General features: G+C 38.8%; 10 protein-coding genes and 1 pseudogene across 18 annotated transcripts; 5 read left to right on the forward strand and 6 right to left on the reverse strand.

The window, feature by feature from the left end:
- The first annotated feature begins 2,332 nt into the window (after positions 1-2,332).
- LOC143881934 (ethylene-responsive transcription factor ABR1-like) lies at positions 2,333-5,153 on the forward strand. 2 transcript variants are annotated; one of them, XM_077385277.1, is made up of 2 exons: positions 2,333-3,172; positions 4,154-5,153. In XM_077385277.1, exons 1-2 carry the CDS (start codon positions 2,725-2,727, stop codon positions 4,876-4,878), a joined length of 1,173 nt encoding a protein of 390 aa, XP_077241392.1. In that variant the 5' UTR covers positions 2,333-2,724; the 3' UTR covers positions 4,879-5,153. The 2 variants fall into 2 exon arrangements, with proteins under 2 accessions (XP_077241392.1, XP_077241391.1); XM_077385276.1 differs by having other exon boundaries at positions 2,341-3,172; positions 4,148-5,153.
- Positions 5,154-13,284: 8,131 nt separating this feature from the next.
- LOC143881935 (1-aminocyclopropane-1-carboxylate oxidase homolog 1-like) lies at positions 13,285-16,094 on the forward strand. The gene is made up of 3 exons (XM_077385278.1): positions 13,285-14,048; positions 14,212-14,533; positions 15,725-16,094. Exons 1-3 carry the CDS (start codon positions 13,540-13,542, stop codon positions 15,968-15,970), a joined length of 1,077 nt encoding a protein of 358 aa, XP_077241393.1. The 5' UTR covers positions 13,285-13,539; the 3' UTR covers positions 15,971-16,094.
- A 2,475-nt stretch (positions 16,095-18,569) lies between these two features.
- Positions 18,570-20,451, reverse strand: LOC143880594 (uncharacterized; annotated as a pseudogene).
- An 11,928-nt stretch (positions 20,452-32,379) lies between these two features.
- On the forward strand, positions 32,380-58,145 carry LOC143881937 (protein S-acyltransferase 8-like). Its single transcript, XM_077385283.1, has 5 exons — positions 32,380-32,696; positions 42,268-42,453; positions 45,523-45,822; positions 51,492-51,725; positions 57,260-58,145. The coding sequence occupies exons 1-5, from the start codon at positions 32,658-32,660 to the stop codon at positions 57,725-57,727; spliced, it is 1,227 nt and encodes a 408-aa protein (XP_077241398.1). The 5' UTR covers positions 32,380-32,657; the 3' UTR covers positions 57,728-58,145.
- ASHH1 (SET domain group 26) lies at positions 56,231-77,717 on the reverse strand. 4 transcript variants are annotated; one of them, XM_077385279.1, is made up of 12 exons: positions 77,580-77,717; positions 76,633-76,775; positions 73,839-73,903; positions 72,241-72,397; positions 71,390-71,476; positions 70,697-70,781; positions 70,172-70,265; positions 69,562-69,760; positions 68,307-68,341; positions 65,256-65,739; positions 59,710-59,977; positions 56,231-56,436 (listed from the first exon to the last, which is right to left on the reverse strand). In XM_077385279.1, the coding sequence occupies exons 2-12, from the start codon at positions 76,642-76,644 to the stop codon at positions 56,246-56,248; spliced, it is 1,677 nt and encodes a 558-aa protein (XP_077241394.1). In that variant the 5' UTR covers positions 76,645-76,775; positions 77,580-77,717; the 3' UTR covers positions 56,231-56,245. The 4 variants fall into 4 exon arrangements, with proteins under 4 accessions (XP_077241394.1, XP_077241395.1, XP_077241396.1 ...); XM_077385280.1 differs by having other exon boundaries at positions 76,633-76,760; positions 77,580-77,695; XM_077385281.1 differs by lacking the exon at positions 77,580-77,717 and adding an exon at positions 77,562-77,579 and having other exon boundaries at positions 76,633-76,760.
- A 6,688-nt stretch (positions 77,718-84,405) lies between these two features.
- On the forward strand, positions 84,406-89,387 carry LOC143880997 (transcription factor bHLH95-like). Its single transcript, XM_077383974.1, has 3 exons — positions 84,406-84,732; positions 87,162-87,590; positions 89,105-89,387. The coding sequence occupies exons 1-3, from the start codon at positions 84,406-84,408 to the stop codon at positions 89,198-89,200; spliced, it is 852 nt and encodes a 283-aa protein (XP_077240089.1). The 3' UTR covers positions 89,201-89,387.
- Positions 89,388-92,193: 2,806 nt separating this feature from the next.
- Positions 92,194-97,122, reverse strand: LOC143881939 (protein NRT1/ PTR FAMILY 5.10-like). 2 transcript variants are annotated; one of them, XM_077385286.1, is made up of 4 exons: positions 96,837-97,122; positions 96,281-96,498; positions 93,256-93,827; positions 92,194-93,105 (listed from the first exon to the last, which is right to left on the reverse strand). In XM_077385286.1, exons 1-4 carry the CDS (start codon positions 96,952-96,954, stop codon positions 92,274-92,276), a joined length of 1,740 nt encoding a protein of 579 aa, XP_077241401.1. In that variant the 5' UTR covers positions 96,955-97,122; the 3' UTR covers positions 92,194-92,273. The 2 variants fall into 2 exon arrangements, with proteins under 2 accessions (XP_077241401.1, XP_077241402.1); XM_077385287.1 differs by having other exon boundaries at positions 96,281-96,505; positions 96,837-96,963.
- Positions 97,123-98,244: 1,122 nt separating this feature from the next.
- On the reverse strand, positions 98,245-102,118 carry LOC143881938 (protein NRT1/ PTR FAMILY 5.10-like). Of its 2 annotated transcripts, XM_077385285.1 has the most exons (5): positions 101,882-102,118; positions 101,585-101,802; positions 100,412-100,676; positions 100,102-100,315; positions 98,245-99,167 (listed from the first exon to the last, which is right to left on the reverse strand). In XM_077385285.1, exons 1-5 carry the CDS (start codon positions 101,997-101,999, stop codon positions 98,336-98,338), a joined length of 1,647 nt encoding a protein of 548 aa, XP_077241400.1. In that variant the 5' UTR covers positions 102,000-102,118; the 3' UTR covers positions 98,245-98,335. The 2 variants fall into 2 exon arrangements, with proteins under 2 accessions (XP_077241400.1, XP_077241399.1); XM_077385284.1 differs by having other exon boundaries at positions 100,102-100,676; positions 101,882-102,117.
- A 4,520-nt stretch (positions 102,119-106,638) lies between these two features.
- On the reverse strand, positions 106,639-118,331 carry LOC143881941 (protein NRT1/ PTR FAMILY 5.10-like). Its single transcript, XM_077385288.1, has 4 exons — positions 118,102-118,331; positions 117,804-118,021; positions 108,329-108,900; positions 106,639-108,067 (listed from the first exon to the last, which is right to left on the reverse strand). Exons 1-4 carry the CDS (start codon positions 118,211-118,213, stop codon positions 107,239-107,241), a joined length of 1,731 nt encoding a protein of 576 aa, XP_077241403.1. The 5' UTR covers positions 118,214-118,331; the 3' UTR covers positions 106,639-107,238.
- A 3,036-nt stretch (positions 118,332-121,367) lies between these two features.
- On the reverse strand, positions 121,368-128,232 carry LOC143881942 (protein NRT1/ PTR FAMILY 5.10-like). Its single transcript, XM_077385289.1, has 4 exons — positions 127,999-128,232; positions 127,701-127,918; positions 122,707-123,278; positions 121,368-122,445 (listed from the first exon to the last, which is right to left on the reverse strand). The coding sequence occupies exons 1-4, from the start codon at positions 128,108-128,110 to the stop codon at positions 121,617-121,619; spliced, it is 1,731 nt and encodes a 576-aa protein (XP_077241404.1). The 5' UTR covers positions 128,111-128,232; the 3' UTR covers positions 121,368-121,616.
- A 3,885-nt stretch (positions 128,233-132,117) lies between these two features.
- On the forward strand, positions 132,118-136,744 carry LOC143881943 (protein NRT1/ PTR FAMILY 5.10-like). Of its 3 annotated transcripts, none has more exons than XM_077385293.1 (5): positions 132,118-132,450; positions 132,900-133,370; positions 133,462-133,665; positions 135,103-135,674; positions 135,831-136,744. In XM_077385293.1, the coding sequence occupies exons 3-5, from the start codon at positions 133,570-133,572 to the stop codon at positions 136,660-136,662; spliced, it is 1,500 nt and encodes a 499-aa protein (XP_077241408.1). In that variant the 5' UTR covers positions 132,118-132,450; positions 132,900-133,370; positions 133,462-133,569; the 3' UTR covers positions 136,663-136,744. The 3 variants fall into 3 exon arrangements, with proteins under 3 accessions (XP_077241408.1, XP_077241405.1, XP_077241407.1); XM_077385290.1 differs by having other exon boundaries at positions 132,120-132,450; positions 133,462-133,679; XM_077385292.1 differs by lacking the exon at positions 132,118-132,450 and having other exon boundaries at positions 132,852-133,370; positions 133,462-133,679.
- Positions 136,745-142,513: the final 5,769 nt, after the last annotated feature.

Consider the following 142,513-nt stretch of genomic DNA (forward strand, 5'->3'; position numbering starts at 1 on the left):
TTGCACTTAATGACGTGCATCTATTCAAGGGCCCTTCTTTAGCCCTTGAGCCCTTGCATAAAGAGAGCCCTTGCATCTATCATTCCTCCTTGCAATATAAAAAAAAAAAGTTAGAGAAAAGTAATTCCATTGTTGCCAAACACACACTAAATAGACATTGACCTGAGAAAAATAATTTCATTCTCAAGAAAAAATCAACTGTTCATCTAAATAGACATTGACCTGGATTCTATGCCACCTACCAATGGCCCATCTCAAAAAGGGATTTCATGTGCAGGCAAGAAAATATTCATTCATCGTGACGGCTAATAGGTTTATTATTTGAAATATTTGGACGGAAATGATATCAGCACAACCATGTTTTAAGAGTTGCATAGTCCTAGCTTATCTTTGACACCTCTTTAAACAGTCAAAGACAAGATGTATTAGTTTATAAACAAAACATGCTCGTGCTGATTATCATTTCCCTATTTGAACCGGACATGACCTCATTATCATATAATTAGACCCAACGAGAATTACGTAGTGGACCCTAAGTAAGATTGATTTTGGGCCATTTTAGATCCTATAAAAATTCAACAAATCAACTCAAGGTGGGGCCTACTATACAATAGTAAGCATGCCTTATTGTATTAGAATTCAGAAAAGAGGTTTTATAAGTATTTTTCAAAAGATACACTGGGGCCTACTTCCTAGGATGATCCAAACCATTCACTAAGATGATCTCAATGCAATGGTCCTAGCCGTCTGATCTATAGAAGTACCTCTTCAGATCGGAGGGTTAGGATCATCCTACGGAGATGATTTACGGAGTGCATGCTAGTTACATTGCGGCCCAACAGATGAATGATATGGATCATCCTATGAAGTGGGCCCGACCCTATTTTTGAAGGCTCTAATCCTACACTCCTTATGAAAGTGTCAAAATTATTCAACCAATTGCTTTCCGTAATATTTTTGTTGGGCCGTTCCGGTTCAGACCCGTCTCGTAGCCCATTTTATGAAATTGAATTGTGGGCAGACTCTAAAAACGCTTTCTGACGTCAAATCACGTTACAAGTGGGGCGCATAATCTTACTGCGGGGGCATCAAAATCATCGCCGACAAATGGAAAGCTGTGTGTTATTTATTTCAAAGAAACCACCGTCATTAAAATTTTGACCAATAAGTGTTGAGTCCACGTTGACAATACGTTAACTATCTAAAATGCGCACGATCTCTCTACAGCAAACCTACTTCGTGCGCAAATTAGAAACGTCCACGTCAGCACTAAACGACAAAATACTAGAACGGAATAAAGAATAAGCCAAAAATAAAATAAAATGAGTTGAACCGGGTCTGGACTCTGAACGGAGACGTGTTTGATTTAAAAAAAAAACTCTCTTCGAAAATCCAAAAGTTAACATAGCCCGGGCCCGATTTCAATGACCATCTAAATTCTTGGCAAAGCCCATCAAGAGATTGGGACCATGTCGAGCCCAGAGCTGTATCTACAGTAATTTTTTTCCTACAAAATGGTGGGCCTTGTAACAGGTAGGCCCCCACCATATTCATGGGTTTGGTTGGAGAAGGTGGGACCCATCTTAATAAATAGTGGGCCCCTTAGATATTTAGAACTAAGTCCGACCAGAGCTGTACTTACAGTGAATTTTTCCCCACAAAATGGGGGCCCATGGTGTGAAATGGTGGGCCCCACAATATTCATGGTAAAATAGTGGGCCCCACGGGTTTTGTTGGAGATGGTGGGACCCACCTTATCAGAACATGTGTAAAATTGTGGGTCCCCACACTATGCATGAGTTTGTGTGGAGAAGGTGGGTCCTACCCCATCAGGACATGAGGGGTTAAATGGCGGGCCCCACGTTATATGCACAGGTTTGGGCCCCATCAAAACATCAGTGGGCTTAATCCCGTCTAAACATTAGGCGAATACAGTGGACCCCATCCATTACGTATAAAATGGCGGGACTCACCCCCATTAAAACTTGAGGTGTGAAATGGCGGGTGCCACCCCACTCATGGATTTGAGTGGAGAAGGTGCGACCCGTGTAAACTGCAAAGTCCCGCCCCATAAAAACAAGGTCCGTAAATCAGTGGGCCCCACCCATTGCAATGAATACATGGATATAAGATGGTGGGTCCCACCCGTTTCTGCAGGTCGGGCCCACATCTTGAGGTCGGGCCCACATCTTGATGGCCCCACCAAATCAGCCCAAGCCCAAATGATGGCACCGCCTACAGAGAGAACCTAATGGGCTTTTTCCAAATTGTCGGTACCTGGACATAGAGAGAACTCAATTCTATCAGAAATTCTCCTCCAACACACCGACCTTTCACAACTTCGAAGCGACTCCTCTCTCTCTCTCACCTCCCCATGTTCCCAACCATAATTCAGTCAAATCAGTGTGAACATGAAACAGAGTCGGCAAATCCTTTATTTTTTCCTTTTTAATATCTTACTTAGAAATAAGCACGTTATAATTTCTCATATAAGAAAATCCAAAACCCTAATGTATTTATAAAAAGTACCCATAAAAAAGAAATGTATGTATAAAAAAGAAATTAAAGAAATAAAGAAACTGTACCTAAGTCGGCTCTCCACGTTTCAATTTTGTCTATATAGCCTTTGATCCATGGAGATCTCTAAAAGTTGTTGGAGCTACTCAGCCAAATCACTAAGTGGGCCATCTTCAAATTGGAAGATTTTGGGAGGAGGAGGATTTCATGTGTTTGTTGAAGGTGGCGAATCCACGAGATACTGGGAAGTTTCTTTGGTTCCAAGAGGGAGACCAAGGAGATGAAGAGGCTGGTTATGTACCACCGCCTTCGAGTGCGGTGATGACGATGTCTATGCCATCGTTATTTTCGGGTTACAGTCAGGCACGAGAGATGTCGGCTATGGTATCGGCTCTCACGCACGTGGTCGCTGGAGAGGGAGGTGGTGAGTGGGTCTCTAGGCCGGAATCGAGTGTGATAGTTCCAGTTTCTGGGTCATATTCAGTTACTTCACCTTCATCTTCTTATTCATCCTCTTATTCATCTTCTTCAATGAGTGGAGGACAAAAGAGGAGACGAGAAGAAGAGAGCAATCAGTTGCAGGAATCTATGTTGAGGTTGTATAGAGGATTTGGTGATTTTCAAACTTACCATGGAGAATTATCAGCTCAACCAGGTTGGTTATTAGCACTGTATCTTTTTTTTTTTTTTTTGCGTGCTATATGTTGTCCTCAAGTGTTATATGTGTGTTTTTAAACTTTCTTCTTCTTATTCTGATTTTATGGGTTTTGAGAGATGTATTAGATATGATTCTTATCTCCTTTGCTGATTTGAATTTAGATTTTTTATTAAAAAACCCTTTTCCAACATGGGTTTTGTTCAATTATTTTCCTTTCATTAGAATGTGTTTACGTACCTTTGAAGAAACGTCCTTCTGTTTAAATTATTTTCTATTCATTCCTTTATTCTACTATAAACTATATGGGATTTGCTAGCGTCCCATCGCAGAAGGCATTTCGCGGAGCTTCTGTTGCATGAGAGAGCAGCCACATGTGCTCGGATTTTGTCTTATTCATTTAATTCATTTGAGGTGGCTGCTCCCTCATGCAACAGAGGCTAGAACTTTAGGCCAATTTTATGTCTCCTACTTCATTAGATTTCTTTTACTTTTCCTATTTCCATTCTATAAGCAAAGCATTTTTAGTCAAGGGTTTGATTCTCAGACGTGGGCTTTGAAGAATCCATGTGCTTTGATACTGTGCCATCTGGGTCTGTGGATAAAAGACACTATATGTTCAGTAATGTGTAAGAAACAAAAGACAGGAATACTACCGTCCTATCCAAGCTTGTCAGCATAAAAAATTTTTTTTTTGAAGAAGGCAACAGAATATATATTTATATATATGAATAAGCAGAACCGAGATGGTCCTGTCGGAACAATGAGCAAATAAAAAAATTGGGATTAGATTAGCATCTTAACCCAACTTTCTCCCTTTTCTATATTGATCTTCACTAATTAACATGAGTATATAATACCTCCTACAAATTGATGTATGAAGTTCTAGTGGTTTAAAGCTCTGTCTCCATAGCATTGCGGCATTGCCTATAAATATTTGATTTTAACTTATTTTTCTTACAATTTCCTTTAAAGTGGCAGAAGGAGAGCCTGATGTTTCAACAACAACAACTACTGCTACAACCACAACAGCTCCATCTACAATCACAGAAGAGACCTCTTCACATAGTGGGGGTGAAAGGAGAAGACGATATAGGGGAGTAAGGCAAAGGCCATGGGGTAAATGGGCGGCGGAAATAAGAGACCCACACAAAGCAGCTAGAGTTTGGTTAGGCACTTTCGAGACAGCGGAAGCAGCCGCAAGAGCTTATGACGAAGCTGCGCTCAGATTCAGAGGTAATAGAGCAAAGCTCAACTTCCCGGAAAATGTCAGAATCCAACAACCATTACCGGTTTCTCCGGCGACCCATTTGCCACCTTCTGCTTCTCAGGCGACCCTTTTGCAGGCTCCTCAACAGCTGCCACAGTTTTTGCAATCTCAGAATGTTCAACAGTTTCAGAGTTCTAATATTCCTAGAGACTATGCTCAGTATTTAGATTATGCTCAGTATTCTCAGTTCTTGCAGAATCCTATAGATTTTCAACAGCAACCAACTAGTCTTTTAGATCAGCTCCTATATTCTACTTCTTCTTTTGCCTCTTCCTCATTACCATCTTCTTATTCTTCATCTTCTCATTCTATGTTTTTTACACCAGTGACAAATCCTCAAATGAGTTACTTTATGCCCCCAGAAGATCAACCCTCTGGGTCAAGTTTTCCAACTCCTCCTTTTACAGATTCTAGTCACTTTCCTCCTCCTAGTTAAATGTCTCACATTTTTTTTCTTCTTTCTATTTGGTTTTGATTGTAAGGGTTGAATGTTTGTACCTTCATGATCCTATGAAGTTCAAAGGTTTTTTTCAATTTCTTATTATTATTTTTGAGATGCGACCAAAATACCATAACTATCCTCTTGTTTTGATATACACCTCCTCTGTATCCCAGACTCTTCTCATGTGACTTTTTAACAGGTCTTATGATGTTGTGTCAAGGTTGAGATGAGAAATGTCAATTTTCATATTTGAAAAATAGATTTGCTAACCAATTGTGTCAAGGCCAAACTGGCTTACTTTTTAGAATATTTTGTCTTGTTCATTTATTTCATCTGAGGTGAGGTGGCGTTCTCTGGTTCAAAAATAAGCCACGGCTTTAGTGACAAAGTAGTTAAGGGTCCTAAATTTCATGTGAAAATTTTAAACAAAAAACTGGTATATGACCAAACAATGTCCCATTGGTTTACAATCTCAGCTTGTCTTTAAATACATGGAATTTATTGCTTATCTGGTGGGTGGCCCATAAATTCAAAAGTCCGAGTCAAATCCAGTGTCCTGGAATATACATACACCGAGTTTTGATGTATATAGTCCACAATTTTAAAAAGTTTTAGTGAACATTCAGCTGAATATGAAGTAGATTAAGAAAAGATGGAACAGAGGAATGAACATCCCACCCATATTGCCACAATTCAGCATGCCATCCATACCAAAAATAGTTTTGCACTTCAGATGGATGAGGACAACGGAAGAAATATAAACAAGGACAGCCTGAATGTGCACGATACAGGTTTGGATAAAGATTAACTCATCCCCTTAAGAAGAAGAGAATTGTGAGGAGATTTAAACACAGAAGCATCATGTCAATCTTCACATGCTGATACCATGGAAAATAAGGAGTCGGATATAGACCATAAAAATTCTCAAGAAGAAGAGATACGAGATAGGAGGAGCGGAGTCACCCTCCCGCATTCCTTGTCTAAGATGCTCCAAGCTAGCCGATTGTGTAACTCAACACTCATCCATTGAGCATTGAGCTACATCCACAACATACATTTGATTATTGGAAACCCATTGTTTTGTTAGATGAAATTGAGGGTACTGTTGTTGATAGAAAACAAAAACTTATTGCTTCAAGGCTTGATATCACTTTCCTTAAGACAAGATTCGCCCCCACCAGTAGTGTGCAAAGGGGATCCGCGAATTGTCTCCAAGATACATTGAAGCCTAGTAAGGAAGCCCTACTAACGTTTGATGACATCTCGCACTAGCGGAATCAAACCCGAAATGCCCTTCCGAAAATTCAAGCCTTAGAGAATTTTCCAGATATTGTTTCTGCAGAAGAATAGTATCTAGAATAATAAAACAAAAGAAAACAATATGTAGAAATACTTGGGGAATTTGTAAGAATGTAGAAGAGAGTTTAAAATCTGTCAGAATAGCAGAAGGAAATTGGTAATTCGATTCTCTAATGAAATGACCGAATTCTGCACATTTTACAGACCACCAGATGTCTTTTCAGTGTGTAAAACATCTCTACAGGGCACCTTTCTAGAATGATTGAAATCTGACCATTAGATCGCACCCATTTGATATTGAACGGTCCTGATCGATTTTAGAGGTGACTGTTGGTTTGAGTAAAACCTCTCTCCAACCCCGTCATCGTTAGATCAATTATCTATGGTGCGGATCGCACCCCCTTGGCTCTTGACCGTGAAGTGCACAGTGCACCTAAAAAATCGTCAATAAAGCGCCACTATGCGCCCTATAGCCCATTGTCCATTGCCCACGCCGCGCGCGCGTGTGCGAACGGTGCGTTGCAGCGTCCCGCGGGTCCAACCATGGGTTCAACCCAATGTGCAACCAAACAAGTAGTAGAAAAGTGTAGTGGTTTATAAGTTATTTTCTTTCCTTTCTCTCATTTGGTACGCGACTATCTTTTCAACTACACTTCTACATCCTTTTGTAAAAGCAAATCTTTCCAAGAAAACATTTTCTTTTTCCCAAACGCTTTTGATAAAATATTTTCCAAAACACTAACACATGCAAAATACATGATTTTGAAAATCCACAATCACTAACAAGTTTCCCCATTTTCTTTTGTTATGTTCTCCAGGAATAGGGTTTGTGCTTTGTGCTCTTGATTGTAATATCCTTTTATTTTTTTTATATTAATACACCGGTAGGGGTCCCGCCTAACCCCCATCTTATCTAAAAAAAAAAAAGGTTTTAGTGGCATAAGAAGATTAATAAATAGGAATGGAAAATGATATCGTGGCCTAGAGTAAGACTGGTGGGATAGCCAAACAATGGGAATGTGCTGTGTTGATTTTCCTAGGGAAAATGATATGGAGACCAAGAGTACTACCTATGGGAGAGCCCAATAATGAGACTGCACAATGTGTGCAAAAATAGTACTTTTTTTATATTTTCCTAAACCTAAGGGCTGCCTTACATCACTTGTGATGTTGTGGCGAGAAGCTACTTGTTCGATCCCCTCCTTGGTCGTACTCTCACTCTCCCTAGCATTATTCTTTTCCTAAACCTAAGGGATGGCTTGCATCACTTGTGATGTTGTGCAAAAGAACCCATTTGTTCAGTCCACTGCTCGGTCCAACTCCGCTATCGCTACCATCGCTACGATTACTTAATTAGAATGGAATTGAATAAATCCGTTTCGCTATTTTTTCCAAAATATCAAGGGTATTTTTTACCCAATCTAGTATTACTTGGAGGGAGGATCACCCTCATAAAAGCGGTCCTTGCCAACATCCCTATCTACTACTTATCTCTTCTAAGATGCGATTGAGCAGATCCAAAACTTTTTATTGGGAGGGACAAATGAAAAGAAGTTGCATTTGGTTAGGTGGGAGAAAGTTTGTAGCCAATCAAAGAAAATGGCCTTGGGATCCGCTCTTTGAGAAATGTTAGTAAAGCTTTGCTTGGAAAATGGCTTTGGAGATTTAGAGAAGAAAGGTATAGTCTGTGGTCAAAGGTAATTGAGAGCAAGTATGGATCCTATCTGGGTAATTGGGTCTCTATGGAGAAGTATGGTCCAAAAGCCTTAACTATATGGAGAGATACCCTGAGACAACAATTTAAGTTTCAAGAAGTAATTGGGTTCGGAGTTTACAGTGGAGATAGAGCTATGTTCTAGCACGATAAATGGTGTTCTCAAGAACCTTTAAAAGATTTGTTCCCGGATCTATTCAAAGTATCATTGAACACCGAAGCATTTGTAAAAGACTGCTTTGAGAGAGTTGGAGATAGGGTTACATGGAAGGTTGAATTCATACGGAATCTTTTTTATTTGGAAGTGGATAGGGTGGCGTCCCTTATTCACTTATTAGAATCTCACTAAATTAGGAAATTAGGAAAGGGCAAAAAGGTTTGGATCTTAAATGCCTATGGTATTTTCTCTGTCAAATCATTCTATCTCATTTTGGCTTCCTCCTCGCCTCCCTCATGGCTCTGCAAAGTTTGGAGTAACCCAGCGCCCCCCAAAGTTAGAGCTTTCGGATGGTCGGCCTTTTAGAGTAGGCTTCAGGCCATAGACCATCTCCGCCGATGTAGCTTCCTTACCATCAACCATTGTGCCCTCTGTGTGGAAGCGAGAGAGTTAGTGCCGCACATGCTTATCCATTGCAGGTATACTCAACAGATATGGAGTAGGATCTTGACCCTATTTGGGTTTCCTGGGTCTTTCCTAACCACATGCTCGCCCTTTTGGATAGTTGGTCTTTTGCCCCTTGGCCTAAAAAGAGTTGGACCTTATGGAAAATGACTCTGTGAGTGTCCATTTGGATCATTTTGAAAGAAAAGAATGCTCACACTTTCAAGAATGTGGCCAAGAGTGCCTATCTTTCCTTCTGAAGGGTCATCTCCTTAGTGGTTTCTTGGACAAAAATCGCACCTGACTTCTCCTTATACTCAGGATCGGATATAAAAAGGTGTTGGAAAGGGATTTGTAATAGCAAGGAGAGTGAAAAGATTATTGCCTCTAGGTGGACCCCTGGAAGACTAAAGCTAAATTTTGATGGATTTAGTTTGGGAAATCCGGGGTCCTCTGGAGGTTTTCTTTGAAATGAGAATAGCATCACTAAATGGGCATTTTCAGGTCTGATTGGTATTAAAAACTCCAATGAAGTAAAAGTGAGGGCAATCCTTTAAGGTCTTAGACGGGTGGCGCATAGAGACATGGACAATCACATTGTGGAAGAGGATTCCTTGAACGTCATCAGGTGGTTGGAAGGCTGATCTCCTCATCCGTGGAGATTTGCAGAGCTTTTTGACGAGATTTTAGACCGGGTAGAAGGTCATAAGGTTACCTATCATCATGTTAAATGGTCGGCGAATGAAGCAGCAGATCATCTAGCTCGTGCGGAGGTGGCAAGAGCCGAGTTAGAGTTTTTTTTTATTACCTTCCCCTGTGAGGATTATCTCACTCGAGTGATCTTGTTTGTGTATTTTTGATCTTTATTTCTGCTTGTGATGTTTGTTATCGTAGTCCCATAACTGCCTCGGTCATGTTCTTTTTCTTTAGTAATAAAAAGTCGCCAGTTCAAAACAGAAACATCATTTTTATTAGTAAGCCTATAAGCTTTTGGAAGTGTACATTAATTATTGAAGGTGTTTAACTCAATTGTTAGCTATCTTATATTAATAGAGTTTTTGCAAAAGAAGTTTTCTACTTTTCTCTGTTTGCTGAAACAGTCTTCCAGTCTGACAATTTACAAATAGTCTCTACACTCAAATCCCGCGGACTTTTGAATGCCATCAATTTGTGACCAAAATACCCATGGGCCATGGTAGATTTTTTTTGACTCGTTAAAAGACCAAAATGCCCTTACATGTGAAAAGACAAAATTTACAGGGATTTGCTGGCGTCCATCGCAGAAGGCATTTCGCAGATGGGATGTTGCATGTCAAGCAGCCACATCATGAATGAAGACAAAATCTACTGAAAAGTGAGCCGAAGTGGCTGCTCTGACATGCAACAACCCATCGTGAAATGCCTTCTATGATGGACGCTAGCAAATCCCAAATTTATAAGATTAAAATACCTATTTTATGTTTTGATAGGGTGGGTCCCACCAACTCAACTTAAACCTATGCGTCAGGTGAGGCCCACCAATTTACCTCATGTTTTGATGGGGTATGTCCTACCATCTCCACCGAAGCCTATACATACAGTATACAGTGGAACCTATGCGTCAGGTGACACCCGCCATTTTACCTCATGTTTTGATGGGGTATGTCCTACTCTAACGATCTCCACCAAAGCTTATACATACAGTGGGGTCCATGATTTTACACCTCATGTTTTGAAGGGGTGGGGACATTATTTTACACCCATGTATTGCACTGGCCAAGAAACCTAGTATATGTAGAAATGATATTCTCACACCTGATCAAAATAGAGATTTTACATCGAAGTCCAGTAATTTTCATAAAGTACATGGGGCCCACTTCTTAGGATGATCCAAACCGTTCATTTCATGGGCCACAACATAACTTGGCCATACCCTCTGATATAATGGGATGATCCTAAACCTCCTATCTAATGGATAGTCACTTTTTAGATGGGAGGGTTTGGACCATCCAATGCGATGATTTATAGTACGACCTATTTATGGTGTGGCCCATCAAATGAACAGTTTGGATCATCCTAAGAAGTGGGCCCCACGTTTATCCAACATATCATGGAGCTTCAATGGCATTTTGGTCTTTTTATAAAGTGGTTGTATTCTTTTCACATATAAGGACCTTTTGGTCTCTTTAAAAGTAAAAAATCATTGTTATTTTAGTCACAAATGATGGCATTTTGCCAGCGTGATCACTCTATTGGTAAATTGTCAAACTAGAAGACTGCTTTTCGCAAAGCATAAGACTTCTTTTGCAAAAACCTCAATGATTTATGGGAGATGATAAATTCGCACCACTTTAAGGTGAATTGACGTAAACAAGGGTGTGAATCATCCAACAGAGGGGTGCGAATATATCATCACCCTATTTATTTATGATGTTTCTTGAACTGTATGTCTTAGCTTAGCCAAAGCTTACCCAGAATACGTCACGGTTGACGTGGAAATTACAGGCGTACCCGTCTCTTCGTCCTCTCCAAAACTTAATTTACTACTGACACGACATCACCCTAAGATATGAGTGTAAGCAGGTGGCGTGCCTCTGTCTGAATCTCTCTTTCCTATAAGCTTTTGGAAGTGTTCATTAATTATTGAAGGTGTTTAACTCAACTGTTAGCTATCTTATATTAATGGAGTTTTTGCAGAAGAAGTCTTCTACTTTTCTTTGTTTGCTGAAACAGTCTTCTAGTTTTGACAGTTCACAATTAGTCTTTACCTTCAAATGCCGTGGACTTTTGAATGCCATCAATTTGGGACCAAAATAACCACGGTAGTTTTTGTTTTTTTGTCTCGTTAAAAGACCAAAATGTCCTTATATGTGAAAAGACAAAATTTACCTTTTACCTCATGTTTTGATAGGGTGGGTCCCACCAACTCAGGTGAGGCCCACCATTTTACCTCATGTTTTGATGGCGTGGGGACATTATTATTTTACACCCACGTATTGCACTGGCCAAGAAACCTAGTATATGTAGAAACGATAGTCTAGTCTCACACCTTATCAAAATAGAGATTTTACATTATGTGGGCGAGTGAAGTTCAGTAATTTTCAGAAAGTACATGGGGCCCATTTCTTAGGATGATCCAAACCGTTCATTTCATGGGAGACAACATAAATTGGCCGTACCCTCTGATCTAATGGGATGATCCTAAATCTCCGATCTATTGGGTAGTCACTTTTTTAGATGAGAGGGTTTGGATCATCCAGATGAGATGATTTATGGTACGACGCATTTACGGTGTGGCACGTCAAATGAACAGTTTGGATCATCCTATGAAGTGGGCCCCACTTACTTTCTGAAAATTACTAAACTTCATGGGAACCGTTCATATAAAACCTCATCAAACATATCATGGAGTGTCAATGGCATTTTGGTCTTTTTGCAAGGTGGTCTTATTCTTTTCACATGGAACGACCTTTTGGTCTTTTTAAAAGCCAAAATCATGGGCATTTTAATCACAAACTGATGGCATTTTGCAAGTGTGATCACACTATTTGTAAATTGTCAAACTAGAAGAAGGAAAAGCAAATAAAAGGAAAAGCAGAAGACTTCTTTTGCAAAAACCGCATTAATATATGGGAGATGATAAATTCGCACCCCCTGTAGGATGATCCGCACCACTTTTAAGGTGGATTGATGTCAAAAAGCATAAAAAGGGTCGGACTTGAAAGATAACCACTAGGACGAACTCGTCTTGTGCTTGGTGATCGAAACTGTTTATTTGAGGGACATTGATTTTGAAAAATATATGTTCCTAGAGGAAAAGGATTGTACGCTCGAGTGTACCTAACCTTAGGTACGCTCGAGTGCCAAATCACATGGGTCCTACATTTTTTGTGGTCATCTAAACCATTCATTTGAAAGGCCCCATCATAGATAGGGTGCGTACCAAAAATCAGCTACATAAGATCATCCTAACCCATCCATTTGTTGAGGTCAAAATGGATAGACAGTGTTTGTCCACAAATCTGCCCATTTTGCCCTCCAGTTTTGGAGGGGTTAGGATGATTCAATGAAGCTGATTTTTGGTACACACCCTATCTATGATGGGGCCTTGCAAATGAATGGTTTAGATGACCACAAAAAAATGTGGGACCCATGTGATTTGGCACTCGAGCGTACCTAACGTTAGGTACACTCGAGCGTACGATCCTTTTCCTCATGTTTCTGAGTGGAAAAATCGCTTTTATGGATGAGTGAGATTCTTTGCTAAATGGGAAATAATTTCTGTTTTTTTTGTACACGTAAAAGTATTATGATAAGTTTTAAAGGTACCACTAGTTGGACGATATGGTCGTCTTGATGAACAAAAACAACAGTGAATTCAATGCAAACGACACACTTGTGCTTGGTGATGGAGACTTTTTATCTGATGGCCTTTGATTTTTAAAGTAAAAGGTGTTTGAAAGTGGAAAATTTGATTTTAGGATTGAATGGCATGCTTTGCCAAATTCTGAATAATTAATTGTTTTTATACTTAAAAAGTTTGATGTTGTTATTTTTATAGATACCACTAGCTAAACAATCTCAATTTGAAAAACCAAAAAGGCTCTTAGTCCAGTGCATATGTGCTTGATGACACATAATGTTGATTCCAAAGGCATTGATTTTTTAAAATAAGGGTTTTGAAAGTGGAAAAGATCGCTTTCAGTGTTGAATAGTTGAATGCCATGCTTTGTTAAATTTGAAATAATTTCTGATTTTTCACACTTAAAGGTTTGATGATGTGTGTTTTAAAGATACCCCCACTAGCTAGACGATCTTATCATGATGAACAGAAATGACCCTTAATCAAATGCACACTGGGCACATGTGATTGGTGATCGAGACTGTTTATCTGATGGGCCATCCTAAAGGATAGCATAATGAAAAAACCGCCAACAAGGTGAGAATGGCATGCTTATAAAACGCTGTAGTTTGTAGATTTCATGCCTTGCAAAAGAGAAAATTAATTGTCCAGGCAAGATTGAAACCTCTCATCCATTAGTCATCCCAACCTTAAGCCGAGATGGTCATTACCGGAATTGGGTCCGATTATGATCGGGCGAATGCAGTTCGAGAGTTCGACGAATCCAAAATCGGTGTGAAAGGACTCGTAGATTCCGGCATTGTCAATATCCCCAATTTCTTCATCCATCCACCAGACAAGCGTCCCAAAGCCTCATATGCGGTTGATACCCATCTCCAGGTTCCAATCATAGATCTTGAAGGCTTAAATGGCAACCGACGCGAGGAAATTGTTGAGGAAATACGAAAGGCGTCTGAGACATGGGGCTTCTTTCAAACGGTGAATCATGGAATTCCAATTCATGTACTTGACGAGATGATTGAAGGAGTTTGTAGCTTTTACGAGCTACCGAAGGAGGTCAAGATGGAGTTCTACACACGTGATCCCAAGAGAAGAGTGAAGTTTTACGCGAATTTCGATCTTTTTCGATCACAAGCTGCCAACTGGAGGGATTCACTTACGTGCACTTTGGATGGACTAGACCCTGAAGAATTGCCGCCGCTTTGCAGGTATTTTAGTTTTCATCAGTCATGTTTATATGATAACATATGATGTATATGATAACATATGATGTATAAGTAGTGGCACACAGTCATGTCTGTTGATAGAAGGTTTAGTTTTTACTTGTTAATCATCAAATAAGCAAGGCTCATGTCATCATTTTGTAAATAGGGACATAACGATCGACTACACAAAGCATGTCAAGAAACTAGGAGATACTCTCTTTGGTTTACTATCAGAGGCCATCGGGCTAGACTCCGACTATTTCGAAATCATCAAATGCCAAGAATCGATGGCCACGGTGAGCCATTTTTATCCGCCATGTCCGGAGCCGGAACTGACTCTGGGCACGAGCAAGCATTCGGACTCCGCCTTCCTCAACATTCTTCTCCAAGACCATATCGGTGGCCTCCAGGTTCTTCATGGGCAAAGTTGGGTCGATGTCACTCCAGTCCTCGGAGCTCTAGTTGTTAACATCGGAGATCTTCTCCAGGTATATATGCTTCCCCATGAACAATCTTATAAGTTATAGAGAGTTGTTTGGAAGGACCATTAGTTTCATGGAGGTACAACATTGAGTCATATTTCTAGGACCACACTAGGAACCGTTTTCCTAACTTGTAATAGAAATGTTAGGCACTGTTTGTTAATGGACTTTGGGATTTTATTTTGAGTCCAAAACTGATTCTTGGGCTCAAAATTTGGGCCTCAAGTGGACTGATCCTCTAACTATATTGGTAAAGGACTCTGTTTCTAAACCAAGAGGTCGGACGTTCAATCTCAGCTTACCAGCTAAAAAAATTAAGGCCCATTAATTTAAGTGTCTAATAAATAGTTTTAGCCTGAAATTCAATTCTCAAAATCCAAAACAAAAAGGCCCTCAAGGTAATTTGGAGTCCAATAATAAGTATTAGGGAAATGATATGCCCCCCTCATGTTTTTAGTTAAGTTTTAAAGGCAGAGAAAAACGTTAAAGGGGGTGAATTTAGAACCATTCTCACGGAAAACGTGAGGGGGGGATTTATCCAGGGGGGATATCATTTCCCTTAATTATTAAACTCAAAATCAAGGCTCAAAATCCAAACCAAACAGGCTCTAAGACCGCAGTCAAGACACCCCCTTAAGACAGTCTGTCGTTTTTGCGTCCTCGATGATGAGAAATGCGAGGTTCTGTTTGGTTGCGTAATTTCTAAGGTTTACTAGGTGTTTTTTTTTTTCCTTTTTCTAGGTAAGCTGGGATTTAACCTCCGACCTCAAGGTTGAAGACCAAAAGCCTTGACGGTTGAACTAGAGGCTCAAACCCTGCACATTTAGTGAGAATAAGTTTTATGCTAGGTGTTTTGGTTGGGCGTGGGATGCAACATTATTTACCAGTGGTGTGTGATTTGCAAGTGATATTCAAACTATTAATTAGGAGGTTGCTTGCCTTATCTCTCAGCTCATTTAGCAAGACTTTTGTTCCATGCCAAACTACTTGAGTGTGTTTTTTGCTAGTAATCTTGTGATTTAAGAGTCCTCTCTGTCTACGTTCAACCAAACAGACCCGAGTGAATGTTCACGTGGTTTCTCATTAAGGCAACTAGGTATGACACGCCATCCGTGGAAGAGTGCCAATCAATTTTCAATGTATAATTATAACTTGCTTAGTAACATAAATCTGTTTATTGCCTTTGATTTTGTGTAGCTTATCACTAATGACAAGCTTAAAAGCGTGAAACATAGGGTTTTAGCAAACCATGTTGGCACTAGGGTTTCAGTGGCGTGCTTTTTCAACGGAAGTTCTGAAGAAAAGGCCTATGAACCCATCATGGAGCTGCTATCAGATGAGAATCCGCCTCTATATAAACAAGTCATAGTAAAAGACTTTCTTGCATATTTTTACTCAGAAGGATTGGATGGAAAGCCTGCTTTAGACTACTATAGGTTGTGATGGTGGCAGGGGAAATATATGTGAAGTTGCAATTGAAAATTATATTATATGGATCTTCATGTAATTTGCAAATTTGATTTTATTAAATAAGTATGCATTTATTGAATACTTTATTGTTTGCAAATTTTGTGTATATAATTTCTCATTAATTAGTGGATGCCATAGATGAGAGAAGGAATAAGAAGGAGTTTACTAATTTAAGAGGGGTGTAGACGGTGACGTGGAAATTACGTCTTAGCTAAGCTTACGCAGAATACGTCACGGTTGACGTGGAAATTACAGGCGTACCCGTCTCCTCGTCCACTCCAAAAGTTATTTACTATGACGCTATTGACATGTCAACACCCTAAGATATGACGTGTGAGCAGGTGGCGTGCCTTTGTCTAAATGACCCTATACTAAAACAACTTGTCCCACATGTATATTTTATTTTTTTGGGCAAAGTTCGGTTTCGGTTCGGTTCGGACATATATATGTTCAGTTCGGTTCGGTTTCGGTTTGGAGTGTAAGGATGTTCGGTTCGGTTTGTGTTGCTTGGAAATCAGACCTTTTCCCACTAAGAAGCTTGTATTTTAATCTCTTTTTTATAGGTAAGTTGGGGTTAGGCAGGAGTGCAGGACTACTATCAGTGTATAAAAAAAAGATAGTACAATCAAAAGCACAGAGCAACACCCTTATCCTTATTCCTTTGAGACCATATTTAAAATAAAAGGAAGAACAAATGATCTCAGATGTTCCAAATTCTTTGAACTAATCCTAAGAACAATAACTAGGAGAAAGAGGGAAAACAATAAATTCCCAATGATCCAATGCATTTTAATCTTAGCCATTCACAAAAGGTGAAAGGCCGATTTCCAAGTGACACGCTTAACTTTTCTAGAAGGTTCACTCTTTTTTTTTTATGGGTAATGTTCAATTTTTTACATGGTTTCAGACGTAGTGGGATATCCTTCTCTCAATTTGGATTTTGAGTTCAAAAACAAAATCAATATCATGTGAAAAGTTTGCGTTTCAAGATCCTTTTCAGCCATTCTTAGTTTCGATTTGTGCCCCAAGATCTGTTTTAGCCATTCTCGGCATCGATCCGCACCTTACAAAATCAATCCGATGGCTTCTTCAAACATTTTAAAGTATAGATTTTATAAAGCCATCTCCAACAGCTTAAGCTTTTGAAGTAACTGATTGTTTCACATGAAAAAATTCATGGTCGCCAAACATGGCCTTATTGAACTCATCTTTCGAAAATAGCACAGGAGGGAGCATAGCTGTGAGAAAATGAATCCACTGACTTGGTAACATAACTTAAGGCTAACAAAATCAACTGTGACTTTTTCAATTTCAAGAGCTCCATAGAAAGTACTCAGAGAAAAGGTAAATACTAACACACTAATGAATAAATCAAACTGGATGAGGATAAGGCACTACAAAAATCAGAAGCAATACACAGAAACAGATTTCCCAAACTCATAACATTCTTACATGAATGATGGAGGAACAGAATAACTGAAAAAATGCAAATAATTTAAGCAAATGATTGCTTCCAAAACAACACTAGAAACTATTGAAAGAGGAAAATAATCTTAGAAGCAAAAGAAAGATTTTGTGATACTGAAATACACAATCCATACCAAATAACACAGGAGTAAAGTACCATCATTTTTCCACAGTTTGCCGAGTTTCAGGATCCAAGTCAGATAACTTGCTGTTTTCAGGTTCTGTTTTCTGAGTAATGATTTCAGTTTCCAATTAGCAAAGAAAAGACAAGCTGAGTTTGTACAGTTATTAAACATTGTAGTACTGATATCATTTCCCTAAAAAAGAATCAAATGTACAGTTTTTTTAAACCACAGCCACAACAGTAGCAAAAAAGCTGTTTGGTACCTTTAAACCACAATATAAACTAGGGGTGGTTATTCGGTTAAAAACGAATTTATTTCGGTTTCCAAAATTTGAACCGAAACCGAAACCGAAACCGAATTTATGAGAAACCGAACCGAAACCGAACCGATTACAAATTCGGTTATAACCGAATAACCGAACTGTGAGAGGAAAAGAGGGAAAAAAGTAAAATTTTGGCTTGGATCGGAGGGCTAGGATCATCCGATCAAAATGATTTTTGAGCACAACCTAATTAAGTTGTGATCAATCAAATGGATGGTTTTGATCATCCCACGGAGTGCACATAAAGCAACTTTTTTTGGAAAAAAAATGGTTTCATCCATTATTTCGGTTAACCGAAATTTTTTTTAGATAACCAAAACCGAAACCGAGTAACCGAATTTCCAAAAAAACTAAGCGAAACCGAACTGAAATGGAAAAAAACCGAACCGAAACCGACCAAATCGGTTCGGTTCAGTTCGGTTATTCGGTTATAACCGAATAATGCTCACCCCTAATATAAACTACCTACATATTCATACGAGGGAACACATCTCTCAAATTTACATCATTTATAGGCATAAAATACACTATGAATAAACATACTGTATATGATCACATACTTCTATGGCAGTATCTAATTTATACTAACCTCATGCCCTTATCTATACACATGTATATGAGAAAGACATGACTTATACCTGTAATCGCTCCTGCGTTTCGATATCTGTATCCATATATGGCATCATAGAGAAGAATACCAATCCACAACTTACCGTAAGAAAAGCAACTGCTTTAAGAGAACAGCAATTGCTCATCGGTTATTATCGATCATCTTTCTCTCCATTTTCCTCAGTCAGTCAGTAGAAAGATTCCAACTTTCAGTTTGTTATACTCAAATTTTCAAGCAACTTCAAAGAATTATGTAAATGCATCTGCAACAATAAGAACCTGTCTTCACCTCCATTCTTTTTTACACTTGTATAAACACTGTCGGTGTATTCAAATTCCGGTCCATACAGGTGGGACGCCCATGAGGCCTTGAAAGTTAAGACGTCCCACTCACCCGCTTGCATCTCTGAGACTTATGCATTCTTGCTAAAGTGGCGTGTAGACCACCATCTACAACGGAGCCTCCATAACCTTCTTGCTTCACCCTTTGTAATTACTCCAGGAATTATATTGGAAGAAGTAAAAAATTCTCGCATGGCACCACTGTCATTTGCATGGTCAGCTGTCGATATCTGATCTTCGTCATATTGGGACTTCATCAAGCCTTGAAGTTTAAGGAGACATAAAGCAAGCTCTCCCCATATATCACATGTTCCATAGGTAGCATCAAGATGCAAACTTATCATCTCCAATAGTGGTTCGACACAGTAATTTGACTAATTTCCATTCTTATACATTCTGATAAGCACTGCTAATGAGTTGCTACATGTTGGATCCTTCTTTAGGATATCCTCATAGAAGGTAGAAACCATGGTGGGGTCCTTCATGCTGAAACATTCAAGAAGGGCAGCCCTTAATCTGTACGGTAGGACAGCATTTGAGTTACGACAGAACTTCTTGAGCTCCTCCAGTGCCTCTTCAATTTGATCACCGAGCAGCAACAGCTGTAAAAGAGGAAGTAAAGCTGCCAATAAGGGTGGAGTTGAATAAAGAGCAAGCCGTAAATGCTTCACGGCATTAATATAATGCTCTTTAACCATTTCCCTTTGTAAATAGATGGAGTACTCCGTATGTGGTGTTGATTGTTGAAATTGTATGGGTAACAAACTTGTTTCCAAGCCATATGGGAAAGAAATGGAAGCATCTATTAAGTTGTCATTACGATCAAAAGAAGAAACTTTCTGATCACTCAATTCAGTAGATTCCCTCAAGTAGAATAGATTTGTAGGAAGGCCATCATTAGTGTCAACAGACATCTTTTTTATATCAGCAATGGATCCGTGTAAATAGAGCTCTGACTGCACGTGTGTGTCAACATTCCTTAACTGGAGTTCTGTGGGAATGCCCAAATACCAGAGCTGATACAATATCAACCCATCCACCATGTTTACAACTGGATCAGATCCAGAGGCACGCTCTTGAGTAAGGAATTTGATAGAGTTGTGTGCTTCTTCTAAGTTCCCTTGGGTAAGATGGAAAAGGGCAAACTCCAGCTGAGTGAGGTATCTTTTCTCCATTGTGTCCTTCCTCCTCCATCCATGTTTACTCGTCCAAATTTCATAGATCCGCTTAATCTTTAATGTGTTGATGGAAATGCTCCCATTCCGACTGAGAATGTCCATAGCAGCCCAGTATTTTTTCCGATTCTCCATCGGACAGCTCTTCATATATGTCCCTTTCAACAACATGCTCAAAACACCACTTGCTTCCTTCAAATTGTGCTGTCTCAGCAGTTTTCTAAGAAGATGAGTTAGTATACACCTATGTTGGTGTAATAGAAAGGACAAGATTTCGGTTTTAAGTGGCTTGGTAGAGGGAAAACAAATTCTCTTAGCGTGTTTGTCGGATAAAGCATTACAACCACCATTAGTCCCTTGGTCGATCTTTCTCTTTCTATTATCCCCATCACCTATACTGTCTTTAGTTTCCATTTCATTGATTTCTTAAGGGATTCCTGTGAACACTTGCAGCAATCATGAAAGTTGGGAGTATGTAACACACTTGAATTCCTATCAGCCCTTCATTGACCTGCTGTAAGAGGGCATTTATAAATACCATATCCATGTCAACATTCCAGATGATGTTATTTCTTTATCTCCTAATATCTGTGATTGGCCTTTTTCGTTTGCAGAGAATCGGGGCTTTGAAGGAAAGAGCTTCATGCAGTTATGGTGGAGGAGACGAAGACGAGCATGAGCTTATTGCCCTTTTTCACTGTTGAGTGACGGAAAAGGGATCAATGGAAAACAATCACATGCATTGACAGACAGAAAAAGCCCCCCTCCGAAAGTATCAGAAAGAAACCAACAAATGGCTCAAAGGGAAGAAGAAATGATTAAACTGATAGCACAGTTAGAAAACTAGATTTGATTGTTCTCAGATGAAAGATCAAACATCAAGTCAACCAGAACGTTCCTTAGGAATGGTGGAAACTGGAAAGTAGTGCCAAAAAATCATACATACAAATAATGAAAGAAAAATTGGTGCACACTTACATCTGACCCTCGACTCAAACCTTCAAATGGTTCTTATGTCACAGGTAATAAAACTTGACTTGGTCCTAGGAGGAACTTGAACAGTTACAGAAGCCTCCTGTAATGTTTCAAGTCCATGACTACTTCTCTAGGTGCAGACCATTTCCATAGTTTGGGTCTATTCAAGTGCAGATGCAAAAATAATAAATAAATAAATAACATCAAAAGATCTGGTGGCCCTAACGGAACAAAGAAAAGATAGATAAATAAAATAATTTTGTTAAGATTATAACAATAAGAAAATGAAGTTCATGAAACAAGCCCATAATTAAAGAAAGATTATTCTGGAGAAGGGTCGATCAAAACCCAAAAGTTCTGCCATGTTTTTCACAAAGAAACTTGCTCCAAACTAATTGAGTTTTTAAAATATGATAATGCCATCGAAAACTTCTCGAATACATTCTGCTCATACTAACAGACTTATCAATAGCTTATGTTGGTGAAAAGTCTGTGAAGTGGTTGAGAAGAAGATAAGAAGATAGGAAGATGCTTCAAGGCGCGTAAACCCTCTCCTTAAGACGATATTCGCCCCCACCAGTAGTGTGCAAAGGGGACCACGAACTCGCCTCCAAGATATAATGAAGCCCGGTTCCAAACCGATTGCTTGACGACGTTCTGCACTGAACGGAATCAAGCCTTGAATCACCTTTGAATTTTGCAAGTATTTGAGACACAAGTGTCTGTTTATGCAAAAAACAGAACACTTGAACAAAACTTCTGAAACAATAAAACAGAAACTTTGTAGGGGATTAGAGAGAGAAAATTATATTGGAAATAGCAATTTTTGGGTATATCAAAGTAGAAATCCGAATTCATTTAGAATGGACAATTTCTACTGTTTTTAGAGAGCTTGTGGTGGCTTTTCCAGTTGGAAAACACCATTTCTGCTCATCCTTTCAGCGGGTTTGAATTCTAACCGTTAGATCGCGTCTAATCGTGACTCTACGGTTCAGATCAATCCTGGAGTGACCGTTGGCTTATGTAAAAATCCTTCCAACTCCGTAACCGCTAGATCTCCCATTCACGGTGCAGATTGCACCCTTTAGGAACTTGACCGTTGTGTAGAGACTTAAATGTCATGCAAATGTTAATAAAGGCCCATACAGGGCTCTGTTTGTCATAAAAATTTGTCAGCTGGGTCATTTGAGTTTAATGTTTTACTGATTTTTATTTAATTTTAAGTTTTAGTAGGTTTTTGTAAGCCTTAAGGGTAGGTTTGGAGAACATTCGTAGAAGTAAAGGAAAGTAAAATCACCATCATTTTCTAAGTAAAAACAAAATAAAAGTAAAAATCTTGTTTACTTTCCCTTTCCCTTTCCCTTTCTCTTGATTTGGAAGGAAATTCAAATGTTAATATTTGGAAAATTCCTTGCAGACAAGTAGAATGAATATAACATGGTAACCAAATGACCCTCGGAAAGGGAAAATGATATCACTTGATCACAGAAACACTAATTTGGTGGCAACCAAATGGACCCTTAGATTTGGTTAAATAGAAGTAAAAGGACATATTTTCCTTTTCGTAGCATTGTTCGGTTGCCAATTACTATTCACATGACAGACCTTGTAGGCTGTAAATTTTCCAAATGTAACCATTTTTTCACTGTTCGACCTTCCTCTCAAATCAAGAGAGTAGGGCAAGTACAGAAATGAAAATCTACGCTCCTTTCCTTTTACTTCTTTTTTTTTTGGGAATAGTAGCCAATTTTATTGCATAAAAGGGACCGAGATGGTCCTTTTACTTCTCTATTACGCACATCCAAATGGACCCCAAAAAGAAATTGATACAAGTAATCCATATTCAACAAACATGTTCTAAGAGTTGGAACTACAATTTTTTAATGAGATTGTAATGTCATGCTAATGTCAATAGTGGGCTATACTCTCTGCTCATCGTAAAAATGGTATTTTTAAAAAAATATATAGGTTTTTCCTAATTTCCATACTCAAAATCCATCAAAAACTAAATTTCTTCCACTAATCAATGTACAAATGCATTAAATCAACAAATAGTTGATGCATTAGTACCTATATCCAAGAAATTAACATTAAAAATAAGAATATAACAAGTTACCTTGAAAAAGGTTGAAATCCTAAGCTTTCTAATCAACTTCGGCTGCGACTTTGGAAATGTTGACCGAAATTCGGTATCTTTTATACTACCATTGTAGCATTTTGGTCAACATGATCGAAACACTACCAACATATATAGTGTTGATCGACATTACGGCTGAAATGCTGCACCGAACTTAATTACCTCGAGTTTTGCATCGGCCGATGTCGATGTCAACACATGTCGACCGAAACTGAAATGTTTTGGTCAACATTTGAAACCATGATTGCAACAACATTAGTCTACAACAAAAAGAAGAGCCGCAAAGATGCGAAAAAGGTGACTGACCCTCAAATGTACAGAAATATGGTAGCAATACTCTGGTACTTAACCTTTATAAGGCCATGCATCACTTAACTTTTATAAGGCCATGCATCACTTTGCGAATCAAGTTTGCCAATTTATGCATGATCCAACGCGAGAACACTTACAAAGATATGTAAAAGGAACTTTCGATCGAAAACTTTTATATGGCTTTGATCAAAGCAAGGAAGTAAAGTTTGCAGAGATTAAATGTTGATTGGGCAGCAGAACCAAAAACTAGGCGATTAGTTACAGGATATTGTATCCTAGCGAACAATTGCCCAATCTCATGCAACAATAGAAAGCAAAGCACAATTGCAAGTTCAAGTGTTGACGCATAATATAGAGGTATGGCTTCTACTAGTGCAAATATAATATTGGATAAGAGGGTTACCTTAGGAGATTCATATGCATTCAAGGTGATGGGCAAAGATATATTATGACAACCAAGTGTGATAAAACTATTACAAAACCCGATGTTACAAGCCACACAAAAAACAAATGAGAGAGAGAGAGAGAAGCACTGTTCCCAAGAAGTTTAAAGTAAAATTCCACCTTTTTGTGGATTTTGACCTAGAAGTTATAAGGAGGGGACAAGAATGCTACCTCAACACATGCAATAATCACCCAGGAGACATCCCAAGGAATCTCCGGGGAGTTCAATGCTATAACGGAAACCAAATGGGGAATTTTGCTAACATGGCACCCATATGCCAAAAAAATCCCTAAGCGTCCCTAGCTTTTGTGCAACCAAACACACTCTCTTTGTGCCAATACCAAGGACATCTTCACCAAAGGCATCACGAGTGACAATCACAAATATTTGATTGACAAGCTATACATCCTCAGAGGAATTATTAGGCTTGAGCAGTCTTAGATATTTGATTGACAAGCTATATCACAAATATTTGATTGACAAGCTATAATAACACAGAGATGAGTAGTATAGTGTATATGTTAATAATTACCTAAATCTTAATTTATTCAACCCCTGCATATGCGTGGGTACTCCTCTGGCTTCTCTTCTCCGTTCTCTATCTCGCATGGTTCATAAAGATTCATGCAGGTTTAAAACATACAACCCACTGTTCCACACTATAACCAAGCATATTGAGGTTGATTTTCACTTTATTCATGAAAATAGAAAATGAGAGGTGATAATGGTACACATTTCTAGTAGAGATAAAGTAGCAGAGATATTCACTCGAGATAGACTACATTATATTTGATTAACGAACTGAAATGATCAGAACAACACATCAGTTTGAGGAAACAGGGCGTGTCAAGTGATTTTGTTAGACATCATCGGAGTTACATTGGACATTTTACATGACATTGATATGTGTGTGTGATGTAACATTTTTGTCCTATGTTTTAATTAAACTGCACACACCAGCATAAATTATGTGGTTCCAATCCTCTTCATTCCCTTCTCCCTCTTCTTCTTCAATACTGTCACAATAATACGGGTATTTTGAACTCTCTCTCTCTCTCTCTCTCTCTCTCTCTCTCTCTCTCTCTCTCTCTCTCTCATTCATTGAAAAGAGGCCATGCTGTTGGCCTAGGCAATTAAAGAGGACACGATTGGAAGCGTTTTTTCTTGTGTTAACAACAAAACTGGATTTCAACACAGCATCTCTTATTTCTGGCATCACCAGCTGCTAGAGACACCACATATCCAAACCATATGCTCCATCCACAAAGGAGACAGCCTTAACTCCCTCCACTACCATCACGGGATAATTAAGAAAAGATGGAACGTTTGCAGCAAGACCAAATGCTGTTTGCTTTCTCTCCTAGAGTTTTTTTTTCTAAAAAAGGCAACTTGAGGACATGTCACCCAATCGCTCTTGGGGGACGTGGCATACCGCATACCAGTATTGGGGGTTCAGAAGATGTGTTTTGAAGATGTGTCTTCCTATCATTTTCCTTGTTTCTGTATAAACTAATCAGTTTGCTATGTGGATTTCAGTCCGCACTAATCATCAATTAGGGAATGTGAGATCAGTGATTGATAAGTGGATTTTAGTCCACATTAGTCATCCAAATTCCAGATCCTCCTGTATATAACGGACTACAGTCAGCATTTTTAAATAGAAATCACAAAACACCAAAGTCTGTGTATTCAAGATGTTGAGACCTCTTGCTTGATACTGTCATGGTCAGTTCTGTGGCATTCATTTTCTTTATTAAAATTTGTTGAACATCTATTTTCCATCATTTATTACCATACTTCCATACACTCAGAATTTTCATGGCAAAGACTAAATCACGAAGTTTTCATGGATTTAGCTAATAAATCAGTTTTTTTACCTCTGTTTGGTTGTGGGCTAAAAAGTGTGGAGACAAGCTTCGTAGGATGGTGGTAAACTGGTGATTAGGCTCTTTCTACATTGGCAATGACACCCCTTTCCCCTACTGGCTGGGTTGACACCCAAACACTACTTACCTCTATTCTACTAGGTAAGTTCCATATAAATCCAATGCTTGTCTCCTCTCTGTTGACTACTTGCACCACTAATCTACGAGGTAAGTACCTGCAACCAAACAGAGGTTAAGTTTTCATGATTTTAGTTTCTAAGGTTCTAGGGCTTATAGGGGCATTTTGGAAAACAGTTTTGTAGGTAAACATTTTAGAATAGGCCCCATTCGTTTCAGTGTGAAACCAAAATTTAAACGTATTTTGAGTCCCATAATCAGTTTGGCACTCAAGGTCAGTTGTCATATCTTAAACGAGCATTGTCTTGAGTGTTTTGAAATGTGGATGTTTTTCAAAAGGGGAATGATAAATGCACCCCTTTTCATCACATGGGACACTCAACTGCAGTGTGTACGTGGCAATCAAATCCGTTGAATTCTTCACGTGTGAAGTACATCAGCTGCTGCCTGCTGGGTGTCCCAAGTGATGAAAAGGGGCGTTTTCAAAAGGGGAATGATAAATGTGCCCCTTTTCATCACATGGGACACCCAACTGCAGTGTACGTGGCAATCAAATCCATTGAATTCTTCACACATGAGGTACATCAGCACCTCTGTAGTCATTGACACACTGCTGCTGGGTGTCCCAAGTGATGAAAAGGGGCGCATTTAACATTTTCCTTTTCAAAATCTCATGTTCTCTTTCTAATGTACTAGGCACGTGGGACCCAAATATCAATTCAAATAGTGCAAAATGAAGTGGCAATCTAATATTGGAGTTGATTAAAAGGAACAACTACCTAGGATCTATTTATATAATAGGGAAAACAGTATTACTTTACCTTTTACCGAGATTTTCATCTGAAACCGAAACGTCCACATTTCCAAGAAGATCGAAACTTAAATTGAAATTTAAAATCCGGTCAACCCGAAATGGTATGAAATTTCTAACGAAATTTCGTTTTGCCTCGAAATTTTGTTCCGAAATTTAACCGAATTTTCAAATTTTCGATCGAACTTTCATTTCCCCCCGAAATCCCGTTCCGAAATTTAAGGAATATCCCAAAAAAATATGGATTTTATCCCTTATTTAATATTATCCTGAAATTTCGGCCAAAATTTTGATTGAGTTAAAGTATCTTTTAAATTGATTTTTATGGATTTCAAGGATTTCTCTTGAAATCCGACTAAATCGATGAACGACTATTTTTCTCGTATAGATTTTTGATTGAAATTTCGGGATAATATTAAATAATTATTAATATTATTTAATATGATCCTAGCCCTCCAATCGATATAGGCTGATCCTAGCCCTCCATTCAATAGAGGTTTCCATAATTGTTGTTCCTCTTCAGTAATTATTAATATTATTTAATATTATCCTAGCCCTCCAATTGATATAGGCTGATCCTAGCCCTCCAATCGATAGAGGTTTCCATAATTGTTGTTCTACTTAAGGTGCCTGGAATCCGTCAATATTTTGCAAGTGTCCTGCATGAGTAATATAAAGTAGTTGTTTTGTCATTGTCATATGTCTTTACCTCTTCTTGTTATTTTTTTTCGTAATTGTCATAGACAGGCACCCTGTGTCGGTACTTTTCGTATGTAGATTACGATTTTACCCTAAAAAAAGTAGTTAATATCATAACTTATTATTAAAGAGAATAGGCATAATACAGCTAGGATATAGATGGGATTTTTAGCAAAGGGTGGAAGAACTTAACCCACGATTCCGCCTTTATATATAGTAGTTAGATTTCCTTTCTAGGTTTTAAACTCTCAGTACATCACATATGCTTTTATCATAGGCGCAGGCTCTAGAATGACAAGCGTCATGTCAATCTAGTACAAAATGAGATGTCTGGAGGAACAGAGATGTAGGGTTAGAGCAGGATTCTTCATGATTGATTTCGAATACCAATAAATATGTCCCACTATTTGGGAAATGATAAATGCGGCCCTTTTCATTACTTGGGACACCCAGCTACAGTGTATATATGACTACAAAGGTGCTGATGTACTTCACATTTGAAGGAATGAAGTGACCTGATTGCCACGTAAAATCCCAAGTGATGAAAAGGGGGGCACTTATCATTTCCCCACTATTTTTATCAATTGGTTTTCCATCAGTTATGTGGTGAGTCTTAAACTAGTAGTGGGCCATTATACTGACAGGGTCGGTCATCCGACATGTGTGTCACGGATCAGACATCGGCATCTTCGTATTGTTATATGTTCATCAAATATCCTCATTGTCAACATCTACTTATAAAAGTGTTTTTCTTCTGAAAACAACTTAATGGTGGTGCTTGTCTTCACATTATGTGTGCGGCTCTCTTGTCAAAATTAGCAATTATTGGGCCATACATGGGGGAAATGCATGAGACCATTGATACCGTAGAACATAATGAGATGACCCACATGATCTTGGTCCCATCCCGAACAGACATCCCATGCATAAGACAGAGGAGAGCCAAAGACAGAGGAGAGCAGAGGAGAGCCAAAGACACAGCTTTTTCTTGGAATCAAAACTGGGCCTTAGAAAATTAAATTATCCCACAATTAACAAATCCAGGAAGTTTTTTCACATAATCCTGTCCTGTAAACGGAAGATCTTTCTTTTTTTCATAACTTGGGAGGAAAATGAGAAGCGTGAACTGCACGTAAAAACGATATTTGAAATGTTTCTGGTTTCTTTTTCCACACACGAAAGCTGAAAAGGCCTTTGTAGTTGCAATTTGCACCTCTTACTTATCTGTCCTCGCCAGCAAGGTCAGGGCCCCACTTACCCTTCAAACATGCGAAATTACAGATTGTCTGCAATTCTTTGTCTATCTGCCGGCATATATGTGTTCTCTCCTCTCTTTTCCAACCCAGAGAAGAAGAATAGTTGGGTAATTATTCCTTGGAAAATGCTATGAGTCTCTGTGGGACCCATCATACATGGGGCCCATCACACATGTGGATTTGGGTCTTCAAGACCAGACAGGGACCCATCATACATGGGGCCCTTATTCGGTGCATGGCTGCAACAGCACCGTATAAAGATTCATATATACATATGAATAATGCAATTTTTATCTTTTAAAACAACTTAGGCTCAATTTGGCCATCTTGGTTCTGGTTCATTAGAATTGATATTCCTCCTTGTTTGACTATGCCATAATATCTTCCTACAAATTAGGCAGGATGCTTTTGTCCAGAATAACAGACAGCAAGGTCAGTCACACTAAGACCAAGATTGTTTTGGATTTTGAGTCCAAACTGATTAATTTTGAGTCCAATAATAATCAAAGTTGGATTCAAAACCAATTTGCAAAATCCAAAATATGTACTGTAGACTAAGCATAGTTTTTGTAGGGAGGAAGAAACATGTGCTTCTTTTTGGGGTTTTTTCTCTCTATGTACTAGAGAAATATGTACTGGAGAAAGGAAAATGATATATTCGCCCCCTTTTCTTCCCCGTGCCACTCCCATATAGCGTAAAACTAAAAAAAGTAGTCATAACTCATAAACACACTAGAGGGGCGGCCCGGGAAGAAAAGGGGATGAATACACCACTTCCGTTTCTTTATTCATTTGTTCTTTACATTTGATGCTTGTAGTAAGTACTTTTCTAATTAGAATGTTTAAAATCTAGTTTATTTTAGGGGAGTGATAAATCGACTCCCCATGTGTCTTTCTCTCTCCTCTGGGTTAGAGAGAGAAAGAGGAGAGAGATAAACATATGGGGAGTCGATTTATCATTTTGGGGGGTCGATTTATCACTGCCCTTATTTTATTGTATCTCGCTTTTCTCTAATTAAATAAGGTGTTGGTAGGCGACTGCCGACTACCCACCCTCTTGAAGACTCCCTTTTGTTATGATTCCAACGGTTTGACCGGCGATTTCAAAATGGGCGGTAGCAAAATGGGAATCGGTTTTTGTCAAAAAAAAATTAATGATGAAAAAGACTAAATCTTTAATCAATTTCAATGTTGTCTTTATTTTTTTTGAAAGGCACCCCCTTTTAGAGGTGTTTTCCTATTCAAATTTAAGTTCTCTGGTCAAATAGCTGTGCATTTTCAATTCAAATGATTGTTCAACCTATAGCATTTAAATTTGGGGCCTTCGATTGAAGGCTTTATATGCATTGTATTACTTTGCTTCATAACTATATGAAGCACATACCGGGCACTAGGGGTGGCCAACTGGTTCGGTTCTTGGTCCTTGGTTACTTTTTTTTTTGTTCTCGGTTCCCAGTTCCATGAACCGTAAGAACCGAACTGAACCGAACCGTAGTACATAGTAGGACCGAACCGAACCGTACCGAACATAATCGGTTCGGTCCGGTCCGGTTATCCGGTTCTAATGGCTAATTACTAATTACTAATTATAATTTATAAAAACTTTTATTAAAGTTATAATATAAGTTACTTTCTTATTATAAGAATAGTATTATCTATTACTTATTAATATTATAAGTAATTTATATTAATAAGTATATGTATAATAGAAATTTAAAAAATATTATATATATATATATATATATATATATATATATATATATATATTCAAAAGTTGGGTTCTTCGGTTCCAGAACCGAACCAAGAACATTAGACCCGGAACCGAATTGAATAAGTTCGGTTCTTCATCAGTGGAACCGAACCGGACCCAAAGTATTTTTAAACAGTTCGGTTCCGGTTGAGTTCTTCGGGTCCGGTTCGGTTCTTCAGGTCTGGTTCGGTTCTGGCCACCCCTACAGGGCACATTGATTGATATGAACTATTTGCATGGGGTGGTTAACCTTAAATTGATTGCAGCCACGAAGCCAACTAATATTAATAGTCTCGATTGACATTTTTCACAATTGAATTTGGATCATTGCATGATGGAAAACACTTCCAAGTTGGAACCTCTTGCGAAAATAAAGAAGAAAGTGAAAATGACCGCCGATTTGTCGTTTGGCCATTTTCGAGGTGTTTTTGGCATTGACAGGAGATTCAAGCTCTATTCTTTGTTTTCTTGCACATTTGTCACAATGTCACGATGGAGAATCCCCCTTTTTTTTTTTTTTAGCAAAATGGATTTTTTTTAAGTCCTCTTGGGCGCATGATTATATTTTGTACATTTTTTTTTGAATCTCACACGAACATTTAAGATTATTGACCTCGTGGTTTTTGGGCATTGGACTAAGGTGAGATCTTACCACATGAACAACTTATATCAATTAACGCCCCATTTTACGTGTTGCGGCAACAATCCACCCTTAGAAATCCGATTACCTGAAAATACTCAGTGCAAATAACAGCAAATAACCAGCGGCAATTCATGTGAAAGGCCCAAACAATTTTGTTCAACAATTCAGGTGTGTAGTACATAAAAAAATAAAACATGAAGAGACACGAGATATTTATGTGGTTCGGCACCTGGCCTACATTTACGGGCAATCATGCTAGTATGAATTCATTGACAAGGATGACAGATACAACAAGGGTGAAACCTCTTACCTCGCCAACAACGGTGAAAACCCCTCGATGCCTCGTCTAGAGTGCGACAAAATTATCGTCGAAGGGGATTCCTTAAATGTTATTCGCTGGCTTTCGGGTAACGCTTCTCCCCCTTGGCGATTTTTGCCTCTCTTAGAGGAAATAGAGGACAGGGCTAAGGGCTCCTCAATAGTTTTTCGCCATGTCAGGAGATCAGCCAATGCGGAAGCAGACTCCCTTGCCAAGAAAGGAGTCTTTCGGGCCGCGTTTGAGTGCTTTGACTATCTACCTCCTTGAATTATTGTACTGCTATCTTTGTATTATCTTTGTTCCTTCAGGACCACCTCGGTTCTGTTTTTACATATATATATATATATATATATATAATCTGTTGCCCTTTTCAAAAAAAAAACTCGCGTAAAAATCCAACTATAGCTTCATAATGTATTTAGAAACCCAAAATAACATCATAAAAGAAACCCAATAACCTTGAATCTAATCTCTTGGAAAGAAAGCAAGAGAAGAAGAAAATCCTTGGTGAGAGAAAAAAGTTTGTGATGTTTTTTCCTCTCTAGGACTTATGAGTGGACAAAAAAAACATTCCAAGAATGGCCCCTCGTAAAGAAGTTAATACTTAATACCAAACTCAAGGCATGTGGTGATTTCATACCACCAATCCAACAAATAATTTGGAAGCAAATTAACCGGAGAGAAATGTTAGCCCTAAGCTAGTCTCGGTGCTAATTCACCTGAGGTGGCTGCTCTCTCATGCAAAAGCCGGCCTGCAAAATCCCTTCTCTGATGGTCTCTAAAAATGGGGGCGAATATTTCATTTACCCTTTAAAATATCTTTTTATATAAAATTCAGCAAGATAAGAAATTCTGACTCTGAAATTCGATGTTTTCAAACCGAGGGAACGAAAAACGAATATACTCTAGAAGAGCAAGTTTAGTAATTCTCAAAAAGTCGAGGGGTAATCTGGTCAAAACGGGCATTTAACAAAATCGGTAGCAGAACGTGGGAGGAATGGGTGTTTTTCTCTGCTTCACTTTCAACCTTTCTAATATCCCTCATCAGTTTCCCCACAACTGATTATTATTTTCTCTCCCAAAATCGAATTGTCTTTATGCCCCACAATCGGAGGAAAATAAAATAAAATTCTTTCCTTGGTTTTTCCATTTTACGGAGAGAAAAATACTCTGAAAGACCAAAGTGAAACCCAAATCCCATCAAATCTCGAAGATGAACAACAAGTTCCAAATCTTCGATTCTCTACCGGCATAGTTAGACTTGATACTCATGGCTAAGCGTGTTTATGAAGTTTGGAAAGGAAGCAATGTAAGATTTTTTTTATTCTTCCTTTTGAAGACTTTGTGTTTTTCTTGTAGATTTTAGTACTTGGGTTTGTTCGGATCTGTGGTAAGAAATTGTGGGTTTTGACTGATTTAGTGGGCTTGTTTCATGAGTATTTGAATTGGGTTTGTTGGGTGTAAGATTTTTGGTCGATTTTGGCATCTGGGTGTGTTTGGATTGTGTTTATTTTCTTGAATGAAATTGTGGGTTTTGACTGATTTAGTGGGTTGTTTCATGAGTATTTGAATTGGGTGTGTTGGATGTGAGCGTTTTGGTCGATTTGGCCATCTGGGTGTGTTTGGATTTTGTTTATTTTCTTGAAGGTGTGGTGGGTTTTTTTTTTTTATGTATTGGTGCTTTCTATAGAATCTACTTGAATTGCGTTTTTGGTTTCTTTTCATATGTGGTAAGAAATGGTGGGTTTTGACTGATTTAGTGGCTTGTTTCACGAGTATTTGAATTGGCTGTGTTGGATGTGAGATTTTTGGTTGATTTCAGCATCTGGGTGCGTTTGGATTGTGTTTAGTTTCTTGAAAGTGTAGTGGGTCTTTAACTCTTTATATGTATTGGGGCTTTCTTTAGACTTTACTTGACTTGGGTTCTTTTGGGTATGCTTGTGGGTTGCTTTTTATATGCTGGTCTTTTTAATTTTGCGTAGGATTTGAAAGGTTGGAGGGTTTTGTTCAAGAGAAAGTTTTGTGGGTTTTGAGATACTTGAGGTGGGTGGGGGTTTGGGTTTGGAGAATGACGAATCAATGAAAATTTTGAACATTTTGGTGTTTTCCTTTGTGAGGGTAATTTTGCGGGAGATATTCAGGCAAATTCATCGCCGTGTTGTTTCTGAACCTATTACATTCTTTAGTCACAGTACTTGTGATGCAATGGGAAACATCTCATGAGATGAATTAAAACTAGATAGGCGTTTTTACTTTTGAGTTTTTGAATAGGTAAAATTAGAACTTTGTTGAAGAGGGACCCATCCAACCATGTAGTTCATGTGAAAGCTACCACTCTTTAATTTTGCCCTAGAAGCCTGTTCTTCTAGACACGTAGTTTAAAATTTCAAAAGAGAAGGATCCCTTTATCATTTCACAATCCAAAGCAAAGAGTAATGGTCAGACGATGATTTAGGGAAAACATCTAGGAAGTGCTACATCCATTATAGTCCAATTAAAATCTTTCCGGATGAAGCACTCTTTGCTTTTCGTGGCATTCATTCTTTGAGTGATGTCAATGGAAACTCTATTAACATAAAGGAAAACAATACACCATAAAAAGGGGATTCCATAATCTCATTTCGTAATCCAAAGCAAAGAGTACTGGTCAGATGATGGTTTAGGAAAAACATCTAGGAAGTGCAACATCCATTATAGTCCAATTTAAATCTTTCTAGCTGAAGCACTGTTTGGTTCTTTCCAGATGGAGCACTGTTTGGTTTTCGTGACATTCATTTTTCGAGTGATATCCGTGGTAATTCTTTTAACATAAAGGGAAACAATACATCATAAAAAGGGGATGAGATGTCCCACTAGAACGGTATAAATATATGATATTATCATGCCCAATTTCCAATGAGACGTCCATATCTATCCCTTCCTTCTCAGGGTCAGGCTTATGTATCGACATATTTGAGAGTGTTTTTAAAACTCAGTGACATCTCCCTGCTAAGTTCAAGCATTTACACGATGAACCTTGCCAATTTCCATGAGCCCATAGTGATCTCTTGTCCCACACAACCACATTCATTGCGTCTCCTTTCACCAATAACAAATTGGATAATTCCTCCTTACACACACGCGCGCGCGTGCACCCGTAACGAGTGCTCTTACAAGAATGGAGAAAGCCTAAATAATTCCCCGGTTCCCCCAAGTAACGTCTAAAGACCCCTCCCACAACAACTCACCCATGGTTTCCTCCTATTCGAATGTGCATTGCCTATCAAGGATCCCTGGAATTGCTACCTCATACTTGCACATCTAATTATATATCCGTTATAATCTTTCAGATTGATTTATTACCTCTTCAAATATTCTTTTTTTTATTCTCCTCCCAAATAAACCAAATCACTGTATAGAGACCAAGTTTACAAAGCGTTTTCTGCCCTATCCCATCAAAATATCTACCACTGACTTTAGGAATACCCAATTCATACCAAAACAAGATGGCATCACACCCTAAGGCCATGTCTGGAAACCATGATTTTTTTTTTCACGATAAAATTTATGAGGCTTATTTGGAGGTCTTAGAAACTAAATGACATGGAAATAAAAACTAAATGACATGGAAATAAAAATTCTAAAAGTTCTACTGGGCAAATATGCCACTTATTGGGCCTACAATACGCATCATTCTCCCCTTATTTAAAAGAACTCGCCTCGAGTTCACGCATTATTCTCCCCTTGTTGAAAAGAACTCGCCTCGAGTTCTAGTCCACCTGGATCAAATATATAAATGACCCACTCCAGTAGTAGAAGTAGAAGACCGTCGATGTCATACATCCGCCTAATAGAGATCGCCATAAGCAATCCATCCCGACAAGTGCGGCGAAATGTAGAAATAGTAATCCTGATCTACCCGATAATCTGCTGAAACATATAGGTGATCTTGCTCGTGCTGGGTGTAACATCCATAGGGAGCACCATATCCATGTGAATAATATCTGCCGATATCTCTTCTGTGTCAGCACAAAATCCTGCAACCTGCTCAAAGATATGGCATTCCTCCACAATGTACTCTTCATCATCTATCTCTGTTAGTGGCTCATCGGTTAGGCCACTTGCCTCTGACTCACGACTATGCTCTGTCAACTCTATCGATGGGTCAACCTCGCGTGGCTCTGCCACAACATCTGCCTCGACTGTGGAAGTGTCAAGCTCACTCTCTAAATGCTCAGCAGTCGGTCCTGAGGGAATCTCGGAATCATCATGCTCATCGACGTCGGCCTCAACAATAATATCATCTGACGGACCATTGAAAATACCCGTGTCTGGCTCTAAAACAATGGCCTCTGGCATACCACTAGTATCAAACTGTGTCTGTCATGTCGTGGGAGTCAGCAATATCAATCGTGGCTTCTTCCCCCCCTTCTAGAGATGCAGCCTCATCAAAAGGGGAAGAAGGAGATGGGTAGGCTGAGCATGAATTCCTGATAGTCGTGGCCTCCCTAGGAGCCTTAAGCCTAAGATTGTCAATGCAATTCAAGGTTACCTTCATACTAGCTATCATGTCTGAGTGCTGATCCAAAGTAGCTTGAGTGTGTTGTTCCCAGTCTCCTCGGGGTTGGACTTGTCTTTGCCTCTGATGATATCGATAATAAGCCTTTCGAGCATATACCTTTGCGAACTCATCTTGGACATCTTGCCATCGATTAAAACAAGGTATGCCCATACTTAAAAAAAAGAAGAAGGTATGCCTAAGTCGCTCCGCTCTCGCAAGAATTGTCTCCATTTCACCTTGGCATCTCTGCGAACTGTATCCTTGACTCGACGAATGGTCATGTGATGATCATAACCATAGTACTTATGGTACACATCAAGAGCCTTGATCCATTGTAGACACGTAGCTTCGTAATCTCCATAGGGATAGTAGTAGGCATCATAACCGTAGAAATAAGGAACCCATGGTGCAGTCATTGTGGGGTGAATCAATGCCGCATGGTCCCCAAATGGAATCTGTGAAAATCTACCGTTAGATCTATCCGCGATGTCGAAAGAAATAGAATGCCTTTCGTGGATCTCATATCGGCCTCCCGAATGGCCTAGATTAACACTCGGACCAAAATCGACGGATGAGGAAAGTTGCACGAAGTAGTAGCTGCGCTCGTTGTGTACGTTGGAGAATGGACTGGGTATACTCGTCGCGTTGTTCCGAACAATTCGTGTTGACGGTGAGACCAAATTTTAAGCGGAAAAGGCCCAAGTGAGGAGAGAGAAAATGAGGTTGAGGGAGGAGAGAGAAAGTAGAGAGATCAAATCTAGAAAAAGAGAGTGAAGTGAGAGAGAAGGACTTGAGAGAGTGTAGAGAGGAGAAGATAGAGAAGAAAGTAGAGTGAAAACAAGAAATTAGAAGGGAGAAATAGAAGAATAAGAGGAGGAGGAGGAGGAGGAGGAGAAGAGAGAAGGGAAGAAGGAGGGGATAGGGAAGAAATCTTTGTTCTCAATTCATTAATTCATAAAATGTCTAAAAACCCTAATACATGAGGGCCTATATAAAGGCAATTAAAATAACCTGGAAATAAAATAACATGGAAAATAAGATACCTAAAAACTAAAACAAGAAAAATAAAAATCCTAGAAACTAATGACTTGAGAATAAAAATTCTAAAAGTTCTACTAGGCAAATATGCCACTTATTGGGCCTACAATACGCATCACCTATTGATCCATGTCTAGGTGGAATCGGCAAGATTGAACCAGAGCCATAGGTTTGACTAATAGGGGCTTTGAAGACAGCTGAAAAACGTAAGTGCCTAGTGCGCCTGACTAGTAGGGGCTTTGAAGCCGTTGCTTGCTTCAAAAATGCATATAAGCTAGTGCCATAAACGTAAGGGCGCCTTGCTCGGCCAGCCCTCACAATCGGTTGGTTGCTGTTACTGGTTCAAATCGTTCTATTTGCTTGTATGGTTCGGAGAGTGCGCCACCTTGCTCCACTTGATGTTCGTATGCTGTCAATTGAATCAATCTCTTATGTCGGGATTGCTCAGAAAATGTAAGGGCGCTAACTCCCCGTATAGTATAGGGAAAACGTGAGTGCGCTAACGTGCCCCGGTTCGCTATTGCCATTACTAGTAAAGGGGCTTGAAAGCTTACGTTTGTTGTGCGCCACCTTGCTCCACTTGATGTTCTTATGCTGTCAATTGAATTAACCTCTTATGTCGGGATTGCTCAGAAAATGTAAGGGCGCTAACTCCCCGTATAGTAAAGGGAAAACATAAGTGCGCTAACGTGCCCCGGTTCGCTATTGCCATTACTAGTAAAGGGGCTTGAAAGCTTACGTTTGCTGCTTGCAAGGTAGGGATCGAGTGCAATCCCTCGATGAGATAAGAACCTCGATTCAATCAGTTCTCCCCAAGCAGAAAAAAAAGATAGAAACGCAGGTTTTAGTCTATCCTTTGAAGAAAGGCTAAAGGTGGAGAATCGTCAATAAGACTCGGGAAGTGGAGCATCAGGTAACATAGAGATGAAGTCCATTATGATTAGCATACTTGATCTCGCACAGATCAATTGCAAGAGAAATCTAGATTGAATAAAGAAGATTGATTCATGTGGCCCTCTTAGTCCTCTTGTTAGGATAGAGATCAATCGTTTACTTCAACTAAAATCGATGAAGTACTGTTAATCAAAGTTTCAATATTTTAGAACTTCTCAATACTTCCATTTTTGTGGAAGAAGAATTCCATGGCAGGGAGTCTTTTGTTGTTTCTGAAATAAAAAAAGGATAAAAAAGCCAAAGGCAAAACAATTAGAGTATCACCTTGCTTTTGATAATCCTTTTGAATGCACTTTACCTCCAAGAGCTGCTTCTGCCTTGAGCTCTCAAGTGTGAGTGAGTGGTAGGGCGGGTGGGAGAAGGAGAGATTTGAGAGGGCAAGAATGAGTAGGGGGTGAGGAAGTCCTTAAAAATGGAAACAAAAACTCCACTCAAAATATGATTTTCCTTGTTTTTAGGCACTTCTCAATCCCCTACTCATTTGTGCCCGCTCAAATCTCTCCTCCCACCCACCGTACCCCTCTCTCACCACTTTAGAAACTAAATTTATCTTGGAAAAAAAAAATTCAATTGTTGCCAAACATTGCTTAAATCGTAATAGCCACTTTGCAATGAATGAATAAATGATTTGTTGACTCCCCCCTACTAAGGACACACATGTTTGCATGTATGAACTCGCACTTGTTTAGGATTTCATACATATCGAGCTTACCTACTGTCACCATTAATTAGTGGAGTTATTAGAGTATCGTGGGGATTGCAATTCCTCCTTTTTTGCAAGGTAATAATTTTTTTTTTTTATCGATAAATTTCCATGTGGATCCAACCTCCAAATCCTTTTGTTGGGCTCAAAAAGTGAGTGTAGACATCATCTAGTAACCTAAGAACTGAGACAACACTCATTTTTTATTTTTTTTTGACTGGTTAGTCATTTTTCATTTTGTTGGAGGTTATTCTAAAAATTTATTAACAAACTCCCCCCACCCCCCAATAGTCTTTTTATGGGACCATCATTGGGCCCGTATTTTAATTTTTAAATGTCCTTTAGGTGTCTTTTACGCCACTTAAGTGATAGGAGGGGTGTCATGGTCTTTTCCCCAAATGTTACTTGGTTTCTTTAAGTTGTATGTACTTAAAATGGGGCCAACATGTTTATTACGAAAATCTTAAATGATAGGCATAATTAGTCATTTGTAATTAATCACTTAAGTTGTTAGTGACCACAAGGGCGTGCATTGCAACATAAGGAAGTCCTTGTATTTTTGGGACTTGAAGCGAGTTACTTTCTATGATGGGTTTGAAGAGTCCTAGTTTGTTTGTAGTAGGATTAGATAGAGTCCATGCAATCAGAGTTTTTAAGTCATTAAGAGTTGAGTTGGAGAACTCAAAAAAGAAGAAGTCTTTAGGAGTTGACTAAGTCATTTGACACTTGTCTTGTTACCATTGTTAGACAATAGGAGTATTTAGATTTATTAAGAATTTTTTCTTTCGGACGGAAAGTTCATGAAAAAAAAGTCTTTAAGTTGATATGATTCCTAGTAGGGGTAGGATTTGAGGTTTACAACTTGATTGGGGTGAAGTTTAGATGTCCTAATCCTCTCCTTAAAAATGATTTTTGTGGGGTTTGAAGTATCTATAAATTGTAAAGGTACAATGATATGATTGAATATTATACTCTCAAGCTTGGTTGCAAACCATCTCCCTCTCTCTCTCTCTCTCCTCTTTAGGGTGCATTAGTCTTCTCCCGTAGTTCCTTTTCTTTCCTTCTGCTCTCCTTTCTCTTCTTTGGCTGAGATCAACCCCTCCTTCCACTCACTCACTCTCCCTTCTCGGACACCACTTGCATCTGGATGACCAGAGCATGAAGACCCACATGCTATCCCTGTTCCTAGAAAAGTAATCTGCAACTCCCTACTTTTGCATAATCTTTGATGCTACTTTTTCCTTTTTTTTGAATGGTAAATCTATGGTTTCAAAACTCCCCCGCGTCATCGTGGACTCCCTCGAGTTGACTCCTTTTTACCTTTGCCAAGTCCGCGTTTTGCACCACAAAGTCAATTAAAACTCCTTTGACTCCCGAGTTATGACCGCATCAACCGAGCACTCAACTGCATCAATTGAGTATATGACAGCATTGCGCTGAGTCGACTCAGATTTGCTTTGGCCTTGGTTTGACCCTTATTTGTGTTTTGAAACAATGGGTAAATCAGATGTTATTAAAAAAAGAAATTGAAAGGTAGCATCCACAAGTCTCCAAGGCTAGTCTTCTTCAGAGCTCATCCATTTAATCACATTAAGGAAGACACCCTCAACGATTAAAAGCTTCGTCAATGCCATCCTTTAGCACTAGGAATTTCACTTTGTTCGAATCTTTTAATTCAACGGCCCCGAAAACATCTTTCTCTTGTTGCATCTATTGTGATCCCTGATCATGTTTCCAATGCCATCCCGCCTGTTCCAGTAGTTGAACCATCAAAATTCAACTTGATTCTTCGAGAGGGAGAAGAATCTAGTGTGGGGCGAGGTGTCAGTCATCAAGATGCTAGATAGTTAAAGCTCCCATTTGCTTCGTAACTTTGAAGCTGGGACTCTATAGAACAATCCACTTAAGGTGGCTCAATGTAGAACATATTGAGAATCAAACTTCTCAAAGCATTGGGGCTTTTGTTCTTGCCTCTTAAAGTTCTTCTATTTGGTTCCCACACCTTTGCAAGAAGGCGGAGTCTTCCCGAAACTATATCCCTTAATGGCAGATGCAAATTCTAAGAGGAAATTCTCCAGTTGAAATTCTAATAAAAAAAATTCACAGAGAATCTAATGGGCAATGTATGAAGATGGAATCATTTGATTCTCTAGTCGAGCAACACATTACACATCGATTAATGATGTATCTCTTTTATGGTAGATAAGACAATCCATGGCTGATATTTTTCTAGGTAGGTTGTCAAACGAAAACTAATTATTCTAGTGTGTGTTTGGTACGACCATAATCGAGATGATTGTGCACAAGTGTCACTGAAATCGCTCATGGTAAAATATAATGATCTCATAGTGAAAATATTATTGAGTCACCACGACCATCGAACCCATAAAAGTCATCTAAGGTCAGCCACATTGAAAATCGGGCTGATTTGAAGACGTTTCGGCAAGTCAACTGCGTATGGATTAGAGCTGTTCTTCTTACCAACCTCCCACTGGCCAACTTTTATCACTTTCAGCCTGTGATGCGTGCCATTTGGAAACAATTCTTTTCGAAGGTACACCATAACCTGATCTCCTCTTTATATTCGTTAAAAAAGAAAAAAAATCAAGAAAAAAAAAGAAAAATTCTAGAAAATTGTGTCAATGAAAATGAACAAAATGCCCTTATCATAGAAAATGATCAAAATGCCCTCTTCTTACAAAAAATAACCAAAATATCCCTTACAGAATTTGCTGCGATGCAATACTTCTGGGTCTACATCACTTCTATATATTTTGGTTCGGTCAATCATCTTGAAGCATAGAATCTAATCCAAGCTGTCCCTTTTTTTTATTCTCTTAATTAGGAGGTGCTAGTGGTTAAGGAATTCATATGCCCAATGCATTGATTTCGTAGTTGCATCTCCTTCATTTTATACTGAATGCAGAGGACTTCCTTGTTACAAAGGATATGTTTGGTAAAGGTTTTAGACTTCTTGGCGATACCTGTTAGAAGTACATGATCATGATACAAAAAATGCAAATAAAATAAACGTACAGGAGTAATCCTGGATTCTACTTAAGACGTGATCGACAATCCTACTTAAGATGAGTACATGCGCATCCCTACATACCTAAGGGCATTTAGGTATGTATGGGTGATGCACGCCATGTGTTTAAAAAAAATGCTCCAACGAGAGTTGTTCCACTTTTTAAAAAACAACCGTTCTGTGGCTCAATCACAGTGTCTGCATTTGCGTCATAGTTTTTTCACTCTTAATTGTAACAGAAGCCCATCTCTACAATATCTCGTTTGGGTTGTTTTTGTGTCCTGTTTTTCTTTTGACCTATTGGAAAGGACATGGATTCACTTTTATGTGTCATTGGCATTTTGGAGCCATGGACTAAAGCCTAATGGTACGGCATCAGGCTCTATTCTGATAACACATGGTGACTTGTGGCCGAGCAGTCGCAGGTCATTATCTTGAAATTGAATACTTAGGTTGGAAGGTTATATCATTGCACTATATCTTTACCCATTTCTTGAATTTTCTTATTACTTGGATTCTGAATCACAATGGCTCTTGCTGTGCTATTTTGCTTTTAATATTGGTTGTGTATTTTGTACTAGTCCTCAATGCATTTGCTTTTTGTGCGTTTTCTGCAGAGATTTATCTTTGGTGGGAGGTTGATATTTGGACCTGATGCTAGGTCCCTGCTTATCACTGTATCACTCATTCTTGTGCCAATTGTAATCTTTTGTGTGTTTGTCGCAAGAAATCTTCTCCACAAATTCCGTGCATATAATGCAGGATATGCAGTTCTGGTGGTAGCAATTGTCTTTACAATCTATGTGAGTCCTCTTTAGTATTATTCTACTTGGCCCATTTCACATGACTTATTTTCTCATTTCCTTTTTTTTTTTTAAATAACCAAACTTCATAAGTAGAACATTTAAAGCGTTTACTATTGAGTTTGACCTCATGTTTGTAGGCATTTATGCAGTCATTGCCCTAGCTAATTTGTTATCAGGAGTCAGGACAATTTGTTTCCGCCTATCTTGTTTAGTAGTAAAATTCTTTTCACCTATTTCCATCTTCACTTTCTATTTTTGGAACAATAAAAAATAAAATTTATGTTCCCATATTTGCATTCAAGTTTCAACCCCAGAATATTATTTTGTCTTTGGCATAAGTTCTAAGAAGACCCATTAGTTTAGCTGTCAAACTGCGAAAAGACAGTGAAACTGGTATCCTCATAAACAATCTTACTATTCATCCATTTTTTCTGGAGAATCCTGGGTCATTAGAAACCATGCATTCCGATTCAAATTCTCCTTATGCAGTTTGATATATGATGTTATTTTCCTGTTTTGAGTAGTCTATAAGAACTTACCAGTGAATCGTATGGGTTAAATATCTTTATTTCCTTTTTACTCATATCATAGTCTGTTCTTAATCAGCTAATATCCTGGATGTGTACGTCGGTTGTTGCTTTACATCACTTATTTATGCATGCTTGATCTTTATCTTTACACCCTGTAGAATGGATGTAATGGCACATCTTAGTTAGATTGGATCGTTATGACCAAGTCATGATTGTTGTTGCATTATCTGCTGCTGAATTAGGGAAAGTTTAGTCTGAGAAGGTGAATAAAAAACTAATATCCCTTTGATGATCCGTATTTTAGCCTATATATTTTTTATATGCATAACCATTACCAAGTTTTTGTTGTATGTGCGTACGCAAATGACTTTGTCAGAAGCCTTCGTAATCAGCTAATATCCTGGATGTGCATGTCGGTTGTTGCTTTACATCACTTATTTATGCATGCTTGATCTTTATCTTTACACCCTGTAGAATGAATGTAATGGCACATCTTAGTTAGATTGGATCGTTATGACCAAGTCATGATTGTTGTTGCGTTATCTGCTGCTGAATTAGGGAAAATTTAGTCCGAGAAGGTGAATAAAAAACTAATATCCCTTTGATGATCCGTATTTTAGCCTATATATTTTTTATATGCATAAACCGTTACCAAGTTTTTGTTGTATGTGCGTACACAAATGACTTTTTCAGAAGGCAGCCTATTGTTTGGAGGTTGCTTATAATTTCAGTGGCCGATGGCTATAACTTTATAACCTTTTAAAAGAAAAAAAAACCATTACAAACTCTTCTACATGTCAACATCATTCTGTGGTTTATGTTTTGTGTGCAGTATGTTATTACCATATCTCCACACGTTATGTGAACTGCTTACTAAAGCTATCAGATTCATGCAGACTAATTAATTCACATTTCTGATTGTTTTATATGTTTTCTAGAGCGACTTAGTTATGTTCAGAATCAAATTAATGTAGTCTACAGCTATCAGATTATCCACCAGTACTTCCGGTCCTTAGTAATCTTACACATGTCTGGCGTATGTTATTACCATATCTCCACACATCACGTGAACTGCTTACTAAATATTATTTGTCCATTCAACGTATCTTTCATCCTTGATCATTGACTTGTGAGTGGGGGCATTGAAATGGTTTTTATTCTTTATTTTGTTAAGTTGTTTAGCTTGCATGGATTATATAACTGTCATCATGGTTTTAAATTTCCATCGAAACTGACACCAAACGATCATAATATTTACATCTCCATCCCCACCGAAATACATACCGAAACAGAAACACATACCGAAGCCAAAACCAGAATTTTAATAGTGGAATACTATATTAGTATGTGTTACCTTAATGTTCAAAAAAAAAATATCAGTACATGTTACCTAATTATGCAAAAAATAAAATAAAATAAAAATGTTACCTAATTATGCATGTGAAATGTGTTGTATATTACTATATTATGCATAAGGGATTTGCTAGGGACCGTCCCATGAAGGCATTTTGCGTGGGCAGTTGCATGTGAGAGCAGCCACCTCAGATGAAATAAATGAATAGGACAAAATTTGCTGAAAAGTGAGCCTGTGTGGCTGCTCTCAAATGCAACGGCCTGCTGCGAAATGCCTTTCTGCGATGGTCCCTAGCAAATCTCTATCTCTATGTATAATTATTTATATGAATTAAATATGAAATGTGGCATGTACTGAATTAACATGTCATTAGGTGTTCGATGTTGTTAAACCATTATGGATGGTTGTCTTGCTTATGCAATGGTTTCTAGGTGTGCATTCGCACTTATTATAGCATTTCTTGAAGTTTCATACTAAAATTCTATCATTTGCATATCTTTCCATAGGTTTATGTGATTTTACAGGATTTTTGCTAAAATTTCTAACTGAAACTGAAAGGTTGGAATGTTTCCGTTTCGACCTAAATTGAAAATGAAGCCAAAATTTAAAATCTTGACCGTCATGATTTCTTTTTTTAATTATTGATTAATTCATGTTTCTGATTGTTTTATATTTTTTCTAGAGCTATTTAGTTATGTTCAGAAACAAATTCATATAGTCTACAACTGTCAGGTTATTCTCCTTTTTAATCCGTAAGTCTAGTTCCAGTTATTGTTTTGAAGAAAGTTGTATTGGACTACACGCTTACATTATGCTCTCACATCATGTGAACTTTCACTAGATATTATTTTCCATCTGTTCCTCTATGGTGGGTACATTTCTTTCATCTTAACTTCAACGTATATCTTGTCCTGATCATTGACTGGTGAGTGTTGGCATCACTATGGTTTTTCTTTATATTATTAAGCTGTTTGGCATGCATGAATTGTAATATGCTTTCTTGGTTTGATTATTGATTAATGCATGTTTGTGATTGTTTTATGTTTTTTCTTCAACCATTAAAAATTATTCTCCATTTTTTGTTTTCCATAATTATAGCTCCTATTCTTGAGTTCATGACAGTTGTATACACATCTCTCGGTGTTAGTTTGTTTATGTTAGTCCCTGAGCTGGTTTCCATAGGTACTAGTACTGCTTCTTTTTACTTCTGCCCGAGATCCTGGTATTATTCCACGTGCTTCGCATCCACCGGAGGAGGAGTTATATTTTGATTCTACAGCTGAGGTTGGTGGAAGACAAACACCGAGCCTACAGTTTCCTCGAACCAAAGAAGTTGTGGTTAATGGTATAGCTGTGAAGGTCAAATATTGTGATACATGCATGCTCTATCGCACTCCTCGTTGCTCTCATTGCTCCATCTGCAATAATTGTGTGGAGCGCTTTGATCACCATTGCCCTTGGGTGGGTCAATGCATTGGAAAGGTATGCTATATAAAATGCAGTTTGCAATCGCATCATCCTTTTTTTACTTTTCCGATTTGGCCAATGATTTTCTTTTCTTTTATTTGGCTAATAATTTTTCCTTTCTTTCTGTTTTTATTTCTTTCTTTATGTTATATTGGAATTTGGAAATACTGTATTGTAAAATTCAAGTGTTGGATGTCTTCACTACTATTATGAAATTAAGGAGTAGCTGAGAAAAATGTCTGACACTTCCTTAAGGTCCATGCATAAAGGGAGAGGAGATTCTCATGGCCATAAATTTTTGAATGCCAGTATTATCTTGTTTCTTTCTACTATCCTCTACCTGATCTGTAAGCTAATCAGCTGCTGATGCTATATATACATGTAAATTATATAGGAAAGATATAAGGATGGGCACTGCTCAAACTAATTTGCATTGTCACGGGCCTCATGGCCCATTTCCATGTGTATGATGATATGGTCTGTTGCTCTAGTCTGGCACCATGGGTCCGGCCTGCTACCTGTGATCCCGCTGTGATCAAATGATCCTTATTTTTTGATAAATGTTGATAAGAGATGTTACCTTTTTTGGTTTTGCCAAGAAACACTTAACCATTGATTGTTTGCAAATGTCTAGATCTTAGTGTGTGTATCTATGGTTATCATTGTTCTACATGGGAGTTGTGAGGACGATGTTGCCTGGTGATGGCCGGTCAGGTCAACAGTGTTCACCAACCATGTGTGCCGTGGGTGCGAAGGTCACCCCCTTTCAAATTAATTTGGGCGCTTGTTCATTTTGATCAGATGATTTTAGCCTTTTTTTATTTTTATCAATGTGATAAAAATGTGCCCCTTTTAAGTCTTGATCTTGCGGTGGCATCTCTCTTTGGCAAGAGACTTGGACCCACTGTGTTTTCTGGCGATAGCCCATCAGATAACAAAGCAATAAATTCATCCACGAATTGCGTAAACCAACTAGCAGTTGTCATTTTTCATCTTTCCACACCACAAATAGATAAATTTGGAATGATAATAACTCCTAGAATGCATTAAATAAATCAATCATCACCATAAAAATCAGTTTCACTGTTTTCCACAATTACAGCTAGATGGAAACAACTGTTGAAGATCTTCTAACTATCAATAAAAAAATGTCATATATTTATCCCAAATACGTCAGAAATAAATAGATTCATTTCTGATGTAAACAGCCCCTCGAATGAAAGAGAAACCCAGTGAAGAGCCTCAATACTGACGAAGAAAATAAGAAAATCTGATACTGCTCTTTCACACAGATAATATGGGGATCCAAACAAACAGGGATGTCGACCAAGATGAAACCATGAAACAGCTAAGATCTCATCTGTGAACAAAGAAAATGATAGATCAACATTATGCACAATGGAAATGATGGCGTTTGATTCCCAGATCCTTCCATAATGCACTGCCGAGGCAAACCACATATCTTCCTCAACACACCGCCAAGATGACCCGTTGGGAAATTCTTACTGCAAGACCTCAGAAATCCTAGGAAAAATACTGCTTCCAAGAGAGAGAAGATCAATATATTCTATTTCTAAAGAGAAATTTCAGTTGATCAAATGCTAATCCCCCTTTTGCGTTTTCCATACGTAACCGTAGTTTTAAATTTCGGATTTCGGTCAACCCTGAAACCGAAATCGGGTATGCCCGAAACGTTACAAATTTTAGGAAATTCAACCAAAAATCTCATTTTTTAAATTTTTTATTATTTTCCGAAGTAGTGAAATCTCACAGTGCGATTTGTGAATTGTGAAATCGCCAAATTGCGTTTTTAATTATTTAATATTTTCCCGAAACTGAAATTTCGTATGGAATAAAATATTATTTTTAATGGTTTCGTGGATTTCGGCCGAAATTTTGGTTTCGGTGAGGACCAAAACGCATTCCGAAACCGAAATTTGAAACCATGCATATAATAACTCAAAACAATCCTAATGACCAATACATGTACTCCTAGAGTGACCTCATGATACTCAACCAATTGAAAAACAAATAACTAATGACAACATGCCAAATAATGCCAAATAAACTAACAAAACAAGAGAGCTAAAAACTACTATTAGGATAATGTGGGCCCGTATATCTCAAGATGAAAATAGGGACACGATAGTTGATAGGTGCAAACCTAGGGTTTACGGACGAACTTTCTGGGAACTGAGCAGTGTGTAAATGGTTTCTTAGTTAGTTTTAGGCTTTTACAAGTAAAAAACATTCCCACAAATAAATAGTAACAAATGATAGTCAATAAACAACCAAGGTTTTAGTAAGATACATAGTTTTAAAATTCATCACTATAAACCAACCAACCATTTGCCAAGCAATAGATAATATGGAAAATCAGGTCCGAAATAAAACTATCTAATTATTGCCAAACAAAAGCTTAGAGGTAGTGTGAGATACTTATAAGGATATATGTAAGGTAATGGGTTAAGGATAATGAAGATGGGGGCTGGTTAGGCAAATAAAAGTGATAATTAGGTGGAAAAGGCCTAGAAGGGGTGATGTTGCTGGGCTAGAATGGCAACAAAAATGGGTAAATCCATACCTAGGTCATGCAGGGCCTTGGCTGAGGTCGTTTTGGGGTTCTCCAACAGATGGAAGAGTGAGAGCTGATGAGATGAGAAGCAGGGGATTTTTCAGCCACAAGAAAAAGAGATTGAGGGGGAATATGATGTGCAGTGGAGGGGAAAAGTAAAGAAATAAAGAGGAAAGATTGGGAGGAAAGTGAAGGCTGCGATCTTAAGAGAGTTGTTGAAGGGCTGCTGTATAAGACTAAAAAACAGCTAGAAGATTGGAAAAAGGTGGGAGGGATTACGGCTGCACATCAGCAGATCTAGGGGGAAAGAAAGGAAAGGAATGGGCGAGAGGAGAAGGGGGCTGGACAGTAGCTGTCGTGCACCAGCCGTAGGGAAAAGTTAGGAGGGTCGAAGGGGTGAGTAAGAGAGGGAGAAACGAGGAGGAGAGGGGTCTGCAGTCCTCTGTTACTGGTTGCCCGAGAGGTGAGTTAGGAAGAAGAGAAAGAAAGAAAGAAGACGAAGAGGAAAGAAAGGAAAATAAGAGAAAGAAAAAGGGAGATAAGGATGTAAGGAAAGAGAGGGAGGGAGGAGGAAGGAGAGGAGAAGATAGAGGATGAGAAAGAGAAAGGGGAGAGAAGGGAGAAGAGAAAACGAGAAAGAGGAGGGGGTCTGCTATGCAATTTTTCCAAAATGTGCTTCGGGTTAGGGAATTGGGTTATTATAATAGAGATGGCGTTAGGTAAGTGGTGAGCCCCTAAAGGAATCCAAAAGGATAAAAGAAACTAAAATGAGGGGCGAAGTGGTGGGCCCTAAAAGTGTGCCAATAAGATAAAAGAAAGTGTGGTTTGGGGTGATGGTGGGTCACGGGAAAAGGAAAAAATGGGTCATGAGTGGGCCACCACTTAGCCGACTCATGAAATTTTTCTAAAGGATTCATTTGGCCGACCCCAACTAGTTTGGGACAAAGGCTTTGTTGAGTTGAGTTGAGTTGAGTTGAGTGGGCCATCGGAAAAAGGGGAAAAAGGCGGCCATATGTTGATGCTGACATCACATGCATCTAGGATAAAAAAATGTAATTAAAAATAGAAATAAAGTGATAGCTGCTAGATCACATCAGCAGTGAAGGCCATGCCTATTCAAATTAATTTGGTGCTTGACACAAAATTCTTACTCAAGTTTTATATTAATATAGGGATTTGCTAGCATCCATCGCAGAAGGCATTTTGCGGATGGTCTGTTGCATCTGACCGCAGCCACCTCGTGAATGAAGACAAGATCTGCTGAAAAGTGAGCCTCTGTTGCTGCTGTCTGATGCAACAGACCATCTGCGAAATGCCTTCTGCGATGGACGCTAGCAAATCCCATTAATATAAGTATCACGCAAAGTTTGCATGAAAACTTGGGGTGTGAGTGGCAAGATTGTTTAGCTAAGGAGCTGGGGTTCAGTCTAGAATTGCATGGTCAGAGTCACAGCTGGAGGAATCGCGAGCCTGATGTGAGGTTTTGCTGCTCGTAGACGTTGTTCTTTTGTTACTAAGAAGGAGAAAAGGTGCAACCATGCAAGTGCCTATACACACATAAGGTCTCAAAAGTAGGAATCATCCACACACATAATAATATGTTTTATCAGGTGTAGCTTTGGATCTTGATGTTCTCAACTCTGGCAAATATATTCCTTGGTTTCAGTACATAAAAATTCTTGGTCGTCTTTTTCTTGTTTCTATGATATTTGTTTGATCTGTTTTGTCTTGCTTGTTTGAATGCTTCTTCACCTACATGCATGCATAGTGTTGTGGCTGCATTTGGATGTGGCTGTCTGCATGAGGGGATTGTTCTTGTCTGTGTATTGAGTTTGTCTGCAAGCTCGACTGTGGTTTTTTTTTTTTTTTTTTTGAGTTTTTCTTTGTGCTTATCTTTCTCGTGATTCTTCTTAACTGTTGTATAAACCCGAACTCATTTTACCATGATATAACAATTGAATGTTTGAAAACTCGTAACCTGTCAAAAACTCAACCAAAGGCCAAACCAGCTTGACTTGGGTGAGTCAGTGACTGACCTGGCAACTTCTTGATTGACTTAAGTAAATGCGTTTTTTATTTAGTGCCAAATCTTGGATGGTTCGATGATTGACCCGATTATATAAGTATTGGAAAAACTCAATTCCTTACCAACTTGAGTATCCATTGTATATCCATGGTTTTTATTTTTTGAAAAAAAAAAAAAAAATTGCATATCCATAATGATAGTTTACGTAAATATAACTGACTGCAAACTATCTTTGTAATTATGCTGCTTATTAAAAAACTCTTACCCAGTCTAAAGATCTTGCCCATGGCAAAACCGGGTTGAGTCAGGTGAGTTTGTGAGTCCATCTGAGTTTTTAATTGAGTTGGATGATACTTTGATTGGCCTTGTAGGGCCAAAACCAGGTGGACTTGGTTGCCTATAACTATTGGTGTTCTCTAGATGCTTTGTGCGGTAATAGATTGCTTTAGTTTGTGCTGGCTTTTAGTGCATTAAATTTCTATTGTCTATTGGATTCTGAAATTTATTAGATGTTTGTCAGATATGTTTATGTTTATTTTGTTGTATCTCTGCTTCACTTTTTGGGGATCCCAACCAATTAATTTATGAATATATATTGGCAGTTGGGATTTACTGTGTTGCTGCTTCACTTCCTTTGGACCCCAACTGTTGATTTATAAGAAGTTATATTGGTAGTTGGGTCTTGGATTGATGTTCACTTTTTTGTTTTCATATTGTATATTCATATTCTGACACTAAATCAAGCTAATTTATTTAGGGAAATGATATCAGCACAACCATGTTTTGATATTTGCACTAACCCATCTTGTCTTATTATTTAAAGAGTTGTCAAAGGTCATTACAGTTCCCAAAAAGCTTTCACAAGTCCATTAAAAAGGAAAAGACAAGCTAGGTTTGTGCAATTATTAAAACATGGTTGTGCTGATGTCATTTGCTTTTATTTATTATGATCTTATATTTTCCACAAACCTTCATCTCATCAAGATTACTTTTGTTTATCTTAAGTTTCATATATGCATCAATATATCCTATCATCTTGGTTTCTTTTAATTGCTTAGTCTAACTTCCTGTATCTATGTGCAGCGGAACTACCGTTACTTTTTCCTATTTGTTTCTTCATCAACCCTACTGTGCATCTATGTGTTTGCTATGTCGGCGCTGTACATCAAATTTCTCATGGATGGAGAGTATCCCACAGTTTGGAAGGCAATGAAACAATCTCCCGCATCAGTGGTCCTCATGGCCTATTGTTTCATTTCTTTGTGGTTTGTTGGGGGTCTTACTGGATTTCACCTGTATCTTATAAGCACTAACCAGGTCAGTTTCATTCTTCCATTTGAAAAATACTTTTGTTTTATGTTTGCCTCATTCATACTGTTCTTCCTATTGCGTTTTACTTCTATTTTTGAATTACTACTGGGATGGATCTAAATTAATTGCAAGGTATTATTCCTTTCAGATTCCTTCAATTCCTTGAGAGTTCTTATGATATTTTGAATTATCATGAAGCAGCTTCCAACATATCCTCCTTGTAATGGTTCCTAGAAAAATTGCATGTTTATTCAATCAATTTGTTGCGATTTCATTGTTAAGAAAAGTTGTTGAAATTTCTCACCATATAGTGGAAAGTAGAAATTACCAAAATAATTTAGCTCCTAGATTGGCCAACTCTGCGACCACATTATTTTATTTTCTATGAATATGCAAGCTTGTAAATGTAACGTCAGGTGCTACGAACCACAAAATCGCATATAATATTTGCGTCCTCCCTGTATGGAAAGACTCCCTCACAACCCATTGGATGATTGAAGGAGAATCTTAATATATAGTGGGCATTTGGTAAAAGGGTGAAATTCATGAAGTGCCAAAAAGGAGTGTCTTTCGGTGCCAATAAATGAGCCATCGATATCAAGGGGCCATCACATATGAATTATGAACCCCAAGCAGAGTGAGAAACACCTCCATACCCTTCCTCACTAGGGTTTTCTTTGACTTGTGTGACACTTGACAAGGGATAAGGAAGCCCCTTCATGTTCTTCAAAACAGGTTTAGCACACGATAAGGGTTTAGGGGAATTCCATGAGTGCTTTCATGTCTTTTGGGCCTCCATTATTAGTCACATAACTCCAAGATAGCGAAAGGGCAATCCTTACTCATGAGAAACAGTGTTGAAAGAGGATGATCTGCTGTGAAATTGCCTTTCGCAAAAAGGTTGGAAGGCTTTTTAAGAGTACAAAATACTCTAATCCAAAGTGCTCAAGTTCCTCTTCACCAGCTGGTTACTGGTGCTTTGACACAAGAAAAACAACAAACAGTCATCACAATCACTTTGACAGATTCCATATAGACCCAAAATGAGAAACACAAGCCACAATCAATTGATACATGAATCATTCTGAAAGCTGTAAGATTGCTCAGAAATATACACAACTAAATCAATTAAGGAAAATTATGGGAAAGCTATGCTTGCTAATTCAGAGGTTGGTTCTTGTTGGTAGGGTTGCAATTTGGGTGGGGTTGGGTTCAAGGAATTGGAATCAACCTCCCGATTTTATGGTAAAGGCTCAACCCGAATTCTTCAAAACCAACCTGAACTGCACCCCAAAATCTAGTCATGGAGGATCATTTACCTAGTTAGATTATATTTACCTTTAGTTCTCTCAGGGTCGTGTTCTTACTGTAGGGAATCTAACCGGGTAGAACTCCCCCTTACAAGCTAGCTGTTAGAGGGAGGGTGCCCATTCCCTTATAACCCATCCACGTCAATTTCACATGTCCGATGTGGGACCATTGCTTTTGCGTGGAACCCCAACAATCTCCCCCTCCACGCGGAAGCAACGTGGACCATCTCGCCCCTCCACGCGGCAGCAACGTGGGAACCACGAGATCTTCTCCGAGGGAATTCCACTGTCCTCGGAGGCTCACCGGGGTTACCGAGATTTTCCCAGGAGTTACCACGCCTTAGCTCTGATACCATTTGTAGGGAATCTAACCGGGTAGAACTCGCCCCTAAAAGCTAGCTGTTAGAGGGAGGGTGCCCATTCCCTTATAACCCATCCACATCCATTTCACATGTCCGATGTGGGACTATTGCTTTTGCGTGGAACCCCGACACTTACTATGATCCAATTGGTCATATTTTATGTAATTTAGCTCTTTTTTCTTGTCAGTGAAATCTGTTATGGTTTAAAAAAACGAAAAAGCAACAGCGAAAAGACCACACATCTATCATTCAAAAAAAAAAAAGAAGTAAAGAAAAAGAAAAAAGGCTTCACATCTAGGCACAATGACTGACATCCATAAGTTGAAGAAAAGGAGAGTCAGCTTCATTAAAATGAAGCGATATACTGATTCCCATTATAGTGCCCAGACCACAAACTCCCTTAGGGCATATATGTTTGGATCTAGTTATTTTATTTTCTCAAAAAAAAAAAAAAAAAAAATTCTCTATAATATTAGTTTCCATAGTTTGGTTATCACATTTAATGAGGTTTTCTCTTTTTTTGGGAAAGAACATTCATCAATAAATAAGGAAAAAAGAAAACCTACTCATAGTAGTGTTTTTCCCTGAGAAATTAAAATTCCTAAGAATCGGGTTGTTTTTTGTTTTTGTTTTTGAATGCAAGCAAATTTCATTTATAGGACCGAGATGGTCAATTACAAGAAAAGAGTAAGACAAAACAACAACAAAGAAAACAGGAGAAGAAGAAAATCAATTCGGCAAGAAATCAAAAAGCTCCAAATCAGCCTTCTCTACCCCTTCCAAATAAAAAAGCTCAGAATTCCTAAAAATCGGGTTGTTAACATCTCAAGTCTGTTGTTTCTATCTTCTTTCTCCCTTCTCTCCTCCAAACCCTCCCCAAGGTTTTAAATTTCGGTTTTGGCTGGCACGGAAACAGAAACATTTCGGTTTCAGTGAAAATATTGTAAATTCACGGAAATGTATAGAAACATATGCAAATGATGAAATTTTTAGATGAAACTTCGGGAAATGCTTAGAATAAGCACAAATATGTACTTAGAAACCATCACATAAGCAAGAACGCCATCCGTAATGACGTAATCACATCGAACACCTAGTGACATGCTTGGTCGCACATTTGGGAGAGTAAAGTCAATACAAAAGTATAATGTGATGAAGTACATTGACCAGTCATCTCTTCAAGGACCCAAATTCTATGTCAATACCACACAGAGTTACGAGGTGTTATTGGTCCCATGCTGACATTGTATGCATAAAATATTTTCACTTTGGTGTGCAGTCCAATGATGCTGCTTGCCAAATATCATTCTCTACATTAATGAAATGAAATGATATCCAAAATAAAATGACTTACAAAAAAAATATTTTCCCTTTCCTTGCTTAGTCAGATACTCATCATTTGTATGATGCCTAGGTTTTGAAATTTGAAATTCCCGTAACACTTCGCTTTGAAATGGAAAATGGGCCCACCTTCAGTTCAACTAGGATGGGCCCACAAAGCATATTGACAAAGATAAAATATCTTAATTGTTTTCTACCTTTGCAATTGGTATTGACGCCACTATTTGTATCATTTACATCCAAATGATAATTTGTCTATAAATGCAACAAATCAAAGGTTGAAAAACATCTCCTTATCAAAAATAAAATCAAAGAAATACATTTTTCAGAAAAAAAATCCTAACTTTTTAGGGTTTTCCATTATAGAGTTTTTCAGAAAATTTCCACGGAAAGCAGAAAAATATTGAAATTTTTTATCTTTTACAGAAAATTCTAGCCGTCCAAACAAGGTCTTAGTAAAAAATAAGAAACTATTCTAGTAAATATTTTCCATAGAAAAGTTGTTCTGTGAGAAAAATGAATAGCAATGGAAAAGAAACACGTTTAGTATATTATAGTCGATCACCTTACTCGTTCTAAAAACCATAACGCTTTCCCCTTTCTTTTCCTTTTTTGTCTCTTTCCCTTCGCCTCTTCCTTTCTCCTCGTGGCACCGACCTCCACACGGTGGTCCTGCAACAGTTGACGGCAACGGAAGTAGCAGGGTGACACCACTAATAATGGTAGCAGCCTGCAACAAAAACGAAGCATCGATGACGGCAATGACATCCACGGGTTTCAGCCTGAAACTTTTAAGTATGTTATTTTATGTTTTCGATTTATAGTAAATTAGGGCAGAATTTTTATTTGTTTTGCGAACAAAATAGCTTTATACAGTGTAGAGCATCTTTCTATTTTTTGTCGTTTAGACCATTTCGGTCGAATTTTTGTTTGAAATTTCGTCTGAAATAATGAAGTGGAACAAATTCATTGAGATTTCATTTCGGTGAGGATGGAAACAGAAACATTTTGGTTGTTTCGTGTCAATTTTGGTGGAAATTTAAAACCATGATCCTCATCCTGCAAATCCCTATCCCCTCAGAATGACGATCATGACAAGAAATCCTGTAAGAAATCTGACCGAGCTTCTCTTGTTAAGCTTCTCCGTATGTTATCTATTTCATTGCAAGCAATCGCGGGATGGGGGCAACTCCAAGTCCTCTTCCTCCAATGCCATCACCTTCTCTATTTAAGGGTCTTTGTATCTGATCTATTTCATGGAAAGGGTTTTCATATAAAGGGTTTTCATGGCAAGAAATCGTAGTCTATTTAAGCTTCTCTGCATTTCGTATATCTCATGGCAAGGGTTTTCATGGCGAGAAAGCATGACAAGAAATCATGGGATGCAAAAAGCCCCAACTCCAAGTGCTCTTCCTCCAATGCCATCACCTTCTTCTAAGAAGAAAGAAACCCATAGGAAAAGATGATTACAGTATAAAGACTCTTCCAAATCTCCCATCATAGGCGGTGGATTCTATCCTCTTCGCCGACTGGCCCCTGCAAGTCCGAACACCATTGCCGGAAACTCTGTCTGAGAATCTGGCAGCAGATATTTGCTAGAAGGTATTCCTGCAACCGTGAAGAAGGTGATGTAATCGTTGTCCGGTGATGCAATCATTGACTGAGAGTCTGACAGCGGATATTCCACTAGAAGCTGCAAAGAAGCTGTTTGAGAAGTTCAATTGAGTTTTTTGTTTGTGCTTATTGGCTCCAAACAGCTGAACAAAGAATTCCAGAAAAAAAAATCTAAAACAATGTTTCCAGGAAAATGTTATTTTCATAATTTTCTTTTCGCTAGATCCAAACACACACTTAATATAATTCAGAGGCTGGCAATTGTTATGTTATTTTCCATGTTTTATACAAGTGGTTGTCTCTTGTCTGGGTAAAATGACTAACATATCCTACTACATAACGTGTGATAGATAAACCATAATAAACAACATAATAGAACAGCTTCTCTGATATTACCCTAAAAAAAAGTAATGCTAGCTTCCGGATATCCTTGAGCTGAGATGTGGACATGAACATCAAAAACTGTCTGTCGAGATATTTATGTTGAGTTCTATAAAGACCTTTTGCTTTGAGGAGGAAACACTGGTTATTATTTTCGGCCTCTACTTTCCTTCATGAAATTATAGTCAATTTTTATGTTTTTTGGACCTTTTGATCAACCACTATACAAGCACAGAAATGGCACTTCTGTTGTCACAAAGCATGATAAGTTTACTAATATGCCAGGCTTGGATCCCAAATCGTGTAGAGAACAAATCAAACTTGATTTAAACCTCATGAGTGTTTCATAATGCAAATTTCCATCATAATGCATATCCAATCCTTACAACCAACTTGCAGAACATTCTTCTTCATAATGCAAATTGTCATCATAATGCATATCCCATCCTTATACATTTTTTCTTGATTGATCATCTTTGATATAACTACATTAATCAGATATTACAATTTCCATGCTTATGCAATTGTTCAGACTACATACGAGAATTTTCGATACAGAGCCGACAACCGACTTAATGTCTACGACCGGGGTTGTGTGAATAATTTTCTAGAAGTGTTCTGCACCAGGATACCGCCTTCAAAAAACAAATTCCGTTCTTATGTACAAGAGGAGGTATCAAAACCTCCAGTGTCTCGAAGTCGGGAGACAGAAGTTGATTATGCATCTGTAGACCCACGGCCAAAAGTCGAGGATGATCTAGAGCTAGGTGGGGATCTATTAAAGATTTCCCAGCGCCATAACTTTGAAGAAGTTGATGAGGAGATGCATGAGAGAAGCAGCAATGGGCCAAATAGTGTAGCCTCAGAGGTCGAATTTGTTCTGGGTTCGCAGCAAGCTCCCATTGTTAGATCAGAGGCACGGCACTCTAGTTGGGGTAGGAGAAGTGGGAGCTGGGAGATCTCTCCGGACATTCTTGCCATGAAGGAAGAACACCAGTAAGCTGATTGTATTTTGGTTAGTTTCTTGTGAATTACGGTCTTACACGCAGAGACAACACACTCAGAATTGAATGTTTACTTAATGGGTTGCACTTGTTGGTGAAACCCTTTGACCCATTAAAAGATTTACCTATGTTGTGGTGAGAGTTGATGCCTCTTCCAGGTAATGTGCTACCCTTTCTGGGGTTCAAATTCAATTTACTTAAAAAGGAAGTAGGCCTGTGTTAACTGTTGGAGAAGGTAAGGATGAAAGAGGCATCTACACTTTTCTTTCTCTTGGTATTGTGTAACAGATTGTTAGTTGAGGTTTGTGAATCTTAGTGTTGGGTTGATTCTTTTTGTAAATGTACCACAGCTGGAAGTCCAGTAATGTGTACTGAGTTTTCTTCATTAAACCTTTTTCTCTGACTTCCCTACTAGTATGTTGAGCAAAACCAATACCTTTTATGATGATATATGGTTATTGTTGTACTGTACACGGTTGGGTCTATGTTTAAAAACTTGGATCCAGATGAAAACTCAGACCATGGTAAAAGGAAGTCGAGTTGGGTGAGTCAACGATTAATGGAACTCAGCTGAGGTAAAATTGAGTCCCCTTGTTTGTTCCGAGGGACGGAGGAGGCTATAGGTTAACTTGGTGAGTTGATGATCGACTCGGGGAGTTTTTAAGCAATGGGTTCAGCTATAGGTGATACCTGGAGCTACTGTATTTTGTTGTAGAAGTGTTGCATGGGGGGTCCAGACCTAAGTGGATGGCTCATAGTCACTAGCTATTTGATGAACCTAAGCCCAAGAAGAAATGCTCATCTAATTCCCCAGTAAGTGTGAAAGTTGCTCATCTAATTCCCGAGTAAGAGATAAGGAAAATGTGTTACATTTATAAAGATAAAATTATTTTGGCAATTTGTTGTAGAAGTATATATAAAAAAGAGTAACGGGTATGAATTTGGTGACTTAATATGTAAAAAGAATTGCTAAAAAAGTGATTGCAAAAATTTCATGGATTTCTATAAATTTCATGGATTTTTACTATCGTTGATATAGCCATATGTTGCCATTGAGAGAGATCATAATTCTGCTCCCTTGTGTTGATATAAAATCAACAGGTACTTGGAGAGGAATGCTCAGTAGGGCACAACCTCACCATTATATAAATGGGCATGGCCCTTACAGCATAGTGGGTACCACCTTTGATTGTGCTAGATCGTCCATTTGACCTAGAAACACTAATTATTGACACAACTAATAAGTAATTTTGTCATTGAAGATGGTTCAAAAGCTCCAAATAGACCATGACTTGCGTTCAATGACAGAGAATGCTCGTTATTGGAAATTGGGATTGAATCATTTGCCTGATTTTTAATTTTGAGCAAGAGATATTCAAAGGCCTATCCAACTAACGGTTGATAACAATCTGGGAGTCAAGAGAGCAGTAGTAACCTCGTCATTGTATTACAATGAGGTTGTGTTGTAATGAAGCATCTCTTGTAGAAAATGATATTGACGATACTTCTTTATCTTTTCATTTGCTGGTGTCGATCGATTACTCAAGTTCTTTGGTCTACATCTGGACCCATTAAAAAAATTTGGATCACTGTTTACGGGATTCATTGAGAAAGGATTTGATATAGTTCATGGCCTATTAGAAGTACATAAGCATCAATCAATCGAGGCCTTCCAAATCAATACAAATTATCTCCAAAACCAAATTGCTGCCATATTTAGGGGTTGGAACTAGCTCAACTGGTCAAGGCTTTGTACCGAGGTCATAATCTCTATTGTAAATCGAGAGCTGTCATGTAGAAAACAGGATAAAATTCGGTGTGCAACCAACAATAAGATGAGATGCAAGAAACAACAACACAAAGAATACCATGCAATTTTTCAGATATCTATCATATCTCCTAAGCATTTTTGTTAGATAATCTGAACAATTAATGAATGAAATAAGGCCGAAAAGCCTCCTTTTGAAGCTTCACTCACCTATTTTAGAATGTTTCATCTCATTCTCATTGTCTTCTCCTTCAAGAATAGCTTCAGCTCGGGTCCTTCGAATACCACAGGAAACATGCTTGATGATGCCAGAATAAAGATCGAACTCTGTTTTGAGTTTACGGCAACTGGCTTCGATCCACTTCTCTGCAACACTCGTGGACACACTGTCTTGGGTGTCCCTCTCGTGCTCTTCAATGGCCGGCCTTATCTCATCATACAACAAATCCAGTTGGGAGGTGGCCAGTTTCTTTGCTTCCTGCAATGGCTATAAAATTTCAGCAGCTCGAAGTTTCAATGTAATGCAGTTATGTCACAAACTAGTAAAACAAGGCCAAGAAATGAATAACAATATGGATTACGAAATTCCCATACAAAATCACAGGATGTTGGATGGAAGATTTGTAAACATGCAGCACATCATGAATTCACACGTGTGTATACAATCGCACAAGACATTTCGCGGAATTCATACTCATCATGAATTCACACTTGCTAGGGACCATCGCAGAAGGCATTTCACATCTGTGCTGTTGCATGTGACAGCAGCCACACAGGCTCAGATGTTGTCTTGTTCATTTAATTCATCTGAGGTGGCCGCTCTCACATGCGACAGCCCAACCGCGAAATACCTTTTGCGATGCTCCCTAGCAAATCCCATATATATATATATATATATATGAGAGAACATTTCCTACACACTTGTGTAGGTAAGTTACCTACACACTAGCTTAAAATACAGTAGGGGCCCACATTGTTTGGGTGATCCAAACCATTCATTTGAATGGTCCTCACATAGATAGGGTGTCCACAAAAAATCAGATCCATAGGATCATCCCAACCATTCAAACTATGGAGGCAAAAAATGGACTAATTTGTGAAGGTTTATACACGTCCATTTTACCTCCACAAATCGTAGGGTTGAGATGATCCTATGGATCTGATTTTTTGTGGACACCCTATCTCTATGAGGACCATTCAAATGAATGGTTTGGATCACCCAAACAATGTGGGCCCCCACTGTATTTTAAGCTAGTGTGTAGGTAACTTACCTACACAAGTGTGTAGGAAATGTTTTCTCTATATATATATATATATATATATATATATATAGAGAGAGAGAGAGAGAGAGAGAGAGAGAGAGAGAGAGAGAGGTGTTGGTGCGCTCAAGCGCACTCCCAAATGGTGCGCCTAAGTTGTTTAAAACGTTTCCTATTGCGCTAAATGTTTGGGTCCCACATACAGGAACCAATAGGAAACGTTTTAACAACTTCAGCACACCATTTTGGGCGTGCGCTTGAGCGCACCAACACTTTTCTCATATATATATATGAGAAAAGGGTTCCTGCTAACTTTAGCAGCTAGCTTAGCTGCTAACGTTAGCGTAAAACAAGGGTGGGCCACATTGTTGGGCTGATCCTAAGCATTCATTTGAAAGGCCCCATCATGGATGGGATGTGTACCGAAAATCAGCTTCATTGGATCATCATAGGATGTCCATTTGTGGGGGTGAAAATGGACAGATACTGTTTTTCCACTAATCTGCCCATTTTTTCACCCCACAAATGGACACCCTAAGATGATCCAATGGAGTTGAATTTTTGTGGACATCCTATCCATGAAATGGCCTTCCAAATGAATGCTTTGGATCCCCCCAACAATGTCGGCCCACCTTGTTTTACGCTAACGTTAGCAGGTGTTTGTATATATATATATATATATATATATATATATATATATATGAGAGAACATTTCCTACACACTTGTGTAGGTAAGTTACCTACACACTACCTTAAAATACAGTGGGGGCCCACATTGTTTGGGTGATCCAAACCATTCATTTGAATGGTCCTCACATAGATAGGGTGTCCACAAAAAATCAGATCCATAGGATCATCCTAACCATTCAAACTATGGAGGCAAAAAATGGACTAATTTGTAAAGGTTTATACACGTCCATTTTACCTCCACAAATCGATGATCCTATGGATCTGATTTTTTGTGGACACCCTATCTATGTGAGGACCATTCAAATGAATTGTTTGGATCACCCAAACAATGTGGGGCCCCACTGTATTTTAAGGTAGTGTGTAGGTAACTTACCTACACAAGTGTGTAGGAAATGTTCTCTCTCTCTCTCTCTCTCTCTATATATATATATATATATATATATATATATATATATATATATATATAAAGAGAGAGAGAGAGAGAGAGAGAGAGAGAGAGAGAGAGGAAAATGTTTCTGAGCTATAGCGCAGCCTGAGCAAGCCACTATAAACACACCATCTCCATGTTGTTTGACTCATCCTACCCATTCATTCTATAGCACCTCACACAGATAGGGTGTTCCTAACAAACAATCTCCATACCATTTGATCTATACGAGTCTAATTTCTAGCCATCCATTTTAAACTTCCACAAATCATAACCATAACCTATAATCCTAACCATAACCATAATCCTAACTATAACCTATAGAATTGGATGAGTAAAACAACTATGGGAGATGGTGTATTTAGAGGGCTGCTCAGGCTGCGCGATACCTTAGAGTTCCTAAGGTGTCACCTCATATAGCTTATATGATTTGGCGCTTAAAAACATAAGGGGCCCACTTTGTTTGGATGATCCAAAGCATTCATTTGATAAGCCCTCACATAGATAGGGTGTGCCCAAAAAATCAACTTCATAGGATCGTCCTAACCCTTCCATTTGTGGAGGTTGAAATGGATGGGTATAAACCTCCATAAATCTGCCCATTTTTAACCTCCATAAATGGAAGGGTTAGGATGATCCTATGGACCTGATTTTTTGTAGGCACCATATCCATCTAAGGGCCTTTCAAATGAGTGGTTTGGATTACCCAAAAAATGTGGGCCCCTTATGTTTTGTGAGCGCCATCTCATATAAGCTATATGAGGTGACACCTTAGGAACTCTATTCTCTCTCTCTCTCTCTCTCTATATATATATATATATATATATATATATATATATATATAGAGAGAGAGAGAGAGAGAGAGAGAGAGAGAGAGAGAGAGAGAGAGAGAGAGAGAAGTGTAGCTACACATACGTGTAGACGGCTTAAAATACAGTGGGCCCCACATTGTTTGGGTGATGTAAACCATTCATTTGATGGGCCTTCACATAGATAGGGTGTGCCCAAAAAATCAGCTCCATAGGATCATCCCAACCCTACGATTTGTGGAGGCAAAAATGGACGTGTAAAAACCTTCACAAATCTGTCCATTTTTGCCTCCACAGTTTGAAGGGTTGAGATCATCCAATGGAGCTGATTTTTTGGGCACACCCTATCAATGTGAGGTCCTATCAAATGAATGGTTTGGATCACCCAAATAATGTGGACCCACTGTATTTTAAGTCGTCGGTGTAGCTAAGTTAGCTACACGTATGTGTAGCTTCACTTAACTATATATATATATATATATATATATATATATATATATATATATATATATATATATGAGGAAACTGTTGGTGTGCTTAAGTGGGCCCCCATGTGATTGGGCGCTTAAGCGCACCATAAGCTTGGTGAGCTTATGTGCAACAACAGTTTCCTCTATATATATATGAGAAAAGGGTTGCTGCGCTCGAGCGTAGCTAGGCTTAGCTGCGCTCGAGCACAGAAACAGGGGGGTGGGGCCATTGGGGGGAGTGATCCTAACCATTCATTTGGAAGGTCCCATCAATCAAGGATGGGGGGCCTACCAAAAATCAGCTCCATTGGATCACCTTAGGGTGTCCATTTGTGGGGCCAAAAATGGACAGATACTGTTTGTTCACAAATCTGTCCATTTTTGGGCCCACAAATGGACACCCTAAGGTGATCCAATGGAGTTGATTTTTGGTGGACACCCTACCCATGAAAGGGCACCCTACCCATGAAAGGGCCCATCAAATGAATGCTTTGGATCCCACCTAAAATATGGCCCCACCCTGTTTCTGTGCTCGCTTAGCTGCGCTCGAGTGCAGCAACTGCTTGCTTGCTCCATATGATCATCCGAACCCTATATATATATATATATATATATATATATATATATATATATATATATATATATAGAGATAGAGAGAGAGAGAGAGAGAGAGAGAAAACATTTCCTACACACTTGTGTAGGTAAGTTACCTACACACTAGCTTAAAATACAGTGGGGGCCCACATTGTTTGGGTGATCCAAACCATTCATTTGAATGGTCCTCACATAGATAGGGTGTCCACAAAAAATCAGATCCATAGGATCATCCCAACCATTCAAACTATGGAGGCAAAAAATGGACTAATTCGTGAAGGTTTATACACGTCCATTTTACCTCCACAAATCGTAGGGTTGGGATGATCCTATGGATCTGATTTTTTGTGGACACCCTATCTATGTGAGGACCATCCAAATGAATTGTTTGGATCACCCAAACAATGTGGGCCCCCACTGTATTTTAAGGCAGTGTGTAGGTAACTTACCTACACAAGTGTGTAGGAAATGTTTTCTCATATATATATATATATATATATATATATATATATATATATAGAGAGAGAGAGAGAGAGAGAGAGAGAGAGAGAGAGAAAAGTGTAGCTACACATACGTGTAGCTAACTTAGCTACACCGACGGCTTAAAATACAGTGGGTCCACATTATTTGGGTGATCCAAACCATTCATTTGATAGGACCTCACATTGATAGGGTGTGCCCAAAAAATCAGCTCCATTGGATGATCTCAACCCTTCAAACTGTGGAGGCAAAAATGGACAGATTTGTGAAGATTTTTACACGTCCATTTTTACCTCCACAAATCGTAGGGTTGGGATGATCCTATGGAGCTGATTTTTTGGGCACACCCTATCTATGTGAGGGCCCATCAAATGAATGGTTTGCATCACCCAAACAATATGCGGCCCACTGTATTTTAAGCCGTCGGTGTAGCTAAGTTAGCTACACGTATGTGTAGCTACACTTCTCTCTCTCTCTCTCTCTCTATATATATATATATATATATATATATATATGAGGAAAGGGTTCCTGCTAATGTTAGCGTAAAACAAGGGCGGGCCACATTGTTGGGTTGATCCTAAGCATTCATTTGAAAGGCCCCATCATGGATGGGGTGTGTACCAAAATTCAGCTCCATTGGATCATCATAGGATGTCCATTTGTGGCAGATATTGTTTGTCCACTAATCTGCCCATTTTTTCACCCCACAAATGGACACCCTAAGATGATCCAATGGAGCTGAATTTTTTTGGACACCCTATCCATGAAAGGGCCTTCCAAATGAATGCTTTAGATCCCCCCAACAATGTAGGCCCACCTTGTTTTACGCTAACGTTAGCAGGAGCCCTTTCCTCTCTCTCTCTCTCTCTCTCTCTCTCTCTCTATATATATATATATATATATATATATATATATATATATATATATAGAGAGAGAGAGAGAGAGAGAGAGAGAGAGAGAGAGAGAGAAGCCGATTTCGTGGAAAGCCATTTCATGGCTGGCTTTTGCATGTGAGAATGTTTTGTACCTCATATGCGGAAACTTCTTCTCGTGCTTCCTTCAACGCTAATAGTTGACATATAAGTTTCACATCAACTTGCTTCTGAGCTAGATGTTTTGATTTTCCACCAGAATAGTGTGCTGAGCTTTTGTTGGACAAAGGGATGTGATAGTTCCGGCATGTGCTATTACTACGGATGCGAGATATCATTGCATTTTTTTGTGTAAAACTAAGATGAGTATCTTGTGAGTTTACTTTTTTATCTTCACTCATTTCAATCTTTTCCTCATCCACTACTGTATTCTCCATCAAAATTGAATTCGTGAGCTCAACAACAATTGCCTCAGGATGAGAACCACGCTCAGGTTCTAAACCATTATCAACTGTTATTGGGTGATCACATTTTTCCAGGGTGTCCGGTGCGTTTTCCGAGGAATCCATAGTATCAATGAGCATTGACGTGGGCCCATCCTCCTCAGAATCATAGAGAGGGATGTTCTCAACCGAGTATCTGCCATCATGCAAGCCAAATAAGACAATGACACAGCTACATGCAGAATCAAACAAAAACTCTACATAATGAATAATTTCAAGAGGTTGGGGGTTAACAAACTCAGAACCCGGTAAAGAGAAATAGTGTCTTGAGAAAATCAAGTTTCAACGATTTTCTTTCTAATCAATCACTTGAAATTATTTAGTTGAGTTGACAAAATCAATACCAGAGAACAACATGTATTCCATGCTGTCCAATGAATATCTGAGGAACATAGTTGATTCTAAAATCTGCTCATCAAGATGACTGTAAATTATTATTATTATTATTTTGAATGGTATGACTAAATTTTCATTGTGCTTTTTTCCTTTGAGATAAAAAAAAGTCAATATCAAGATCTTTGAAAACATAGTGGACTGACATAAAACTTGCCTGATAAAATAAAAAAAGAACATATTGATTCCATATGCTTCCTTACCGCTCTCTCATTACAATTTTCAATTCTTGTTAGCACTTAGCTTTCACACTTGCATTTATAATATCTTGGTGTGGAGAAACCTAGAAGAGCAACATCAACCCCTTCTAATGTATTTTTTTTTCTATTTCTTGCAAACTAGTACCATAGCACTGGATGCTCTCACCAGATTTCTGCTTAGGGTTCTAGATGAATGGTTTTAAATTTCAACCGAAACCCAACACGAAACGACCAAGACGTTTCATTTTCATGCCCCTTGAAAACCGAAACTAAAATTGTAAATGTATCAACGGTGTACTACCAGTATGTGTTACATAATTATATTTAAATGAAGGGTGATGATATTTTCACCCCCTTGCATTACTTGCACGCTCTCCTTATAACGTGATTTGACATAAAGTTGCCCACTTTTCACGTCAAATCAGGTTATAAGGGGAGCGTGCACATAATGCAGGGGGAGTGAAAATATCATCTCCCTCAAATGAATTGCATGTGAAATGTGACGTCTGTAATAATTATATTTAAATGAATTGCATGTGAAATGTAACTTTTGTACTATGTATAAATGTTTACATGAATTATAAGTAAAATGTGGTACATACTGAATTATCAAACATGCACGGCAATGTTGTCACTAGGTGTTAGGTGTTGTTAAATCTATAGTTTTTTTTGCTTATATGATGGTTTTTTGGTGTGTATTTTTGCTTATTCTAGTACTTCTCAAAGTTTCATCTTAAATTCCCATCATTTACATATGTTTTTATACAATTTCGCAATTTTAGAGGATTTCCATAGAAATTTCAAAGGAAGCAGGATTCGTTCCTGGAGGTGGGGATTCGCGATTCCCCGGAACGCGAATCCGATTCGGGATTCGATTCGAATCCCCAAAAATTGGGAATCGGGGTTCGGATTCGTCGGAACCCCGATTCCCAATTTATGGGAACCCCGATTCCTACTTTATAGGAACCCCGATTCCCTGCGAATCCCCAACGAATCCCAACTCCCCAGCGACTCCCGGCGATTCCCCAACGAATCCCCGGCGAATCTCTGGCAAACCCACGATTCCCGCTTCCAACCATCCCCGGAGCCTTCGAATCCCGAATCGAATCCCGCTTTCGATTCCCGCCCTGGCAACCTTGGAAATTTCTATCTCAAACCAACATGTTTCCATTTCTATCACAACTGAAACACACACCGAAACCGAAACCGATACCTAAAACCTTTTCTAGATGTATCCACATCAAATTTATTGTCATCTACAAGAACTTTAAACAAACTACTTTCTATCTGTTTTACATGAGTGATTTTATCTGTCTTCATTTTTGAGTTGTTCTTAACTTCTTATACATTCTCTTCTTTCTCTTTGGTTTATGAGGGTGGCCTTAAAATCTGCATATTTCTCTAATGGAGATCATATTCTAAAATCCCTCCTTTCCTAACAAATCCACACAACATGCATTTATCAAACTCATTTGGTAGGAGATCATACTCTACCCAAATTTGAAGACCTTTTGAGTGTCAGAAAACAGAAGCCATGGATGACATTTAAAGACTAAACAAACACGGGAGATAATAACTAAGCGAGAAAAGAAAAGGAAAAATGGGGAAAATGGAGAAAAGATGAAAAGCCAAAGAAGCAACTTGTGTGGGTAGTAACTTGTCTGCAGGTCTATAAAAATGGAGTTCAAACAAGAAAGAACAGATAAATTGGGGAAACTACAAACACCCACTATATTGCCTTCAACGTACCAAAAAATTTAGGGCCAAATCTGATTAACCCTACAAGCTTCTCATTTAAACTACAAAAATATGCATGACATATTACATTGTCTTTAGCATTTAGGACAGCTGATACTGCAAGAATCAACAATAGCATTAGCAACATGTTACTTGTTACTTGCTAGTAGCTAATCCCGTGGGTTACGCTTAAGACCCTGTTGAGAAGAATCTTTAAGGTTACTTACTTTTATATGAAACAAAAACCCATGAAAGCAGGCAGTGACAATCTCATAGAATTATAGAAGCACCACAATACACTTACTAGGATTTGTGAATGGATGGATACTACAAGCTTCTCATTTAAACTACAGAAATATGCATGAAAAATTACCTATCATCATCATCTTCCCACAGATATGTAGCCTCCTACAAAACACATTACATCACAAAAAGTAAAGAAATAAAATTCTGAATTTGAATAATGAAACATAAAAATCACGCAAAATATACATCCCATAGTAAAACATTTGGAACTCTAAATGGCGCAGAGAGATAAATATGATGGGTTTACAAACACTTTAACCAACTTAAGATTCCCTTTGTAGTTGTTATGCCCAATGTTTGGCCTAGTTCCAAATTTCGTTGTATAAAGTAGTTATGTTGTCCAGGACAAGTAAATTGAAGTGGGAAATTAAGGGTTGCATATGTCCACATTTGTAATTACATCATGATAATCATTAGTTCTTTCCTTTCGCCATGGAGGGAAAAGGGCCCAGATCCAGCAAATATATTGTTAAAGTAGTTTTCAAATTTTGTAATTGAATCTATCATTAGAAGTATTTATGCCTTTACAGTGTTGTTATAATTTGGCGATGTGACAGCTAGTGGAGAATTAAGGGTTGCATATGCATCACAAGAATATCTATTACGGCAAAGTCATTGTAATATCTATATATCAAAAACAAAAAAAGAGGAACTAATACAGAAACTAATACTAGAGTTAAGAAAACACAATCTTTCTTAGTTTTCAAGAAAAATGTTTGTTGATTTGTTGATTATACAACAACAAATAGTACCAGAGGATCCCTAACCCCTCCCTCTCTCCACCGCATTACAAAAATAGCTGTCTGTAACATATGTACTGATCGTACTCACAATAGTTTATCCACAGAGGCAATTTTAGGTATGTTATAAAGCTAAAACATCAATTAGATTAGCAAAGATGAAACCAGATAAAAGAGAGCGTTCGTGAAGCTGGGGGGAAGTGTTCATGAAGTGAGAAAACCCAACCAATGAATCTTGTACCTTTATCACTTCAGTGCTAATCCCAAGGTGGGCCCACTATTTATATTAAGTCACTTAAGTGACAAACAATATACAAAAGTGAAAAGGAAAAGACCCAAAAAACCCCAAACCCCAAGGTACAGACGTATATGATGGGACCTATCTTTATCCATTGCTAGAAGTTAAAAATCGTTGAGCTCAGAATAAAACATATTAGTGAGCGATCAGATAATGCACCCGCCATCCAGATTTCAGGGAAACAGATCCTACAGAACTATAATATCTTGCAAAAGTAATTGCAGATTTGGTAGCTTTAATGACTTTGGGAAAGTACAACACTTCAAATTCTACAGAAAACTCACTTGGAAACCACGAGATTTTGCCCCAAGAAATCCAGAACAGCAGACTGCACCACAGAGGCAGCGAACCTTAGCTCCACCATACCACTCAAAGTTATAGTCATAGGATAATTCTGTTCCAACAGGAATGTCTTGCTTTGCGAAGATCCCAACCCTAATCTCCCCCAACACGGTCCACTTCCTCGTTTCACAATTTGGCTGACTGCATTCTTCAGAAAGTAGAAATTAGATGCAAAATGAACATTAACCAAAAGGAGACTGATGTCCGCCATACCATGTTTTGATAATGGGACAAACTCACCTTGTTTTACATGTTTTAACTAGTTGTCAAAGGCTATTACAGTCCCCAAAAAGCTCTCAGCAGCCAATCAGAAAGGTGTAACACAAATTGAGTCATCCCATAATCAAAACATGGCCACGTGGATATCAGTAGCCTAACCAAAATGATCAAACAAAAGGCCTTTCTAACAGAAATTCATAAATTGCAGAAGAAAAATCAGTAAATGAAGATCAAATCAGCTAGCATATGTTGCAACATTATCTTGCAGATTTGACGCTGTTTTCAAAAATGAAAGTTCTACAGAATTTCTTCGCATGATTGGAGGCAGCTTACCATGAATGATTAATGAACCTAGCCAGACTTCCTTTTTTAGTGGCATCGATTGATTCGTACGCATTGAGAGAGATGATAAATGCATCTTTCAGACCTGCAGCAAGTCACCCATTGATGTACAATTTCTTTTCTGGAAACAAGGGGATAGGAACGTGGTTTTAAATTTCGGCCGAAATACCAAAATTTCCGATTTCGGTTGGGCCCGACACCGAAAGTACATACATCTAAAATTTCGGCTGGAAAATGTAATTTTTAATTTTTTTTTCTGAAATTTACTTTTTTTCCAAAATTTCTGCCCCCATATGGGCAGTGCTGAGAGAGAGAGAGAGAGAGAGAGAGAGAGAGAGAGAGAGAGAGAGAGAGAGAGACATGGGGTTGATTTAAGATATTAGGGCGTCGATTTATCACTGCCCTTTTTTTTACTGAATTTCAGCAGAAATTTCGGTTTCGGCTATACCCAAAACCGAAACCGAAACTGGAATTTTAAACCTTGGATAGGAATGTATCTAAAAACAGGTTCCTTACCTCCAGCTTCATAAGCTTGGGACCTCCGCCTTGCTTCTTTCCATGAAATTACTTCTCCGCAATATTCAATAATAAAATGCCCTGCCTGGATCACATTAAATTCAATGCTTTAAACATTTAGAGTATATTAAATAAAAAACAAGAATAGCTAATAATCGCCAGTCAGCCATATGACGGTGAATTCATTGCCAGGCCTTGTAAACTGAACACACGGCTGCTGGATTTTAAGTTTTAACACCGCACGATCTGACAACAGACAGGCACACCACGTTACCAAAGGCACCTTTCTCTTTCAAGAGGACTCACAGCATGTGTACCAATATCCCAAAAAATAAAGTGGCAAAATAAAGACAGCTAACAAATTTCCATGTTTCGCCACTAAAAAAAAAGACAGCTAAAAACATTAAACACCCGCATACACGCCATGGCTTCGATGCTTTTTTTTTTTTTAATGGTAAAAGATTTCATTAATAAGACCGAGATGGTAAAAAAGTACAAAGAATATAAAGAGATTTTTTTATTTTTTTTTATTTTTATGTTAGCTGTTCCGTACAAGTACAAACAGTGCATAACAGGGCCTGTGCCAGCAGTTGTCATTTACAGATGGAAGAAAATGATGTCATAGAGTGCAGAAAAATGACAGACATACATGCTGCAATTAGATGAAGTCATGCAAGGTCGGTCACTAATTACCTTAATATTTTCGTCAGCTAGAAGACCCCATCCACGGCCTTCAGTTTTGAACAATTTTGACTTAGCATATTCGCATTTCTGGAATTTCTGTCAACAGCACAAATGTGATGCTTAATGACAAAAGTAAGGCAAATCATTCATGGGAGAATAAGAAAGGTGCTGTATAAGCTAATAACTAATTGGCCACATACATATCACACAGTTCCATATGCCACAAACACCATCCATTATAATTTACAAGTATTAAATGAAGTAGGGCACAATCGGCAAACAAGCAACAGACATCTTTCAAAGCAGGTATCATGAATTCTAACAATGACACTACACTCAAACTCAACTCAATTCAACTCAACAAAACCTTTGTCCCAAACTAGTTGGGGTCGGCTAAATGAATCCTTTAGAAAAAATTCATGAAGAAGGTGAAAGGAATCTACGCGGCTCTAATCCTGGCTCTAGTTGGGTTCTTCTAACAATGACACTAAAAGAAGTAAAATAAGGATTCTATTTTCAGTTATATATGAACATTATGAGGGGAAAAACAAACCTATTTTGTCAGTTATAGCAACAAATGAACATTAAGAGGGAAAAAACAAACAAGTTTAATATATTATGACGAGAAGAACAGAAAAAGCTTTTGGATGCTAAAGTATTGCCCTTCATAAATTGAAAAGGCAATTTAATAGCAACAAATCTCGTGCACCAATGAAATACCACCACTGGTTTTATCATCTCATGTGATGCATGGTACCGAGACTAATTTTCTTGTTTTCCTCATTGGAGGTCTTCAGAATGATGCAATGTGATTTCTTGGTTCAAGCATAAAAGATAAAAGGATAGGCTTTCACAATGACCTGATTCTTGCAATGAATGCCACAAGGACAGTATCCAGGTGTGCATTCTGTGCTTGTGAGTACATTCAAGCACCTCTCCCCACAGGCACTATCATGGTCATTTTCTTCATACCAGCATAAGCATATAGCAATATCCTCCTCTTTCTGCTTCTTATGCCTAGACAAAATCATAAAATTGTAACATAATAAGAAATATGAATACTAAACATATATGAATATTGACACGTTATACAACTACCTCATGTAATTGATATCAACATAATGAAAAAAATACCTGAATTGATACTGGAAACCTATAGTCTATTCAAAAGTTTCAAACCAAATTGGAACATCAAGCATGAAGAGAATATCTAGTTGTTTTTTTAAAAGGAAAGGACGTTAAAATATCATGATTGACGTAGTGTAGTCAATCCTCTTGCCAGTTCTACATCATGAATTATGCCAAGCATTCATTCCTTAGCACGTCCAACTAAAGTTTTAATATTTGGCTGTCACAATAGTTTAGAGTCAAGAGTCAAAACTCCAAACCCTTCGTACATGGTGTTGGCTAACCAATATCAAATGTCAATGTGGAATCGCCAAGACTCGTATCGAGCAAAACTCCAAACCCTTCGTACATGGTGTTGGCTAACCAATATCAAATGTCAATGTGGAAGAGCCAAGACTCGTATCGAGCAAAACTCCAAACCCTTCGTACATGGTGTTGGCTAACCAACATCAAATGTCAATGTGGAAGAGCCAAGACTCGTATCGAGCATGTAAGCTAACTTGCAGAAATATGGCATGCCTAAGTGCGGCCCTTGTCATATGAATATGAAACTTCAATGATTTTAAATTCCACGGCACACAAATCTAGTTTCATTCTTCCTTTCAACTTCAGATTATGAAACTCTCATGGTTTTAAATTCCACCGAAACCGACAAAAAACAACCAAAATGTTTCTGTTTCCATCCCCACCGAAATCGAAACAACCAAAATGCATTAAACCAAAATCATAAGTGTAATAGTGGTATACTATATCAGTATGTGTTGCATAATTATACTTATATGAATTACATGTGAAATGTAGTGCATGTATTATGTATAAATATTTATACGAATTACATGTGAATTTTGATATTTACTAAATTATTGGACATGCGCGACGGTGCATGTCATTAGGTATTTAATGTTTTTAGACCATTATGGATGGTTGTCTTGATTATATGATAGTTTCTAAGTGTGTTTTTGTGCTTATTCTAGCATTTCCTTAAGTTTCATCTTTAAATTCTATCATTTGCATATGCTTCTATATGTTTCCATGATTTTACAGGATTTCCACCCGAAACTGAAACGTTTCCATTTCAATGGCGACTCCATTGAAACCGAAACTGAAATTTAAAACGTCGCCTTTAAATCATCCATGCATGGGAAATGGAATATTTTGCCAACATTCAAGTCTTTGACAATAGAAATAATCAATGAGAATAAAATAAAAGATGTGTTGTGCTTCTCATAAACCGAAAGATAAACGAACAAAAAAATCCTGACGTGACAGTGAAAACAGAGATTCTTACTTTCGATATAAGAAATCATTTCTTTCAAACAGAGATTCTTACTTTCGATATACGAAATCATTTCTTTCAATATGTTTGTATGGTGGTGGCCCTTCTGTTTGTTGATCCTACAAAAGAAATAGCATGTTTCTCAATAGTTTACCACCACGACTCTCAATTGACGGAACAATAGAAATGCAAAACATGATATATTATCTGAAATGCATTAACTATTTCTTGACATCATAAACAAAACAAAGTCAATTAATAAGGAGAACCTCTTACTTTGAACACTGTTGCCTTGAAGATGGGATGGAGAAAACATTTAAGAAATACATTACATGTCATGAACATGGTTTTAAATTTCGACCGAAATCCGAAATTCCCGAAAAGTACAAAATTTCGGCCAAAAAAACTGACATTTCGCGCGTCTTTACCGAATTTCGGGATTTCGGCTGAAATTTCGGTTTCGGCTAGGTTCGAAATATATGCCGAAACCGAAATTTCAAACCATGGTCATGAATCATATGTGTACTGTGGAAAGGAATCGATGATATTAAAATTTTGGAAATTTGATGCACTCACCTGTTTTATAAGTGCTATTTAACAGCACATAAGAAATTTATATATGAAGTTAGAGTCAAACAAATTGCATTTACTTGAATGCTCTAATCAAAAGAATAAAATGAAGTGCATTTTGGAACTTGGAATAGTTTGAAATCATATGGAAACCCCCTGTTTTACAAACACAAGGGCAACTGTAGAGAAGTTCAAGGGGGCGTAATTGTTATTAAAATTCCAATTAAAGGATATGACTGAAAGTTTTGTTCAAAATAAGAGAGAAAACTTATAGAAGAGAAATGGAGGGAAGCATAACTAAAAGAATGCACAAATGGATGGAGAATAAGGTTTGTCAGGCAAAACTCCATTTCTAGCATCTTATTTCTACAAAGGTCTATTAATATGCATCATAAGCTAACGTCAACAAACCAAATATGCTTGTGAAAACTCTTGATCCCTATTGTTCCTACACTTGGGTTTAAAACCCAACCAAGTAATCAAGCAACTCAACAAGTCAAGCCATTTCAACTTCTAAAAAAACCCAAGAAAAACTCAATTAAATATGAAAAGCCCATTAGGTGTTCAAAAGTCTATCGAGTTTTCACCAATTTGGTTTTTTGATAGCCCTAAAATTGGATTTCTGAATGGCGTCCAAACATTTTGATATTATGAAGGGATGGATGGGTCAAATATAAATCTATCGATTATATCCATTGTACAAACCCTTAATATCTGTCTTTTATGCTTAAGATCCCTATGATATGATGTATATGAAGATCTGTCTTTTAAGCATAAGATCCCTATGATATGATGTATATGAAGATCTATGTTGGCTTTGATGACAACCACAATAATAACAACAACAACAACAACAACAACAACAATAATAATAATAACTTATTATTATTAGGAATTGCATTTCACAAGATGTTTGACCAGTAAACACTAAATTTTGTGATCAATATCAAGAAATCCATTTTCACTAGGGGGATGTTTGGAAATCATAAAAAAACCCTTAAATATTTTTCTTTGAAAGATGATTTTTCCAAGGTATGATAGCCTTTTTTAGGTACAAACAATTTCAGGTAAATTTTTCTTGCAAAAAACCTTAGAAAGTTTTACTTGGGGGTAAAGTGAGAAGGGTAAAGTGAGTAGAAAGTTTTACCTGACATAATTTTTTTCCTAAAAAAAGGGTGGAATCGATGAAACGACATCAATTCAAATCCTGGATCTTCGAATTGAGAGAGATCAAGAATTCTCATTATTTCTTAGATTGATGGGCCAAATTCGATTCAGTGGGATCTTTCACTCACATTTTTTTTCCACCAAGAACGTTTTATGAAACTCTTTGACTCCCGAATTTGGAGTATCCTACTTCACGTGATTCACAAGGTTCAACAAGCAATCAATATTTCACAATCAAAGGTGTAGTACTGCTTGTAGTAACGGTCCTTATATACCGTATTAACAATCGAAATATGGTCGAAAGAAAAAATCTCTATTTGATGAGGCTTCTTCCTAATCTAATAAGGAACATACTGAACACTAAACCAAATGGAGCTTAACTATGCCTTAAAGCCCCCCCCCCCCCCCCCCCCTCCCCCGAGGGCTGCCGAAGCTCTGATTCCACCACCGGTATCCCATCAAGTTCAAGTCAAATTCCAAGGAAATGAACTTGGTTTTAATGGGCACAAAATTGTGCACCACAAATAGGAACTAATGAACAGACCTGCGATCCCATAAAAAGACATCATGATCCCTTGTGAAAAAAAAATGATTTGCTGAGACGGGAATAAGGATATCAAATTCCTACCAAGATAACTGGAAGTTCCAACCAATAAGAATCCTAGCGAACCTAAAAAAAAGATATAGGCCCAGCAGAAGTTACTCCTTGGATAAATCATTTTTAAGGAAAAATTTCAGAAAAAAAATTCATGGTTGCCAAACATGCCCTGGATGTTTCACTTCATTGTTATTAATCAAAATAAAAGAAACATGGCTTAAAAAATCATTTTGTAAGCAAAGAAAATTAGGAAAAATTTTCATGGTTGCCAAACATGACCTAGATATTTAACTTCATCATTATTAATCACGATGAAAAAGTACGGGTCCATCGTACAATGCAGCATACCCACCTTAATGATTCAAGTCAAGTTCATGAAACAATAGGCTGTAATAATCTTTAAGCCAGCACCAGCATTGCTGTAAATTTCATAGTAGTATAGTACATCAATCGTAAGCGTAGTATGCCTATAACAGAGTAACGTTTCTCCAAGTAACAAAGGTAGAAGGTTACCATAGAGCCCATCTCTGTCTTTGAGAGACGAAGACAACTAATTCATTCCACCAAAAAAATATGGGCTCTAGAATCAGATTGGAGAAACCATGGGAAAGAGCAAAATCAGCCGTTCCACATCCAACAATCTGCTATACAAAAAACTGACACATCAAAACCCCAGAAAATGTTACTTCATGACTTAAATGACAAAAAATGTAAAAAGATTGGAAAATTGAAACAGAAATCATAGACAGAGGTACTTGGGCAAGTCATGGAAGATCATCAAAAGGCAAATATTCTCCCTATGAAATTCTCAAAATGTTAATCTGAGAGCTCATAAGAAGCAAATGTACAATAATAGTAAAAAAAAAAAAAAAAAAGGAATGCGTCCCTAAAAATAAATGTATTCACAAAAACACAATTTATTACAAATTTCCTTTCTACATCCAACACAGAATATCTTTATTTCATAAACATGCCTTACAAATTATATTATCAATTATAAGATATAATCTTTTCTATTGTAAATAATTAATTATATACTCCTATCCTATTGATATTAATCAACCCATTTCAAATAAACAAGTTACATTGAATACATAATTTGCCTAAACATTAATTGAGTAAAATTCGGCTGCCCTAAACTAAGTTTTTACATAACCATCGATGCGTGTTCTAGAACTTATCTTCCTTATATAATTTCTCATCCCTAAAACACGAGCAATATAACACAACACAAGCTATTCGAGAATAAGCACAAGAATCTAACTAAAATGAGCTTTCGAGATGAAGGAAACAAAAATCTGAAGAATTCGTTCCTCAGGAAAGCTTACGAGCCCTAAATTTATGTACAATGCATACATATCAAGAAAAAAAGGGATAAATACATAAAAATCCCTAAACAAAATCTGAAGAGATTGGGGTTTTAAAATTTCAGAGAAAAAAACCCTAGGAAAGCTTCGTACCTTGCTGCCGATTGTTTCTTCCAGTCCTGAAATCTCTCTCTCTCTCTCGTTTTAGAGTCGGGAAATGATATGTTCGCCCCCTTTTCTTCCCCGGGCCGCCCCTAGTTTTTTTTTTTTTTTTTTGCACTAATGTATTTCCACGTGGAATACTGCTATGGAGACCCACATGGCACATGGCATGCGAGGGTAGTTTGCCATTTCATTGATAAAAAGAACAAGATTGCTAACGTGGTATTAGGTTATTTGTTCGGTTTCCTGCTCGGTTACCATATCATTGTTCTTCCACGTGTCTGCTCGACGAATGCTTGAGTCAGTGCACCCCCGTGGCGTGTGGGTCCTACCTTATATTGTTCAAAACAGTTGATTTAGCGGCCTTGCTTTGGATCTATCTAGATTTTAGGCTACATGAGATCCAAAGAAAGATCTATCAAGTGGAGGGTTCAGATTATTGATGTTTAAGAGCCACTATGATATAGTAGGTGTGCTACATTATATTACACGGGATCACATCTGAGCCGTCCATTAAGGGCTCCTACTGTTTTAGGCCCGTATCAATGTTCAATGCGTGAATGGGTAGATCATCTTCTGTGAAGCCACGTCCATTAAGGGCCCCTACTCTACTTTTTTAGGCCGGATCAGAACCGTTCGTTTGTTGGGTCACAACATAAATATGGTGTATCCCATAATCATTTCTATAGGATGCTCCTAACCACCCGACCTATAAGAGGGTTGGTTAGGAGTATGCTCCTAACCACCCGACCTATAAAAGGTTTCTACAATGTGCAGCACCCCCCCACCCCCTCCTTCGAGTTTCATATATTTGATTCAAACAAGAGGGTTGGTTCAAACATACGCTTTTTGGTTAAATTTTAGGTTTTGCCTTTCTACGCTTAAAGAAGCTCGGGCATTTTAGTTTGATATGGAGTGTTCTCTGTCGCTATCAATATTACAAAATTGTGATTGAAGGATTGGGGTTGCTAGGATTTCAATTTTTGAAAGTTCTTTGCACCATCTCTTATGGGTTTTGGAGGTGTATCATATCATGGATTAAAATAGAATGAATGATATATAAATGCATGTGTAATACCATTTGTTGGATTCTCTATTTTCCAGTATAACGGCAGTAACTTCCAGAAGAAAGAGATAGCATTGCCCTATATTAGGTCGGGTTGGGTAGGGACATAGGGTTGAGGCCAGCCCTTGCCCAACCTGGGATTGCATTCCCTCAACCATAACCTGACCCAACCCGAGCCTCGGGTTAAGGATGGTCAACGCTAACCCAACCCACCTCTAAATATTTCAACCCTAATCCTAGCCCAACCCATCAAAATTGAAATCAGGTCGGATTGGTTCCGGTTCAGCTGGGCCAAACAGAAAATAACCTAAAGAAAACTCATGACAAAATTAGAGGACAGAGGTTGGGTTCAAGTCAGGTCGGGTTGCCAAGGCCTCCACCCTTACCCAACCCAAAATTTAATCAGGTTAGCTTTTCCCAACTCTAGCCCAGCCCAACCCAAGCCAAAGTCTGGTTGAACCCTACCCAAGTTGCACCCATACGTATATTTTCCTAGTTTAAGAAACTTTGGGCATTTTCATTAAGTTAAATTTTGGGTGCTGGGTTTTTTTTGTGCCTGGGAGTTTTGTGGGAGAGTAAGTTAAATTTTGGTCCCATCCCATGTTTGGTTGCCTTTTAGCACTAGGTTTATTTTAATCCCACTCTTGTAATGATTACTTGTGGGGTGAATTTTTTAATCCCACTTTTGTAATGATTGCCTTTTCATCCCATCCCAAGATAACCCCAGGAACAAAAATAAACTCAGGAACCAAAAATAAGCTTGAGAAGAATTTTTTTCTACCCAACAGTTCAAGCAACCAAACAAAGGTTTTTTTTTCTCCCACCATATCTCCCAGGGTATTTTTTTCTCCCACATAACCAAACATGGGATTTTTATTTTACCAGGATACTTCCAGGACTTTTTTTTTCCCACCTATCTCCCAGGGTATTTTTTTCTCCCACATAACTCCCGGGAACAAAAAAAACCCGGCAACCAAACAGAGCATAAAAGGTAAGTGGCTTCGGGGATTTTCCTTGGCCAGGGTGTTAGTTGTGACTTGTGACGATATCATGAGGCGACACAAGGGAACTTAACAGCGACACTCTATGCTCTCAAAGAATCTGCAACAAAAATAAAAGGTATGAGAAATTCGAAAAAAGAGTACAATATTTTCAAATGATCAAATCTCATGCCAAGTTGGTGAACCTGACAAAAACTGAGAAAGTGTTTCCCCTTTTTTTTGAATAAAAAACAAAATACAAAGAGAAATTAATATCTATGAAGAAGAAGCAAAAAGAATCTGAGTAAGAGTAAAAAGAAAGGGAAATGATATATTCGCCCCTTTTGATCACCGGGAACACCCCCTGTTATCAATGACTAAAGACTTAAAGAGGGGCTGTTGTACTTATGTCAGAAGAATTCAATGCCCCTTGATTGCCACAAACACTGACAGGGGGTGTTCCCGGTGATCATAAGGGGCGGATATAGCACTTCCCAAAAGAAAATGGATACATAGAGAAGAATAGGGAAATGACGACCATGTTTTAATAATTGCACTAACTCTTCTTATCTTTTATTAGTTAAAGATGTCAAAGGTTATTACAGCTCCCAAAAAAGCTCTGACAAGCCACTTAAAATGGGAAAGAAGTGCTAAGTTTGTGCAGTTATAAAACATGGTCGTGCTGATATCATTTCCCTTCGTAACAGCTAGAATATTTTCCTCCTTTTCCTAGTTGTTTTCTAGTATTGGGCCATTAACAGAATGCATCTGAAAAGAGGTAGCCAGCCCAGCCACCCGCACTTTCAGTGCCAGATTTCTTTATAAATAACGGCTAAATCATGACGCCTTTGTGTGGATTTTGGTATAGATGCCCCCGTGTTTAGCCAAAATTACACAAATTGCACCTACTGTTATTTTCTTTAAATGCGTGTGATTGAGCTTTTCAGATTTGGGTTACTACTTACTACAACATCAATGCAGTTTACAACATTTTAAACTCAGTTGTTTTAATATTTCCATACAGACTCATTACCGGAAGCAATCTCTCTCTCTCTCTCACACACACACACACACACACATGCACGAGACTGATACATTGGCACTGCCATATTTTGATAATGACACTGATCACATTGTTGTGCACTTATTTATTGGCTGCTAAGAGCTTTTTGGGAATTGTAACTGCCATTGACAGCAGGTTACAAAATGTAAAATGTAGATAATAGTGCCAATATAAAAATATGGTAGTGCATTAAGTCGTTTGAAATAATTTAGCAAATTTATATAGCCCCGGAACTGAGTAGTTTGTAATTATTTCATGAGACCAAATATGCGTAAGCCAGCTCTCACTATTTGGCAGGAAAATAAGTGACAATTTGAAGGCCATGGCCCTGTCAAGTGTTGAGATGATCTCGAGATCAAGGAAAATACGGTACGGAGAGACGTGGGCGGAGAGACATGGGCAGGTACCCCATCGTAAGTACGTAGCGCGCACATTGCATGAAACCATCATCCAAAGTAAGCTCACAGAGTAAGAACCGACGGGAGCAAAAGACATTTGGAAGATGTTATGACAACTACCCAGAAGACGCATATAGCATAGCTTTCGATCGATTTTTGGGTCTCAGACTTCAGTAAACACATCACCATCTTTACATTAGTTTTAGGGAAATGTTATCAGCACAACCATATTTTGATATTTGCGTGAACCCAACAGTCTTTTCTTCTTTAATTGGCTAGTGAGAGCTTTTTGGGAAATGTGATAATCTTTTGACAGCTCTTTAAATACTAAAAGACAAGATGGGGTTAGTGAAAAATTTCAAAATATGGTTGCGCTGATATCATTTCCCTATTTTTATCTTTTATCTTATACCCTTCGGCAACCACCAGATCAATTCCTTAGCAACCTCGACCTCCCTTGACAAGCCCCTCCTCACCCCAAAACATCATCCTTGTTGCCGAAAACCCAACCCCCTTTCTCCTTTTTGGTTCGCTCTACTAAGAGAAATCCTATCATCAAGTTGGTTGTTGGTGATTAATGGATGTATCCAAGTTAGAAGCTGAAAAAATGCAACATCCTTCTTTTATCTTTCGAGAAGGGGACTTATTGGGCAATTTAGCATAAAACCATTTTGCGTCGGGACTCACTTTTTCAAGAGAGAATAACCACCTCGTAGCAGATTTTGTCTTATTTGTTTAATTCATGTGAGGCGGATGTTCTCTTCTACAAAAGTGAGCTGAGAAATGGTTTTTTGCGAAATTGCTATTCCAATTTCTTTAAAATTTTATGTATTTTTGAATCACCTCATTTTCCTACAAATACCCGTCCCATCATTGTATGCAAGATAATTGCTATCAATAATACTCCTCAATCAAAATAATTTCTTGCATTGTTAAAATCTATACGTACAATTGTGTTTTTTCCGCCAATATTTATCATCACGCTTCCCAATCGCTACCCTTCGCTTCTCCTCACAATTTCTTTTTTATTTTTCAAAAACATACTTTTTCGACCCTCTCGATTTCTATTTCCTTTATTATTCTATTTTCGTTGAAATACCTGAAATATGAGTTCTTTTCAATTGAGGCACATCTTTTTTCTTTTTTTTTTCAGGTGTGAGCCTAAATAGTAATTCTACATTTCATGAAGATCAGTACATGATGACTTGCCCATTACAGCACTGGCCCATAATGACATTTTCCACATTGAGGCTCGAGCCACATCCATCACCCAATTGAAGTAATAATGGTCTAGTATGGCCCATTAGCCTTTGTAATCCCTCTTCACTACTCATCTTACAAGCATACCTTCTTCAGCAACCGACATCACTCACTAGGGGTGGACATGGTTCCGGTTCGAACCGGGGAACCGAACCGAACCGGCACATTTGGTTCGGTTCGGTTCTGGGTTTGGGATCCCGGAACCGAGAACCGACATTACTTAGTACTTACTTAGGGATTTGATAAAATCAGTCCTCCCCCATTTAATTCACCCCTCTGTAACGTTTTCCTTTGCCTTTAAAATTTTAACTCACCCCCCTTTTACCGATTTGTAGTTCATAACTTCATATATAATTTGATAGGGCCTATTTGTAGTCCACATATATAAATGTTATCCCAACTTTGATATGCATTGGATATTATATATTAGGAATTGCCCAAAACTTTGATACGAATAGTATATACCTGTTTGTAGTCCATATATACATGTTCACATATAATTTGACAGGGCATGTTTGATAGGGATATATACCTGTTTGGCTGTTTGTAGTTCGGTTGGGTAAACTCAGAACCGAACCGAACCGAACCGATTATATATGGTTCTGGTTCGGTTCGGTTCCACACATATATGGTTCGGTTCTGGTTCCAATTCCAGGGAACCAATTATACATTGTTCGGTTCTGGGTTTAGCCCAAAACCGAACCATGTCCACCCCTATCAGTCACCATCATCAGTTGACATTCGGCAACATGGATTAGTCACCAATCATCACATACGTTTGAGGGGGCATATTAGAATATATCACATTTGGTGAGATCCAACCGTTGGATCATCAAGATATCAGATTTGACAACTAAGCTAGATGTAAGCAATTATGTTAGATTAGGATTATCATTCTCTATATGTTTATCCTTATCTTAATTTCCATGTATCCCTTAAGTACTCTATATAAGAACTATCTAGGGTTGATTGTATTAACCAGCATTACTGAAAATAATTTCTTTACCAGGAGTATTTGAATGGTTTTCTTAAGTCGTACCACAATAACTAACCAGACTAGCTATATGTATACCTTTACACACATCATACTCATTCTCGATTCATGGTTATATTTCTAGAAGACAATGGTAAATCCTTTTCTTCTCTTGCAAGAAAAAAAAGCCCAAAACACATGATAGAGAATACTATCCTCCACAAATTTTTTGTGCTGTATTGTTTCCTCCTCTAGAGTTTTGTCTCTAGACTGAATTGACTATAGGCAAACAATCTCGTGTAATTATCATTAATTATAGAATGGGAAAAAGGAGGTAAAGCTGGAAAAATAATAAATGATGGCCATATGGCAATCAAGAATTTTTTTTCCATGGAAAATTGGGTTACTCAAATTTGAGAGAGGGCTGGAGAGCTAGAGATCTAAGAGGGCAGGGGCGGAAGCACATATAGCTTGAGGGGGGCCATGGCCCCCCCATGACTTGCAAAATTCCTTTTATGGGTGCATGGGTATACATGCATGCCTAACTAGTTTAGTGGCCATGGCCCCCCAATGACCAATGCCGAACAGTGTAAATTAATCCGGCCCCCCCAACTGTTAATTCCTGGCTCCGCCCCTGTAAGAGGGCGCTAGTGAGGAAAGGCTCTCATTCACGCAAAATATGATTTATTTTTTCCTTGTTTTTTTTTCTCTCACCCTACTCACTAATGCCCTCTCAAGTGTCTCCTCCCACCCACCCTCCCCTCCCTCAAACACATGAAAAACTAATATTCCATGAAAAAAAATATGGTTGCCAAACATGGCAGAAAAGAATCCACGATTGAAAATTAGTAATTTCAACAAGGCAGTGGCATTCTCGCAAATTGAGCATCAACCCATCCTTATTTCATTCTCCCCACAGGGTCCCACCCTCAAAGAATCTCTGTACCTCTTTCATTGCTATCCGTTTTTGTTTGGAAGCCAATAACGGCATTGCCTTATGATTGTATTTTGGGCTCTTTCCTGTAACATTGCCACCTTTTTAAACGTCTCTCCCCCCTCCTCTCTCTCTCTCAACCCATGTCTGAACAAGACCATTTTAGCTTCTTCTTGGAAACTCATTCATGGGCTTTCTCCAATTCAGATAATTCAGGTGGTAGCGACGAGAAATCTACGAAAAAACCGCCGGAATCGAGCTCGAATAATAGCCCGATGGCGACGCCTATAGTTAGTCAGAAAAGAACCCGGAATGGGATTCCGAAGAAGAACAAGGAAAGGGAATGGAATGAATCTAAAGGTGGTGAATCAGACCATGAGATACATATATGGACTGAAAGAGAGAGGAGGAAGAAGATGAGGAATATGTTCTCCAACCTTCATGCTTTGCTTCCTCATCTACCTGCCAAGGTAACTACATAATTTATTTTTATTAAGGATTTAAAAGGATGAAATCTCCTTATTTTTATTACTTTTGCAACCAAAAGTAATAGCCATTTTTTTTCCTATTTAAAATCTTTTTATGTTTTCAATAGTGGTCTTACATGTTTGATCTTTATGTTGGCTGTATCTAAACTTATACATTGAACTAGATTCCTTCTTCTCTTCTTTTTTATGGGTTAGGGTTACCTTTGCTTTTGTTGTTGTTTTCTTTTCATTTCCCTTTTGAAGCTTAATTATACATCAAACTAGATTGCATGTTTTTTTTTTTTTTTTTCTCTTCTTTTTTTTAATGAGAGACCTAGTGATTAGGGTTACCTTTGCTCTTGTAATTCTATGGCTAAAGCTTTTCACATAGTTCATTTTTCTTTCATGCAAGATGTTGCACAAGATTTCTTTTATTTAAATCTATTATGTTCTATTTTTGAGATATAATTATGTACATGGGTGTCTTAATATTTAAAATTTAATGGAAATAAGAAATGAAAAGAAACGCGTATCGAAATGGGTTGGATCAGAATCAGACTCCTCTTTTTGCTAAAATATTTTTACTGAGTTTGCCTACCTTGGGATGTTTAAGAATTAAGATCCCAGATTTTTCAAGCTAAATCCTGGATTTTAAAAGCTAAAAGCTGGCTTTTATAAGCTAAAACTTGGATACATTTCCAGGATTGTAAAATGCAGGTTTTAGCTTATAATAACCAGGTTTTAGCTTATAAAATCCAGGTTTTACATTTTAAAATCCTGATTATAAAATCTATGTATCTAAACGGTTCCTTAAAAGTTTTCATGGATTTCAAGTAGTAAATCAGGAATCTGCCATAGTAACCACACACTGGTTCAAGACCTCTGACCATAGGAAATGCATCAAGTCACATGCAAAGTGCCACGATCTTAAACTTTCAAGTTGATCTCTTTAATTCTACAGGCGTAGAATAACCCACGCACCCGGAAATACTAAAAAACTAGTTGAAACAAGGGAGGCCAGGATTTAACTGGTACCTAAGGAGGGTGCAAGTATCAATAATATATATATATATATATATATATATATATATATATATATATATATATATATATATATATATATATATATATATATGAGCATGGGGCTGCGAAATTTCTGTGTTCCATTTTTCATTTGTGTAAATGGTAAAGCATTGGTCCCTCTTTGGATACCTCTAAAAATTATTTGCAAATGGTTTTAAATTTAAAAACGATTAGTTTCAAATCATGATTATAATAATTTTATAAATGATTTTTGCTGTGCACATGTCTTGTACTCTAGAAGTAATTCATCAACTTGACAGACTAATGGGAGCGACGCACACACAGGTTGAGCTAAAGGTGCAGGGGGCAATGAGCCCCTGTCGAGATTTCCAGGGCAACGGCTTAGAAAAATTCAATTTTTAGTTTGCGGTAAAATGGTAATTCGGCTATTTCTTGCTCTAGTGACATCAACATGTAAGCTACATATTAGGGTCACCATAGAGAGAGGTCTTTTGTGTGCTTCTTTACAGATAGGAAAGAAAAGAGAATTTTGTAACCCTAATTGGACTAACGAAACTATCTTCTTTCGTGGACATAGCCACACTGTTGAATCATGTAAATCTTGTGTTCTTGTTTTGTATGTTTTGTGTTTCTTGCTTCTCATCTGGTTGTAGGCTGAACATCATGGTTACACATGGTTTGAGATAGTAGAGAACTCTCCATTTTTAACAACATACTAAATGACTTCCAAAGAGGGCTTAATTGCCTATTTGCGAACAAGATTAACATATAAGCTAAAAGTTAGGGTCATCACCGAGAGGAAAGAAAAGAGGAGAAATTATATGATGAAGGGCCGTATAAACATGTACCCATCATCCCATACTTGATATTTGATCCAACAACAGCTCACTTTTTAAGGAGCTGTTGTTGGATCAAATATAAAGGGTGGTAATTCTGACGTACACCTTTAAGTGTTTATACGGCCTTTCATCATACAAATTCTCAGAAAACAGAATTTTGTAACACTAATCGAACTGATGAAACTCTATTCTTTCGTGGACATAGCTAGCCACACTGTTGAATCATGTAAATCTTGCGTTCTTGCTTTGTATGTTTTGTGTTTCTTGCTTCTCATTTTGTCATAGGCTGCATATCGTGGTTAAGCATATTTTGAGATAGTAGAGAACTCTCAGTTTTTAAAAACATACTAAATGACTTCCAAAGAGGGCTTAATTTCCTATTTGCGAACATGATTAAAATATAACATAATTTTATCTACGGATAAGGACATCCAAAGAGCTCCTTACTCTTCTTTTCTAATTCTTCTTTACATTCTATGTAATTGAATTTACAAAAAACTTCTAAACTCGTATCATTTTACATTTTGGTTATTATCTTTATCCTTACAGGCCGACAAATCCACCATTGTCGATGAAGCAGTGAGTTACATAAAAACTCTTCAACACTCTCTTCAGAAACTCCAGAAACAAAAGCTTGAAATGATAAGAGGGGCGACGAATGACAACAAGGGATCGACGAATGACTCGAGAGAGGCGTTTTTGGCTGATCAAGGAGCTTCTAAGAGTTGGGATTTGATGAACCCATCCTCTGTTGCTTCGATGGTTCCTCAATTTCCTTACTATGGCTTTCAGACATGGTCTTCGCCCAATGTCATCTTGAGCATTTGCGGCGATGAAGCCCATATTAGCATCTGCACAGCTAAGAAACCAGGGCTCTCGCCCACCATTTTCTACATACTTGAGAAGCATAAGCTGGACGTTATAACTACCAACATATCTTCAGATTATTTCAGAAGTATGTACATGATCCATGCCCGGGTAAGTCTATTTGCCTCGCTTATAGGTTCTCATCTTTAGATTCCTTTCATTTTCTTTTAACTCATTTCTCCATTATATCAAATGGATTTAAAATGGAAAATCCTAGACTTTTTTCTTTCCTAGTGTACAATTCACAAGAACATTTATTTTTTAACCAGGAAAATAATGTGGCCGCGTGGCCCCAGGAAAGACCTAAAAAATTTATATATATTGTGAAAAAAACCAAGAGGAGGACAAACCGCCTAGTCTCAAGCAAAACAAGACTGACAAGAACTTGAGAAATGATTCACTAAGAATTTATTAAATGAGCTCAATACTCATGACCTTTTCTACTTAAGCAATTAGGGCATCTTTTTATGCTTCTAAATAGGCATTAATGTTTTAGGAAGTGAAAATAAGAACAGGAAGATTCAACAACTTATATTTATGAGTTCACTATACCTAGACAATAAATGTTAAGATACGGACTTGATCAATTTTGAGTCCCACATAGTCTACATTTGTGATTGACACTAAGACGATATGATCTTGATGATCATTCTTGGAACCCACATCGCATACCTTTTCGATCAAGACTAAGATATGTTCTTAATGATCAATCTTGAATCCCTGATACAGTTCAATGTGATGGAGATCTTCGTGAGGAGAACTCATGATCTTGGTCAGACGCGATATCCACACCTACCATTTGTAAGATTAATGCCGACAAAATTAATTCAAAGATTTTTTTGGCAACCTCCTAAAAGATGCCTTACTTGAACAAGGTCCCAAGTTCATCTTATAATTAAGATGGATATTGTAATGGTCGAGACTTGTGGTTGCCTACCAGCTCAATGGATTCGATCATGTTTGATTAAATATGTAGGCGCGACCTTCATACAGCATAGGAGTCACCTTTCTTTGATTTTTTTTTTGTGCTCGGGTGACAAAAAATTCTTGGATTTGGATGGTGTGATAATAGAGAAATTTACATTTATAAGTTATTTAATAGCTTAAGGAAATTTACCCTCAGAAAGTTTTAAATGATCTTGGGGGTGCCCAAGTTTTCCCATTATATATTATATAAATGGATATGATGTATTAAGAAGCTGAGGGAAAATTTACAATTATAAGGTTTTAAATGACCTTCGAGACATCCCAAATTTTCCCATTAAAAGGCTGAGTTTGGATTGCTGAAATCTGGAATCGAAATTGGCATCTTATTCATTCTTATCCTAAGTCCTTGGAAACGGAATGGAAGAAAAAATAAAATAAAAGATTTAATTAAAAAATTCAATAGGTCTGGGGCGTAATCAGAATATATATCACCTCTTGGGATGGGAACAGATTCCAGCTTTTCGCCTCTTTACGCCCTCTATATGCAAATATGTTTGTAGGGTATCCAAAGAGGCCGCCATAAAACATTTTTGTGTATGACAATGATTTTGTGGGTAATTTCAATCAAAGTTATCAACCATCAATTGTAGTTTCTTTACTGGTACCGAGCTAAATTTATGATGGGTTTTGTCGAACAGGCAAGCGAAGTTTCCAACCAATTCTCAGAGACATTTGTGGTGGAAGAAATCTACAAGCTAGCTGTGGGGGAGATAATTTTCTGGCTTTCTACATGAAACCATATAAGTAAAACAAGACAAGGACGTAATTACAAAACTCTTTAGAAAGATTGCAGGAAGAAGGAGAGAGATGGGTTGTCGAAATTTTGTAGGCTTTGTGGAATCTCCTTCTGATTACCTATGAAATGGGCATGTATTGTTAAAACTAGTGTTTCCTTTCTTTAATGATGATTGCATTATTCAAGTTTCTACAGGTTTGCATGTTTCATGCTGTTAGGGGTAAAATTGGTATATACGGTACCGACCCTCAAATCCATCATTCGTCATTCGGCTAGACGTTGACCTCCACAAGCAGCACTTCTTAGCGAACCACAGCCATAAGACTACACCTTCATACGGTAACGAACCTCAAAAGAAGTCAAGCACAATCACGGAAATCTCGCCATTGTGCGACCAATCCAGACTAGCGTTGCACGCCAGGCGCGATATTCAAAATTCAAACTTCCCACCCAGGCCACCATCCAAGATCTCCGCCCAGAATCATCGGAAATCGTATCTCCACAATTTTATTTTCCATCTATCACGCTCCACGTGAGCTAAATTAAAGGCCTAATTGATATATCCAAGATCGTGGATCTCCGTCTCTATGAAAAGGGGTCTATACACTCAAGAAAAGGCATTCAGTCACTTCTCCTTCTCCCCCTTTGGTTTGGTAACTTGATTTGGCCTTCCCCCATTCATCGTCCATTGTCAAATAAAGAACCTCAACAATCCATGTAAAGGAACAACTGGAGCTCTATCCTACGCACATGTGGACTGATGTCGTAATCAACGGCTTTCCTCCAACCGACACAAAACAAAAAACATAAATGATAGGCTATATTTACTATATTGTCCGTATTTTATTTTTTATTAATTTGTTTTAGCCCCTAATGATAAAGTAAAATAAAAAACCTACACAGTCTACCCTAGATTTTATCTTGTTAATTAATAAGATGACACATGATAAAACAAGGAGCATCTTAGACCCGCATAGAAGAAGCTAGACCAGATTTCTTTACACCAAAACCTTTGTTATGTTGGGATCACTCATTTGCACCCCTCTGCATTTGATATTAACACCTCTCAAACTCAGCTGAATGCATAAAAGTCATCAATAATAAATTAAAAATTGCAATAAACATCAAAAGCAAGTGGGACATATGCCTCAAGAACTGCCAAAAACATAGCTTTCCTTTCTCATTTAGATTAGAAATGTATTAAAAATAACAAAAGAAAGAGAATCGCTTAATTAAATATAAAAACAGGAGGAATTCTAGACTGAAGGGAGCCCTTTCAAAAAGGCGTGAAAGGGCTCTCCTATTGGCTACGTATCACCATCATGCATTAATAAAGGCTGAAAACTCAAACATGATGGTGATGTGCAGCCAGTGGGAGAGCCCTTTCACCCCTTTTTTGCAAGGGCTCCCTTCAGTTTAGACTTCTTCTGTAAACAAATCGTTCGCATATTCACATGAAATTTCTTACCGCCATCAAGCTCTACCTGTCTCTCTCTCTCTCTCTCTCTATATATATATATATATTTCACTGATTTCACTTTCCCTTCATACACCCACATCAATAATCATTTCACAGAGATTAATTAATATAATAGTATTAATTTAAAGAGAAAAAAGTTAATGCTCTTGAGTTTGTTTCTACAGGGTTGCATGTTTCATGCAAACAAAAACAATGATACTTTTCTCAATACGAGTTTGTTTACATGAAGACGGAGCCAAAATATTCATGAACCTAGGTTTGCTTCTCTCAATTTTGGGGAAATAGTTGCTAGAACTAATTTGAGTTATAGCAAATTAACTGGGGCAGGGTTGGGTTGGGTTGATGCCATAACCCAAACCCAACCGGAGGTGGCATTACATCAGCCCTAACCCGACTCAACCTGAGCCTCGGATTGGGTTTGGGTTGGCCCAGGTAAAAATCAGAAAATCATGCACCATAAAATAATGGGGATAGATTAGATAGAAATAAAATTATTATAAAATTAAGACGGGCCGAGTTCATTCAGGTTCCTTATTCCACCCCCTTCTCATGTCTATTACTCACTAGGCCAACCCTCAAAACCCCTTTTCTTGAAGCCTCATCTCCCCTAAAAATTGTGTAGAGGGATTTTCGGGTTTTTAATTAGAGAAGGGGTTTAGGAGTCTTTAGTTTTGGGTAAATACCCCATCTTCCTAATCAAAACAGAAATTGTCAATCTTCTATATCTTCTTCCGAACCTTCTCAATCAACTCCCATATTTAAACCTCTTGGCCCCACCACACCAACAATAAAGAAGGGGAAATAAGCCCTGCAATAGCTTCCTCCCAACTCCTCTTCGTATGTATTAATCTTTTGTGACAAAACATACCTTGTACCCACTAAACATCACTCTGTAAACCTACTGGTAACCACCAACTTTCTTTCGTTGAAAAAGAGTAAATATGCAGTTGATTCAGGAGCACCAATAATCAGTTTTGGACTGACAATTGGTTCTCAAAATCTAAAACAAAGAGATTCTTGATCATGAAATGAAAATTCAAACACAAACATCAGTCTTGTTTGGCTGATCATAAAAAGGTAATGACATGTCTCTAAAATATTGAAGATTTCCACTAATCTTTGCTTATCTTACTATCAAGCCTAATGAGTGTTTATATAGAACACTCAAGAGGATAAACATAGAAACTAGTATCACAAGATTTATGGAAAGAGATTTGACAAGATATGAGAAGATAATCTCAATACCTAATCTAGCCTGCGTGCATAATCTTCCTCAATTAATCCAAATCAAATCTTGGAAGATGTGATTTTATTCTACCTAATCAAACCATAGTTGCCTAATCTAACCTATTGGTGAGATCTCACATATTCTAACAATGTCCACTCTACAATCCCATGAATCTTTACTTACAGTATGCCATGCCCCCTCTTGGTCTTATAGACATAAGATTTGGAAAAGTACAAGTAGAGGCCCAATTCAAGAGATTTTTTTTATCAAAAAATGAAAACTCTGAAGCACAAGCAAAAATCTTATTTGGCTGATCAAAAGAAAGTGGTGATATGTTCATTTTACAATCCCATGAATCTTTTCTTACAGGATGTCATGCCCCGTCTTAGTCTTATAGACATAAGATTTGGCAAAATACAAGTAGAGGCCCAATTCAAGGGCGCTGAGTCCAGCAAGAAGCCAATAGAAATAATCGAGATGCGCCCGATTGAGATTATTAGAGAACCAGCTCTGTCCACTGCCCACAGTTGCCTTCTCAATTATAGAGATGAGAAAGCTACTTAGAAAGCTTCCAATGCCGAAAATGCTGAGGTAGAGTGCCATTCCCACACTTCTCAGCTCATCAGGAACTTGATCATAGAAGAATTCTTGCAAACCAACCACCGTAAAAGCATCCGCTGCTCCAAGCAGAATATACTGAGGAACCAACCACCAAACACTCATAGGAAGAGTTACCGAAGGCATGTCAATCAGCCCAGAGTCCATAGCAACCATAAGTCTTTGCTCCTCCACTAGAGCTGCCACCACCATTGTAATCATAGAGATAAATATCCCAATGCCAATCCTCTGAAGCATTGTTATCCCGGACGATATCCTCGTAAACTTTCTCGCTATTGGAATCAGTACACTGTCATACATGGGGATAAGAATAAGGACTGGGATTCCGAGAAGTGATTGCAGGGCTGCAGCTGGAATTCGAAAGCTGGAACCAATTCCTCTTTCAAGGGTAGCGCCTTGCTTGGTAAAGAAGGTTGATGATTGTACAAAAACTAATGCATATATCAAACAGGTTGTCCATATTGGAGCCAAACGCAGAACTCCCTTCGCTTCTTCCACTTGATTCATGCTACAATCTTTCCAATTCTTCTTCAAAGAATCTGGACTGTCTGAAATGGCAATTGCTCGGTCGAGAAACCTACATAGTAATACAGAAAGGAACACATTCTGTTTTGTTTGATAGTTTGTTTAGAGTTGTAAAAGCCAAACCAGAAAAAAAAAAAAAGAAGAAGCAAGGAGTTACCAATGTCTGTTTCCTTGTTAAAAAAAAGCAATTGGTTTCCCTTACTTGAATTGGCTGCTTCTTCCTAGAAGAGATGTTTCTCTTGGTTCATCTTCTGCAGAGAAAAGATGGGTTTTCTCTGTGATGGACAAATGGGCTGGACGATTTCGATTCCGAGCTGCCGCAACGAACACCTGAGCAATTCTCACAAATGGGCTTTTATCCTCCATAAGATTTAAGCGATATGTTCTGGTGCCGACCAAGAAAACAACAAGTGCAACTGCCATGGAAATAAATGGAATTCCAAATCCAAGACCCCAACCCAGACTATCTTGAATGTAGTTCAGAATGGCGAGAAAAATCGAGTTCCACACACACAGCACAAAGTACCACCAATTGAAGAATGAGCTAATAGATTTGCTCTCTTTGGGATCTTGTACATCAAACTGATCTGCTCCGAAAGCCTGGGCACATGGCCTATGCCCACCCTGTGCAAGGGAAACCATATACAAAGAGGAGAAGAAGAAGAAGATTTGAAACCGAGAAGGAGATGGGCAAAATTGCTCCCCCATTTTGACTTCACAATCAGGTGGGCGGAGAGAAGGAAGCACGACTGACAGAGTCAACATGCCTAACGCCTGTTTTCCCAGTTCAAAATGAGAGCATCAGAGTGCAATGATAGAACACTAAAAAACAGAAAAATGGGTAGGAGAAGCGAACCAGGCGATACTGTTGGTGCAAAAATCCTACACTCTACTTTTATAAGAGAGGAAATACCCTTTGATCGAAGGCTTTAGAATGCCTGTCCAATTAGTAAAAATGTGCCTCGAATTCGAGTAATGTGTGCACCATGATCAAACAATTGTTGGTTCGAATGCCTTGTGAAGGACTTAATAATTCATTTAATGTAAAGAGAAAAGAAATTCACCCAAGGGCATGACTAGAGAATACCTTCTTTGAGGCAAAGTTCATTGATGTCTTGAATGTGCATTCACCGTACACAGTTTGAATTACAGGGAGAAAATATAGAGGGAAGAAGAGATCTATATCACGAACTACTCCTAGATAAAAAGAAAAGATACAAGTTGTATGTTGATTTTGAGAGAGCTTTCAAAATATTTTCTACTTGTATTTATACCCTCTGGTTCTGGTTGTTACTGACCAACTGCTTTTTAACCGCTCTATCTTCTATTTGTTTCTTCAACACGTAGGCAAAATTATTCGACCGTCATCGAACTTTTGTCTGGGCGTTGGAAATAATGCATATGCTGGAAGTCCAAATGTCTCAAGCGTTCCCTCTCATGATATGAATGTAAACTTCTGGCAGTTCCGAAGTTCGAGCGACAAGCGTATTTTGATCTCCGTCACACAAGCAAGGTTTTAAATTTCGGTTTCGGTGTTGGTGTCGGTTTTGGTTGCACGGAAACGGAAATATTTCAGTTTCGGTGAAGATTTTGTAAAGTCACGGAAACATATGCAAATGATGAAATTTTTAATCTTAAAACATATGCAAATGATGAAACTTTAAGATGAAACTTTGGGAAATGCTAGAATAAGCATAAATACATAATTAGAAATCATCACATAATTAAGAAAGCCATCCATAATGGGTCAATCACATTGATCACCTAATAACATGCATTGTCGCACATATCTGGGGAACAACAATGTCCGTAAAGAAGTATAATGTAATGGAAGTATAAGATAGTACAATGACATGTATCCCCTCTCTAAGGACCCCAACTCTATGTCAATAACACAGAGTTACGAGGTATTATCTTGTCCCATTCCAATCTGACATCCTATGCATAAGATACAATTACTTTGTTGTGCAGTTGAATGATGTTGCTTAACAAACATCATTCTCTAAATTAATGAAATGCAAATGATGTCTTTCTATTTTTTGTTGTTACGATCATTTCAGTTGAATTTCACAATTTCGGTAGAATTGTGAGAATTTTGGTCGAATTTCGGAAATTTCGGTCAAATTTCAGGAATTTCGCTCGAATTTCAAGAATTTTCATCAAAATTTGGGGAAAATAATGACGTCAAAGGATTTCGTTTGGTAGGGATGGAAATGGAAATATTTCAATCATTTCGGAGAAATTTCAGAGAAATTTAAAACCATGCACACAAGTAGGGCGCCACATCACTGCCCCATTTAATTCCTTACTCTACCATCTAGAAATTTAGGATAAACAAAGCTCGGCAATTAATGGTGTTTGAATTCTAATTCGAATTGTTGGTGGTGTAATGTTTTTGTTCCCATATACATTTCTTATTCAAATTGGAATATTCAAATTGGATTTTGTCTACTGATTTCAATCCATCAATCATAGTCTTAGGCCTTGATGTTACGTGCATTACTAACCTTTCTTTCGAAATTTGAAATACAGGTGTAAACTGATACTCAATTGAAACAAAAAAGTTTCATTGGATAATGACCTAGATGAAAATCAGCAATAAATGATACGGCACAACCAAAAACAGGAAAAAAAAGAAAAAGCAGGGGGGGGGGGGGGGGGTGTTGCTGTTATGGTGGTTTTGATTTTTCGAATTATAGTTAAAATATGATTGTGTTACATGGAGCTACTAATTGTAGTGGAGTTTAGCTATTATTTGGTTTTGTGTTTTGTTTATAAAAAGGGGAGGGGCAAAATATGTGAAGGTTTGATGTAATTCTTTGAAATCATGTATTCGAGAGAAAGTGAAACATGTGATCAGCCGCAAGTTTTATTGCAAAAAGCAGATAGAAAAGGATTGTTGGAAAGATTATCTGCTTTTTCTAAACTAGGGATGCGGAGACGTTTCCAAGCATAATTCCTTCTACTTTTTTCCCTGCTCCAAATTATGAATAACATGCAAGCAGTCTTTTTTCAAATTTAGTACAGTTAGCATATTGGAGGCCGAATTTCCTCGAATTAACTCATTGGAGGCTTGAGTTTCCTCAAATTAACTAACTGTTTCCCTCTTTCTGTTTTTCTTTTCTGATAGTGTTACGGTTTCTCGTTTTCTTTTATGAATAATATGTAAGCAGTCTTTTTCAAATTAACGAAGAAATTATCTAAGAAATGGTGAATAACAAATGTACCATGAGATAGAGAGCTGAAGAAAAGAGGATCATTCGATAACGACCCACATAAGAATCTGCAATGAAAGCTCCCAATAGAGGAAGCATAGCGGAAACCCCAGCCCACGCATTTACGTTCTCCGCAGCAATTGCAGTGGATTGCCTAAGAGGTCCAGTCAGATAGCTTATAAGGTTCGAAGATATGCCCATGTAAGCACTTCTCTCAGCCATCTCCACCCCTTACAGCTCAAAAAAAAAGAAAGAAAAGAAGATGGGTAAGACCCTTTTTGTTTTAGATTACGCCAACCAATTGTGAGCCCAAAACCAATAAGTCCCTGTTTCTATGAGATTATGACAACCGATGGTGAATACCCAAACCAACTATTGGACTCAAATTACATTAATTTTGAGTCTAATAATCGGTTTGGAGGCTCACCATTGGTTATCATATTCTCAAACGAACAGGGTCTTAATGGACTCAAATTTACGTTTAATTTTGAGTCCAATAGTTGGTTTTGGACTCACAAATATCAAACGAACAGAAATGAAATTAAGTGAAGGGGTAATTTTTTTATACCGATGATGAAAAATGCAGAGTTCCATCCACCAGAATTAGATCTTGTAACAGGGCGGCCTTTGTAGTCAATGGCTCCTTCAACGTTGTCACCCAGTAGAGGAGTAGAAATGGCGGCCATTTTTGCTCAACAAAACCAAATTTTGGGTTTCTCTTTAGAATTTTGGGTTTCAGATTTGACATGTTTTTGGGTGGGTGAGGAGTCTTGTTAATGGAGGAGTATCTTGGATTATTTTTTGTTGAAGGATTCCTGAGAAGTGGCGTTTGATGAGAAAACAAAATTTTGTCACGCGTACGTCATTGGATAGTCCAAGGTTCTGCAACATAAAGAAAAGGGACATGAAATGGACTGCTGATAGGTTAGTGTTAAAGGGTAATTTGGGTATCAGAAGATGAAAGATGTAGCATTTATTATGGTTGGATTGGGCCTGTAATGGGCTCAGGAACCCAATTGAGTTTTTTTTTTAAAATAGCAACCCAGTTGGGTTAAAGGACCAACCCATGTCATTCTAGATTATGGGTTGAATTTCGTAGCTTGCATGTGGAAGTAGATCCAATGGTTTATAAATTATGGGTGATGATAAATTCGCTCCCCCCCTAAGATGATTCACACTCCTCTAACGTGAATCGGCATAAAAAAGGTTAAAGTCTGATGCTTTTTGACACTTTTTTGACGTCAATTCACATTACTCATTCCCCACCCTAATGATTTTAGTAAGTTGAATCTCGATAACTCTAGTTTAGGCACCCCGGGCAGGACTGGTATGGATGGAGGGCCTCTTGTGTGATGCTTAGGTAGTTGTGACTTGTGAGTGGGCTTTTTTTTAAGTCCGATTGGAATTCAAGATTCTAATATATTGGAAGTTCAATCTCTTCCAGGAGGTTATCAGTCTCATTAATCAAGATCTTCTTATGCCTTGATTGTTAAAAGTGATTCCCTCAACGCCATTAAATGAATGAAGGGGAGTGTTACTTGTGGCATTTTGTGCGTGAAATTGAAGAAATGAAAGACTTAGGCTGGGTTAGGATTGCATAATTTTTTTGGAAAAATTTGGGAAGGAAAAATATTTCTAAGATTCCGTGTTTTTAATGAAAGAAGAAAATAACTTGAGCCAACTCTATTCAATTTCTACTCAAGAGGGACCTTCAATTTATGATAATATCCCTCTAAATTATTCATAATCATACTATTGCCCTCTAAATCATAGAAAAAATTTCCCCAAGAAAATTTGGTTCCGTCAGAAATGTTTTTCTTGCATTCCAAACAGGGCTTTAGTAGAGGACATTGTAGTATAAACACATAATTGGACTCAAAACTGTGTTAATTTTGAGTCCAATAATCAGTTTTGGACCCACAATCGGTTCTAAAAATCCAAAACAAACAGGGCCTCAATCAGATTTTTTTATCATAAAATGGAAACTCTGAAACACGAGCATAAATTTTATTTGTCTGATCACAAGAAAGTCTGATATGTTCTTTCTACAATCCCATGAATATTTTCTTACAGAATGCCATGCCCTCTCTTAGTCTTATAGACATAAGATTTGGCAAAATATATGTACAAGCCCAATTCAAGGGCACTGAGCCCAGCAAGAAGCCAATAGAAGTAATCAAGATGTGCCCGATTGATATTAATAGAGAACCAGCTATATCCACTGCTCACAGTTGCTTTCTCAATTATAGAGATGAGAATGCTGCTTAGAAAGCTTCCAATGCCGTAAATGCTGAGGTTGATTGCCATCCCCACACTCCTCAGCTCATCAGGAACTTGATCATAGAAGAATTCTTGCAAACCAACCATCGTAAACACACTGGCCGCTCCAAGCAGAAGATACTGAGGAACCAACCACCATACGCTCATAGGAACAGTTTTCGAAGGCATGTCAACTAGCCCAGATTCTCTAGCAACCAAAAGCCTTTGCTCCTCCACTAAAGCTGCCACCACCATTGTAATTAGAGACAGAAACAACCCAATGCCAATCCTCTGAAGCATTGTTATCCCAGACGATATCTTTGTAAACTTTCTCGCCATCGGAATCAATACACGGTCGTAGATGGGGATAAGTACAATGACCGAGACGTTGAAGAAGGAATGCAGGGCTGCAGACGGAATTTGGAAGCTGGAACCAATTCCTCTTTCCATGGTAGCGCCTTGCTTGGTAAAGAAGGTTGATGACTGTGCAAAAACTATCCCATATAGCAAACAGGTTGTCCATATTGGAGCCAAACGCAGAACTCCCTTTGCTTCTTCCACCTGACTCATGTTACATTCTTTCCAATTCTTCTTCAAAGAAACCGGATCGTCTGAAATGGCAACTGCTCGGTCGAGAAACCTACATTGTAATACAGGAAGGAACACATTCTGTTTTGTTACCAGCTGTATTTATTTCTCTTTGTAAAGCTTGCTGAGTGTCGTAACAGCCATACCAGAAAAATTAGAAGGGAGTAACTATAAAACAAGCAGTCACAACTCAAAAATGTCTGTTTCCTTGTTAAAACAAGCAATAATAGGTTTCTCTCAGTCACAAATGTCTATATAAACAGGAACACATTCTGCTTTGTTTAATAGCTTGCAAGTACAGTCAGGGCTCTTATATTTTCTATTCACGGTGTCATCTTTTTATAAAAAATATTAGAAAGCATCAAGTATTAGAAAATAAGTCTCACCACCGCCCCTTTTTTGGGTCTGGAAAGCACTTAATTTCCCTTTTGATTACTATAAACGGATATTTCCTGCTGATTGTTTCTAGCAAAGGCATTTTATCTGTGTTTCAAGTAATCTGGGCCAAGGGATGGATGGTAGCAGAAAGTTACAGTCAATTCGCCTCAATGCAAGGCTTGACATGAAAAGGAGTCAAGCTTGGATACATGGTAATGATGATCAAAACTGAAACTATTTTTAACAGTTCAAACCCCAGTATATGTCACCTTCTCCTATATTGAACCTATATAGTATTGTAAAGTATATGAACTTTGAACAATATTTTTTAAGAAGAAACTCTCTTATATCATATATCACTAGATTTTTCCATGAAGTATTAGAAATAAGAGATTATAATTTACTAACGTAGGAACAATGTCGGTTCCTGGTCTGAGCATAGGTTATAAGAAAGAGATTATAATTTACTAACGTAGGAACAATGTCGGTTCCTGGTCTGAGCATAGGTTATAAGAGATTATAAATTTATGGAGCATTAATTATGAGAGCTCCAACTGTAGTTACAAATGTCTATTTCCTAGTTAAAACAAGCAATTGGTTTTTCTTACTTGAATTGGCTGCTTCTACCTAGAAGAGGTGTTTCACTTGCTTCATCTCCGGCAGAGGAAAGATGTGTTTTCTCCGTGATGGATGAAGGGGTTGGCTGATTTCGATTCCGGGCTGCCGCTATGAACACCCGAGCAATTCTCACAAATGGGCTCTCATCCTCCATAAGATTAAAGCGATATGTCCTGGTTCCGAGCAAGAAAACAGCAAGTCCAACTGCCATGGAAATGAATGGAATTCCAAAACCAAGACCCCAACTCAGACTATCTTGAATGTAGTTCAAAATAGCAATAAAAATCCCGTTCCACATACATAGTCCAAAGTACCACCAATTGAACATTGAGCTCTTGGATTTGCACTCTTTGGGATCTCGTCCATCAAACTGATCTGCTGCAAAAGCCTGCACACATGGCCTATGCCCACCCTGAGCGAGGGAAACTATATACAGAGAGAAGAAGAAGAAGAAAATTTGAAACCCAGAAGGAGATGGGCAAAATTCTTCCCCCATTTTGATTACATCACAATCGGGTGGACGGAGAGATGGAAGCACGGCTGACAGAGTCAACATGCCTAAACCCTGTTTTCCCAATTCAAATGAGAGCATCAGCAAGCAATGATAGAACACTAAAAACAGAAAAATGGGATGAAGAAACTAACTAGGGGATTCACAATTGAAACAAAAAGGAACATTGGATAATGACACATATGGAAAACAGCAATAAATGATAGAACACAACCAAAAACTGAAAAAAAAAAAGGATAAACTTGTCATATAAAGTTCTAATTATAGTTAAAATATGATTTTGTTACATAGAGTTCTAATCAAGGTTTAAAATTTAGGTTTCGGTACTGGTTTCAGACCTTGAAATTTTGACCGAAATCTGGTACAAAACCCGAAATTAATATTTTATTCAATATTAAATTTCACAACCTTTCCAAAAACCCCAGAAACCAACCTATATAAGCTTGCGCAAAAAAAATACAAGGAACTTGCCTAATAAAGCAAGACTTCGAGAAAGGCGACTTTCCTTAAATGCCTCGCAGGCTAGTCTCTAAAAGAGGACCAAACTTTGAGGTACACAACACCCAAGACCAGCACCAAATTGGTTTTGGGTTTTGTTTATAAAAAGGGGAGGAACAAAATATGTAAAGGTTTGTTGTAATTCTTTAAAATCACATATCCAAGAGAGAAGTGAACAAATTAGTTTTTTTTTTTTTTTTGGTTGATTCTCTTTTAAAGCCACACCCACTCCAACGCGTAGCCCGCTTGGCGCTTGGCAAACACACGGCACATGTGGTCCCACTTTGGGCCGACCATCGCATGTGGATTTTTGCTATCCTAGAGGTTTGAACTCGAGACCTTTGGCTCTCATACCTTGTTAACTTACCAACTTCTCCAAAAGTTTAGGCTGTCGCTTTAACACGAAAACAAGTTTAGGCTGTCGCTTTAACACGAAAGTAGAAGAAGAAGAAGAAGAAACAAACCAGGAGATAGAGAGCTGAAGAAAAGATAATCATTCGATAACGACCCACATAAGAATCTGTAATGAAGGCTCCCAATAGAGGAAGCATAGACGAAACCCCTGACCACACATTTACATTCTCGGCAGCAGACGCAGTGGATTGTCTTAGAGGTCCAGTCAGATAGCTTATAAGATTCGAACCTATCCCATGGTAAGCACTTCTCTCAGCCATCTCCACTCCTTCAATCCAAGAAAATAAAAAAAACATAATAAGGATAAATCACAGTGATGGAAATAAAATTCATAAAATTTTATGTACCGATTATGAAATATGCAGACTTCCATCCTCCAGAATTTGATCTTGTAACAGGGCGGCCTTTGTAGTCAACTGTTCCTTCAACGTTGTCACTTAATAGAGGAGTAGACATCGAGGCCATTTTCAGCCCCCAAAACCAAAACCCTTCAAGGGTTTGTTGCAATAAAGATGATTGGTTTATCTACAGAATTTGGGGATTGTTTCGGAGTCAGACATGATTGGATTGGGTTTGGATGGAATATTATTGACGAAATAGGTTTTGTAATTGGGTGATGATAAATTAGCACCCCCTCTTGGATAAATCGCATCCCTGGTAACGTGATTTGAGGTCAAAACCTTATAAGGGGTGCGGATTATTCTCCAGGGGTGCGAATTTATCAACTCCCTTTTCGACTATTTTTTTAAAGAGGAATCCTGATATTTTTCACGCCACTTCAGTGGATCCATGGAAGGTTCATCGAAGGTTCGGCATATTCGCCCTTTTGCGTCATCGTTCCCCACTTTGTCTTCTTTCTTAATTAGGGAACCCACTTAAGCTCCCAGCTAGCCTATTAATCTATAGTATCCATAAAGTCTTAAAATATCAGAATATGGCTGTGCACTTGTGCTGATGTCGGCAGGATAATTAAACTGGATTTGCTAGGGACCATCGCAGAAGGCATTTCATGGGCCAGCTGTTGCATGAGAGACCAGCAACCTCAGATGAATTAAATGAATAAGACAAAATATAGAGCCTATGTGGCTGCTTTCTCGTTCAACAGCTGCCCTCCAAAATGCCTTTCCCAATGGTCCCTAGCAATCCCTAACAAAACCCTAACAAATGAGCTAATATCAGTAGCGAGGGAGGGGACTTGAGCATGTTAAATCATGATTCCAATTCTTAATTTTTAACCCAAACATAAGAATTGGAATTAAGATTCGGTTTAACATGGGAGCGGGAACAAGAATGGAATGTCAATACTGATTCCTCGTTCCACCAATCCAAACCATAGTTAGCAAAACGTGATCCGGCAAAAATTCGAGTTTAATACGGTATTAGTTCAAAAACACGTAGTAAAAAACCGGAAACACAAGAAAATGAGTTTAGAATTTTGTCATTTACGAAATATGGAGGGATAAAATTGGAAAGTTAGCCAAAAAAAATGTTTTGTTTAAAACGCATTTTTAAAGCCTAAAAAACGGAGTTTTCCGTTTTATTTGTTGTAAAAGTTTTAAATGGAGTTTTAAAAGGCACACCAATAAAATGCGTTTTTCTTTTCAAAAACATGCCACTTAAACGGAATTTTGCTAACTATGATCCAAACACACCCAGAATCAGAACTCTAGACACAAATTTCAATCATATGCGAACAATAAAAAATACCAACACGAAGAAGATGATCGATGCATAATGATGAATGAATGCAAGTTGATGTGAAGGGAATGAATGGAGAGGAGAGAGCACTGATCAGTTCAAATAACTAATCTCTTGGGCTACAGTGGCAGACTGGCAGAGGGACTTCTCTTCCCAGCAGGGGGCTTTCAATTGAAATCTTTACCGATGATGAAAAATGCAGAGTTCCATCCACCAGAATTAGATCTTGTCACAGGGCGGCCTTTGTAATCAATGGCTTCTTCAATGTTGTCACCCAGTAGAGGAGTAGAAATGGCTGCCATTTTTGCTCCTCAAAACCAAATTCTCTCAATAAAAAGGAGTGATTTCTCTTTACAATTTTGGGTTTAGATTTGACATTTGTTTTGGTGGGGAAGGAATCCTGTTAATGGAGTATCTTTGGATTATATTTTTGAAGGATTCCTGAGAAGTCGTATGTGATAAGAAACAAAATTTGTCAAGCGTCACCTCATTGGATTATTGAAGGTTCTGCAACATAAACAAAAGGGCAATGAAATGAAGTGCTGCTAATAGGCTATTGATAAAGGGCAATTTGGGTATGGGCAGTGATAATTCACCCCCTTCTAGGATGAATTCACCCTGTATTTTTTAAAATGGACTGTACAGCCCATACAATAGGATGATCCAAACCGCTCAATTGATGGGCCACAATGTAAATAGATTGTGCACCCAAAAATCATAAAAATAGGATGATTGTAACCCTCCGATCTAAAGAGGGACTCACATTATGGAAACTTTTATAGATCGAACGGTTGGGATCATCCTACGGAAATTTCAGGTCCTTGGTTTTACAGATAGCTTGTAAGGTTCGAACGAATTCCATGGTAAGCGTTTCTCTCTGTCATCTCCACCCCTTCAATCCAAGAAATAAAATAGGCAGTGTAAATCATTGTAATTAAAAACAAAATTTCTAACGCGTCCCCAACTTTTCTTTTCTTTCTTTCTTGAGTTCTTCCTTGGGAACCCCCTTCTACTGTAAAAAGAGCAGTCATTAAATGGGGTGGTCCTGGGAAGAAAAGGGGGCGAATATATCAACATATAAGATGGGTGAGTGAAAATATCAAAATATGGTTGTGTGTGACATCGGCACAATAATAAAAGGGGATTTGTTAGGGACCATCTCATAAGGCATTTCGTGGGCCGGCTGTTGCATGAGAGAGCAGCAACCTCAGATGAATTAAATGAATAAGACAAAATATGAGCCTGCGTGGCTGCTTTCTCGTTCAACAGCTGGCCTGTGAAATGCCTTCTGCAATGGTCCCTAGCAAATCCGTAACAGAAGACAAGCATTAGTGCACTTATCAAAATATGATAGTGTGAATATCAGTAGCCAGAGGGAGGGGACTTGAGCATGTTAAATCATGATTCCGATTCTTAATTTTTACCCAAACATAAGAATTGGAATTAAGAATTGGAATACCGATTCTTCGTTCCACCAATCCAAACCATAGTTAGCGAAACATGATTCGGCAAAAAACGGGATGGCAAAATTTCGAGTTTAATATGGTATTAGTTCAAAAACACATAGTAAAAAAACAGAAACACAAGAAAATGAGTTTAGAATTTTGTCATTTACAAAATATGGTGGGCGTAAAATTGGAAAGTTTGCAAAAAAAAAAAGTGTTTAAATTTAGAATGTTTGCCAGAGTTTTATTTGTTGTAAAAGTTTTAAATGGAGTTTTAAACGGCACACCAATAAATGCTTTTTTTTTCTTTCAAAAATAGTCATTTAAAACGGAATTTTGCTAACTATGATCCAAGCACACCCTAAATGGCCTTCTGCCGCATGATTTTTATAAGTTGAATTTCAATGACTCTAGTTTGGGCAACCCGGACATGACTGGAATCTCTGAAATCTCTGTTCAGACAATGTTTTTTTTTTTTTTGAAGGTTAATGAATCGTTAATAAATTTAGGAAAACAATACAGAGCCAACCGAGGAGATCAGCATAGAAGAATCTAACAAAAGAAGAAAAATACAATCACGATGGAACAACAAAAAACTCCTATCACAGGGTAGGAAGTCGAAAAGTTCTAATTCTGATCTCGCAACTCCTTCACTAGCCAATCTATCTCTGCTTCTGAATTGGCTGATCATTTTACGTGACGAAAAGAGATATTAGAATCCCCAACCCGCTCCAAGATCTTGTCTATCCAACTAGAGATACGCCAAAGGGGCTTACCACTTACCTTTAACCATCTTATGACATTAAGGGAGTCCTCCTCGACGATCACCCTTGATAAATCAGAAGGTGCGATCAGTTTAATACCTGAAGGGCTGCTGTTAGGTTCTTGACCCACTTCGAGGGAAGGGTCGTCCTCCTCTATGTACAAAACACACTATTTTGGGGATAAAATTCTCATTCAATAAAGAAAAGCTGCATACAAGTTATTTATTAAAAATCATTATTCTAAATAAGCCTTATCTCTAAGAGTCCTAACTAATTAAATAACTACAAAGCAAATTTCAAAATAACAAATATCTCATTTAACTTATTTCAGCCAAGGTGGGACCCAAATAAGCACGTAACATTCCTCCCCCCTTAAAATCAACCTTGTCCTCAAGGTTGGATCATTGGAGAAGATAATTTCTTCCGCCAGGGTCCCAAATCTTAGTGGGCATCATCTTCACGAAAAATATAGTTGAAATCAATGGTTGAAACAACTCCATCTTCCAACCGATCTCATCGTGTCGTTCATCAAAGATCCTTCGGTGCGTGTTCTTTGAATGATTTAGATGATAACGCACGAATGGCCGTGGATGAGAGTCTTTTCGATTATGTAGAACATATTGAGGGGAAGATGAACGGTGGACTTTTCGATGATGACCTCTCTTTTGTGTCTTCTTCGCCTTTTCTAATATCTACTTTCTTTTTCCATTCTTCTTTTCTCCTCTTCTTCTATTTCGCCGTTTCTTTTTTGGAACTTTCTTTTCTTCGATTTGCTTTCTTTCATCTTCGCGTATTTCCGTAATCAGCATGCTGATTTTGTTGAGGCCTTCCGCAAATCGCCGTTGCTCTTCTATCATTCTTGAAATAGATACTTTCATCTTCTGAAAATCATCGCGCAAGGAATCCAAAATCTCCAATGATGTATCCATGGCGCAGGACCGGCTGCTTTGATACCAATTGTTACGAACCTAAATCGGTTCGTAACGGATTTGAACTTCTTAGAGGGAAGATCAGCCTCTTGACCCACTTCGAGGGAAGGGTCGTCCTCCTCTGAGCACAAAACACACTATTTTGGGGATAAAATTCTCATTCAAACCTTATATCCCAAAACACTTCTGCTAGCAATAAACATCACTCTGTAAACCTACTGGTACCCACTAACTTTCTTCCATTGAAGGACAATAAATATGCAGTAGATTTGAGAGTGCCAATTTCATCAAGCATAGATCTCCAAATGTACTAGCCTAAAAAACAAATAGTTATATAAAACATGAAACTTTATATGATTGTGGAATAGTACCATTCAATTCCATGAATCTTATTTGGTTGATCATTTCAAATGCCATGAATCTTATTTGGCTGATCATATGAAGGTGGTGACATATTCTTTCTACAATCCCATGAATCTTTTTGTTACAGGATGGCATTGAAAATTCACGAGTGCAGAGAAGACGATTGATGCATAATGATGATGCACAAGGATGAATGAATGCAAGGTGAAGTGAAGCGCATGACGGGAGAGGAGAGAGCAATGATCATTTCCAATAACTAATCTCTTGGGCTACAGTGGCAGAGCGACTTCTCCCAGGCTTTCAATTTTGTGTTTTTCAGATACACTCATCTCATGATACTGAGTTTATATATATATATAGTCCCTGATCTGAGACCGTTACAATCCAACGGTTATATAGACACCCATATGGTGTTATGGGCATGCCCCTCTTGGTCTTATAGACATAAGATTTGGCATAGTACAAGGACCTTGATGTTCTTTCTACAATCCCATGAATCTTTTTGTTACATGATGGCATGCCCTGTCTTAGTCTTATAGACATAAGAATTGGCAAAGTACAAGTAGAGGCCCAATTCAACGGTACTGAGCCCAGCAAGAAGCCAATAGAAGTAATCGAGATGCGCCTGATTGAGATTATTAGAGAACCAGTTCTGTCCACTAGCCACAGTTGCCTTCTCAATTATAGAGATGAGAAAGCTGCTTAGAAAGCTTCCTATGCCGAAAATACTAAGGTAGAGCGACATCCCCACGCTTCTCAGCTCATCGGGAACTTGATCATAGAAAAATTCTTGCAAACCGACCATCGTAAACACATCAGCCGCTCCAAAAAGAACATACTGAGGAACCAACCACCATACACTCATAGGAACAGTTTCCGAAGGCATGTCAACCAGCCCCGAGTCTCTAGCAACCACAAGTCTTTGCTCCTCCACTATGGCTGCCACCGCCATTGAAACCACAGATAGAAACATCCCAATGCCAATTCTCTGAAGCATTGTTATCCCGGACGGTATCTTTGTAACCCTTCTGGCTATTGGAATCAGTACGCGGTCATATATGGGAATAAGAATAACGATGGAGCCGCTGATAAAGGATTGCAGGGCTGCAGCCGGTACTTGGAGGGAGCCAATTCGTCTTTCCATGGTAGTGCCTTGCTTGGTAAAGAAGGTTGATGACTGTGCGAAAACTACTGCATATATCAAACAGGTTGTCCATATTGGAACCAACCTCAAAACACCCTTTGCTTCTTCCACCTGACTCATGCTACATTCTTTCCAATTCTTCTTCAAAGAATCCGAATCGTCTGAAATAGCAATAGCCCGGTCGAGAAACCTACATATTAATACAGAAAGGAACACATGCTGTTTTGTTACCAACTTTATTTATTTCTCTCTAGATTAAACTTCTCTCCTTGGCTGTTTGATAGCTTGTTGAGAGTTGTAAGTTGTAACTGCAGAACCTATCAATAAGTGGTATCTTTTCCTCAAAACAAAGTTTGAAAGTAAAACCAGATAAAGTAGATGGGTGTAATTATCGAAACAAGCAATTATAAAATCTGTTTCCCTGTTAAAACAAGCAAATGGTTTCCCTTACTTGAATTGGCTGCTTCTACCTAGAAGAGGTGTTTCACTTGCTTCATCTCCTGCAGCGGAAAGACGTGTTTTCTCCGTGATGGATGAAGGAACTGGCTGATTTCGATTCCGAGCTGCTGCAACAAACACCTGAGCAATTCTCACAAATGGGCTTTCATCCTTCATAAGAGTAAATCGGTATGTCCTGGTTCCGAGCAAGAAAATAGCAAGTGCAACTACCATCGAAATACAAGGAATCCCGAATCCAAGACCCCAACTCAGATTATCTTGAACGTAGTTCACAATGCAGATAGAAATCACGGTCCCCCCACAGAGACCAAAATACCACCAGTTGAAGAATGAGCTCTTGGATTCGCACTCCTTGGGATCACGTACATCAAACTGATCAGCTCCGAAAGCCTGCGTACATGGCTTATGCCCACCCTGTGCGAGTGCAACTAAATACAGAGAGAAGAAGAAGAAGAAGATTTGAAACCCAGAAGGAGATGGGCAGAATTCCTCCTCTATTATGATTTCACAATCGGGTGGTCGGAGGGATGGAAGCGCGGCTGATAGAGTCAACAAGCCTAACCCCTGTTTTTCCCAATTCAAAATTAAAGAAAACCAAAAACAGAAATTGGAAATAAACAAACAGAAAGTAATAGAAGCCACAAAATAAACAAACTATCCTGTCCCAGGTGTTGTCAATCTACTTGAAGGTGTGCAGTGAACACAGCAAACATTATCTGGAATATACCAATACTTCATCAAGGTTGTCCCTACGATCTACACTGAAATCAAGGGTCACAAGATCCAGTCAAACAAGTTTTCTGCTACGGAGCACTTCAGAGTAAAAGATGGCCATCCTCACCCCCTAACTGGAATTTTCTTACTTATGACTTCTGTCCAATTAGGGTGATCTTCACAGACGAAAATGTGTTGTTCTTGCACTTCTTGGCGAATATCTATGCTACAGTTGGATGTGTTGTCACAGTTTTTGGTATTGTGGATGCCAATTTGTGGTTGAAAATGGAATTGTGAGGTACCAAAGAGATGGCATTCATCAGGTGTAAAGCTTCCCCTTGACGATTGAGGGTTATGAGATTCAACCTTTTGACAATGGATAACCGCCCCAACCCGCCCCCCCCCCCCCCCCCACAAAAGCCTATTGGGGATTTCCGTCCAATAAGCTTAGTGGGTTGCTTATAGAAATTACTAGCTAAGGTACAAGTGGAGCATTTGAAAAAAGTATTACCAATCATATTCTCCAGCAATCAGTCATCTTTTGTAGGAGAGAAGCAGATCCTAGACTGTGCGCTGATTGCAAATGAGGTGGTGGATCACTACTTAAAAAATGAGAAAGAGGAATTGTATGTAAGGTAGACTTGGAGAAGGCTTATGATCAGGTGGACTGCGACTACCTTCATTATCCACTGCAGTGAAAGGGCTTTGGTGGGAGATAGCGAGGATAGATACAAAAATGTGTCTAATCGGCCGTTTTGGGTACTGATTAAGGGATGCCCTAGGGGCTTCTTCAAGGCTATGAGAGGATTATGGAAGGGCGATCCTTTATCTCCGTTTCTATTTGTGATTGTGGCAGAGACTTTGCACAGGCAAATTGATAAGGGAAAGTTTATGGGGTTGATAGAAGGATTTAGGATGGGAAGTAGATGGCCGGAGGTGTCCCATCTTCAATTTGCGGACAACACAGTAATTTTCAGTACACCAGTGGAAGAAAAGGTGCTAAGCCTTAATGCGGACATGCGGTCCTGAGATGCTATGACGTAGTTACAGGACAAAGGTCAAACTTTTGCAAGTCACAGATCTTGGGTTCCCATATGTCCTCAGAGGAATTGGATTCGTTGGCAGGCTTATTGGGTTGCATGGTGGATCATTTCCCTACATCCTATTTGGGTCTCCCTTTAGGGAGGGGGCAGGCCTGCTAAACATCAATAGAACCAAGTATTAGAAAGGGTGGAAAAAAGGCTGGACACATGGAAGCTAAATTTGGTTTCATTGGGAGGAAGAAAAACATTGATCAAGGCAGTCCTTGCAAATATGCCGATCTACCAACAATCGGTGTTTAAATGCCCAATGAATGGTGAATCGCATAGAACAAATTCAAAGAAGATTCCTGTGGGGCGGGCTAGATGAAAAGCGAAAGATGCATCTAGATTTTTGGGAGGAGGTGTGCAAGCCTATCAAGCCAGGGGGATTGGGGATTAGAAGATTAAAAGTTGTGAACCAGGCACTCCTAAGGAAGTGGCTAAGGAGATTTGGGGAAGAAGGCAACCATTTATGGGTGAAGGTCATTGAAGAAAAATACGAAGCTCTTCCAGGAAATTGGATATCGGATGACAGATTCAGACAAAAATGAATTACGGTCTGGAGAAATAAATTAAACTAAAAGAGAAAACTTGACGAAGGCATCACGTTCATAGTTTACTCTGGGGACAACATCAAGTTTTGGGATGATAAGTGGCGTGGAGATGCACCTCTAAAAGAAGCCTTCCCAGACCTATTCGTAGTGGAGGGCTGGAGGCGAAAAAGGAGGTTGGGTCGAAGATTGTTTGGAGAGAGAGGAGGATGGGATATGAAGAAGATTGCATTCAGGAGGAACCTCTTTGACAAGGAGATAGAAAGGGCAGCAAGGCTTCTAGAAAGGATGGCGTGCGGCTACATAAAGAATTTTGGCGCTGACAAAAGGGTTTAAATTTAGTGCTCTTTTGGGTCCTTCACAGTCAAGTCATTCTACAATCTGATTCCATCCAATTATTCATCATCGCCAGTGGCTAGAGTGTGGAGCATACCGGCACCTCCAAGGGTTTGTGCCTTTGCTTGGACCGCTGTTGTAGACAAAATCCTTATGGTGGATTATCTACGTAATCGGCACATATGGATTATTGATCATTGCGCGCTATGCGTGCAGGCAAGAGAAACTGTAGATAATATGTTCCTTCATTGCAAAACAACCAGGTTCGTGTGGAGCAAAAATCTTTGTAAGTTTGGTATAGCGTGGGTGTTTCCATCTGAGCTGTCCGAGCTCTTGGAAAATTGGTCATTCACTCCTTGGCGGAAACGTGGTAAAAATTTATGGAATGTAACATTGCTGACTACTATTTAAATGCCATGGTAATAGAGAAACGCCGCCGTGTTTAGGGGTAAGTAAAAACTCCGCAATATCTCTTCAATGAGGTGATAGCCTTGACTATTGCATGGGTTAGGGCTTTACCCAGCTTCCGGTTCATCTCAGTGGATGACTTATGGAACGGGTGGACTGAAGTTTGCTCCAGTGGAGAGCAGAGGGAGTTTTTTCTTTTTTTTGGGAAAAAATAGAAAGAAGAAATATTTTTCGAATGGTAAAGAATTGTATTAATATAAATCCGCGGGGGGGGGGGGTCCCAAGATCGAGGTGGCCAATACATAGTATAGTATGCAGAACTAGAGAAGGAAATACAATAAAACCCCTCAAGGGGAAAGGAAATTAAAGACCTCCAAGCTAGCCTGATAGCAACACAACTGAACAAACATCGGATAATAGTGGTGAAAAAGATCAGTCCGAATCTACGGCCCAAAAAAGAGCAGGGAGGGTAATTCGACAACCAGTGTGGATGTCTGATTATATCAGAAATTAGTGGGAGTAAGGATAGTTAATTAGTTAATCAAATGTAAGGGTAAAAGGGTAAATGACAAGAGCTGACAGATATGTCAATGTCAGGCCATTAGGATATTTCGTATATGAGTGGGAGAAATCTGCAATAGAATGATGAAAAAAGATATTATTCTAACTTCTTCTTCTTCCTCTTCTTCCTCTTCTTCTCCCTTCTGCAACATCTATTTTCTAGCTACTCTGTTTTTAGCTCTCTAGTTTCTGAGAGCATATCATTGGCGCTTTCATTGATTCCCTTGTTCTTCTATGGCGGAGAATACGCGTGCGCAAGCTAAAATCGACGACCAACTTAAGCATCATCAGCAACAACTTAACGAGATTCGTTTGATCCAGACGCAACAACATGAAGAGCTGGTCAATATGATCACCCAATTACAGATCCGACCTTCGTCGACCTCTACTTCTCAACCTCAAACCGCAGAGCATTCTGCAGGCAATGTCGACGATGGTATCGTTGCAATTTCACCAAACATACCACAAATTCATTCGAATGGATGTTCCCAAATTCGACGGATCTGATCCGATCGGCTGGTCTTTCAAAGCGGAACAATTCTTTAACTACTACAGCACACATGAAGATCAAAGGATCCTTCTCAGCTCTTTCAATTTCGACGGCCCTGCCCTTTCCTGGTTCCAATGGGTGAAATCGAACAATCTGATACATTCATGGCGAGGATTCTTAGATGCTATTAAATTGCGATTTGGTCCTTCCTTATATGAAGATCCCAAAGGACTTCTTGCGAAGATATATCAAATTTCATTGGTGGAGGATTATCAATTTCGCTTTGAAGAATTCTCCAATAAGGTAACGGGTCTCTCTGAAGCTTTCCTCATCAGCATCTTTGTATATGGCTTAAAGCCAGATCTAAAACGAGAATTACTTGTCGCTCAACCTACGTCTCTGCTTCAAGCAATGTCTCTCGCTCAAATTTTTGAGCAAAAGTATGAAGGGTTGCTAAAATCTTGGAAAAGTACTGGATCTAAATCAGGAGGAGATGGCTCAGGGTTGTTACCTACACCTTCGATTCCTCCATTAAAAGCCATTGCCGCTCAACCACTACGGCAACTTCCAGTTCGTACGAGACAATTAACGAAGGAGGAGATGAAATCAAAGCGGGAAAAAGGCCTTTGCTATTTTTGTGATGACAAGTACATTCCTGGACATGATTGCAGAAAACGCCTATATCATCTCACTGCTATGGACGATGGCACCGATCTGGGAGACCTGATAGTGATGGAGGATTCTAACATTGAAATTCCTCAGGAAACATCAGAGGAGACACCATCTGATGTCAGTTTTTATGCAATCGTTGGCCAGCAAAACCCAAGTACGATCCGCATTACAGGGGTAAGCAACCACCACTCCATTCATGTTCTCATTGACAGTGGGTCTACCCATAATTTCGTCAAAGAGAAAATTGCTAGATCATTACATTGGAACATTATTCCTACGGACCCATTCAAAGTCCTCATTGGGAATGGTGACTCTTTAATTTGCAACAGGAAATGTGTCAATGTTAAATTTTCCTTACAATCTCATGAATTTCAGTTTGATCTGTTTGTTTTGCCCATTAAGGGAGCTGATGTTATTTTGGGGGTTCAATGGCTTGCGGAACTCGGTCCAATCATAACCAATTATAAACTATCCACCATGGAATTCAATTGGAAAGGACAAGCAGTTCAATTAGTTGGCGAAGCTGCTTTAAATCCATATCCATTGAAATCAACTCAGCTGAAAGGCCTCACTAAAACCGATTCCATTGCTTCTTGTTTCACCCTTCATTGCATTAAAAACATTCCTGACACCAACCTTTCTGCTACCCTATATAATACTGATGCATCAGCTGAACTACCACCCTCCATTTCCAACCTTTTACACAAATTTGCTGTCGTTTTTCAAATGCCATCATCTGTACCTCCCTGTAGAGAGATGGACCATCAAATCCATCTTATACCTAGTTCCATTCCTGTAAATGTCAAACCATACCGTTACCCCCATTTCCAAAAGAATGAAATTGAACGTTTAGTACAGAAGATGTTACACAGTGGCATTATTGTTCCAAGCCATAGCCCATACTCTTCCCCTGCCTTGTTAGTCAAGAAAAAAAACCATACATGGCGATTTTGCGTTGACTACAGAGCTTTAAATTCCATTACTATTAAGGACAGATTTCCCATTCCCACTATAGATGAACTAATGGATGAATTACATGGTGCAAATCTATTCTCAAAGATAGACTTGAGATCCGGGTATCACCAAATCAGAATGAAGGAGGAAGATTGTGCAAAGACCGCATTCCGAACTCATGAAGGGCATTATGAGTTCTTAGTTATGCCTTTTGGCCTAACTAATGCCCCTTCAACATTTCAGAACACGATGAATCAGGTATTTAAACCATTTCTCCGGCACTTTGTTATTGTTTTCTTTGACGATATCCTGGTTTATAGCTCATCTATGGAGGAACATGTCCAGCACTTAGACTTTGTTTTGCGATGTTTAGCATCCAATCAATTATTTGCTAAACTGAGCAAATGTCATTTTTGCCAAACCAAAATTGATTACTTGGGGCATTTGGTATCTCGGGATGGAGTGCAACCTGATCCAGAGAAGGTCAAAGCAATGCAAGATTGGCCAAGACCAACCACATTGAAACAACTCAAAGGATTCCTCGGCTTAACAGGGTATTATAGAAGGTTCCTGTGTTAGCCTTGCCTGATTTTTCACAGGATCTCGCACTGGAAACAGATGCTTCAAGTATTGCAATTTGGGCCGTTTTGATGCAATAGAAACACCCAATTGCGTATTTTAGCAAGAAAATGTCACCTACATTATCACTGGCATCAGCATACATAAAAGAGCTCTTTGCAATAACAAAAGCTGTCAAGAAATGGCGACAGTATTTGCTCGGACGAAAATTCATCATATACACTAATCATAGGAGTTTGAAAAATCTCATGAATCAAGTTATTCAAACACCAGCTCAACAACAATATCTCTGCAAATTGTTGGGGTACAATTACTCTATCGTTTACAAGGCTGGAAGTGAGAACAAAGCAGCGGATGCACTATCTAGAGTCCAAGAACCTGTCGCTCAATCAGTGGAAAGTCCCTTATCTCAGCTGCAAATGACTACTTCATATCCAATTTTTGATATTGCAGCACAAATCCAACTGGAGAATGTCACTGATCCAGAATTAATCGCCAAACATGATCAAATTCAGAAGGGCTTAGCTGGATCAGAAATTTCTGTGCGAAATGGACTCATTTTCCATAAGCACCGGCTATTTATTGGGTCTACATCACCATTACGCCACCGCATCATGCATGAATTTCACAATACACCTCAAGGAGGGCATGGAGGTACACTCAGAACACTTTTGCGAATCTCAGCTAGTTTTTTCTGGGCAAGTCTAAGGACCGATGTCAAAAACTTTGTCAAAAATTGCATCGTTTGCCAACAGACTAAGTACAGTACTTCTCCCCCCATGGGTCTCTTACAAACCCTGCCAATACCTCAGTTGATTTGGGAAGACATTGCAATGGATTTTATCACTGGATTGCCACATTCAAACGGGTTCTCCACCATTTTAGTGGTCATTGATCGACTGTCAAAATATGCGCATTTTGGCGCTCTACCAGCAACCTATAATGCCGTTAAGGTAGCCAAATTGTTCACATAAATGGTTATCAAACTTCATGGCATGCCCAGGACAATCGTATCAGATAGAGACCCTATCTTCATAAGTAGATTCTGGAAGGAGTTATTCAAATTAAGTGGTACGTCGTTAAATCTGTCGTCTGCATATCACCCACAATCAGATGGACAATCTGAGGTCTTGAACAGATGCGTCGAACAATATCTCAGAGCTTTTTCTCAGGATAACCCGAACCAGTGGCACACTCATCTACTCTGGGCTGAATATTCTTACAACACTTCATTCCATTCAGCCATTAAAATGTCCCCTTTTGAAGCGGTTTATGGGAGAAAACCCCCCTCCATTCCACCATATATTGCAGATTCCTCTGTGGTTGAAGCTGTTGATGCAGAACTCAAGCAAAGAGACAGTCTATTAGCCACTTTCAAGACTAATTTGCAACACGCCCAATCTCGTATGAAGTGTTTGGCCGATCAGAAAAGAAGTGACAGGAACTTTGAGGTAGGAAATTGGGTTTTTTTGAAGCTACAACCTTATAGACAACAAACCGTGGTGCGCAGAACTTCACAAAAACTCAGCAAGCGATACTATGGGCCATATGAGATTGAAGCCAAGGTGGGGAAAGTGGCCTACAGACTGAAACTTCCTGCCAATAGTAAGATACATCCTGTTTTTCATGTCTCATTACTCAAACCGTTTTACGGACCTCTGCCTCAATCAGTTTGTGAATTGCCTGTTCAAAGTATAAACAATTCACCCATTATCTCACGTCTGGCCATTGTGGGAACTCGAACGGTCTTACAAGGAAACATTCGAGTCAAACAGGTACTTGTTCAGTGGACTGGTCTCTTGCCTGAAGATACATCATGGGAGAACTTGCAAGAATTGCAGTCTGATTATCCTTTTCTCAACCTTGAGGACAAGGTTCGTCTCAAAGGGGTCGGCAATGATAGCAACACAACTGAACAAACATCGGATAATAGTGGTGAAGAAGATCAGTCCGAATCTACGGCCCAAAACAGAGCAGGGAGGGTAATTCGACAACCAGTGTGGATGTCTGATCATATCAGAAATTAGTGGGAGTAAGGATAGTTAATTAGTTAATCAAATGTGAGGGTAAAAGGGTAAATGTCAAGAGCTACAGATATGTCAATGTCAGGCCATTAGGATATTTCATATATGAGTGGGAGAAATCTGCAAAAGAATGATGAAAAAAGATATTATTCTAACTTCTTCTTCTTCCTCTTCTTCTCCCTTCTGCAACATCTATTTTCTAGCTACTCTGTTTTTAGCTCTCTAGTTTCTGAGAGCATATCATAGCCCTTGCCACACCATCTCTGGAGTGCAAAGGCAGTTTAGTTGCTCAGTCATGGGTCTTGCTTATGAAGGGTTACTATAAGCTGAATTTCGGTGGTTCTAGCATAGGGAATCCTGGGGCGACAGAAGTAGGTGGTCTTCTTCGCAATCATGAAGGCAAAACACGTTGGACGTTCTCATGCCTCATTGGGATTGCACTCTAATGAGACAGAGATAAGAGTCGTTCATCAAGGAATAAGGTTGATTGAGCATAATATCCTTGATCAGATTATAGTGGATGGGGATTCCCTAAATGTCATAAGTGGTCGAAGGGTAATAATCTCCCCCATCTTTGGGGGTTTACACATTGGATTGATGAGATTTTCGATCGAGTAAAGGGATCCTCCATCTCTTTCCAGCACATCAAAGGTCAGCAAACAGTGAGGCAGATCGGCTAGCGAGGGAGGGAGCCTCTAGGATGGCCTTGGAAATGTTTGATTTCCTCCCCCTGGTTTTGTGTCGTCCTGAATTCCTTTTTTTTTTCTTCCCCACTTCTTGGTTGTAGCTTGATCATCTCGATCACCGGGGCTGATCCCCGGGTTCTTTAATTTTTTTCTAATATAATTCTTTATCCTTCAAAAACCAATATTCATGATTGATATTTATTGTATACAGGAAATTGAAGGTGCAAAATACCAAACACAAATTTCATTCTTTTTGTTATGCAAAAAAGAAGAAGAAGAAACAAACCAAGAGATACACAATTGAAACAAAAAGAATCATTTCATAACAACCCAGATAGGAATCATGAATGAATGATAAACACAACCAAAAACACACAAAAAAAAGGTAAGAAAAAGAAGAAGAAACGAACCATGACATAGAGAAGTGAAGCAAAAAGGATCATTCGATAACGACCCACATAAGAATCTGCAATGAAAGCTCCTAATAAAGGAAGCATAGAGGAAACTCCAGACCAAGCATTTACATTCTCTGCTGCAATTGCCGTGGATTGTCTAAGAGGTCCGGTGAGATAAGTTATAAGGTTCGAACCTATTCCATAATAAGCAAATCTCTCGGCCATCTCCACCCCTTCAATCCAAGAAATAAATATAGTAAGTATAAATCACATAGATGAAATGAAAGTGAAAAATTCTTGTATTTTTATGTACCGATGATGAAAAATGCAGAGTTCCATCCTCCAGAATTAGATCTGGTCACAGGGCGGCTTTTGTAATCAACGGCTCCTTCAACTTGGTCATTGAGCAGAGGAAAACTTGTCATTTTAGCGCCCCAAATGCAAAACCCTTGAAGGGTTTATTGCAATTATTGAAATTTTGACGATAAAGGCCTGGTTTTTGTTTAGAATTTGGGGGTTCAGTGTCTGTGTTTGGGGTGGAAGGAATCCTTGCAACGGAATTCTTATATATTACTTTTTGGCTACTCATACGGGGAGATGGTTTGATAAGTGCACAAACTAAAATTGTCTTTTCTGTTTGAATTGAAAAAGGGAACTGTAATAACTTTTGATTGGTGTTTGATAATAAAAGAAATGATGAGTTGGTGTAATTATCAAATCATGGCAGTGTCAATATCAACAGCCTTATTCTAAGAAAACAATATTTCCACTTTCATTCACCATTTCCACCACCTGAGGAGGTCCGTTGGCTACTTAAAATCACTTATTTTCTTCGAAAAGACAGTGAAAAGAAACAAAAGAGTTGAAAGACGCTCATGTTTAAGAAAAAGACAAATAAAAGACGTTGAAATGCTTGGAATTTCCTTAAAAATCGCCTTATAAAAAATATAAAAAAAAGACGCTGAAAAGAAGCAAAAGAAAGTTCAAGACAGATATTTTTGAGAATAAGACAAATAAAAGGGGATGAAATGCTTTGGAAAGGGGTGTAAATATCATATCTTGTTAATGAAACCTTGACAATTATGAGGGCTAGGATTATCTGATGAGTGAGATTTGGTCTAGGCCTATTTAATGATGGCCTATCAAATGAATAAATTGATTGTTTCGTGACATCTATTGGGTAATTTGCGGAGTATGTGATATGCTTGTAGACATACGTTTGTCCTTACTAACATCGTAGGAGATGCCATACACATAAAGATTATTTGGCAGGGAGATATGGCCTTCTGATTCTTTGAAAGCCTAAAAGTTAACGATTGGGGTTGAGGTTGAACACCTCGTACTTGTACACTACTATCATCGATCCTGCCTCCATACATGCATTGAGGTGGCCTATCTCGGTCACTAGGGTAGTAGACCCTAAGCGGGTGGAATAAGTGCGATGATAGGATCACGCTCTGAATAGATCACTTAACGGAATAACCTATGGACAATGAATTGATAAGATTGTTTCGTCTGTCATGACCCTTTCTAAATATGTCCTCAGACTTGATGGATCGTTTTGATCTGTGAGCAAGTCTTGTGGCTTTGGTCTAACTAACTGTAGTCCAAATAGGATTACCAGAGGTTAGTACTGGGTCATTGGATAAACCCATTGGATCAATAGTGATGCCCAACATGGAATCCTCCGTATCTCTATACGAGACATTGCATTTACAGTTTTGATCTCAACTAAGTCCTTTGGTAAAAGACTAGCCAGCCGATTTGGTAAAAGTGTTTATCAAATGTTTTGGAAGATCTTTATTGATTTTGAAAAGATTTTACAAATACATTTGTGGACTGTAAATTGATAGATCAAATGGTATACCATAGAGTAGGCTCAGGGGGTAAGTTATGTCCGCCCCCGTAGGACCCAACTCGGTAAATGGCGGATTAGAGGAAGGACATGCACTTAGAGGTGCTTAGGGTATTTAGATTCAATAGTCTTCTTTAGGGCAATGTCCTCGTGGGGGCCACTTGTCTAATGGGATCGTAGTTGCACTACATTTCATGAGATTGCAGTGGGGCCCATTGATGGGCCCTACAGGAATGACCATTGAATCCATGCGACGATCCCACTCATAACTCATTAGACCCTTGATGGATTGTTGGACAATCTTGGTTCCGGACTTTATTGCAAGTGAGGAATGGATTGGATCCATTGCATATGATGCAAGGAGGAGATGCACTATTGGATGGTGGGCCATGTTTAATTAACATGTGTAATACTTAATTTCTATTGGCCGGAACTTAAATGATTTAATTGTGCATGTGCTTAATTAAAGCTTGGATCCTATTGGTTGGGATTTAAGTGAAATCTTATTTGCTACAAGATTGGTGAATTCCTATTAGTTGGAATTCTAAGAAGGAAATGAGAGAGATTTGTGGAAACCTACTTAATTGGAAAGCTTCTACACACTTTCCCACAAGTAAAAAACGTTTTTACTCCCTTTGCTTTATTTAAATAAAGAAAGGTGGTGGAAGGCTAAAGTGTAATTGTACTTGGCTTGCTAATTTAAGTGGGATTCCTAGTGGGAAACAAACTCCCAAGGATTCTCTATATAAGGGGACATGGCTAAACCAAATTTTCACTCTACAATTCCTGTTCTTACTAGAAAAATTCATGCAACCCTTCCCACCATCAGTTCTCTCTCTTCCTTTTCTAGTTTTAGTAAATTCTTTCCGGTCTTAGTTTTAGTTCCACACCGGTTCTAGTTCTAATTCTTCTTAACTTTGAATTTGGTTTGTCAAACTCAATTGTAGCTGTGATTTCAAGTTGGGATTGGAACCCTGCATATTGACTTTGCATCAGAGGGTTCCCTAGAATCTGAACTCCAGGCCCTCTAAGGAGTTCCTTTGTTGTGCTTGCAGGTCCCAATGCCAACCTAGATCAACGGCATCGCTTTCACGAGGCTTGAGTTCGAATTCCGGCATCAAAACGGTTGGGCCCATCAAATGAACGGTATGGATCATCCTAAGAAGTGGGACTCAGTGTACTTTAGGACAAATACTGAACATCACGCGCTCTCATCATTTTCCCTTTCTTTATGTTGAATAATCTTGGACGGATCAAATACGGTAGAAGTTTCCTTCCACGCCCAAACATGCCTGAGACTAAACCCTAATTCTAAAGAGAAACCCCTCCTCCTCTTTATTGGGAGAATTTCAACAAACCCTGTGTTAATATAGGATGTTGGTTTAGGGGGGTGAAATGGCCGACATTTCTCCTCTGTTGGGTGACAACGTTTAAGGAGTCATTGACTACAAAGGCCACCCTGTCACCAGATCTAATTCTGGCGGATGGAACTCTGCAATTTTCATCATCGGTACGAAAAAATGCACATCCTTGTGTTAATTTCATTTCATTTCATTACTATTAGTTACTGTTTCTAATTTGTTTTGTTGGATTGAAGGAGTGGAGATGGCCGAGAGAAGTGCTTACTATGGCATAGCTTCCAACCTTATAAGCTATCTCACGGGTCCTCTGAGACAATCGACGGTGGTTGCGGCAGAGAACGTAAATGCGTTGTCAGGCTTTTCCTCAATGCTTCCTCTATTGGGAGCTTTCCTTGCAGATTCTTATTTGGGTCGATATTGAATTTTTCAGATACACTCATCTCATGATATTGAGTTTATATATATAGTCCCTGATCTGAGACCGTTACAATCCAACGGTTATAAAGACACCCATATGGTGTTATGTGCATGCCCCTCTTGGTCTTATAGACATAAGATTTGGCATAGTACAAGGACCTTGATGTTCTTTCTACAATCTCATGAATCTTTTTGTTACATGATGGCATGCCCTGTCTTAGTCTTATAGACATAAGAATTGGCAAAGTACAAGTAGAGGCCCAATTCAAGGGTACTGAGCCCGGCGAGAAGCCAATAGAAGTAATCGAGATGTGCCTGATTGAGATTATTAGAGAACCAGTTCTGTCCACTAGCCACAGTTGCCTTCTCAATTATAGAGATGAGAAAGCTGCTTAGAAAGCTTCCTATGCCGAAAATACTAAGGTAGAGCGACATCCCCACACTTCTCAACTCATCGGGAACTTGATCATAGAAAAATTCTTGTAAACCGACCATCGTAAACACATCAGCCGCTCCAAACAGAACATACTGAGGAACCAACCACCATACACTCATAGGAACAGTTTCGGAAGGCATGTCCACCAGCCCCGCGTCTCTAGCAACCACAAGTCTTTGCTCCTCCACTATGGCTGCCACCGCCATTGAAACCACAGATAGAAACATCCCAATGCCAATTCTCTGAAGCATTGTTATCCCGGACGGTATCTTTGTAACCCTTCTGGCTATTGGAATCAGTATGCGGTCATATATGGGAATAAGAATAACGATGGAGCCGCTGATAAAGGATTGCAGGGCTGCAGCCGGTACTTGGAAGGAGCTAATTCGTCTTTCCATGGTAGTGCCTTGCTTGGTAAAGAAGGTTGATGACTGTGCGAAAACTACTGCATATATCAAACAGGTTGTCCATATTGGAACCAACCTCAAAACACCCTTTGCTTCTTCCACCTGACTCATGCTACATTCTTTCCAATTCTTCTTCGAAGAATCCGAATCGTCTGAAATAGCAATAGCTCGGTCGAGAAATCTACATATTAATACAGAAAGGAGCACGTGCTGTTTTGTTACTAACTTTATTTATTTCTCTCTAGATTAGAATTCTCTCCTTGGCTGTTTGATAGCTTCTTGACAGTTGTAAGTTGTAACTGCAGAACCTATCAATAAGTGGTATCTTTTCCTCAAAACAAAATTTGAAAGTAAAACCAGATAAAGTAGATGGGTGTAATTATCGAAACAAGAAGTTATAAAATCTGTTTCCCTGTTAAAACAAGCAAATGGTTTCCCTTACTTGAATTGGCTGCTTCTACCTAGCAGGGGTGTTTCACTTGCTTCATCTCCTGCAGAGGAAAGACACGTTTTCTCCGTGATGGATGAAGGAACTGGCTGATTTCGATTCCGAGCTGCTGTAACAAACACCTGAGCAATTCTCACAAATGGGCTTTCATCCTTCATAAGAGTAAATCGGTATGTCCTGGTTCCGAGCAAGAAAATAGCTAGTGCAACTACCATCGAAATACATGGAATCCCGAATCCAAGACCCCAACTCAGATTATCTTGAACGTAGTTCACAATGCAGATAGAAATCACGGTCCCCCCATTGAGACCAAGATACCACCAATTGAAGAATGAGCTCTTGGATTCGCACTCCTTGGGATCACGTACATCAAACTGATCAGCTCCGAAAGCCTGCGTACATGGCTTATGCCCACCTTGTGCAAGTGCAACTAAATACACAGAGAAGAAGAAGAAGAAGATTTGAAACCCAGAAGGAAATGGACAGTATTCCTCCTCCATTATGATTTCACAATCGGGTGGTCGGAGAGATGGAAGCACGGCTGATAGAGTCAACAAGCCTAACCCCTGTTTTTCCCAATTCAAAATTAAAGAAAACCAAAAACAGAAATTGGCAATAAACAAACAGAAAGTAATATATGCCACAAAATAAACAAAATATCCTGTGCAGAAAAGTTCCTAGGTGTTGTCAATCAACTTGAAGGTGTGCAGTGAACACAGCAAACATTATCTGGAATGTACCAATACTTCATCAAGGTTGTCCCTACGATCTACACTGAAATCAAAGGTCGCAAGATCCAGTCAAACAAATTTTCTGCTGCGGAGCAATTCAGAGTTAAAGATGGCCATCCTCACCCCCTAACTGGAATTTTCTTACTTCTGACTTCTGTCCAATTAGGGTGATCTTCACAGACGAAAATGTGTCGTTCTTGCACTTCTTGGAGAATATCTGTGCTATAGTTGGATGTGGTGTCACAGTTTTTGGTATTGTTGATGCAATTTTGTGGTTGAAAATGGAATTGTGAGGTACCAAAGAGATGGCATTCATCAGGTGTAAAGCTTCCCCTTGACGATTGAGGGTGATGAGATTCAACCTTTTGACACTGGATAACTGCACCAGTCCCCCCCCCGCGCCCCCCCCCCCCCCCAAAGCCTATTCGGGATTTCCGTCCAATAAGCTTAGTGGGTTGCTTATAGAAATTACTAGCTAAGGTACAAGTGGGACATTTGAAAAAAGTATTACCAATCATATTGTCCAGCAATCAATCATCTTTTGTAGGAGGGCAGCAGATCCTATACTGTGCGCTGATTGCAAATGAGGTGGTGGATCACTACTTAAAAAATGAGAAAGAGGAATTGTATGTAAGGTAGACATGGAGAAGGCTTATGACCGGGTGGACTGGGACTACCTTGACTATCCACTAGAGAGAATGGGATTTGGTGGGAGATAGCGAGGATAGATACAAAAATGTGTCTCATCGGCCTGGTTTTCGGTACTGATTAAGGGATCCCCTAGGGGCCTCTTCAAGGCTACGAGAGGATTATGGAAGGGCGATCCTTTATCTCCGTTTCTATTTGTGATTGTGGCAGAGACTTTGTGCAGGCAAATTGATAAGGGAAAGTTTATGGGGTTGATAGAAGGATTAGGATGGGAAGTTGATGGCCGGAGGTGTCCCATCTTCAATTTGCGGACAACACATTAATTTTCAGTACACCAGGGAAAGAAAAGGTGCTAAACCTTAATGCGGTTAAGGGTGCAACTCACGTCGGGTTGGGTCGGGTTGAGGCCAACCCTAACCCAACCCGAGATAGCATTCTCTCAACCCTAACCCAACTCAAGCGTCAGGTTGAGGATGGTCAACCCTAACCCAACCCGCCTCCAAATCAGGTCAGGTTGAGTCGGGTTGGGTTCAGGTTCATCTCAGGCCAAATAGAAAAATAGAAGGAAAAAAAAGCATAATCCTAGAAAAACATGAGAAAACTAGAGGACAGAGGTCGGGTTCGGGTTCAGGTCGGGTTGCCAAGGCCTCAACCCTGACCCAACCTGAAATTAAATCGGATTGGCTTTTCCCAACCCTAACCTAACCCAACCCGAGCCAAAATCGGGTTGAACCCATGGGGTTCGGGTTGAGCCTGACCCAAGTTGCACCCCTAAATGCGGTCCTGAGATGCTATGAGGTAGTTACAGGACAAAGGTCAAACTTTTGCAAGTCACAGATCTTGGGTTCCCACACGTCCTCAGAGGAATTGAATTCGTTGGCAGGCTTATTGGGTTGCATGGTGGATCATTTCCCTACATCCTATTTGGGTGTTCCTTTTGGGAGAGGGCAGGCCTGCTAAACAACAATAGAACCAAGTATTAGAAAGGGTGGAAAAAAGGCTGGACACATGGAAGCTAAATTTGGTTTCATTGGGAGGAAGAAAAACATTGATCAAGGCAGTCCTTGCAAGTTGCAAATATGCCGATCTACCAACGATCGGTGCTTAGATGCCCAATGAATGGTGAATCGCATAGAACAAAATCAAAGAAGATTCCTGTGGGGCGGGCTAGATGAAAAGCGAAAGATGCATCTAGATTATTAGGAGGAGGTGTGCAAGCCTATCAAGTCAGGGGGATTGGGGATTAGAAGACTAAAAGCTGTGAACCAGGGACTTCTAAGGAAGTGGCTAAGGAGATTTGGGGAAGAAGGCAACCATTTATGGGTGAAGGTCATTGAAGAAAAATACGAAGCTCTTCGAGGAAATTGGATATCGGATGACAGATTCAGACACAAATGAGTTACGGTTTGGAGAAATAAATTAGACTACAAGAGAAAACTTGACAAAGGCATCATGTTCATAGTTTACTCTGGGGACAACATCAAGTTTTGGGATGATAAGTGGCTTGGAGATGCACCTCTAAAAGAAGCCTTCCTAGACCTGTTCGTAGTGGAGGCGAAAAAGGAGGTTGGGTCAAAGATTGTTTGGAGAGAGAGAGGAGGATGGGTCAAAGCCTTCCTTGGACCGTTGTTGTAGACAAAATCCTTATGGTTGATTATCTACGTAATCGGCAAATATGGATTATTGATCATTGTGCGCTATGCGTGCAGGCAGGAGAAACTGTAGATCATATGTTCCTTCATTGCAAAACAACCAGGTTCGTGTGGAGCAAAAATCTTTGTAAGTTTGGTATAGCGTGGGTGTTTCCATCTGAGCTGTCCGAGCTCTTGGAAAATTGGTCATTCACACCTTGGTGGAAACATGGTCATTCACACCTTGGTGGAAACGTGGTAAAAATTTATGGAATGTAACATTGCTAACTACTATTTAAATGCCATGGAAATAGAGAAACGCCGCCGTGTTTAGGAGTTAAGTAAAAACTCCGCAATATCTCTTCAGTGAGGTGATAACCTTGACTATTGCATGGGTTAGGGCTTTACCCAGCTTCTGATTCATCTCAGCGGATGACTTATGGAACGGGTGGACTGAAGTTTGCTCCAGTGGAGAGCAGAGGGACTTTTTTTTTATTTTTGGGAAAAAATAGAAAGAAGAAATATTTTTCGAATGGTAAAGAATTGTATTAATATAAATCCGGGAGGGGGGGTTCCCAAGATCGAGGTGGCCAATACATAGTATAGTTTGCAGAACTAGAGAAGGAAATACAATAAAACCCCTCAAGGGGAGAGGAAATTGAAGACCTCCAAGCTAGCCCTTGCCACACCATCTCTGGAGAGCAAAGGCAGTTAGTTGCCCAGTCATGAGTCTTGCCTATGAAGGGTTACTATAAGCTGAATTTCGGTGGTTCTAGCATAGGGAATCCTGGGGCGGCAGAAGTAGATAGGGCTGCAAACGAGCTGAGCTGAGCCGAGCCGAGCTTTGGGGTGTTTGGGCTCGGCTCGTTTAGTTTTTAAGAAGGCTCGTGTTCGGCTCGGCTCGTCTCAAGAATGATAAAAACATACATCTGTGGGATTTGAAGCCAAGCCCCCTACCACTCGGCAAAACCTTCATTTGTGATAAACAACTCACATTCTTTTATTTTATATATAAAAAACAAACATAATCCAAGCTTTAAAGCTCGGCTCGTTTATGAACCGAGCCTAAAAAGCTCACGAGCTTTTCCGAGCTTAACTATACAAAGCTCAAAGTTTGGCTCATTTAGTTGGCGAGCCTAATTTTTGGGCTCGGGTTCGGCTCGTTTAGTAAACGAACGAGCCCGAGCCAAGCTTTTAACGAGCCGAACCCAAACATGTTCGCGATCCGGCTCGGTTCATTTGAAGCTCTAGAAGTAGGTGGTCTTCTTCGCGATCATGAAGGCAAAACGCGTTGGACGTTCTCATACCTCATTGGGATTGCACTCTAATGAGACAGAGATAAGAGTCGTTCATCAAGGAATAAGGTTGATTAAGCATAATATCCTTGATCATATTATAGTGGATGTGGATTCCCTAAATGTCATAAGTGGTCGAAGGGTAATAATCTCCCCCATCTTTGGGGGTTTACACATTGGATTGATGATATTTTCGATCGAGTAAAGGGATCCTCCATCTCTTTCCAGCACATCAAAGGTCAGCAAACAGTGAGGCAGATCGGCTAGCGAGGGAGGGAGCCTCTAGGATGGCCTTGGAAATGTTTGATTTCCTCCCCCTGGTTTTGTGTCGTCCTGAATTCCTTTTTTTTTTCTTCCCCACTTCTTGGTTGTAGCTTGATCATCTCGATCACCGGGGCTGATCCCCGGGTTCTTTAATTTTTTTCTAATATAATTCTTTATCCTTCAAAAACCAATTTTCATGATTGATATTTATTGTATACAGGAAATTGAAGGTGCAAAATACCAAACACAAATTTCATTCTTTTTGTTATGCAAAAAAGAAGAAGAAGAAACAAACCAAGAGATACACAATTGAAACAAAAAGAATCATTTCATAACAACCCAGATAGGAATCATGAATGAATGATAAACACAACCAAAAACACACAAAAAAAAGGTAAGAAAAAGAAGAAGAAACGAACCATGACATAGAGAAGTGAAGCAAAAAGGATCATTCGATAACGACCCACATAAGAATCTGCAATGAAAGCTCCAAATAAAGGAAGCATAGATGAAAACCCAGACCAAGCATTCACATTCTCTGCTGCAATTGCCGTGGATTGTCTAAGAGGTCCCGTTAGATAAGTTATAAGGTTCGAACCTATTCCAGAGTAAGCAAATCTCTCTGCCATCTCCACCCCTTCAATCCAAGAAATAAATATAGTAAGTATAAATCACACAGATGAAATGAAAGTGTAAAATTCTTGTATTTTTAGGTACCGATGATGAAAAATGCAGAGTTCCATCCTCCAGAATAAGATCTGGTCACAGGGCGGCCTTTGTAGTCAACGGCTCCTTCAACTTGGTCATTGAGCGGAGGAACACTTGTCATTTTAGCCCCCCAAATGCAATTATGACGATAAAGGCCTGGTTTTTGCTTAGAATTTGGGGGTTCAGTGTCTGTGTTTGGAGTGGAACTGTGGAAGGAATCTTTGCAACGGAATTCTTATATTACTAATTTATTACTACTACTTGACTCCTGGTATGGGGGAGAAATTGAAAATACCATGTTTTGATAAAGGCAGAAACTAAGCTTGTCTTTTCTGTTTGAACTTCGTCCTTATGGTTTTTGGGGAACTGCAATAACTTTTTGAGGGAATTGCTAGGGTCCATCGCATAAGGCATTTGGAGGCTGGTCTGTTGCACGTCAGACCAGCCACCTCGTGGCAAGCGAAATGCCTTTTGCGATGGACCCATGGTTTTGAATTTCGGTTTCGGTTAAAATTTCAGAGTTATCAGGAACCGAAATTCCAGCTGAAATCCCAAAAATTCGGGCGAAATTTGGTATCGGCTCACTAAATCCTGGTTTTTTGGGACGAAATTTCAGTAATAATTTCGTTCGAAATTCGTTAACGGAATAAAAAATTATTATTTTATTAAAAATTTCTACGAAATTCCCCAAATTTCGGGAATTTCGAACGAAATTTCATTTCGGTCGCCACTGAAATCCGAAATTTGGGTCTGAAATTTCGTATTTAGGTCAAAATTTAAAACCATGGATGGACCCTAGCAAATCTCGGTGGGATTTGCTAGGGTACGGAGATTTGCTAAGGTCCATCGCAAAAGGAATTTCGCAGCTCGTCTGTCGCATGTCAGACCACCCACCACGAAATGCCTTTTGCGTGGACACTAGCAATTCCCTAATAAAAGACATGATAGGTTGCAATTATCAAATCATGGCAGTGTCAATGTCAGTACCCTTTCTAAATGCTCAAACTCAGCTCATCTTTTCTGTTCTGGCTTCTATCTTGTCTTCTAGTATTTAAAGAGAATGATATCAACACAACTATGTTTTGGGTGGGGAAACGATATCAGCACAACCATGTTTTAATATATGCGCTTGTCTTCTAGTCTTTAAAGAGCTGTAAAAAGGTCATCTAGGTTCCCAAAAACTCTTGCATAGTTACATGCTCCCATTAAAAAAGAAGATACGAGGTAGCCCATACCAAAAAGTTGTCGTGCTGATATCATTTCCTTCTGAAGAACTGTGATAACGTCGCTACCGTTTTTTCTTTCTGGAAAAGGTCGATGATTTTTTCGCCCGGACCGGTAACGTGATTGGACGTAAAAAAGAGGGTTATGACTTTACAAGTAGCTAGTGAACCAGTATTATTCTAAGGCGTAAAATGAGTGGAAAATGATATCATTATAATTGGAAAATGATATTTCCACTTTCCTTCGCTATTTCCACCCCCTGTGGTCTCTTATTTCCTTGGAAAAGACGGTGAAAAAGAAACAAAAGAAAGTTGAAAGACTATCATGTTCAAGAAAAAGACAAATAAAAGACGTTGAAATGCTTGGAATTTCCTTAAAAATTCCCTTTAAAAAAAAAAAAAAAAAAAAAACCCTGAAAAGAAGCAAAAGAAAGTTCAACTTAGATATTTTTGAGAAAAGCCAAATAAAAGTGGATGAAATGCTTGGAAAGGGGTGTAAATATCATATCTTGTTAATGAAACCTTGACAATTATGAGGGCTAGGATTATCATCTGATGAGTGTTGATGGCCTATCAAATGAATGTTTGGGATGGTCAAGCGGCTGGACCCAACTTGGCTTTTTGGCCCGCTCCATGGGATGAGGCAACTTCAGAGTGACAGACTCTCGGATGTAATACTCCGCCTTGATCCTGGTCAAGTCATCCTCCTTCAGGTGTTAGAGCTCATCATAAGGTTCGACCTGTCGGACTGACCTAGAGGTTTGCTACACAATCGCCCCACCTCGCACCCTGATGAGGGGCATTGGATGAGACTTCAGCCTCGGGCTCGAAGAGAGCCTCTCGGATAAGAGGTTGGCAAAGTGAATTGCTTTCCTTGAGTGACGGAACTTTACAAGAATCACTCTTTGGAACGGACACGTCCCTGTCGCCCCAATCCTCGCCACTCTCCAAACTTGTCCTAGACCTACCCTTCAACATGATGAAATAGAATGCAAAGAAAGACGGGAAGGCTTACTAAATGAAGGGGAGGGCAGAGTAAGTGGACAAGTCAGAGCCCTAAGATGGTAGAACCTTCCAGCAAAGGGAAGATAGTTCCGCACAACCGCACTAGACATGTCGCAGACCGAACTGAATCTACTGAGCTCAATGAGGATCGCCTTTGCAAAATGGAGAGGACTGAAGGCCCTCTTAACTTTTTATAGACGTGTGTCACTGATTGCGACCTTTTGCCTCCCCAAGCCATTGGGTGACATGTGTCAGGATCCTAGGGTGCGGGTCGGAATTCGAAGAGTCAAGTAATATAGTTGTCTAAGAGTGTTAGCATACATGCCCTAAAAGCTGGTGCTACTTGTATTGAACTTGTACTCAATGAATAAATTGATTGTTTCGTGACATCTATTGGGTAATTTGCGGAGTATGTGATATATATGCTTGTAGACATATGTTTGTCCTTAAGTAACATCGTAGGATATGCCATGCACATAGAGATTATTTGGCATATGGCCTTCCGATTCTTTGAAAGCCTAGAAGTTAACGATTGGGGTTGAGGTTGAACACCTCGTACTTATACACAACCGTCATCGATCTTGCCTCCATACACGCATTGGGGTGGCCTATCTCGGTCATTAGGGTAGTAGACCCTAAGCAGGTGAAATCGGTGCGATGATAGGATCACACATTGAACGGATCACTTAGCGAAATAACCTATGGACAATGGATTGAAAAGATTAATTCGTTTGTCAGGACCCTTTCTAAATATGTCCTCGAACCTGAGGGATCATTTTGATCTGTGGGCAAGTCTTGTGGCTTTGGTCTGACTAATTGTAGTCCAAATAGGATTACCAGAGGTTAGTATTGGGTCATTGGATAAACCCATTGAATCAATAGTGATGCCCAACATGGAATCCTCCATATCTCTCTGTATGAGATATTGCATTTACGGTTTTGATCTCAGCTAAGTCCTTTGGTAAAAGACTATCCAGCCAATTTGGTAAAAGTGTTTATCAAATGCTTTGGAAGACCATTATTGGTTTTGAAAAGATTTTGCAAATGCATTTGTGGACTGTAAACTGATAGATCAAATGATATAAAATAGGGTGGGGCCCAGGGGGTAAGTTATGTCCACCCCCATAGGACCCAACTCGGTAAATGGCGGATTGGAGGAAGGACATGCACTTAGAGGTGCCTAGGGTATTTAGATTCAATAGTCTTCTTTAGGGCAATATCCTCATGGGGACCACTTGCCTAACGGGATCGTGGTTGCACTACATTGCATGAGATTGCAGTGGGGCCCATTGGTGGGCCCTATAGGAACGACCATTGAATCCATGCGACGATCCCACTCATAACTCATTAGACCTTTGATGGATTGTTGGACAATCCTGGTTCCGGACTTTATTGCGAGCGACGAATGGATTGGATCCATTGTATATGATGCAAGGAGGAGATGCACTGTATATAGGGTGGGCACACATCAATTAGTGGAAAAGGGCGCACTATTGGATGGTGGGCCATGTTTAATTAACATGTGTACATTAAATACTTAATTTCTATTGGTTGGAACTGAAGTGATTTAATTGTGCATGTGCTTAATTAAAGCTTGGTTCCTATTGGCTGGGATTTAAGTGAAATCTTATTTGCTACAAGATTGGTGAATTCATATCAGTTGGAATTCTAAGAAGGACATGAGAGAGATTTGTGGAAACCTACTTAGCTTCTACACACTTTCCAACAAGTAAAAACCATTTTTACACCCTTTGCTTTATTTAAATAAAGAAAGGTGGTGCAAGGCTAAAGTGTAATTGTACATGGCTTGCTAATTTAAGTGGGATTCCTAGTGGGAACAAACTCCCAAGGATTCTCTAGATAAGGGGACATGGCTGAACGAATTTTTCACTCTACAACCCCTGCTCTTACTAGAAAAATTCATGCAACCCCTCCCACCATCAGTTCTCTCTCTTCCTTTTCTAGCTTTAGCAAATTCTTGCCGGTCTTCGTTTTAGTTCCACACCGTTTCTAGTTCTAATTCTTCTTAACTTTGAATTATGTTTGTGAAACTCAATTGTAGCTGTGATTTCAAGCTGGGTTTAGAACCCAAAGGACCTTCTTCAACATCCTCTATCTTTGCAAGCTTTAGAAGCTGCTACTTCGACTTTCGAAGGAGTTCATGTTTGAGAAACCGAGCACACCTAAGGAGGAGTAGATTAAGCAGCGACTATCAGATCAAGGATATTCAATTGTAAGTTCTTTAACTATTTCAATTCATCACCAATATGAATCTAATCATTAGGATCTCGGTTGAATCTAATCACCAAACTAGCTTCCGCCGTGCTGAGCGATTCCACCACCAACTAAAAAAGAGCCTGTATAGGTTGTCTTCCTGCCAAAAGCACCGAAGAGCTTGCATAGGTCCAAGAGTGAAAACCGTGCCCATACAGACATCCTCTTCCACGCTAGGATAAAGATAGAAACCCACTCCTAAGGCAAGTCGTTTAAGCGGCCTCCGACTCCAAGTTATTAAGAAGGGACCCCGGCCAAATTACACATCTCTGTGGACTCCTAGTTGCTACGCTCACTCTATTTTTCATCTATTTCTGCTTTGTAAGCTAAGCAAATTGACTTTGCATCGGAGGGTTTCTCCAAAATCTTAACTCCTGCCCCTCTAACGAGTTCTTGTTGTGTTCCCAGGTCCTTATGCCAACCGAGCTCAACTGCATCGCTTTTGAGGCTTGAGTCCGGATTCCCGCATCTTTACGCTGCGGCCCATCAAATGAACGGTGTGAATCATCCTAAGAAGTGGGACACAGTGTACTTTAGGAGAAATACTGAACTTCATGAGCTCTCATCATATAAAAAATCACTTCCCTATAAAAAATCTCATAATTTCCTCTTTCTTTATGTTGCATAATCTTTGACCTATGATTCCTTCCACGCCCAAACAAGCTTGAGTCTAAACCCTAATTCTAAAGAGAAACCCCTCCTCTTTATTATTGGGAGAATTTGAACAAACCCTTGAAGGGAGTTGGTTTAGGGGGGGTGAAATGGCCGCCATTTCTACACCTCTGCTGGATGACAACGTTGAAGGAGCAGTTGACTACAAAGGCCGACCTGTGACCAGACCCAATTCTGGGGGATGGAACTCTGCATTTTTCATCATCGGTACGAAAAAATTGCAGGAAGTTTACACACATTCAGTTAATTTCATTCCATCACTACCATTTACCCTTCCTTTTTTTTTTTTCAATTGAAGGTGTGGAGATGGCCGAGAGAAGTGCTTACTATGGCATAGCTTCCAACCTTATAAGCTATCTAACCGGACCCCTGAGACAATCGACGGTAATTGCTGCCGAGAACGCAAATGTCTGGTCAGGGGTTTCCTCAATGCTTCCTCTATTGGGAGCTTTCATTGCAGATTCTTATGTGGGTCGTTATCGAATCATCTTCTTTTCTTCAGGTCTCTATCTCCTGGTTTGTTTCCTCTTCTTCTTCTTGGTTAGTTTGGTGCAAAAATCCTACACTCTGCTTTTATATGAGAGAAAATATCCTTCCATCAAAGGTTTTTTCCAATGCTAATCCAACTAATAAAATTGTTCTTTAAAATTCGAATAATATAAGAACTGCAATCAGTGGGTTAGAACAAGGAAGCAGGATTCTTCACTGGGAGCCTTCGATTCCCGCTCTGGCAACCTTGAGCAGGATTCTTCCCTGGGAGCCTTCGATTCCAGCTTTCGATTCCCGTTTCGATTCCCGCTCTAGCAACATTGGGTTAGAATGCCTCGTGAACAAGGTCTTAACAATTTGTTTAGTGTAAAGAGAAAGAATTTCATCCAATAATGACACGACTAGAGAATGTTAAGTAGAAAAGATAAATAACACCTTTCTCCAACAGCTTAAGCTTTTGGAGAAGTTGGTAAGTTAACATGGTATCAGAGCCAAAGGTCTCGAGTTCAAACCTCCCAGGATAGCAAAAATCCACATGCGATGGTCGGCCCAAAGTGGGACCACATGTGCCGCGAGTTTGCCAAGTGGACCACACGTGCGGGGGAGTGTGAAACTATAAAAGATAAATAACGCCTTTCTCCGACAGCTTAAGCTTTTGGAGAAGTTGGTAAGTTAACAGGGAATACCTTTTTCGAGGCAAAGTCCATTGATGTCTTGCATGTACACAATCAAATAGTTGAATGTAGAAGCAGATGAGTAACACATATTTAAATTACGGACTGCTCCTAGATAGAAGAAAAACATACAAATTGTTTCTAGTATTTTCGAGAGAGCCTTTTCTTCTTGATGCAGGCCATCTCTTTATACAAATTTTTTCTCTCGCAAACTGTTTATGTCAGTTATTTCCAACAATAACTTCCTCCTTTGAATTTTGAATAAAACACGTCATAACTACTTGCAAGTTAATCTTGTTTTGTTATCTTTTTTTGTTTCAATTGTGTATCACTGTATATCCTTGATGGTTTCTGATATGTGCAAGTTAATCTTGTATATGGGGTTAATTATTATCTAGTTATTATGTAGTGGCTATGTGTTTTAGAGTTATGGGGTTAGTTATTTGTGATGTGTCTTGTTAGTGGGTAAGTGTGCTTGTGATGTGGCACTCTCTTTTGCTTGTATTTATGTAGTAGTAATCCAATGAAATGAAAGAAGAGAAGATTTTTACAGCAGCAAAGGAGAATTTGTTTTGGAGAGTCATGTCTCCTCTCAATTTGAGCCATTAGGAGGTCCGGTTGCCTCGAATCAACCTCTCTCTCCCTCTTTTTCTATTTTCCGTTTGTTTGTTTGTGTTACGGCCAATTAGGCACGTAACAGTTTTTTCTTCCCATTTTTCTCTTGTTAGTGTTCTATCATTGCCTGCTGATGGTCTCATTTTGAATTGGGAAAACAGGGGTTAGGCATGTTGACTCTGTCAGCCGTGCTTCCATCTCTCCGCCCACCTGATTGTGAAATCAAAATGGGGGAAGAATTTTGCCCATCTCCTTCTCAATTTCAAATCTTCTTCTTCTTCTTCTCTCTGTATATAGTTGCGCTCGCGCAGGGTGGACATAAGCCATGTGTGCAGGCTTTCGGAGCTGATCAGTTTGATATACGAGATCCCAAAGAGTGCAGATCCAAGAGCTCATTCTTCAATTGGTGGAACTTTGGACTCTCTGGGGCGTCCGGGATTTCATTCTGCATTGTAAACTACATTCAAGATAATCTGAGTTGGGGTCTTGGATTCGGAATTCCATTCATTTCCATGGCAGTTGCACTCGTTGTTTTCTTGCTCGGAACCAAGACATATCGCTTTACTCTTATGGAAGATGAAAGCCCATTTGTGAGAATTGCTCAGGTGTTTGTTGCGGCAGCTCGGAATCGAAATCGTCCAGCCCATTCGTCCATCACGGAGAAAACTCATCTTTTCTCTGCAGAAGATGGAGCAAGAGAAACAACTCTTCTAGGAAGAAGCAGCCAATTCAAGTAAGGGAAACCAATTGCTTGTTTTAACAAGGAAACAGACATTGGTAACTGCTTGCTTTTATAGTTACTCCCTTCTAATTTTTCTGGTTTGCTGTTACAACTCTCAACAAGCTATCAAACAAAACAGAATGTGTTCCTTTCTGTATTACAATGTAGGTTTCTTGATCGGGCAGTAGCCATTTCAAACGATCCGATTTCTTTGAAGAAGAATTGGAATGAATGTAGCTTGAGTCAAGTGGAAGAAGCAAAGGGAGTTCTGCGTTTGGTTCCAATATGGACAACCTGTTTGATATATGGGATAGTTTATGCACAGTTATCAACCTTCTTTACAAAGCAAGGAGCTACCATGGAAAGAAGAATTGGTTCTGGCTTCCAAATACCGGCTGCCACCCTGCAATCCTTAATCAGCGTCTCAGTCATTATTCTTATCCCCATTTACGACCGTGTACTGATTCCAATAGTGAGAAAGTTTACAAGGATTTCGTCCGGGATAACTATGCTTCAGAGGATTGGCATTGGGATATTTACATCTGTAATTTCAATGGTGGTGGCAGCTCTAGTGGAGGAGAAAAGACTTGTGGTTGCTAAAGAGTCTGGGCTTGTTGACATGCCTTTGGTAACTCTTCCTACGAGTGTTTGGTGGTTGGTACCTCAGTATGTTCTGCTTGGAGCAGCCGATGTTTTTACGATGGTCGGTTTGCAAGAATTCTTCTATGATCAAGTTCCTGATGAGCTGAGGAGTGTGGGAATGGCGCTCTTCCTCAGCATTTTTGGCATTGGAAGCTTTCTAAGTAGCTTTCTCATCTCTATAATTGAGAAGGCAACTGTGGGCAGTGGACAGAGCTGGTTCTCTAATAATATCAATCGGGCTCATCTTGATTACTTCTATTGGCTTCTTGCTGGACTCAGCGCCCTTGAATTGGGCCTCTACTTGTATTTTGCCAAATCTTATGTCTATAAGACCAAGAGGGGGCATGGCATCCTGTAAGAACAAAGTCACGAAATTGTAGAAAGAACATATCAGCAGTTTCTTATGATCAGCCAAATAAGATATATGCTTTTGTTTCAAAGTTTTCACTTTTGATTAAGAATCTCTTTGGAAAGGATTCATGGGATTGTTGAAAGAACATGTCACCACCTTATGAACATCCAAATAAGATTCGTGCTTGTGTTTCAGAGATTTCATTTTATGATGAAGAATCTCTTTGGAAAGATGGAAATGATTCTGCACGCCATTGAAGCCTGTTTGTTTTGGATTTTGAGAACCGATTGTGAGTCCAAAACTGATTTATTGGACGCAAAGTCCAAAACAGAGAGTGCCTTGATCTTGTAGAATTTACTTCCAGTTCTTGGGCTAGGTAGTTACCTGACCAGTAGGCTTGCTTCCTCTATTCCAAACTGAAAGTCACCACAGGGAGTTGCCATTGCTCATATTAAATTTTCAATGGAAGAAAGTGGAGTTGTGGGTTTGCTGGACTGGGCCTTGGGAGTAAAATCTTGCATAACTGATTAAATGGGTTTTCAAGGATTGGGCCGGTGGGGGGTTTTTGATTTATCATTGGCTTCTTTTTGGTTGGTGAAGGTGGGGCCAAGAGGTTTAAATATAGGAGATGATTGAAAGGTTGGGGAGAAGATAAAGAAATTGGGGGAGAATATTTGTTTTGTGGATTTGCTAGGCAATTTCGCAGAAAGCCATATAGCGGTTCATTTTTGCAGGAGAGAACAACCACCTCATATAAATTAAATGAATAAGACTAAATCTGCTAAAAAGTGAGCCTTTGTGGCTGTTCACTCCCGCAAAAAGTAAGCCGCAAATTTTTTGACTAGGAAAGTGGACGGGGGGGGGGTTTGCTAGGGGAGTTTAGTGGTGCTGGACTTTGGTGAACTCTTGTGGACATTAGGAGTAGCACCTTTGTCTGGCATGAGGTGTTACCTTGGAGAGTAGTGTAGTGAAATAAGTAGTCAACCGGAAGGAAAACAGCATTGGATTTGCCTGGAATTACCTCGGAGAATAGTGGTAAGCATTAAGCAGTGTTCGGAGAATAGCGGTAAGTAGTGTTGGTTGCGCGGCGGCGTAGACTCCGAGAGTAGGGGAATAAGCAGGGAGTGTCATGCATTACCAACATTTTTCAAGCTAAATTCTACTTATTGTTGAATTTGATTTGAGAAGTGTGGGGATGTCTCTCTACCTAAGCATTTTTGGCATTGGAAGCCTTCTAAGCATCTTTTTCATCTCTATAATTGAAAAGGCAACTGTGGGCAGTGGATAAATCATCAACAGTGGACAGAGCTGGTTCTCTAATAATCTTAATCAGGTGAATCTCGATTACTTGCCGACCCCAACTAATTTGGGACAAAGGCTTAGTTGAGTTGAGTTGAGTTGAGTTGAGAAGGGTGCATCTCGATTACTTCTATTGGCTTCTTGCTGGACTCAGCACTCTTGAATTGGGCCTCTACTAGTATTTTGCGGCTTTTGCCAAATCTTATGTTTATAAGACCAAGAGGGGGCATGGCATCTTGTAAGTAGAGATTCATGGCATTGTAAAAAGAACATATCAACACTAATGATCAGCCAAGTAACATGTATGCTTGTGTTTCAGAGTTTTCATTTTGTGACTAAGAATCTCTTTGGAAAGGATTCATGAGATTGTAGAAAGTGTTAGAGTAATTAGGTCAAGCAAGAGGTTGCTTGAAGCATTACACCCAAGGTATCTAATTTGGAATACCAAGTTTGTTGCCTCCAGCCCCTATATATAGAGATACACTAGGGTTTTAATAGGTTAATGGGCTCTAGCCCAAGTAGGCCCACTACACCGGTCCATTATCTTATTGGGCTTATATTAGAACATAATAGGGTTATATTATATACCCAACAATTTACTCTTATGTTCTACATATAGCACAATCCAATAGATAGTTAATGTGATGTCCAAACAAAATTACTGAATCATCCATATCACCATATCAATAAAGAACTGTAATCCAACTTAAAACAAGAATACTTTATGATTAACTAAGAGTTTGAGATACAATCTACACTCAACCAAAGGTAGTTTCATGTAAAAGTGAACCCCACTGGTCTTAGAGGAATTCATTCATGGAGTTTGATTCTCATCGAGATCCAAAATAAAGTTTAACAAACAAGTGAACTCTATACATACTAAAATGAAAGCAGTCTCCATGACTTTAGAAGACTTACTCCTCATCAAGTAAGTCATCCTCATCAAAGTCCAAATCAAGACAAGCTCCTCATTTTTCACCAATTCCTGTGAATTACCAAATATGGATTATATGGAAATGAATCCAACCAATAGTGTAAAACTTAGTACAATTCTATAATTCACGAAAGTATCTAGTTCTACCTGAAAAAGAACTTTGTACAATTAAAAAATGGCTGAAAAAGTATCAGTATCACTCTCACCATAAGCATCATTGTCAAGTTTCAATAAAGAACAAGACCTAAACAGCTTCTTTTGCAAATAACCATTCCTAATTGTCAAGTTTCAATAAAGAACAAGACCAAATAGTTTCTTTTGCAAAAAATCATTTCATGTTTCTTTTTGGAATGTTACAGTCATCTTATCCATATTTGAGTTAAGCTGTATCATCAAGTTTGGAATGTACAACCTTTCCCAAAAAAAGACATGTCATCAAATGTGGAATGACACACAACAACTGTAAACATCATCGAAACATATCAAATGCATATCTTGGCCAAAAGGGAGATTCGAAGATTCAAAATAACATGGATGTAGGTTAAGTCCCGTGTATACAGACTTTAACCCCATCTCCCCCACAGTTTTGAATATTCGATCTTTGGTCAATCCCTTTTGTGAGAGCTTCGGCCTATTATCCTTCGATTTTGTATCAATCAAAGTAATAATATCGTATTCTTGAGATAATTCAGCATGACATTTATCAGCCTAAGATATCTCTTCTTACCATTAAAGAATGAGTTCTTCACAACAATAGTTGTTGCTTGATTATCACAGAACACACTGAAGGAACTAATCCTTAACCGGGTCAGTGGAATATCCATAACCATAATTAGATTATTTATCTCTTTTACTTCATTTGCAACTGAAGTTAGAGCATAAAGTTCCAATTCGACTTCCACACAACAGCAGTAGATTTGTTGTCCCCTAATTCTGATCCCCATGATTCATCAGAATATTCTTCCACGATAAGTGGATGACCACCATAGTTTTGAGCATACTCTTGAGTACATGAAAGGTATCTCATCAGCCTCATAAGGGCATTTCTATGCTCATTGCCAGGATTGCTAGTAAAACGACTCAGCATGCCAACTATAAAGGCTATGTCTGGCCTAGTGTAACACAAACATGAGACTACCAATCAGTTTAGAATAATCTAACTGGCTCACACTGTCTCTTCCTTAGAGATCAGCTTCTTGGTATAATCAAAATGGTGTCTCAATCGGTTTGCACTCACTGCATCCTCAAAAGGAAAATAGTTTTTCATGTAATGGGCTAGGCGAAAGGTGATTCCTTGCCTTTCAAAAACTTACTTTCATATCAAGAATGGTGTTAACAACACCCAGGTCTTTTCATGTCGAATTCTTTACCCAATGTTAGATTTACATTACTCATCACAGAGAGAGAGATTGAAAACAAGAATCAACATCTACATTCAAGCAAATAATCATGACCTTATTTGACAAAAAAAGAAAGAAAGATAATAAAGGCATTTATCTGAGTAATTTGTCAGAAACCCAAAGCTCTTTACTACTTTGTCAAATTTCTGATGTCACAATTTAGGTGTTTGATTAAGACCATAGCAAACTTTGTATAATCACATACAAATATCTACTTACAGCCCATAGTCTTAGCCCTTTTTGGCAAATCGACTAGCTGCCAAGTTAGATTTTTTAACAGATAGCTCATTTCATCATGAATAGCTTCTGCCCACAACATAGAGTCTATAGAGCTCATCACTTTCTGATAGGATGATGGATCATTCTCCAATTGGTAGGTCACAAAGTCCTCACCAAATTCTTGGGTACTCTATCACATGGAGGAGCATATAGAGATTTATGATGTGATTTGCAGTCAAAGCTGCCTCTCCCCAAATGCAACTAGGCATGCCAGCTGTCATTAACATGGAGTTGAACACGTAAGTTAACGTCATGTTCTTACACTCAGCTATGCCATTTGATTGAGGCGAGTGAGGAGCAGTGGTTTCAAGGATGACGTCTGAGAGGCACAGAATTCCTTGAACCATGTCAATGTGTATCTTCTCCTTCTCTATCACTCCTAACTCTCACACTTGTCAAATTTAATTGACATATATAATGGTATCTTATGAGTGTTAGTAAGTTAGACCATTTTCTAATAATGCACATGTCCCAATCGGTTGTGTAACAACTTAAGATCAATTAGCGGTGAACTATCCTAACTAACAGTCTCATTATCTAAACTCAAATTAGACATACCATCTATCAAATATGCACAATCAAAATAGTATGAGTTAACAATCAAAAGTTACTCTATTATCATCTTCGATTCGAATGAATCGTTTGAGATCATCCAGTCTCACTTGCACCTTTTTTCTTATACATTTCATTTTGAAAAGAATGCCATTGAGATTCGTCAACTTCTTCAGTTGAGTCGACAAAAGTACTCAAAACGGTGCAAAAGCAATTCATATATTTTAAACTGAATTGAGTCTTTCGCTTCAACGAATTAAACTCAGACCCACCAAAGGATTGAAGTTTGACCATCTCAAACGGAAAAAAATTCTTTTCCATTGTTATTTAGAGGAAAGAAAAATTAGAAAGAGTGCACCTGATTAGCGAATCGCTAGAACCCAATCCAAGTCGAAATCAAGATCCGAAACCGTGAAACGAATCCAAGACGAACGTCAAGAATCGAATCCAAACCGAGCGCCAAGAATACGATATGGGTTTTGTCCCCAACATGTTGGCTCCAATGAAGTTTCGGCCACAAGCTTGGTTCGACAAAGCAAAAGATGAATCTCTTTGCTCCTCCTTCTTCCTCTACAACAATAATGGTTGTTTGCTCTAGAATGCGAGTAAATCAAATCACAAAAAAAAAAAAAAAAAAAACAGAACCCCACTCTCTGCCATGAGGAACCCCCAAAAATTCGAGAGAGAGATCCCAGCCGATTAAAATGTAGAGAGAGATGGGCTTCCAACGACAGATCCGTTTTTGTGTTCTTCAAAAGAGAAGTTTCCGAAATCAGAGAGTCATCCCAATCGTCCCTTGTTTCAATCCCAATCTCTTTGCTTGCATGAAACAGATCCGCCCAAATCAGCCGAACAACAGTTCGATTGGGTGAGATCTCTGCCCAAATCCGCCCAAATCACCGGCGAATATGTGAAAGATAGAGCTTTTCCTCTTGTGCTTGGGTTGGACAAAACGATTTACGCCCAAATCGCTTCAGATTTGCAGAGAGATGGTTATCAAGAATAGGTGGATCGGATTGATTGGGCGAGGGAGGTTCAGAGCTTTCTCTGGGTTTTTTTATGCTACCAATTCCGTGAGGATGCTTCCATGAAGGCATGCACTTGTGGATAGCCAAAGGAGTGGGAAATGTGTAACTCACGAGAGGGGAGTAAAACCCACTGCCAATTCTTGTCGCCAACAAGTGTAAATAACCCACGAATATAGGATCGGAAGATAACTCCAACGCCCAAATCGCCCAAAACAGTTTATCAGTGAAAAAATAGTTCTAGCAAAAACGATCCAAGAAAATTCAGCAAGAGAGATGGATAGGGTTTTTGATGAATATTGTTTCAAGATTGTTAGAGTAATTAGGTCAAGCAAGAGATTGCTTGAAGCATTACACCCAAGGTATCT

The sequence above is a fragment of the Tasmannia lanceolata genome, unplaced genomic scaffold (assembly GCF_043159265.1).
Source record: "Tasmannia lanceolata isolate RefF3 unplaced genomic scaffold, GAP_Taslan_0.1 ptg000007l, whole genome shotgun sequence".
NCBI lineage: Eukaryota > Viridiplantae > Streptophyta > Magnoliopsida > Canellales > Winteraceae > Tasmannia > Tasmannia lanceolata.

What these genes read in the sequence shown, in the direction of transcription:
- LOC143881934 (XM_077385276.1), top strand. Translation starts at nt 2,725, where the DNA reads ATGTGTTTGTTGAAGGTGGCGAATCCACGAGATACTGGGAAGTTTCTT. An exon ending in AGAATTATCAGCTCAACCAG is followed by an intron (nt 3,173 to 4,147) that starts GTTGGTTATTAG and finishes TTTCCTTTAAAG; the next exon opens with TGGCAGAAGGAGAGCCTGAT.
- LOC143881935 (XM_077385278.1), top strand. Translation starts at nt 13,540, where the DNA reads ATGGTCATTACCGGAATTGGGTCCGATTATGATCGGGCGAATGCAGTT. An exon ending in GAATTGCCGCCGCTTTGCAG is followed by an intron (nt 14,049 to 14,211) that starts GTATTTTAGTTT and finishes TTTTGTAAATAG; the next exon opens with GGACATAACGATCGACTACA. An exon ending in ACATCGGAGATCTTCTCCAG is followed by an intron (nt 14,534 to 15,724) that starts GTATATATGCTT and finishes GATTTTGTGTAG; the next exon opens with CTTATCACTAATGACAAGCT.
- LOC143881937 (XM_077385283.1), top strand. Translation starts at nt 32,658, where the DNA reads ATGGCTAAGCGTGTTTATGAAGTTTGGAAAGGAAGCAAT. An exon ending in TGGGTCAATGCATTGGAAAG is followed by an intron (nt 45,823 to 51,491) that starts GTATGCTATATA and finishes ATCTATGTGCAG; the next exon opens with CGGAACTACCGTTACTTTTT. An exon ending in ATCTTATAAGCACTAACCAG is followed by an intron (nt 51,726 to 57,259) that starts GTCAGTTTCATT and finishes GCAATTGTTCAG; the next exon opens with ACTACATACGAGAATTTTCG.
- ASHH1 (XM_077385279.1), bottom strand. An exon ending in AGGTTCATTAATCATTCATG is followed by an intron (nt 69,761 to 70,171) that starts GTAAGCTGCCTC and finishes TGAAGAATGCAG; the next exon opens with TCAGCCAAATTGTGAAACGA. An exon ending in GATGAAACATTCTAAAATAG is followed by an intron (nt 56,437 to 59,709) that starts GTGAGTGAAGCT and finishes CTTCTCAAACAG; the next exon opens with CTTCTTTGCAGCTTCTAGTG.
- LOC143880997 (XM_077383974.1), top strand. Translation starts at nt 84,406, where the DNA reads ATGTCTGAACAAGACCATTTTAGCTTCTTCTTGGAAACTCATTCATGG. An exon ending in TTCCTCATCTACCTGCCAAG is followed by an intron (nt 84,733 to 87,161) that starts GTAACTACATAA and finishes TTATCCTTACAG; the next exon opens with GCCGACAAATCCACCATTGT. An exon ending in TGTACATGATCCATGCCCGG is followed by an intron (nt 87,591 to 89,104) that starts GTAAGTCTATTT and finishes TTTGTCGAACAG; the next exon opens with GCAAGCGAAGTTTCCAACCA.
- LOC143881939 (XM_077385286.1), bottom strand. Translation starts at nt 96,954, where the DNA reads ATGGCCGCCATTTCTACTCCTCTACTGGGTGACAACGTTGAAGGAGCC. An exon ending in CTCTGCATTTTTCATCATCG is followed by an intron (nt 96,499 to 96,836) that starts GTATAAAAAAAT and finishes TTGAGCTGTAAG; the next exon opens with GGGTGGAGATGGCTGAGAGA. An exon ending in GGAAGAAGCAGCCAATTCAA is followed by an intron (nt 93,106 to 93,255) that starts GTAAGGGAAACC and finishes ATTACTATGTAG; the next exon opens with GTTTCTCGACCGAGCAATTG.
- LOC143881938 (XM_077385284.1), bottom strand. Translation starts at nt 101,999, where the DNA reads ATGGCCTCGATGTCTACTCCTCTATTAAGTGACAACGTTGAAGGAACA. An exon ending in GTCTGCATATTTCATAATCG is followed by an intron (nt 101,803 to 101,881) that starts GTACATAAAATT and finishes CTTGGATTGAAG; the next exon opens with GAGTGGAGATGGCTGAGAGA. An exon ending in GGTAGAAGCAGCCAATTCAA is followed by an intron (nt 99,168 to 100,101) that starts GTAAGAAAAACC and finishes ATTACAATGTAG; the next exon opens with GTTTCTCGACCGAGCAGTTG.
- LOC143881941 (XM_077385288.1), bottom strand. Translation starts at nt 118,213, where the DNA reads ATGACAAGTTTTCCTCTGCTCAATGACCAAGTTGAAGGAGCCGTTGAT. An exon ending in CTTCACTTCTCTATGTCATG is followed by an intron (nt 108,901 to 117,803) that starts GTTCGTTTCTTC and finishes TGGGAAAAACAG; the next exon opens with GGGTTAGGCTTGTTGACTCT. An exon ending in GGTAGAAGCAGCCAATTCAA is followed by an intron (nt 108,068 to 108,328) that starts GTAAGGGAAACC and finishes ATTAATATGTAG; the next exon opens with GTTTCTCGACCGGGCTATTG.
- LOC143881942 (XM_077385289.1), bottom strand. Translation starts at nt 128,110, where the DNA reads ATGACAAGTGTTCCTCCGCTCAATGACCAAGTTGAAGGAGCCGTTGAC. An exon ending in CTCTGCATTTTTCATCATCG is followed by an intron (nt 127,919 to 127,998) that starts GTACCTAAAAAT and finishes CTTGGATTGAAG; the next exon opens with GGGTGGAGATGGCAGAGAGA. An exon ending in GGTAGAAGCAGCCAATTCAA is followed by an intron (nt 122,446 to 122,706) that starts GTAAGGGAAACC and finishes ATTAATATGTAG; the next exon opens with ATTTCTCGACCGAGCTATTG.
- LOC143881943 (XM_077385290.1), top strand. Translation starts at nt 133,253, where the DNA reads ATGGCCGCCATTTCTACACCTCTGCTGGATGACAACGTTGAAGGAGCA. An exon ending in CTCTGCATTTTTCATCATCG is followed by an intron (nt 133,371 to 133,461) that starts GTACGAAAAAAT and finishes TTTCAATTGAAG; the next exon opens with GTGTGGAGATGGCCGAGAGA. An exon ending in CTTCAGGTCTCTATCTCCTG is followed by an intron (nt 133,680 to 135,102) that starts GTTTGTTTCCTC and finishes TTGGGAAAACAG; the next exon opens with GGGTTAGGCATGTTGACTCT.